Source organism: Capra hircus, assembly GCF_001704415.2.
Source record: "Capra hircus breed San Clemente chromosome X unlocalized genomic scaffold, ASM170441v1, whole genome shotgun sequence".
NCBI lineage: Eukaryota > Metazoa > Chordata > Mammalia > Artiodactyla > Bovidae > Capra > Capra hircus.
This window is the reverse complement of record NW_017189517.1, coordinates 40380254-40481823: the sequence shown is the minus strand read 5'-3', so window position 1 is coordinate 40481823 and position 101570 is coordinate 40380254. Positions and strand designations below refer to the sequence as shown.

At 40.1% G+C, this 101570-nt stretch overlaps 2 protein-coding genes and 1 non-coding gene across 3 annotated transcripts; 1 reads left to right on the top strand and 2 right to left on the bottom strand.

The window, feature by feature from the left end:
• Positions 1-5175: 5175 nt before the first annotated feature.
• On the bottom strand, positions 5176-60393 carry CENPI (centromere protein I). The gene is made up of 21 exons (XM_005700149.3): positions 60326-60393; positions 58104-58336; positions 57122-57247; positions 52551-52669; positions 52157-52264; positions 40877-40925; positions 40571-40617; positions 39234-39323; positions 38787-38909; positions 38381-38548; positions 38115-38235; positions 36883-36974; positions 30084-30201; positions 29932-29996; positions 26675-26769; positions 23984-24119; positions 22750-22874; positions 21239-21287; positions 20905-21123; positions 7241-7282; positions 5176-6569 (listed from the first exon to the last, which is right to left on the bottom strand). The coding sequence occupies exons 1-21, from the start codon at positions 60328-60330 to the stop codon at positions 6468-6470; spliced, it is 2232 nt and encodes a 743-aa protein (XP_005700206.2). The 5' UTR covers positions 60331-60393; the 3' UTR covers positions 5176-6467.
• On the top strand, positions 29079-29151 carry TRNAG-CCC. Its single transcript has one exon. It is a non-coding gene; the product is annotated as a tRNA-Gly (tRNA).
• Positions 60394-62257: 1864 nt separating the features above from the next.
• TMEM35A (transmembrane protein 35A) lies at positions 62258-77762 on the bottom strand. Its single transcript, XM_005700150.3, has 2 exons — positions 77460-77762; positions 62258-64085 (listed from the first exon to the last, which is right to left on the bottom strand). The coding sequence occupies exons 1-2, from the start codon at positions 77577-77579 to the stop codon at positions 63672-63674; spliced, it is 534 nt and encodes a 177-aa protein (XP_005700207.1). The 5' UTR covers positions 77580-77762; the 3' UTR covers positions 62258-63671.
• Positions 77763-101570: the final 23808 nt, after the last annotated feature.

Here is a 101570-nt window from a genome sequence, read left to right as displayed (position 1 = left end):
TAACAAACACATGAAAAGATACTCAACATCACTCATTATCAGGGAAATGCAAATCAAAACCACAATGAGGTACCATCTCACGCCAATCAGAATGGCTGCTATCCTATAGTCTACAAGCAATAAATGCTGGAGAGGGTGTGGAGAAAAGGGAACCCTCTTACACTGTTGGTGGGAATGCAAACTAGTACAGCCACTATGGAGAACAGTGTGGAGATTCCTTAAAACACTGGAAATAGAACTGCCTTATGACCCAGCAATCCCACTGCTGGGCACACACACCAAGGAAACCAGAATTGAAAGAGACACGTTGTACCCCAATGTTCATCGCAGCACTGTTTATAATAGCCAGGACATGGAAACAACCTAGATGTCCATCAGCAGATGAATGGATAAGAAAGCTGTGGTATATATGCACAATGGAGTATTACTCAGCCGTAAAAAAGAATTCATTTGAATCAGTTCTGATGAGATGGATGAAACTGGAGCCGATTATACAGAGTGAAGTAAGCCAGAAAGAAAAACACCAATACGGTATACTAACACATATATATGGAATTTAGAAAGATGGCAATGAATACCCTGTATGCAAGACAGCAAAAAAGACACAGATGTGTATAACGGACTTTTAGACTCAGAGGGAGAGGGAGAGGGTGGGATGATTTGGGAGAATGGCATTGAAACATGTATATTATCATATGTGAAACAAATCGCCAGTCCAGGTTCAAAGCATGATACAGGGTTCTCAGGGCTGGTGCACTGGGATGACCCAGAGGGATGGGATAGGGAGGGAGGTGGGAGGGGGGTTCAGGATGGGGAACACATGTACACCTGTGGCAGATTCATGTCAATGTATGGCAAAACCAACACAATATTGTAAAGTAATTAACCTCCAATTAAAATAAATTTAATTAAAAAATAAAAGGTCACCTAAAAATATATATATAATATCAATTTTAGAGAATAATTTTTCTTCTAATAAACTATTTTGTGATAAAATATAACTGATATAAAGAGAATTTCTACTATGCAAATAAAAGTTTTTGAGGCACCATAGTTATCATTTTTTCTTTCCAGATTGTCCCCAAGACCAGATGAAGAAGTTATGATAAAAAAATGTTAGAAATCTAATAGCATTTTATTGAATATTAAGTCAATATTTATAACATTGGCAATTTTACACAGATACTGGGTATTCTTTTTGTACAACTGGGAAAACAAACCACATTTTCTATTTCTTTTCTTAGACATGTTTTGCATGCAAGCAAAATATTCTTGTTTTTCTTTGCCATGAAGATTCTTCAAAAAAGACTTTTCAAATAACTAGATTTGGCATATTTGCACAGCTGTATATCTAATTTTAAGTGTGTTAAATAATTGATCGAGAAGAATATGGTCAAAGAGGTACCCAGGGAATAATTATTGAAGAAAAACGCAAACTAAGAGGAAAAAATTTTTTTCTCCCAGAATATAAACTCAAGTTTAGAGAAGTTTCTTCCGTGATATGAGATGTTAGGGGTTAAATTTTCATAAAAACTAATCAAACCCCTTCTCACAATTTAAAGTTCTACATGATCTTAAGGACCAAAATAATATGTTGTGAAAAACAATATGGGAAGTTACTTGGAGTACGAAGTTAAAAGCAAATTTTCTAAATGACAATGGCTACCCATTGGGGAAGCTATCAAATTTACTTCAAAGCAGCTAAAGCTTCTTTTATCCAGGTATATGTAAGCAACATTCCATACCATTAAATATCCCTTCCTTTTTGAAACATTTTACTTGGCTTCCAGCACATCAGTCTCCTAACTTTTCTTCTAGCTCACTAGTGAGTACTTCTCAGTCTCTTGCTGGTTCCTCCTCTTCTCTACTACTTAATATTCGCATGCTCCAGGGTTCAGTCCTTTGCCATTTTCTCTTTGCAAGCTGTACTAAGTGATCTCATCCAACATCATGACCATGAAATAAAGACTCAAAAATCAATTCTGTCAGAATCAAAATGTACCCTGAATTCTAGATTTGGACATCCAACTGCCTATTTAGTATCTCCAAACTAACATGACCAAAAACACCCTCATGACTCCATACTCCTTCAAATCTGTTCCTTATCTCTCCATTCCAGCATTCACCCAGTCGCTCAATCAAAAAACTAGATGTCATCCTTTACTCCCCTCCCCCCTTCATATCCAAGCTATCAGCAGAGCCTTTAAAATATAGCTTGAATACAGTATCTGACTACCCACCCACCCACCCCACCTCTCCCATCATCTACCACACTAGTCTAGGACTCTTGCCTGGAAAACTGTAGTAACCTAACAGCTCTCTCTGCTTTTACCCTTAATCCTCTTCAATCTAAACTCTACACTGCAGCTCTATAGTTCAGTTCAGTCACTCAGTCATGTCCCACTGTTTGTGACCTCATGGGCCACAGCATGCCAGGCTTTCCTGTCCATCACCAACTCCTGGAGCTTGCTCAAATTCATGTCCATTGAGTTGGTGATGTCATCCAACCATCTCATCCTCTGTCATCCCCTTCTCCTCCTGCCTTCAATCTTTCCCAGCATCAGGGTCTTTTCCAATGAGTCAGTTCTTCTCATCAGGTGGCCAAAGTATTGGAGCTTCAGCTTTAGCATCAGTCCTTCCAATGAATATTCAGGATGGATTTCCTTTAGGATGGACTGGTTGGATCTCCTTGCAGTCCAAGGGACTCTCAAGAGTCTTCTCCAACACCACAGTTCAAAAGCATCAATTCCTTGGCACTCAGCTTTCTTTATAGTCCACTTCTCACATCCATACATGACTACTTGAAAAAGCATTAGCTTTGACTAGACAGACATTTGTTGGCAAAGTAATGTCTCTGCTTTTTAATATGTTGTCTAGATTGGTTAGTAGTAGTAGTAGTAGATTGGTTGTAGCTTTTCTTCCAAGGAGCAAGCGTCTTTGAATTTCATGGCTGCAGTCACCATCTGCAGTGAATCTGGAGCCTAAGAAAATAAAGTCTGTCACTGTTTCAATTGTTTCCCCATCTATTTGCCATGAAGTGATGGGACTGGATGCCATGATCTTTGTTTTTTGAATGACAAGTTTAAGCCAGCTTTTTCACTCTCCTCTTTCACTTTCAAGATGCTCTTTAGTCCCGCTTAGCTTTCTGCCATAAGGGTGGCATCATCTGCATATCTGAGGTTATTGATATTTCTCCCAACAATCTTGATTCTAGCTTGTGCTTCATCCAGCCTGGCATTCTGCATGACGTACTCTGCATGTAAGTTAAATAAACAGGGTGACAATATACAGCCTTGATGTACTCCTTTCCCAATGTGGAACCAGTCTGTTGTTCCATGTCCAGTTCTAACTGTTGCTTCTTCTTGACCTGTATTCTCAGGAGGCAGGTAAGGTGGTGTGGTATTCCCATCTCTTGAGGAATTTTCCAGTTTGTTGTGATCCACAGAGTAAATCTGTGATCCACAATGTCAAATTATGCCACTCCTCGGCTCTCCATCGTTCTAATAGCTTCCCATTACATATCCATACCCAGCTACAAGGATCATCATGAACTACTCTCTGGCTTTCTCCCATTTCATTTCTTATCATTCCTTTAATCACTAGGTTGTAACCCTACTGGCCTCTGCTATTCTTCAAACATGCCAAGTAAATTAACATTTTCAAACCTTTTTACTTACCTTTACCTCTTCTTAGAATGCTCTTTTCCCCAATATTCACATGGCTCATACACTTATTTCATTAGGGTCTCTGCATATGTCACCTCTTCAAACAGGTCTTCCTTAAGCATCTTACGTTGCAACCCTCTCAAACATGTATATCTCTTTATGAATAATTTGGTGGAAGGCAGAGTCTGATGATGAAGTCATTTTTCACTTGCTGGCTAAAGAACCCAGATCCTGCAAATCAAAGTTGGCCACACTGAAGCTCTCCTGAGCCATGGATAGGAAGACAATTTTAAGGACTTCCTGAAGATGGCAGTCTGTTGCTGAAGTGAATATGGAAACTCAATGAGCCACTGGGCCTCTACCAATGAGGAAGGAATTTAGTACCATACACTCAGTTTGTTTCTGTCCCTATTCTTTGCTTTTTCATTATCGCATCTGATATTATACATCTATTTACAACCTGTATTATCTGTCTTCTCCAATGGAGAAGTAAATCCCACAAAAGCAGGTACTATATAACCAGTACACAGAAGAATTCACAGCACATGGTAAGCTCAGTAAATATGTATAAAATAAAAAATGAGTGAATAAATAGGATTCTAGTCTGAGCACCTTCCAATAATATAGTTCAGGGTTGTTTTGCTTTACAGGAAAAAAGAACTGCAATGTGCCCTTAAATACAAAAGTATATTCAGCTTTATTTCTCTCAAATGATACAAATTTTATTAAAAGGCAGAGAATTTTTCTGTAGCACTGAAGCAAAATTCTGTGGTAAATTTTCAGCAAGATATTCTAGCTATTATAAAAATTTTAAAAAGCTTCAGAATTATTCCTGAAAATAAGTTACAGTTAATTTATTTAAACCTAAACATTCAAAAATGGGATATATACATACACATACATGCACATGCACAAAATAGAGCAGTCTCGTAAAATCAAACTGGCGAAACTCCAGGAATGCGGATTATCCCACAGTTCTCTCCTTTTCCTTCTCTCATCAAATTGCTACTACCAGTGAAGGCCCAAGAATCTACCAACTACCTAAAGTCAGCTTTTAGAGTTAGAAATATATCCTGTTAACTTGGTGTTGGTATGGTTGTCCAAAATCAGTAAAAGGGCAACATTCGCAGAGGTTTCAGAGGCAGCTGAGTATTTTGCATAAATATGTCCGGCTTAGCTGCCACTGTATATTATCATCTGCTCTCTTCCATAAAAATGCAAATCATAGTTTACAAAAATGTGAAAAATCCCACCACATAATGGATATATCTCTTTATGCATAATTTGATAGAAGGCAGAGACTGATGATGAAGTCATTTTTCACTAGTGGGCTAAAGAACCTAAATCCTGGAAATAAAGTCAGCCACACTGAGGCTCTCCTGAGCCATGGGTAGAAAGCCAGTCTAAGCACTCCCTGAAGGTAGCAGTCTGTTGGTGAAACGAGTATGGAAACTCAAGTTGAGCCTCTTGATCTCTTCAGCAACAAGGAAGTTTAGTCTCATATGCTCAGTTTGCTTCTGTCAACATTCATTTAATGTTGATCAGGTGGAAGAAGGAAAAAAAGCCCCTTTGACTCAATGCTGTCAGACAGCATAAATCATAAAATTCATGGATTTTCATTTTTATAAGAAGTGCATAAGCAATGCCCACTCTCCTCCTGAACTAGCAATTGGGGATTCTAAAAGTGGTTGCCAACTTTGTAAAGCAGTTAACTCCTGCAAACAGTTTGCTACATGAAAAGTCAAAGGCTATACTCATCCTGTTCTCAGTTTTACAAAAGCTGATGGCAGCCACAGCAAAGAACGAGCAGCTAGTAAGCTGGGTGTACCTCTGCTCCTGTGCAAAAGGCCTGAGAAACTCTGAAGCTACACTTGTACACACATGGTCCAAAGATGCCATCTCCATGGCAACCAGATGTCTCAGTTATCTAGTCTGGTGCCAGATTTGGAGACCGTGGTAAATTTCAGAGGCTTGTAACCTGCCTGAAGCCAATGGTGGCTAAAATAGTATCACTCATCCAACATGGTCTTCTAGAATAGGGGTCAGGAAACTTTTCCGTTGTGGCAAAGCCAGAGACAAGACGTAAATGCCCAGACGCGACTGCCCTGGAGAGGGAGCCTGATTTCATCCAAGGGTCATAATTTGCCAACTCTACTCAAGAACTCTGCCATTTCCCATCATGAGGTGGAGTCTAATACCCCTCCCCTTGAACTCGGGGAAGTATGTGATTTGCTTGTGACCAAGAGAGTATGAAGGAACTGAGAGTGCATGACCTCCAAGGCTGCATCAGAAAAGGTGATGTTTCTTGTCCCTGAGACATCTGCCTGCCTGGAGCCCCAAGCCACCACAGAAGCATCCAGTTGTCCTGAGGCCACCATGCTGTAAGGAAGCCCAAGTGAGCCACATGGAAAGACCACATGAAGAAGAAGCCTTGAGACTCTAAGAAGAGGGGGAGATTAACTCAGCCAGCCTCCAGAGTTCTAGCTCTCCATCCACCCGACGACAAGTTTGGGAGAGACCCTGAGGCAGAATCACCCAGTTGAAGCTCTCCCCAAATTCCTGCCTCCTAGAAATAGAAATATTAATAAAAAATGATTGCTATTATTTTAAGGCACTAAACAAAAAAAAACTCAGAACACAGTCTCAAAACTAGTGAGTGGCATATATAAGATTCAAACCTAGGTTGGCTTGACCCCAACCCCACGTCTGTTCTATTACATGACTGCTAACAGCAGCCTTTTAAAAATATCCATGACATGAAACATTAAAAAAAATGTTGATCAGGTGGTTTATGCTCTCTGCTCAGGGGACAGAAGAACGATGAATACTACTTCTTATGAAGTGTTTCAAGCCGTGTAACCCCTCTGAAAATAAATAGTCCAAATACCAGTTCCATTTCTTCCCCTGCAGGCACAAAAAAGGGAAAATTACTTATCAGGTATTTAGTTTGCTTATTCTCTACCTCCTCTTCTTTCCCTAGAAAAAGTTCCCAGCATCCTGGATGTGCACACCAAGAGTAAGCTCGAGTAGTCATGTTCTTTACTAAAACTCAGTCACTAAAGCAACATTCAAAGTAGAGCATAGCCAAAATTTAAGGGCTAAATATTCCTTTTATTATATTGACAAAAAAATGTAGCTGTTCAGCTGAATAAGTACTGTGAAATGGAAATGGGTCATCATTCCTGCACTCTAGGAATTTAACATCTAAAGTACACAGCACAGGAGCAGACATTATTACATTACTGTCTATATTAAATATGTACACAGCAGAGTTTCTATACTGAGACAACTGTTTGGTTTTGTTACAGTCACACTTTGACTGCATGCAAGTGTATTATAAAATAAAACAATGCACAGACACAACAGCAAGAGTCAAACTATGAATAGTTTTATCTATGCAGAGGGTATGTGCCAATGAAGTCACATAAAAGTCACTGGAATTAATTCAGAAAGCAAATACTTTACTTTGAATTTGCCTAGGCAGCAGACTTGGGATTTGGGGAAAACTAAAGGTATAAATTCTTTTGATGAAATGAAGCTTTATCCCTGCACACGATGAAAATAAATTTCCTTACCCGAATAGAGCTCATGTTTACTTTCCTTTCTTCTGGGCATTCCTTTAAAACAAAACAAAACAAAAAAAAAAACAAACAAAAAAAGGAAATGGAGAGAAATGGGGATGAAAATATTTGGTTAGCAGAAATTACCAGAAAATTAAGATGGCTCTTCACTGTCTGATTCATTTGCTATGTTCTATTCCTACCAACATTCTTGGAATCCTTTTGAATAAACACCCATTATAACCTTTCATATTTGTCCCTAGAAGCACAAACAGAAAGAAGATAAAATCACAGCAGATAAAGTGAGCACCATTTTGTTAATCTACGGCCTCATTTTTAAAAATTCTGGACTCAGTCACGGGTGGAGATGGCAGGTGTTATAGAAGGTTTTTCCTGAGGAATATGATTATCTGAATTGAGTTTTGAAGGATGAGGACGAAGTCTGGTGAGGCAGTCTGTGTACAGAGTAGGTTTCTGAAATTGTAATGCTTTATGTAAACTCAAGAGCTAGGTGAGCTAGCTAGTTATTCTCTGGCTTTAACTACCACCTATGGTACTGCACTGAAAAGCCATAAATTCTAACAATCTTTTTTATGAATCACTGAGAAATAACTCTGCTGATCAAACCATGTATAACACAATTAGAAGTTTATATTTTACAATGAGTGAGTTTTAGATGTAGGCAGATTTTGAACATATATCATTTTTACCAACATGAAATGGTAAATCCAAACAAAATTCAATGGTGAAAGTTATTTCTAAAACTTCACATTCAGAGTCTAACTCTTCTGAATTACTTTTCTACTTGAGGGTTGTGGACATCTATGTTTATCTTCACACAGTATCATTCTCTGTGCCAGAGAGTGGATTATGCAGCATTTCTTAAAGGAACAGAAAGCTACGGTGCTTGGGTCTCAACTGCAAAAAGCTAACCTACTTTTGGCCCTTGCCTCAAGGAAACGTCCAAAACATGTGTGGTTCACTGCTTCTCTACCTTCTTCCTCTGAGTCATTTGATTTCAAGGGCTTAATATAGTGCTCCAATATCATCTCCAATTCTCCCCCACGCTGCTGACATCCAATCTGCAAGGTCTGATTCTGGCAATCTGCCAGTACACACTTAAAACAGCAAAACTCTATCATGATTGCTACCTAGCTGACGTCAATCACATGATGCACCCCAATCTCCGAAAAGTTAAAAAGCAAAAAAAAAAAAAAAGTAGTTTTGGAACTGATAAAGTATCATCCACGCTGCTGAATTTCATACTTATTTCTCACATTCCAACACCTCTCTTGAGCTCTAAAGGTCCCTGTTTCAAGGTGCTTACTTACACTTCTTGGATATCTAACAGGCATCTCAAACTTAAGTAGGTCCTACTTAACTGATTGATTCTTAATTCTTAACCTGCCCTCCCCACAAAAACAAAATAACCTATCCTGTTATTCTATCAGTCAGTCAGTTCAGTTGCTCAGTCGTGTCTGATTCTTTGTGACTCCATGAACCGAAGCACGCCAGGCCTCCCTGTCCATCACCAACTCCTGGAGTCCACTCAAACCCATGTCCATTGAGTCGGTGATGCCATCCAGCCATCTCATCCTGTTGTGCCCTTCTCCTCCTGCTCTCAATCCTTCCCAGCCTCAGGGTCTTTTCCAATTAGTCAGCTCTTCACATCAGGTGGCCAAAGTATTGGAGTTTCAGCTTAGCATCAGTCCTTCCAAAGAACACCCAGGACTGATCTCCTTTAGGATGGACTAGTTGGATCTCCTTGCAGTCCAAGGGACTCTCAAGAGTCTTCTCCAACACCACAGTTCAAACGCATCAATTTTTTGGTGCTCAGATTTCTTTATAGTCCAACTCTCTGGACCTTTGTTGATAAAGTAATGTCTCTGCTTTTTAATATGCTGTTTAGGTTGCTCATAGCTGTCCTTCCAAGGAGTACGTGTCTTTTAATTTCATGGCTGCAATCACCACCTGCAGTGATTTTGGAGCCCCCCAAAATAAAGTCAGCCACTGTTTCCACTGTTTCCCCATCTATTTGCCATGAAGTGATGGGACTGGATGCCATGATCTTAGTTTTCTGAGTGTTGAGCTTTAAGCCAACTTTTTCACTCTCCTCTTTGAATTTCATCAAGAGGTTCTTTAGTTCTTCTTCGCTTTCTGCCATAATGGTGGGTCATCTGCATATCTGAGGTTATTGATATTTCTCCTGGCAAACTTGATTCCAGCTTGTGCTTCCTCCAGCCTAGCGTTTCTCATGATGTACTCTGCATATAAGTCTACACTCTGCAAATAAGCAGGGTGACAATATACAGCCTTGATATACTCCTTTTCCTATTTGGAACCAGTCTGTTGTTCCATGTCCAGTTCTAACTGTTGCTTCCTCTTGTTCCTTAATCTAAGTCACACTGGCCTTCCTTTTTTCCCCTGAATCCTTTAAGTACTGTCCCCACTACCTAGAATGCTCTTCTTCTAGCTATTTTTAGGTTGGCTTATTCTCATCTTTTAGAAGAAATCTCAGATCAACTGTCACCTCTTCAAACAGGCCCTCTTTGAACACTCTTCCCTGACAACTCCCCAGTCACACACTCTCACACCATCCTGTTTATGCCTTTCATGACATTTCTCAAAGTTTAAAATGATCACATCTACTTATTTCATGACTTGTTTATTGCTTGTTCTCATTAGAATAAACTCCATTTGGACAGAGATGGTAGCTATCTTCTTAGGCACTGTATTCCTAGTGTCAAAAGTATGCTGTGCTGTGCTGTGCTTAGTCGTTCAGTCCTGTCTGTCTCTTTGTGACAACATGGACTGTAGCCTGCCAAGCTCCTCTGTCCGTGGTGATTCTCCAGGCAAGAATACTGGAGTGGGGTGCCATGCCCTCCTTCAGAGGATCGTCCCAACCCAGGGATTGAACCCAGGTCTCCCACATTGCAGGCAGATTCTTTACCATTTGAGTTACCAGGGAAGCCCAAGAATACTGGAGTGGGTAGCCTATTCCTTCTCCAGGAGATCTTCCCCATCCAGGAATCAAACCACGGTCTCCTGCATTGTAGGCAGATTTAGCCCATCAAAAGCATAGTGGACACCTAATATTTGTTGAATGAATAAACAAAGATATATCTAATTATTAGTTCAAAAGTAATTGATAAGAAAACCAAGAGCTTCAGAACTTCCTGAAACATAAGCTTGACAAATGTCCAGACTCATGGAGTAACTTGAGCTCTTTGATACTGAGAACTGATTGGTCAAATTAAGTTTACTAAATTATCTCTAAAACTATGGCCAATTCGAAATATTTACAATGTGATAATTCAGCAAAGTAAAACTGTCAGAATTAAATCACACTAACATAGTATCAGAGGTTATTTTTATCACCTCAAAGGTACAATCATTAGATAAGGAGCAGGAAGTTGGTGACAAGGCTCAAAAGGAATTCTTTTAAGAGAAAGAGTGCCATTAAAGCCCAGTATTTTCTGAATCATACAGAAACATTAATTACAAAATCCTAGTTACACATTTTGCCAAATGTGCACAATGCTGTTAGAATTAAACTTTCAAGGATCGACCTTCCTGCTGTATAGCACAGGGAGCTCAAGTCAGTGTTCTTTGATGTCCTAGAGGAACGGGATGGTGGCGGCGGAGTTCAAGAGGGAGGGGATATATGTATACACATAGCTGATTCACTCTGTTGTACAGAAGAAACTAACAACACTGTAAAGCAATTATATTCTAATCTTAAAAAAAATCAACCTTCCTAAAATATTTTTTGAAACACTTCTGATTTAAAACAATATATTTATTCCTGAACCCACAAAATAAGTTTGCTTACCTATGTCTAAGTTGATAGCATTTATCATTTTAGAGACTGAATCTTATAATTAAGATGTATACACACACGCACACAGTCTGGGAAGAAAAAAGAACTAACTTAAAGAAAATTAATTCTATTCTGTGATTCATCATGTAGTATTCCAAGTAAGGATTGGATGCAACTGGACTCCCATTTATTGTTAGCAGTAATTTAAGTTGGTATAACTTCTACTGAAAGCAATTTGACAACACCTAACAAAATTACACCTAACAAAAGAAGCACGCTGGCTGCGATGGACCTCGCAGGACTTTGCAGAAATGAGGCTGAGAGGAGCTACCTCATGTCTGAGGTCAGGGGCGGTGGCCAAGAGTGCCACGCTGCGATGGTGCAGGAGCGGCTGACAGGAGCTAACCCACGTCTGAGGTAAGGGGTGGCGGCCGGGAGGAGCTACCCCATGTCCAAGGAGCGGTGGCTGTGGGTGCAGGAGGGCCGAGAGGAGCTATTCCACGTTCAAGGTCAGGAGTGGCGGTGGTGAGGAGATACCCCTCGTCCAATGTAAGGAGCAGCAGCTGTGCTTTGCTGGAGCAGCCATGAAGAGATACCCCACGCCCAAGGTAAGAGAAACCCAAGTAAGATGGTAAGTGTTGCGAGAGGGCATCAGAAGGCAGACACACTGAAACCATAATCACAGAAAATTAGCCAATCTGATCACACAGACCACATCCTTGTCTAACTCAATGAAACTAAGCCATGCCATGTGGGGCCACCCAAGACGGGCGGGTCATGGTGGAGAGGTCTGACAGAATGTGGTCCACTGGAGAAGGGAATGGAAAATCACTTCAGTATTCTTGCCTTGAGAACCCCATAACAGTATGAAAAGGCAAAATGATAGGATACCAAAACAGGAACACCCCAGGTCAGTAGGTGCCCAATATGCTACTGGAGATCAGTGGAGAAATAACTCCAGAAAGAATGAAGGGATGGAGTCAAAGTGAAAACAATACCCAGCTGTGGATGTGACTGGTGATAGAAGCAAGGTCTGATGCTATTAAGAGCAATATTGCATAGGAACGTGGAATGTTAGGTCCATGAATCAAGGCAAATTGGAAGTGGTCAAACAGGAGATGGCAAGAGTGAACATAGACATTCTAGGAAATCAGCAAACTAAAATGGACTGGAATGGGTGAATTTAACTCAGATGACCATTATATCTACTACTGCAGGCAGGAATCTTTTAGAAGAAATGGAGTAGCCAGCACGGTCGACAAAAGAGTTCAAAATGCAGTACTTGGATGCAATCTCAAAAACGACAGAATGATCTCTGCTCGTTTCCAAGACAAACCATTCAATATCACAGTAAATCCAACTTTATGCCCCAACCAGTAATGCTGAAGAAGCTGAAGTTGAACGGTTCTATGAAGACCTACAAGACCTTTTAGAACTAACACCCAAAAAAGATGTCCTTTTCATTACAGGGGACTGGAATGCAAAAGTAGGAAGTGGAGAAACACCTGTAGAAACAGGCAAATTTGGCCTTGGAATATGGAATGAAGCAGGGCAAAGGCTAATAGAGTTTTGCCAAGAGAATGCACTGGTAATAGCAAACACCCTCTTCCAACAACACAAGAGAACACTCTACACATGGATATCACCAGATGGTCAACACCGAAATCAGATTGATTATACTCTTTGCAGCCAAAGATGGAGAAGCTCTATAGAGTCAGCAAAAACAAGACTGGGAGCTGACTGTGCCTAAGATCATGAGCTCCTTATTGCCAAATTCAGACTGAAATTGAAGAAAGTAGGGAAAACCACTGGCCATTCAGTTAAGACCTAAATCAAATCCCTTATGATTATACAGTGGAAGTGAGAAATAGATTTAAGGGACTAGATCTGACAGAGTGCCTGATGAACTATGGATGGAGGTTCGTGACATTGTACAGGAGACAGGGATCAAGACCATCCCCATGGAAAAGAAATGCAAAAAAGCAAAATGGCTGCCTGGGGAGGCCTTACAAATAGCTGTGAAATGAAGAGAAGTGAAAAGCAAAGGAGAAAAGGAAAGATATACCCATTTGAATGCAGAGTTCCAAAGAATAGCAAGGAGAGATAAGAAAGCCTTCTTCAGTGATCAATGCAAACAAATAGAGGAAAAGAACAGAATGGGAAAGACTAGAGATCTCTTCAAGAAAATCAGAGATACCAAGGGAACATTTCATGCAAAGATGGGCTCAATAAAGGACAGAAATGGTATGGACCTAACCGAAGCAGAAGATATTAAGAAGACGTGGCAAGAATACATGGAAGAACTGTACAAAAAAGATCTTCATGACCCAGATAATCACGATAGTGTGATCACTCATCTAGAGCCAGACATCTTGGAATGTGAAGTCAAGTGGGCCTTAGAAAGCATCACTACGAACAAAGCTAGTGGAGGTGATGGAATTCCAGTTGAGCTATTTCAAATCCTGAAAGATGATGCTGTGAAAGTGCTGCACTCAATATGCCAGCAAATTTGGAAAACTCAGCAGTGGCCACAGGACTGGAAAAGGTCAGTTTTCATTCCAATCCCCAAGAAAGGCAATGCCAAAGAATGCTCAGACTACCACACAATTGCACTCATCTCACATGCTAGTAAAGAAATGCTCAAAATTCTCCAAGCCAGGCTTCAGCAATATGTGAACCATGAACTTCCAGATGTTCAAGCTGGTTTTAGAAAAGGCAGAGGAACCAGAGATCAAATTGCCAACATCCGCTGGATCATGGAAAAAGCAAGAGAGTTCCAGAAAAACATCTATTTCTCCTTCATTGACTATGCCAAAGCCTTTGACTGTGTGGATCACAATAAACTGTGGAAAATTCTGAAAGAGATGGGAATACCAAACCACCTGACCTGCCTCTTGAGAAACCTATATGCAGGTCAGAAAGCAACAGTTAGAACTGGACATGGAACAACAGACTGGTTCCAAATAGGAAAAGGAGTACGTCAAGGCGGTATACTGTCACCCTGCTTATTTAGCTTATATGCAGAGTACATCATGAGAAACGCTGGGCTGGAAGAAGCACAAGCTGGAATCAAGATTGCCAAGAGAAACAGCAATAATCTCAGATATGCAGATGACACCACCCTTTTGGCAGAAATTGAAGAGGAGCTAAAAAGCCCCTTGAGGAGAGTGAAAAATTTGGCTTAAAGCTCAACATTCAGAAAATGAAGATCATGGCATCTGGTCCCCTCACTTCATGGCAAATAGATGGGGAAATAGTGGAAACAGTGTCAGACTTTATTTTGGGGGGCTCCAAAATCACTGCAGGTGGCGATTGCAGCCATGAAATTAAAAGATGCTTACTCCTTGGAACGAAAGTTATGACCAACCTAAATAGCATATTGAAAAGCAGAGACATTACTTTGCCAACAAAGGTCCGTCTAGTTAAGGCTATGGTTTTTCCAGTAGTCGTGTATGGATGTGAGAGTTGGACTGTGAAGAAAGCTGAGCACCAAATAATTGATGCTTTTGAACTGTGGTGTTGGAGAAGACTCTTGAGAGTCCCTTGAACTGCAAGGAGATCCAACCAGTCCATTCTGAAGGAGATCAGCCCTGGGATTTCTTTGGAAGGAATGATGCTAAAGCTGAAACTCCAGTACTTTGGCCACCTCATGCGAAGTGTTGTCTCACTGGAAAAGACTCATGCTGGGAGGGATTGGGGGCAGGAAGAGAAGGGGACGACAGAGGATAAGATGGCTGGATGGCATCACTGACTCAATGGACGTGAGTTTGAATGAACTCCTGGAGTTGGTGATGGACAGGGAGGCCTGGTGTGCTGTGGTTCATGGGGTTGCAAAGGGTCAGACATGACTGAGCGACTGAACTGAACTGAACAAAATTACAAATATATACCCTTTGAAATCAATTCCATGTGGAGCAATTTTATCCAACAGACACACTTGCACATGTATGAAATAATGTATATAGTGAAACATATTCATTAGTTTAATTTAATAATGATTGGAAATAACTCAAAAACTCAATTTATAACTTATATGCTTAACTTGTACTACATCCATACAATGAAATATTACTGAGACAACAAAAATGAGGCAGTCCTTTATGTACAAATATGAAACAAAAGGGATTCTCTTGTGGCTCTGTGGTCAAGAGTCTGCCTACCAACGCAGGAGACGCAGGTTTAATCCCTGGGTCAGGAAGATCCCCTGGAGAAGGGAATGGTAACCCACTCCACTATTCTTGCCTGGAGAATCCCATGGACTGAGAAGCCTGGAAGGCTATAGTCCATAGGGTCGCAGAATTGGATACAACTGAGCAACTGCACACACACACACACACACACACACACACAGAGGCAAAAACAAATTTCAAGATACTAAGTCAAAAAAAAGTCAAGAGACAGAAAAGTATGTATAATGTACAGTGTTGAAAAAGATCATTTACAGAGAAATATACAACACACATCTGGAAGGATATTCAAGAAATGGAAGGTGGCTGTTCTATGATAAGTGTCCACATGGAGTTCCACTCCAAGGATGGGATCACGAGGAATTCTGTGGAACTACTCACCAGCAAAAGAGGCAAAGTTGGCAAAGACTGTTTTTATAAACCCAGGATTTAAAGTTTCTGGAAATTATCCTAACGACATACAAAAAATATAAAAATATTCATTCAACAAGATCTACTAAAATTCCATAAGAACAGCAATGTAAGCCATTGGTCCTTCCTAGTGAGCATGGCAGATGAATCAGGGCTGTAAATATTTACATTAAAAATGAAGATCTCAAATCGATAATCTAATTTATTGCCAAGAAACCAGAAACAGGAGAGCAAACTAAATCTAGAGCAAGAAAGAAAGAAATAATAAAGATCAGAGCAGAAATAATAGAAATAAAAAGTATATAAAGAGAGAGAATATCACACTTCCTGATTTCAAAACTTACTACAAAGTTTCAAATTAAAATAATGCGTAAAAAAAAAAATAATGTGTTACTGGCATGAAGACAGACATATAGACCAGTGTAAATGAACAGAGAGCTCAGAAATAAACCATCATGGATATAGTCAAATGATCTTTGACAAAGGTGTCATGGCCATTCACTGGGGGAAAGAACAGTTTCTTTAACAAATGGTATTGGGAAAACCGCATCTCCATATGCAAAGGAATGAAGCTGGATCCTTTACACCATATACAAAAATTAACTGAAGGAAGGGAAAAAAATGGACTAAACATCTAAACACAAGACTAAAAACTATATGGATTTCCATATCCATAGAAAACTGTATTTTTGTATGGATTAGAAAAATCCATAGGGGGAAAGATTTATGACACTGGATTTTATGATTTCTTAGGTATGACACCAAAAGCACAAGCCAAAACAGACTGCATCTATATCCATATATACATATCCAAATGGCATTATATCATATGCTTAAAATGTCTATGCATCAAAGGATGCAATCAAGCAAAATGAAAAGGCAACCTACAAAATGGGGGGAAATATTTGCAAATCATATATCTGTACATAATTAACATAATCATATATCTGTAAATAATTAATATCCAGACTTCTTATATAAAGAATTCCTACAACTCAAAAACAAAAAATCAAAATAACCCAATTAAAATAACAGCAAAGGACTTGTAGATATTTCTCCAAAGAAGATAAACAAATGACCAATGAACATATAAAGAGATGCTCTGCAACACTAATCATTATGGAGATGTGAACCAAAGCCACAATAAGATGTCACTTCTCACACATTTAGATGGATACTATGATTGCTATATTTAAAATGGATAACTGACAAGGACCTACTATATAGCACATGGAACTCTGCTCAATATTATGTGGCAGCCTGGATGGGAGGGGAGTTTGGGGGAGAATGGATACATGTATGCTGCTGCTAAGTCGCTTCAGTCGTGTCTGACTCTGTGTGACCCCACAGACGGCAGCCCACCAGGCTCCCCCGTCCCTGGGATTCTCCAGGCAAGAACACTGGAGTGGGTTGCCATTTCCTTCTTCAATGCAGGGAAAGTGAAGTTGCTCAGTCGTGTCCGACTCTTAGCAACCCCATGGACTGCAGCCTACCAGGCTCCTCTGTCCATGGGATTTCCCAGGCGAGAGTACTAGAGTGGGGTGCCATTGCCTCTTCCAGGATACATGTATATGTATAGCTTAATCTCTTTGCTGTTCACCTGAAACTATCACAATATTGTTACCCCAATAGAAAATAAGTTTAAATTTTAAAAAAGATGGTTATTATGAAAAAAAAACTAGGAAATAATAACTACTGGTGAGGAGGATATGGAGAAATTGGAATTCTTCTGCACTGATGATATGAATGTAAAATTCATATGAAAACAGAATGCTGTTTCCTCAACAAAGTAAAAAAACAATTACCATATGATTCAATAATTCCACTTCTGTGTATATATTCAAAGGAACTGAAAATAAGAACTCAAAGAGAGAACTTTACATGCATGTTCACAGCAGCATTATTTACAACAGCCAAAGCTGGAAGCAAGCTAAATGTTCATCAAAGACTAAACAGACAAACAAAATGTGGTGTATACATACAATGGAATATTATTCAGCCGTTAAAAAGGATATTTCAAAACACTGCTATAACATGGATGAACCTTGAAAACATTATACCAAGTGAAGCAAGCAAACATATGATTCCACTTATATGAGCTACCTGGAACGATCAAACTCACAGAGACTGAAAGCAGAATGAAGGTTACAAAGGCTGACATGAGGAGGGAGGAGGGAATAGGGAGTTATTGTTTAATAAGTTCTGAGTTACAGTTTTACAAGATGAAGAGTTTTAATGCCAGTGAACTATATACTTAAAAATGGTTAAGTTTTATATCATGTATTTAACCACAATTTTTAAAGCTTTTAGTTTTTAAGTAGAGAAAAATCAATGACACCAAAAGTTTGTTCTTTGAGAAGATCAACAACACTGACAAACTTTTGGCTAGACTAAACAAGGAAAAAAAGAAAAGATTCAAATTACTAAAATCAGGAATGAAAGGGGGAAAACATTACCAACTTTATAGAAATAAGTATTATCAAAACAACAAGATCCTATTGTATAGCACAGGAAACTATAGAAAAGAAATTATTAATTAAAAAAATAAAAGTTATCATCAATAAATTAGATAAATGATATAAAATGGAAAAATTCTAGAATAATAAATATTGAAAGTGGCTCAAAAAAATAAAATATCTATATAGACCTATGATAAGAAAAGAGGTTGACTAGTAGGAGACACATGCACCCATGGCTGATTCATGTCGATGTACGGCAAAAACCACCACAATGCTGTAAAGTAATTATTCTCCAATTAAAACATAAATTAATTTTTTAAAAAACCTTCTCAATAAAAATGCCCATGACCATTTGGCTTCATGGGTAAAATGTACCAAATATTTAAAGAAGAATTAATGTCAATCCTTCACAAACTTTTCCAAAGAGTAGGAGAGAGAATATATTCTAACTTATTCTTTGAGGCCAGAATTAATCTGAAACCAAAACCAGACAAAGACATCATGAGGAAAAACCAATATCCCTATCTGCCACAATTTACTAGAAGACCAAATTTGAAGGAAATTATGCTAGGCGGAATAAGTCAAACACAGAAGGACAAATACTATAAGATACCACTTATATGATAAATCTGAAATAATCAAACTCATAGAAGCAGAGAGAGTAGACTGGTCATTGCCAGGGGCTGAAGGGAGAAGGAAAAGAGGAAGCATTAAAAAAAAGTACACGCGATAAACTAAAAACTTAATAAATTAAGATTTCATCAAAATTTAAAACTTCTGTCCTTCAAAAGATACCAAAAAATGAAAAGACAACCCACAGAATAGGAGAGAAGTTTTGCAAATCATATATATATATATGATTTGCAAATCATATGATAATCAACTGGAATTTATACTATAGAAATGAGTCTTACAAGCCATTTAGACAAATCACCTAATTTAAGAACAGGCAAGGGTTTAAGTAGACATTTCTCCAAAGGAAATATACAAATGGGCAATAAGCACATGAAAAGATGCACACCAATAGCAATCAAAAAGCACATCAATAGCTATCAGGGAAATGCAAATTAAAACCACAAGGAAATACTACTTCACAGCTTCTAGGATGGCTAGAATAAAAAAAAAACCCAGACAATAACAAATCTTGAGGAAGGTATGAAGAAAATGGAATCCTTACACACTGCATACCCATAGATGAACCTTGAAAACATCAGAAAGAAGCTAGTCACAAAAACCTATATATTATTGTATGAGTTCATCTTTATGAATTTCCAGAATAAGCAAATCTATATAGATATAAAGGAGACGAGTGTTTGCCTAGGTCTGGGGAATGGGGAAACTGGAGTGTGATAGCTAAGGGGAAAGGGGTTTCTTTTGGGAATAATAAAAATATTCTAAAACAGATTGTCGTAATGGATGCAAAGCTCAGTGAATACACTAAAAGCCATTGAAGTGTAAAATTTAAAGTGGTGAGTTGTACTGTATTTGAATTAAATCTTAATAAAGTTGTGAGAAACAAGAAACAGAAAAAAAAATTTTAAGTGCCCATATCTTTTAGAGATATAGAATGAAACATTTACGTAAAATTGTGTAACATTTGGTATTTGTTTCAAACTAACTGGGTCAGGGGAAAGTATGAAACTGGATGGGAATAAAGACGAGCTGGATCTACAGGGGCTCGTTATACTATACATTCTCTCTCTTTTTGTATTTTTAAAATTTACAAAACATGGGACTTCCCTGGCCCTCTAGTGGTTAAGACTCCACGCTTCCACTGCATAGGGCACAGTTCCCTGATCAGCAAACTAATCCAATATGCCACATAGTGCAGCCAAAACAGAAAATAAATAAATACAATTTACAAAATAAGAAAAGTTATGTTTAAAAAAAGTAATACAGGGGTAACATTAATAAAGGGAATGCCAAAGTCGATGGTAAGGTTAAGCCAAAATCTAGAAGATGAGAGCCCAGAGGGGTAAACCTAATACTCAACGTCACTCCTGGCCTAAGGGAATTTGCCAATCCAAAGGAGTCAGCTGCAAAACTGAGCCGCATCTCTGCTAAGAGGTCACGAAATCAACTCAATGGACTTCAACCAGCACTTTTTAAAAATTAGAATAGAATGGAATGGAATAAATCAGAGTATGTTACACACAGTGGAAAAAACAAACAAACAAAAACCTGAGCTGCATTTCCACAAGCTCCAAGGGCTAAGGTGACTAAAGTCAAAGCAAAGGTTTGCCAAAAGTGGGAACTCTCATAAACTAACATTCACTTTAAACTAGAAACCCAAAGGGCTACCCCTTCAAGGTAACAGTTCACCAGAAATAAATTAGCCTTCTCACAGGCTTGCAGTTTGTCCACCAATCGTTTAAGGAATCTCAATTTGCATTACGTTAGTGCCAAAGAGGGAGAAGGCAATGGCATCCCACTCCAGTACTCTTGCCTGGAAAATCACTTCAACTTCTCTTGTACCCTTTTCTTACCTGGCACCACCTCTACCCAAACAGAATTGAACTAATATTCCCTCCCCCTATTTCTCACAATTATACTTCTCATTTCACCTAACTATATTGCAGTAACGTTCACAAATCTGTCTCTGCCACAAACCCAAGCTGTTTGTGGGTAGAAACTAACTTTGAATCCCCAGAGCCTAGCACAATACCTAGAAGTTAGCTGATACTCAAAAAGTATGACTGAACACATGTCTTGCAATTCAGACACACTAAATTTATGAAATTTCCTATTTGTGCCATCATGGTATTCCCACAGAAAATCTAAAAACTGTTTAAATATTCTTACCTGTAGCAGAAAGGAAACAGTATAACTCAAAAAAGCAGGATGATGGACTAAATTTAAACTTTTTTTATACTCTGCTACTGAAGCATTTCCTAAGACTTCAGGGTCAATATATAATCCTTTCTGGAAGGGTTTGGATGTCCACAGACAACCAACCATGGCTGTCAAATACTGATTAAATTCTTGATAGGTCTTGCTGCTGAAGCTGAACTCTGATTTTGTCTGTTGGGAAAGGAAAAAAAAATTGTCATTATCACCTATTCTCCCTTCGTTCTTATTCCCAATAGATCTTGTATCTCTACAATGGTGACTTAATACAGAGATTCATCATCCATACCTTGTGTACAAACTCATTTTTCTTTGCAGCAGTCAAATTTTTATGATACCTAAAAGAACAAACAGAATAAAACTTTTACCATTAAATGCCTTTCCTATGTAAATATAAACAAGAGTTTACATTTTAAATGTAAATATATGTACATACACAAATATCCAGCTGTCTAGTTAAATATTTTTTTTCCTTTTGTAGTACATTTTCCTCAAAGAATAAAAATTAAGAGGCTCAAATATTAAATTGTACACTTAAGATATGCACTTGACTCTGTAAATCGTATTTCAGTAAAAAAAGAAAGGCAATGTTTTTAATGATTCAGTATTAAAAATTAATAAGATTCTCAAAAGCAGCTACTGATACATAACATTTCTTAATGTTGAAAAAAAGGTGCAGTAGACAGGCTAAAGGGAAAATTAGAAATTTAATTTTTTCTTGATGGAGAACGATTCTAATTAGCTTTCGAACATTTCAGTTCAGTTCAGTCGCTCAGTCATGTCCGACTCTGCGACCCCATGAACTGTAGCATGCCAGGCCTCCCTGTCCATCACCAACTCTCGGAGTCCACCCAAACCCATGTCCATTGAGTCGGTGATGCCATCCAACCATCTCATCCTCTGTCGTCACCTTCTCCTCCTGCTCTCAATCTTTCCCAGCATCAGGGTCTTTTCAAATGAGTCAGCTCTTTGCATCAGGTGGCCAAAGTATTGGAGTTTCAGCTTCAAAATCAGTCCTATTTAAACCTTAGCATTATCCTACAAGTTATACCAAAAGGGTCTACACTTTTGGCCTAAAAAGAACAATTTCAGTCCTTAAGTGGAAAAATTAGAAGGTATCAGAAATTTAATACTTACAGTTTCATATAGTTGGTAATAGTTCCCCTTTATCTCCCAGAAAATGTTCTTTTTACCAAAGAAGCTATGTAGACTTAAACCAGTTGTTGTCAGTAAATGACTAATTTTTCTGTGCAACACAGCAACAAGAATTAACAATGCTGAATGCAACATTACCACTGCATAAAAAGATCCTTAACTATAAATTATTTTATTACACGTCCCTCATGTTGACATTTTAAGAACACAGTTAAAATAGTTCCACATTGGAAGGTCATTCCCAAAAGAAAGCCAGGTTTCCTATTTCCAAAGGCCCTGGCAGAAAATAGATAACAATCTTATTGTTCTGAATATTTTACTGCATTATATATAAGCTTGTATGTGTGTGTGCAGTTGTGTCCGACTCTTTGAGACCCCGTGGGCTGTAGCTGCCAGGCTTCTCTGTCCATGGGATTCTCCAGGCAAGAATACTGGAGTGGGCTGCCATTTCTTTCTCCAGGGGATCTTCCTCATCCGGAGACTGAACCTGCATCTCCTGCAGCTCCTGCATTGCAGCTGGGTTCTTTACCACTGCGCCACCCGGGAAGCCCATATAATCTTACTGTAGTATATTTATATACTTTATTTTATAGCTGGAAAACGAGGATTGAATTATGATATAAAAATGGGGAAAAGGCTTCATACCTGTCCATAATGTAACAGAGTTGATTCAGGATACTGGAATCCAGGCTGAGGAGTACAGGATAGAAGACCCCAGGAGGAAACAAAACCACTAATGGAAGGTTGTAATTTATATATATGTCACACACCTTTTGGGAAGAATGATAACATCAGTATATACATTATTCCTCAGAACCCATCAATCAACTTCACCCAAAGAATCATCACTAGAGAATAAGCATTAGGGATGGTACTGCCTGATTCATGAACAGAATAGGTAGTCACAACTTGCTTAAAAATGTACCTCACCAAACAGTAACCTTATGATAGAGGATTATTTCTGGAAGGTTTTATTATTAAAATCTCTTTTTTTTTCTGGGGAGAAATCTTAGAGTTAGGGGGAAAGGGGAAAGGAACATTTCTTTTTTAAGTCCTATGCATGCTAAGTCGCTTCACTCGTGTCCGACTCTTTGCAACCCAATGGACTAGCCCACCAGGCTCCTCTGTCCATGGTATTCTCCAGGTAAGAATACTAGAGTGGGTTGGGTTGCTATGCCCTCCTCCAGGGGATCTTCCCAACCCAGGGATTGAATCTGCCATCTAGTATGTCTCCTGCACTGGCAAGAGGTTCTTTACCACTAGTGCCACGTCGGAAGCCCTAGGTGGGCTTAAGCCCCATAAATACTGATTTATCACGTTAGCTGTCAACCTGGAAAACAAGCAAGCAATCTTCTAAGCAAATATAATACAACTAGGTATCAGTGAAGGGAAGAAGCCAGGAAAACCGAGATTAGTGGGTACTTCCTAAATAATAGTTCCGTCTAGGTTGAATACTACAAAACAACAGAAGAGGACCAGAATCATAGGTACTGGAAGAAATAAGGCAGCTGAAAGCTGGGGGTAGAGAGCTAAGGAAACAGTGTATTTTTGTTTTTTTACCAGGGGTTAGAGATCTATAATGGATGAGTAAAAAGACAGACTTCTGTCTAGGGTTAGCATTATTCAGGGGAATGTCTATTAAAGTGGTACCTACAACTCAGAAAAAAGCATTTGCTTTTTCTCCTTGTCAATTATTCAGGCCAGAATATAATCATTAACTTCAAAATTAACTATGTTTAACTTTAGTTTATTAACTAAAATCAACTATGATAATAAGATCATAGCCCAACTTAATAGCTGTGCATAAAATTTAAACACAGAGTAGTAAAGCAGACAGCTATCACAAAAATCTAAGTAGGGGAAATGGGATGTGTACTACCTTCTCATAGAAATCCAAAATAAAGTGCAGCAAGAAAGTACGGTTGCTTTCCAAGCGAACTGCAGTAGTGGACAGCCATCCTACGTAGTGAATCAGTTCAGACACAGAGTTCATGGATCCACCTAAAGTTGTCTCTCTGCAATAAGAAACCATGACATGCAGATCCATATTAGCAAAAGTCCTCACAATTTCCCAGCTAAAGCTGGATATAATATACAGCAAAAAGTTGTTGGGAATTTCAGAAAATGATTGGCGCTCCAAAGTATAACTCACTTTTTTTAAAACCACAGTGATTACAACTATACAGCCATCTAGGGAACCATTAAGACCAATTCATAGAATATCCTGAGCAACCACTCTAATATTAGTAAATAACAGAGAAAGAAAGGATTAAACTCCAGACTTTAGATAATATTACCAATGTCCAGGGACCACAGCAGTCAGCAAATTAGTTTCTAAATATACAAATCCAAAACCAGTTTTGCCTGAATTTCTGAACTAAAAATGCTGTTAAAGTACATATAACCCTGTATGCAAGACAGCAAAAGAGACACAGATGTATAGAACAGTCTTTTGGACTCTGTGGGAGAGGGAGAGGGTGGGATGACTTGGGAGAATGGCATTGAAACATGTATAATATCATATATGAAACAAATCACCAGTCCAGGTTCAATGCATGATACTGGATGCTTGGGGCTGGGGCACTGGGAAGAGCTATATTTTACAATGCCAAGTAGTATTAAGATAAACAAAATTACCTACAATTATGTACATTTATTTAAGAATTTTAGAAAGCAGAGCCCCTTTTTAAATGCCCTCTCAAAATTTATGACACTAATTAAAAAGGATCCTAGGATTTTTAGAAAGAAAGTACAGAAATTGTAAACCACCTGTATCAGAGTGCCTAAGACTTACACTGCAAATTGGCTAAAGATTATAAATGTAAACACACTATTCTTAATAGAATTAAGGTATTTGAAGAGATTAAGCATTCAAATGGAATTTCTTATGATAGGGGTTCCCAAACTTTAGCTTGTACCAAAATTCTGGAGGCATTTGTTAAAACACATATTTCTGAGCTCTACCTCCAGTAGTCATGTACAGATGTGAGAGCTGGACCATAACAAAGGCTGAGCAGCGAAGAATTGATGCTTTCGAACTGCGATATTGGAGAAGACTCTTGAGAGTCCCTTGGACAGTAAGGAGATCAAACCAGTCCATTCTGAAGGAGATCAACCCTGAATATTAATTGGAAGAATTGATGCTAAAACTGAAACTCCAATACTTTGGCCACCTGATTCGAAGAGCTGACTCACTATAAATGACTAAAGGCAGGAGGAGAGGAGGTGGTAGAGGATGGGATGGTTGGATGGCATCACTGACTCAATGGACATGAATTTGAGCAAGCTCTGGGAGCTGGTGAAGGACAGGAAGTCTCGAGTCCTGCAGTCCATGGGGCCGCAAAAAGTCGGACACAACTGGGTGACTGAATAGCAACAAGTGCCCAGGTTATGTTGATATTGTGGGTGCAGAAACCACATTTTGAGAAGCACTGCTTTACAAGATACTTTCACTACTCACTAATGCTTCATTTTCTTCTAAAAGTGATCAGACATACATGATATATGGAAGCACTATAATAATGAATATGAAGAAATAAAAAATTTCCAGGCAACTTCCAAGAATCTTGTTTTCTCCGTTCTCATAACAAAGTTGGAGATAACTATAGGGAAAAGAACACAGAGAAAAATAGATGTAGACTAGTCTCACCAAACTAACCAACAAGTATTTGTGATTGAAGCTTAGGGATCCTTGTGTTATAAAGTAAGAATGTGACTGATAATATAGGGAATCTGAACACTGATTAGATATTTGAACATATTATAAACTATTAATTTTTACATGTTATACTGATATCGTTTTTCAACTGCTGAAATGATGTCTGGGTTTTGCTCAAAAAAATATCTAGTACAAAGGAGGAGAGACATGAAGGGTGTTAAAGATGAGAAAAATTTAACCATGAGTTGGTAACTGTTGAAGCTGGATGATGCATACATAAGGGTAATAATTGTACTATTTTCTCTACTTTTGAATTTGTTTGGAATTTTCTATAATATAAAGTTTAAAAAATTAATGTTAAAAAAGAATATAGGAGAACCCAAGACTCTAGGTGGAAAGAATCAATGCAACCTGGTTTAGGCAGTTCCTTGAAATTCAGTTAAATCTTTGACTTCCACTTTGAGATTTTATATTTAATAATAATGAACATAATGGAAATTCAGGGCTTTTTTTAAATTCCAAAGTGAAACTAAATTAATGTATACAAGCAAACTATATCAGGGAAACAAAAAAAATCTGTACAGCAAAATAACAGATTCTCCTAGCCATCATCAAAATTGACTTCACATATAAGCAACAATATATTTTATAAAGTGAACTAAACTGAATGAAAGCCAAAGTTGCAAGTTCTAACGTTAGAGGCTTAGGGTTTGCTTTCTGATTTATATAATAAAACTTGAAGAATTAATCTTTCTCACAGGATTGTGGGGAAGGGTGAAAAGTAGGAATAAAAACCTTAGAAAAGTACGATTCAGTATTTACATAGAGCAATTAGGTTTCATGTCACACCGTTATACTCCATATGCAGTTTTGCACAGATCAACTCTCGTGGAAGGTTGTAAGATAACTCACAGAGGACTGTTCCTCACAGATTTCACGTGGACGTCCATAGAAAGCCACAGCAGCCAATTCTGCAGTAGTTCTTTCAGACACTGAAGAACACTACACTGCAGAGGCAACACAAAAAATCATGCAGTTATACCATAGTGTTGAGAACTAACAGACTAAACCAGAGGCTTAGAGATAGAAAGGACTATGGAGACAACCACATCCAGTTCAGAACCCTGTAGCTGCTGCTCCAACCTGACTGGTCTCCAAGAGACAGATTAATACAAGTTTATTTTGCCATTTTCTCTACAAGCTGGCCCCCAGCTTATCAGCAAGGAATAGACTCTTGTTTTTCCAAATTATATTCATTCATAATATATTACATCATCAAATATAGCATCACCCACCTCTTATCATCTCCCCTCAGAGATCCTCTTATGTTGTTTCAGATATGTGTTTCCTATGCTTTTCACCTTGGGTCTACAACTGCAATTTATTATTTTGTTGGTCATAAAAGTTATCTTCTGTGACTGGAGAACAATTCTATAGTTTTCCTTTCTCAGGCTTTGCCTTGATATCCCAGGAACTTATTCACATATAAACAATATAGTCTTGAAACAAGTGTGCCTGGAACACTTGTAAGGATAAATTGTAATATCTACAAATTTGAAAGCAATCCACACCATCCCAAAACCCAATACAGGAAATCTTCCTCAAACATCCTTAATAATTAACGGTCTAGATACTATTTGAATATCTGCAGTGATACAGTGCTCACTGCTACTTCATTGAACAGTTCAATTAAGTTTTTTTTTAGAAACTGACACACCTCACATTCAGATTATAAATATGTTTGAGTCGAAACCAAACCTGGAATCACCTAAAATAATCTATTTTGGTGCTAACATATGGAAAGATATTCAATATTACTATGTCATATTCAGAAAATCTCCACTCACCTACTCTATCCCATCCAGCCTCCATATTAATGGAAGGCATGAGGTTTTTATCTTTATGAGAAGGGGGCATGGGTTTAAAAAAAAAGATTGAGAAGCACAGCTCTACACCACTCCTAAGTTATGGTCTCCAACTTCATCTGGGTCCTTAATGAAGCCCAGTGATCCTTTTACTATACTTCTCTTCAATCAGCTGTCTGTCCCATTTTTTTTTAATGGCTGTTCTCTTCACATAACACCCTCTTGAAGCTCCCTACTCAATTCTGTCCTCTACAATGCACTTCTTATTTTGAGAAATTTAACATTTTTAGGAAAAAGTATTTCAATTTCTTGCTATTTGTTCAAACTACACAAATATATCTCTATGTCCACCTATCTCTATATCCTTGTCCTCAATCTTGGAAAACAGTAGTACCTCCCAACCCCTTACCACCATTCAGGCAAATCACTCTACCTCGTCTTAAACCAATACTATCATGCTTTTTCTGAAACCCTGCACTGTCAATTATCCCCCATTTTCAACCTCTCTCTCTTCTCATCTGGCTCCTTCTATCCTATCTATAAACATGTTCTGGTTTTTCTCACTCTGGGGACAAAAAAAAATTACAACCTTCCCTTCATTCAAAGTCCCACTATAGCTCTCTTTCTCTATCCCTCCCTTAGCCAAAGCCTTAGAAACACAGTCAATACTCATTGTCTTATCTTCATTTCTCATCGACTCCTCAAGCTCCACAATTTGGTTTTTAACCCCACACTCAACTGAACCTGTTCACAAAGGTAGCCAAGACCTCTGTATTATCAATTCCAAAATAAATTTTTTTGGTCTGTATCTTTCTGGACCCTCTTGGGATACGTGGCAACATTAGCCTTTCACTTCTTTTTTTTTTTAATTTAAACTTATTTATTTTAATTGGAGGCTAATTACTTTACAATATTATAGTGGTTTTGCCATACATCAACATGAATCCACCACGGGTGTACATGTGTTCCCAATCCTGGACCCCCCTCCCACCTCCCTCCCCTTACCATCCCTCTGGGTCATCCCAGTGCACCAGCCCCAAGCATCCTGTATCTTGCATCGAACCTAGACTGGCCTTCACTCCTTCTTGATAGCCTGTGTCTCTCTGTTTCTTTGGAACTACTATTCTCCTGGGTCTTTTCATACTTCTTGAAAATGTTCCTTTATAGACTCTCCTTTTCAGTGAGAATTAAGTAGTAAGTATTTCCTTGATTTCTGTCTTTGGCCCACTGTCTGTTTCCCTTCCTCTCTCCACCTCCTACTCTCAAATACGAATATATACATGTGTTTATAAATGTATACTTGTTAGGCTGGAACATATGAAACTGGCAATTGTCAAACAGCTTTGACCTATCAGATTAAATCTATTCAGATGGTTTAATCTAATATTTACAGATAAACAGCATTCTAGATTGGTAGAATAAGAGAAAAAATAAAGAATAGCCGAGGAACTTCCCTGGTGGTCCAGTGGCTAAGACTCTGCACTCCCAATGCAGGGGGCCCAGGTTCGTTCCCTGGTCAGGGAATTAGATCTCACATGACACAATTTAGAGTTCACTTGCTGCAACTAAAAGTCCTGCGTGCCGTAACTAAGACCCAGCACAGCCCAATAAACAAAAACAAACATTTTAGAAAAACAAGAATAACCGAGTTAGAAGTTTGGGATAGGCAATTAATTAAGTACCATTTGATTAGGATAAACACTCATCAGGATGATATATTTTTTCTGTAACTGTGCCCAACAATAAATGATTTAAGGTGAAAAAAATTACAAAGGAACATTACTTATATTGTCACTCTTTTAGAATAGGAATAACCATTCTATAAGAAAGTGGCTCTCAAACTTAGATAGAACTCCTGTAAACCACAGTGGTCTTTTTTTTTGGAGAACACTCCAAAATAGTAACACGTTTTATTATATAAGGTTAGAACAATTTTATTAATAGAAAATGACTATTAAAACACATAGTGTGTGCTCAATATATATCTGAGAAGTGAAAAAGTGTATCTACAAAACTATCAACCACAACAATCAAACTAAGCATGCTTAAGTTATTTCCTAGTTTCTTTTTAATACTGATTTGTCATCTGTTCATTCACTTCATCATCTGCCACAAGTGGAAACAGTTCAGGAAAATTATATGTGACAAAACCTTAAAAACAGAAAATTCTATACATTAACTTTGATTTAAGTGACGTAGCATTTCAAGTCCAGGTTCAAGTGAATCCTATTAAAAAACTACTGCTGTAATGTGGGTTTGAAAGTGTGTACCACCAGCCATAGACTAAGACAATTTTTTTTTTACCTTGAAAAAAATAGATGATGTAAAGAAAAGCCGTGAAAGATGGTCAAAAAGAAGTGGCTTCACCTCTAAAAATCAGAAAAGAAAAACATCATTCAATTCTTTTAATTAACATTACACTGAATTAAATGGCTCCAAATTTTCATGATACATACCAGAGAAGCTACTAAAAGGAATCCAGCTCACAAGTTGAAGGAACTGTGATCGACAACAGAGGCCATCCCAGAGAGGAAGGCTCTTATACAGGAATGCTTCACAGGAATAAAACCCCTCCTATAACACAAGTTGATGGTAAAACCTTACGTGGAGCTCTTCAGTCATAACTACACTCAAAACAACCAATTTACATTGTGCAATAGTTGTTTTACTCTTAATTTTTTTGTCATAAATATAATTAAAAGCCTTGGGTTAGGTATCAGACTTTCTCCTAAAAAGAATCAGATGATTAATATTTGAATACTTTAACATCTTTATCAACATAGTTTTCAAATACCATAAAACTTCATCAACTAAAAAGAAGGTAAGAAATCAAATTATGAAATATTTTTCAAGATAAATGAAACTATTATTTTGGAGTACACGGAGACATTCGAATAGTCCATAAAGTAGCACAGTAAGTCTGGAATTTTAATAGGAGCCACAGACCAAACCTGAACTCTGAGCAAAACCATCTTGAGAGGGCTGAGTGTCTAGCTGCTTCTGTTTTCACAAGTGAGTAAGGATCCAGGGCTTTCCCTTTTAATTCTGTCATCCTGAGTCTTAAATAGTGGCATGTACCAAGACTCTATTCTGCACCTTCTTTTCAGACATGAATTCTCTGAATAAGCACATCTGTAACACAGCTAAAACCATCACCTATATCATGAGGAGTCTTAAATTTCTGCATTTCCAGACCAAATCTCATTCTGATCCCTAGACTTATTATCTAACTGCCTACTGAACCTCTTAGATATTCCATCTTTTAAACCAAATATATCTTTCCTTCTTAGCCTGCTTTTCTTATACTCCCATCATCATCCTCCCAAGCAAAAAATCTAAAAATTCAACCTAAATTAATTCTTTTATTCTCACTACCATTATCCATACCCAACTTCTAATTCAATGGTTTCATATAAAATCCTTAAGATTTATTCAACAAACATTTATTGAGAATCTCTCTCTCTCTCTCTTTTTTTAATATTGCACCAGGTACCAAGTTGAACACCCATACATGAAGAAAAGTTAGACATGATTCCCACCTGTCTGGAGCCCATAATGTGTGGAAAAACAGATGTTTCAGATAAGACGATACAGGAAAACACACAAGAGCCAAGGGAGCACAAAGAACAAACATCTAACCCAGATTGAGTAAAGGCTTCTTGATGGTGCTGATACCTGAGTAGCAGCCTAATAGTACAACTCAGGGTTACCCAGGCCAAATAATTAACTGGCTTAACATATTCAGCAATCAAAAAAATGCTGCCGGGAGCCAGCGTGAGGAACTCCGCCCATGGCAAAGGTCATGAGGAAGGAGGCTTCATCATATGCAAAGGTGGGATCGAGCCTCAGGAAACCCCCTGTTCCCGAGCATCTATCCCCAAAACCAGAGTCTGTTTTATGCTCTCACCTACTCCTCTGACTTTACGGAGGGCTGTTCCCCCACCACCTCTCTCGGAGAAGGAGTTAACTTGCAGTTCCAGTTAATAAAAATTCCTGGGCGTGACAAGAGTGTTTCAACTTACAAACTCCTCTGAAGGTTCTCTAGCCTGCCTGAGCAGGTTCATCTGGCCACATGTATGTGACTGTTTACAGCCTCCCAACCATGAGAGGCATGAGATGCTTTAAAACTTTCTAAATACAGACTCTTTTGAGAAGTTAGAAAATTATTAGTATAGTATAGGAGATTGATTAGAAATTATATTGGTGAAGGGTTTTCATTTGTTGAGCCAATATTTGCTGCTAAATCTCCATATTCCCTGCCCTTATAATGAATATAACTAGCATATAGGAGAAACAAGTATTAACCTTTAAGATTAATCATGTTAAACCTTAGGCTAAATAAATTCCTTTCTTGATTGTAACCCACTACACCCTCACCCTATAAGAATGCAACTTTATTTGGAGGGTGGCGCCTGGTTTAAGAAAAAAATCACCCCCGGAAAAAATAAGTTTTCTGGTTGAATGACTGTTATCAGAAAAGGCCATAAAATGTCAGCAGGCCTCATGGCCAGAAGATGATGTAAAACCCATAAGACCTTTGTATACATTTATATGAAGCACTTGATTTTGACAAGGGTCAGGTCTGCTGACCCCCGCATGACTCTGTATTCATCCCTATGTATAACAAAAAGTATATAAGCAAACCTGAAAAATAAAGAAATCAGATCAGTTTCTGGAAAAACTGATTCCCCCATATCATTCTTTCTTTCCCCTTCTGGCTGAATTCCCATCTGGAGCATGGACACTCGGCAAAGTCCTTGTCTTGGAGTTTTATTGGTATTCCATGTAAACCAAGTTATTCAGCCTCTTTTTCTCCACTAATATTTCCTACTACACTATCCTTTTCTAATCTCTCTTTATATCTGCAATCAAATAAGTTTTTTCCTAGGATGTCGATTCCATCTCCCCTTCGAATTACCCTGGATCCACCAGGGCTGGACCCCAGCAAAATGCTTGTTGATTGTAAGAACATAGGGTCACTGCTTGTGACTAACAGGGAGGGAACACAGCCCTACCCATCAGCAGAAAATTGGATTAAAGATTTACTGAGCATGGTCCTGCCCACCAGAGCAAGACTCAGTTTTCCCCACAGCCAGTCCCTCCCATCAGGAAGCTTGCACAGATCTCTTATTCTCACCCATCAGAGGGCAGACAGAAGAACTACAATCCCACAACCTTCAAAACAAAAACCATAACCACAGAAAGCTAACTAAAATGATCATATGGATCACAGCCTTGTCATGGCAAAGGGGCTTGCATGACTCAATGAAGCTATGTGCCATGCCGTGTAAGGCCACCCAAAACAGACGGGTCATGGGGTGGAGAGTTCTGAGGAAACATGGTTCACTGGAGAAGGGAATGGCAAAGCACTCACTATTCTTGCCTTGAGAACCCATGTATAGTATGAAAAGGCAAGAAGATATGACACCAGAAGATGAGCCCCCCAGGTCAGTATGTGTCCAATATGCTACTGAAGAAGATTAGAGAAATAGCTCCAGAAAGAATGAAGAGGCTTTGGCCAAAGTGGAAACGACACCCAGCTGTAGATGTGCCTGGTAGTGAAAGTCAAGTCCAATGCTATAAAGAACAATGTTGCATAGGAACCTGGAATGTGAGTTCCATGAATCAAGGTAAATTGGACGTGGTCAAGCAGGAGATGGCAAGAGTGAACATCAACGTTTTAGGAATCAGTGAACTAAAATGGATGGAAATGGGCAAATTTAATTCAGATGACCATTATATCTACTCCTGTGGGCAAGAATCCCTTAGAAGAAATGGAGTAGCCCTCATACTCCACAAAAGCATCCAAAATGCAGTACTTGGGTGCAATCTCAAAAACGATAGAATGATCTCGGTTCATTTCCAAGGCAAACGATTCAATATCACAGTAATCCGAGTCTATGCCCCAACCACTGATGCTGAAGAAGCTGAAGCTGAATGGTTCTATGATGACTTACAAGACCTTCTAGAACTAACACTTAAAAAGATGTCCTTTCCATCTTAGGGGATTGGAATGCAAAAGTAGGAAGTCAAGAGATACCTGGAGTAACACACAAGTTTGGCCTTGGAGTACAAAATGAAGTAGGTAAAAGGTTAACAAAAGTTTTGTCAAGACAACACATTAGTCATAGCAAACAATCTCTTCCAACAACACAAGAGACAACTCTACATATGGACATCACCAGATGGTCAATATTGAAATGAGACTGATTAAATTCTTTACAATCAAAGATGAAGAAGTTCCATACAGTCAGTAAAAACAAGATCTGGAGCTGACTGTGGCCCAGATCATGAGCTCCTTACGGCAAAATTTAGGCATAAATTGAAGAAAGTAGGGAAAACCACTAAGCTATTCACGTATGACCTGAATCAAATCCCTTATGATTACACAGTGAAAGTGACACAGATTCAAGGGATTATATCTGATAGACTGCCTGAAAAACTGTGGATGGAGGTTTGTACACTGTACAGGAGGTAGTGACCAAAACCATCCCAAAGAAAAATAAAGCAAGAAGGCAAAGTAGTTGTCTGAGGAGGCCTTATAAATAGCTGAGAAAAGAAGAGAAGTGAAAGGCAAAGGAGAAACAGAAAGATATACCCAACTAAATGCAGAGTCCCAGAGAACAGCAAGGAGAGATAAGAAAGCCTTCTTAAGTGAATGATGCCAAGAAACAGAGGAAAACAATAGAATGGGAAAGATTAGAGATCTCTTCAAGAAAATTAGAGATACCAAGGGCACATTTCATGCAAAGATAGGTACAATTAAAGGACAGAAACATCAAGGACCTAACAGAAGCAAAAGAGATTAAGAAGAGGTGGCAAGAATACACAGAAGAACTGTACAAAAAAGGCCTTAATGACTCAGATAACCACGATGGTGTGGTCACTCATTTAGAGCCAGACATCCTAGAATATGAAGTCAAGCAGACCTTAGGAAGCATTGCTACAAAGCTAGTGGAGGTGATGGAATTTCAGCTGAGCTATTTATCCTGAAAGATGATGCTGTTAAAGTGCTGCACTCAATATGTCACCAAATTGGGAAATTCAGCAGTGGCCACAGGACTGGAAAAGGTCACTTTTCATTTCATCCCAAAGAAGGGCAATGCCAAAGAATGTTCAAACTACCACACAATTGCACTCATTTCACATGCTAGCAAGGTAATGCTCAAAATCCTTCAAGCTAGGCTTCAGCAGTATGTAAACCAAAAATTTTCAGATGTACAAGCTGATTTCGAAAAGGCAGAGGAACCAGAGATCAAATTGCCAACATCTGTTGGTTCATAGAGAAAGCAAGGGATTTCCAGAAAAACATCTACTTCAGCTTCATTGACTACACTAAACCTTTCTTTGTGTGGATCACAACAAACTGTGGAAAATTCTTAAAGAGATGGGACTACCAGACCATCCTACCTGTCTCCTGAGAAACTTGTACACAGGTTAAGAAGCAACAGTTAGAACCAGGCATGTAACAAGGAACTTATTCAAAATTGGGAAAGGATTATGTCAAAGCTATTTATCAACACCCTGCTTATTTAACTTACTTGCAGAGTACATCATGTGAAATGCTGTGCTGGAGGAATCGCAAGCTAGAATCAAGACTGCCAGGAGAAATATCAGGAACTTCATATATCTATATGATACCACCCTAACGGCAGAAAGTGAAGAGGAACTAAACAGCCTCTTGATGAAGGAGAAAGCATAGAGTGAAAAAGCTGGCTTAAAACTCAACATTCAAAAAACTTAAGATTTTGGCATCCAGTCCCATCACTTCATGGCAAATAGATGGGGAAAAACTGGAAACAGTCACAAATTTTATTTTCTTGGGCTCCAAAACCACTGTGGATGGTGACTGCAGCCATGAAATTAAAAGACACTTGCTCCTTGGAAGAAAAGCTATGACAAATAGACAACATATTAAAAATCAGAGACATCACTTTGCCAACAAAAGTTGGTATAATCAAAGCTATGGTTTTTCCAGTAGTCATGTATGGATATGACAGCTGGACTGTAAATAAGGCCGACTATGGAAGAACTGATGCCTTCGAATGTGGTGCTGGAGTAGACTCTTGAGAGTCCCATGGACTTCAAGGAGATCAAACCAGTCAATCCTAAAGGAAATCAACCCTGAATACTCATTGGAAGGACTGATGCTGAAGCTCTAATACTTTGACCACCTGATGCAAAGAGCCAACTCATTAGAAAAGACCCTGATGCTGGGAAAGTTTGAGGGCAAGAGAAGGGGGCAACAGAAGACGAAATGATTGGATGGCATTACTGACTCAATGGACAGGAGTTTGAGCAGACTCCAGGAGATAGTGAAGGACAGGCAAGCCTGGTGTGCTGCAGTCCATGGGGTAGCAAATTGTTTGGACACAACTTAGCACCTGAACAACAGTGACCTTGTAAGATTTCTCTTACTGGCCAATTAATTTGATGCATTCAGTTACATTTTCAGTTTGTTCTCTTAAATTACAGATCTCTTTCTCTGTTTCTGTGTGTGTGTCAGGGGTAACACATGCCATGTGGCTTGTGGAATTTTAGTTCCCTGACCATGGACTGAATCCCGGTGGTCAGCAGTGACAGCATAGCATCCTAGCCACTAGAGAGCCAGGGAATTCTCTAGATCTTTTTCTCTTATTTGGATAATTTAACAAGTTCTTTCTTCACAGCCATCAGTACAAAGACAAACGTCAGTTCAATTGGCTCTATCTATAATGAATTTTGGGCTTCCCAGGTGGCACTAGTGGTAAAGAACTAGCTGGCCAATGCAGGAGATGCAAGAGACACAGGTTCAACACCTGGGTCAGGAAGATCCCCTGGAGGAGGGCATGGCAACCCACTCCAGTATTCTTGCCTGGGAAATCCCATGGACAGAGGAGCCTGGTGGGCTATAGTCCAAAGAGGAGGTCTCAAAGAGTCAGACACAACTGAAGCAGCTTAGCACGCACTCATGATGAATTTTGAATTGAGCAAATATTGTTTACAAAAGATGTCAAGCACCAGTGAAAAGGTTTTCAATGAATATCTAAATTAATTAAGAAGTGATGAAGTCATGGAACTCTGCTCAATGTTATGTGGCATCCTGGATGGAAAGGGAGTTTAGGGGAGAATGGATACATATATATGTATGGCTGAGTCCCTTTGCTGTTCACCTGAAACTATCACAACATTGTTAATTGGCTATACCCCAATACAACATAAAAAGCTAAAAGAAAAAGAAGTGGTGATATAAGTAGGAAACAAGCAGAACCTTACTTGTAAGAAGCATTCTGCCCTGAGGATAGTGTCCAGGAAGTTGGCAAATTCTTTTCCATGATCATAATTATTCACCTTGTACCAAATACACTCTGAAACAGAAATATTAAGCATAAGGCTCTGGTTGCACAACAATAAAAGCTACACAAAACATCACCACAACTCTAAAGTGACAAATAAATGATAAATATAAATAAGCTATCAGTCTCATACATCCCAGCCAACTCACACTGGAGACTGTAACACATACGTGGAGGTGATAGTGCAATGTTCCTCAAGAACTTGGTAATACAGGGGAAAAGCTTATAGTAAAAAAAAAAAAATAAAGTGGTAAAAGTCATACATAATGAATACGATTAGCTTTATGCCACACAGTAATCCAACAGAATGTTTAAATATATGAATTAAAAGCTTGAGAATGCCTAAATTTCAATTAGGGTGAACTGGGGGCAATCTAAGAGTGGTAGAACTTTATTGAGTGGAAATTTAACTGCATCATACCCTATGTAAAGAAAGACTCTGAGTTGGAGAAAGAGAGTTACCCTGAAACTGACTAAAATTGACCTTAAACACTCGAAGAGTCAGGATTTGCTTATCCAGGAAAGAAATAATCTGGTGAACACAACATTATTTTTAGAGAGATTGACCCCCTCAGAGGAAATGAAATGATTGGGTTTTACTATGGCCTGGATGAAAAACTCTCTCACTTCCCTTTCCTTCAGTTCAATATTAAGAAACCTTCTGATGACTAATGTGGCTCCCATATATACTAATAGCAGAGAAGAGTGATTCTAGTCGGCAAACATGAATATTTTGGTTACCAGAAGGAATTACTTCTATTATGAAATAATAAGTTGACATTCTGGCTTACACAATAGTCTCAGAGTTTGGTTAGCATTAATCTGATGATTCTGCGGGCTTAACAGCAAGTTTCTGAACATACAAAAGCTAGAGAGGGCTTGGACTGTGACAGTCATCAAAGTGGAGGCACCCAGTGAGTTCTGGTGACGATGCAGTAGTGTTTCCTTAACAACATTATCTCCTTCCTTACTTTCCCTTGAAATTAGAACAATGGCAGCATTCAGGCTCTGAATATGATTATCAGAAAAAATTATTATAGCTTATGAAGGCTCCTCCTGTCTAGACATTGTCACTCTTTTAAAAGAAACCTATTTCTAAACCATCTTGCTCCTTCTTCATTCATCTAACACTTTAAAAGCATCAATTTTTACCTTCTTGTAATGTTTGACTCAACCAGTGATAGAGCCTCAGTAAGAGCGACTCATCTCTGACACAGTTAATATAGTGAAGTAGCAGAGAGCTGTTCAGTACTGCGCCCATCTGAGAAGGCAGCTGCAAAGACAGAAAAATCAGTCAACTGTAAGTATATAGGAGATCAGAGCAACAAGGAAATCATCAGATAAGAAATATATAACAAAAATAAAGGCCATGAAGATGAAATGGATTATGCAAATAAGCATGTGGCCCAGTTATATACCTCTAAGCAATGAATGTTCTGTAAGAGTTGAGGGAAGCTTTTAAGCTGTTCCAGTGGAAATGATCCATTGCTACTGAAGTAATCAGAAAGATTCATCCTTTTTTTTCTACTTTCTTTACTGTAGTTACAGGAATTTAGCACTGGTATAATTGAGTGAGAATTCCATTTCTAAAAAGGAAAGATAATGAAACAATCAGTGGATCAAACAGATTACAAACTATAAATGTAAAAACACTTATTAAGGTGATCTAATGAATGGAGTCTGAATGTGGTTTGCATAGAATCCTAATTAAAGTAATTAAAATATACTCAGATATCTATAATCTCTTCCAACATCTGAAACCTTATGGTTTGAACTTAACAATAAAGAAGGCTGTGGAAGTTACTTGGGGTTTTAAATACTTACTCTTTTTATAGGATAGACATTAGCTAACATCAACTTTAGAGGTTCTGAAGGAAATCCTTGATTCCTTGACCTCAGAGCAAGTAGAGCGGTCTGCCACAGATTCTCTGAATTCTTAAAATAAATCTGAAAATTTGAATATAAAGTACATGAGAGGAGGTATTCCATAAGTTGGAACGGTATAAAATCTAAAACTCATTAACTGAAGTAAATTAATTGTGAAATATTTTGCCCCATGCAGGTCCATTTAAAGTATAATCAGCAATCTATTAAGAACATTGAATAGAATCAAAACGAAGTGTTAATCCCTAAAAAACTTCTCAGAAGCAACACTACAATGTTAGATCTTAAATAGTATGCTATAAACATTTTAGTCAAAATCTATAAATTAACTTACTCAAAATAACATATTTCTATCCAAATATGACTTATTGCTCCTTAATCCCTTACCTTCTTTTTCATAGGCAAAGATACAGAAATCAAAGTAGGAACAAAGAATTTATACAGTGACAACAAAGCCTGGAGATGAGGCTGCATTCCCTGAAATAAAACAAGAACTTTCAGTTCTGTGGCCAATAAGAAAAAAAGAGTAACAATAATATAAAAAGATCAAATGTATATTCAGATCCTAATTTTATTATGTGATATAGCTATAGGAAGATGCTATAGAAAATCGAGGAACAGAAACTCAAAACATTTAAATCAACTATCATAAAGCAACCCTCTCTGACTTGACATGTTCTCTTTTATGATCTTTTCCCATATTTTACTTCTTCCCTATATTTTCTCTCTTCTCTGCCTGATTAATATGAAATAAAATTAAATTTACACAAAATCATTATTATTACTATCCTCAGAGAGCTATCAGAAGATACTACATGCACTCAAAAACCGAAACAGGAAGCTATAAAACAAGAAAGTGAAAGTGGTAGTTGCCCAGTCTTGTCTGACTCTTTGTGAACCCATGGACTACAGCCTACCAGGCTCCTCTGTCCATGGGGTTTCCCAGGCAAGAATATTGGAGTGGGTTGCCATTCCCTTCTCTGGGGGATCTTCCCAACCCAGGGATCAAACCCAGGTCTGCATTGTGAGTAGATTCTTTACCATCTGAGCTACCAGGGGAGCCCCTAATAAAACAAAAACAATCACTGAATTGTAAATACCAACAGGAAACCTCATACTGGGGAAGCACAAATGCGCACGTGTGTTTGTGTTTTTCATGAAAACTGAACGCCTCTATGTAGGCCAGCAGGCTTCAGTAATTAGGCATAGGCACCACAACCTCCCTCGGTTTTATACCCAAAGCTTCTGTTACCTGGTAGGTATAGTGGAAATAACAAGGCAAGAGGGTTGTAAGGACAAGAGATAATAGGATATATACTGAAGTTTAAGCATCCAGAGAAGAATGCTTTCCTAGATCACAGCCACAGAATAAATAAGCTAGTCACTTTAATAAAATAGTCATTTTTTATTACTCGCTAACACTTAATTTCCAGCCATACCAACCCAATTCCATAAACAGTTGCTGCTATTTGATATCTACCTGGCTTTTGCTCATGCTGTTCCCTGCCATGAGGGCCCTTCGTTTCCTTCCTGGCCTAGTTAAATTCTACTCACCATCATCACTCCTCCCTTGACCCCAGTCTAATTCTGATTTTTACTTTGTTGACTCAGCTCCCTAGGCAATAAGTTTCTTGAAGATAATGATGCATTCACTTTTACATCCCCAAAGCCTAGCTCCATACCTAGCACAGAGTACACTGGCCAGTTTTAGGTTGAGTACTTACCATTTTGGCCTGAAGATCAAGCAGTTTTCTCACACGAAATGGTTTGACTAGTGAAGGTAAAGAAAAGTTTGTGATTCAGAATAAAAAGAAACGTTGTCCATGTAGCTTCTCCTTACAACACATTAAGACTATACTTATCCTGCTCAGTTAAGCCATTAAGCAGATGCTCTTAGGTAAAAGTACTAAAAAGCAATTTCCACAAAACCTTGCCATACAACTAATGCTAATAATTAAAACTTTATAAAGGCCAATACAAATGCTAATTCCACAGAGTGAATGTAATACAATTGGAATGAAAATACTCACCATTCTCTTTTTTGGTAAGTAAATATAACAAATGGCAGACATAAGGGCACTGTCAAAATATAAAAATTAAAAGAAAAAAATGACAATATATCTTGAAGAGAGCAACAATGCATTTTCGTTAAATGTCAATCCTACAATGATTAAGTAAAAAGGCTTCAGGACTTGACTGAACAATAGTTTTTATTAGCATGTCTTTATGCTATTTTTGGGCTTCCCTAGTGGCTCGGCTGGTAAAGAATCTGCCTGCAATGTGGGAGACCTACGTTCAATCCCTGGGTTGGGAAGATCCCATGGAGAAGGAAAAGGCTACTCACTCCAGTACTCTGGCCTGGAGAATTTCATGGACTGTATAGTTCATGGGGTCACAAAGAGTTGAACATTACTGAGTGACTTTCACTTACCCACTTACACTATTTTTAAAGTTATCTTTGGAATACAACAATGCAGACAACTTGAAAACCAGAAACAGAACCTTCTGCCTAACAAAAATTCATGTATTCCTTCTAATGCGTGTGTACATGCTAAGTTGCCTCAGTCACGTCTGACTCTTTGTGACCCTCTGGACTACAGCCTGCCAGGCTCCTCTGTCCATGGGATTCTCCAGGCAAGAAGACTGGAGTGGGTTGCCAATTCCTTCTAGTAGTCCACAGCTATTAAGTTATAAACTTAAAACTTTTATCCTGATTTCCCACTTAAAAGTATTTTCCCATGTTACTTGGTCTTCAAAATGATCATTTTCAATTATCTTAATATTCCAGTGAATATCCCAGAATTTAATTAGCCATTTAGACCTCAGTCTGGCAAAATAGCACACACTCAATAAATTTGAGCTTAAAGTACTGAAGGATTGGTTCCTTATACCACATCATTTTGAGTGACCACTTGTTGAGGTTTTATTCTAGATTAGAGGTCAGCAAACTATAGTTCACTTATTTTTGCAAATCAAGTTTTACTGGAACACAACTGCACTAACTCATTTATGTATTGGCCATGGCTGTTTTCCTGCTACAACAGCAGACCTGAGCAGTTGTGACACAAACTGAGTGGCCTGCAAGCCTAAAATATTTACTTCCTTTTCTTTATAGGAAATCTGCTGTTACTTGTTCTAGAAGAAAACAGAGGAGAGTATCTTCATGACAAGAGAGTAGCAGTTCATTTTTTCCATTAAAAAATGATAACCATAAAATAAAACATAAAAGAAAAACCCCAATATCTGTTTATCAGACAAAAAACAATATTCTATTGCAGGAATGGGTAAACAACAACCTGTGGATCAAATTCAGCCCACTGCTGGTCACCATGAATAGTTTTATTGGAACACAGTCATTTGTTTATTGTTTGTAGCTGAGTTTGCACTGCACCAGCAGAGTGAATACTTGTGACAAAGACAGTATGACGCTCAAACCTAAATATTTACTACTTGGCCCTTTAAGAAAAATTTGCCAATACCTACTTTAGAATATAGGAAATTGAAAAAGTAAATTATTAAAGGGGACGACAGAGGATGAGATGATTGAATAGCCTCACTGACTCAATGGACATGAGTTTGAGCAAACTCTGGGAGATAGTGAAGGACAGGGAAGCCTCGCACACTGCAGTCATTGGGATCACAAAGAGTCAGACACGACTTAGCGACTGAACAACAATAACAAATTATTAAATGGGACTACAGAAGCAGCAAAACCCAAGATTTTTTTTAAAGAAAGTTATATTTTGGTAGTTATGACTCTATACTTTAAAGTACAGAATTCCATATTGTCACTCCTGTACTTAGAAAGGAGTTGATAAAGACTGAACATACTTATAAGAAGTGTGAATTTAGATATAGGATCTTTTTTTTTTTTAAGGGAAGAATACATATTATGACCAAGTTGCCATATTCTACACAAAATATAGTAACTTTCTGTAAAAAAAAATTCACTGCCTCACATCCCTAGGATATGAACCATTTAAAGCTGAAGTGTTAGTCACTCAGTCATGTCCAACTCTTTGTGATCCTATGGACTGTAACCCACCAGGCTCCTCTGTCCATGGGATTCTCCAGGCAAGAATATTGGAGTGGGTTGCCATTTCCTTCTCCAGGGGATCTTCCCAACCCAGGGATCGAATCCAGACCTTCTACATTGCAGACAGATTCTTTACTGCCGGAGCAACACAGGGAATGCTGTGAACCATTAGCAATACATGTTGGGCATAAAATAAGTGTCACCCTAAGCTCCAGTATTCTATCTGACACTGTCCTTTAATCACATCTAGAAAGGAAAAATTCATGTGCATCTGAGACTTTACAATTGCTTTGCTGACAAATAGCCACTGCATCTCAGTCACTACAGAGTCAAGTGCCCATCAAGTTGTGACTTTTTATTTTTACTTTTTGGCTGCACCACATGACATATGGGATCCTAGTTCTTGATCAACGATTGAACCCACACACCCTGCAGTGGAGTCTTAACCAGTGGACCACCAGGGAAGTCCCAAGTTGTAACTTTTTTTTAATGCTTTTTATAGTTAGGATCCTTATTTCTTCTGGGTAATACTTATACAAATGTGTTCAGTTTATAAAAATTGACTGAACTGATTGAGCTCACGTCTCTTTTGTCTCCTGCATTGGCAGGCAGGCTCTTTACCACTGGTCCCACCTGGGATACTTCAATAAATATTTTTAAAAGAGAAGAAGGGAAAAAAAAGGAAGCCCCCTTCTCACCTGCCATGCTGAGCAAGAAACTCTTTAGTCAGCATCATGAAAACTACTCAAGCATACTGAAATTATTTGACAAACATTTATGAATAGATCTTATTCATTCATTCACGAAAGTATTTATTAAGCAGTAGATAAAACACACAAAAAGACCTGCTCTTATGAAGTTTATAATGCTAGATATTTTGGTTATAAAAGGTTCAGTCCCTGCCTGAAAGAACTCCTAAGTATGTATCCAAAAGAATTCTAGGCAGGGACTTGAACAGACACTTGGATGGCAATGTTCACTGCAACATTATTCATGTTAACCAAAAGGTAGAAACAATCCAAAAGTTCATCAACAGATAATGGCATATACATATAGCAGAATATCATTCAGTCATAAAAACAAAGTTCTGATATATGCTATAACATGAATGAACCTTGAAGACATGTTAAGTGAAAGAAGCCAGACACAAAAGAACAAATACTGGATCATTCCACTTATATAAGGTACCTAGAATAGGCAAAGCATTATGCTTTCAAGTAAAAAGTAAAGTAAGTTAAAAGAAGCCAGTCAAAAATGACCCCACACTGTATGATTCCATTTATGTGAAATGTCCATAATAGGCAAATCTCTAATGACACAAAATATATTAGGAGTTGCTTGCATGCATTCATACAAAGTCGTTTCAGTCACGTCCAACTCATTGTGACCCCAGTGACGTAGCCCACCAGGCTCTTCTGACTATGGGGATTATCCAGGCAAGAATACTGGAGTGGGTTGCATATCCTCCTTCAGGGAGTCTTCCCAACCCAGGGATTGAACCCACATCTCTTATGTCTCCTGCATTGACAGGCAGGTTCTTTATGACTAGTGCCACCTCAAAAGCCCTAGAGTTGCGTAAGGACCTCTAAACAGAAAGATAGGGGTGATAGCTAAAATGTATGAGTTTTTTTTTAAGTGTAAGAAGTTCACAATAAAGCAAGCCACATGAATATGTTGGTTTCCCAAGTGGTATGAGATTTTTGAAGTGATGAAAATAGTCTACAATTGACTCTGCTCATGGTTGCACATATCTTTGAACATACTAAAACCCAGTAGATTTTACTTTGAGTGGACTGTATGGTATGTAAGTTAAATCTCACAAAGCTGCTTTGAAAAAGTATTCAGAGGAAAAGAAACAACATATTATAATTAGACTGATTTAACAACAATGGAAAGGAGGTGCCAGTGGAATAATACTGTCAATGTCCTGAAAGAATTTAACTGTCACCCTAGTGTTCTACACACAGCAGATATATACACACACCCTACATATACATGTATCTGTTCTTTTTCAAATTCTTTTCCTGATTAGGCAGAACCAATTTTCAAGAACATGGGCATAGTGAAGACATTTTTAGGCAAAGACAGAATTTACCATCAAAGATTCTACTCTCAAACTGGGGCTCTATGACAACACAGAGCAGTAGAATGGGGTGGGAGGTGGAAAGAAGGCTCAAGAGGGAGAGGACATATGTATATGTATCTATGATATATGTTGATGTATGGCAGAAATCAACACAATAGTGTATTATCCTTCAATTAAAAAATTAAAAATAAAAAGATTCTACTGAAAGAATATTCTAGGGATTTCCCCAGTGGTCCAGAGGTTAAGATGCCACACTTACACTGCAGCAGGCACAGGTTTAATCCCCAGTTAGGGAAGTTCTATATGCTGGGTGGTACAGCCAAAAACAGAAAAAAAAAAAAAACTAAAGAAAATATTTTCAGAGAGGAAAATAATCTCAATTAAAGGTCTGAGATGTAAAAACAAATGATGAGCAAAGAAACTGGCAAATATGTGGGCAAATCTAAACAAATGTTAACTGTGAAGAAAATAATAATGTCTACTATGTGTGTATGTGGAGGAGGATGGTGAAGAGTCAGAGCTAAAATCAGATAATATGTACAATCTGGGAGGGATGTGATCAGAGTTAAAGCATTCTAGGGCCCTGTATCTTTCAAGATGAAAATAACGACATTGGTTACCTCTAGACTTTAAGAAAAGCCTTAAAGATTTCAACTGAGAAAAATTATAAATAGTTATTAATTCATTAAAAAATAAATCCATTCCATGATAAATGACATATTTTATTAAAAATAACTATATCTTCCAAACAAAAGAAAAATAGTAAGAAGGATGACTTTTTATATATTCTACATTTTATACTATATATGCATATTAAAATAGGTACAATAACACCACCACACACAGAGTATGTAATTTCCAACCAAGAATGGGGGAAAACCACAATCAATCCAAAATATGAGGGATGAGGAAAAGAATTAGAAAAAAAGCATATCACTTAGAAAGCTCAAAATAAGAGATTTCAGGGCTTCCCTGGTGGCTCAGTGGTAAAGAATCCACCTGCCAATACAGGAGTTCCACTCCTGATCTGGACGATTCCACATGCCATGGAGCAACTAAGCCCATGCACCACAACTGCTGAGCCTGTGCTCTAGAGCCTGGGAGCTGCAACTGCTGAAACCTGTGCATCCTAGAGTCTGTCCTGAGCAACAAGAGAAGCCCACATACCACAATTACAGAGTAGCTCCTGTTCCCTGCAATTCTAGCAGACTGCAGCAATAAAGACCCAGCACAGCCCAAAATAATAAAATTAAAAACTAAGGTATTCCTACTTATTTCTACATTTTATACTATATATGCATATTAAAATAGGTACAATAACACCACCAGTGATATCAATAATCACTACAGAGGTAAATAATTTTCCAGGCAAAAGTGAAAAATCATTAAACAGGATTTAAAAATAAAATCTGTGCTACACTAAGTTGCTTCAGTCATATCCAACTCTTTGCAACCCTACGAACTGTAGCCAGCCAGGCTCCTCTGTCCATTGGATTCTCCAGGAAAGAATGCTGGAATGGGGAAGTGTCTAAGACATGAGGGCAAAGGAAGATTTTTCAAAAAACCCAAAGATAGAAATACACCAAGCAATGTTGTTGCTGTTCAGTTGATAAGTCGTATACGACTCTTTGTGACCCTATGGATTGCAGCACACCAGGCCTCCCTGTCCCTCATTACCTCCCGGAGTTTGCCCAAGTTCATGTCCATACCAAGCAATATACTAGCTAAAATAAAGCCTGAGTTGACAATGTCAATATCAAACAAAATGACTAAAATGAAAAGCATGTCTAAAACGCTACTTCATGATACAGGTTTGAATCAGCAGGACAATATGAAAACTATAATTGTGCCTTTACCTAATAATAGATTCAAAATATATAAAGCAAAATTTGACAGAACTTTTTAAGGAAAAACTGACAAGTCTGCCTTCTGAGTGGGAGATTTTCAACATACATCACTTGGTAATTGATAGATGAGCAGCAAGAGCAACAACAACAAATCCATAGGATACGGAAAATTTCAATTACAATAACCTTCATTCCCTTACTCTAGTCTTCAACAACTCACCCCACTGTCACTCTAAATCCTGTCATCACATTGAACCAGTCCCCCCCTGCAATTTTAAACTCCAATGCTACAACTTCTATCATTCCAGTTTTTAATCCTAATACATGCCTTTAATGTCATCAAAGCAACCTGAAACTCAGCTGTTTGTGCTCCCAATCTGTTCTCTTTAGTCTTCACCTTCTCCCTTTTCTCTCTAGACTTACTGATCCATTAGCTCAGTCACTCTCTTGCCTTCGTGTCCCACCCTGGAGGAACTACGACCCTTGACATTAGTAACATCACAAATTCGTGCTCCCTAAACTTAGAGTTGGACTGTGAAGAAGGCTGAGCGACAAAGAATTGATGCTTTTGAACTGTGGTGTTGGAGAAGACTCTTGAGAGTCCCTTGGACTGCAAGGAGATCCAACCAGTCCATTCTGAAGGAGATCAGCCCTGGGATTTCTTTGGAAGGAATGATGCTAAAGCTGAAACTCCAATACTTCGGCCACCTCATGCAAAGAGTTGACTCATTGGAAAAGACTCTGATGCTGGGAGGGATTGGGGGCAGGAGGAGAAGGGGACAACAGAGGATGAGATGGCTGGATGGCATCACTGACTCGATGGATATGAGTTTGAGTGAACTCCAGGAGTTGATGATGGACAGGGAGGCCTGGCGTGCTGTGATTCATGGGGTCACAAAGAGTCGGACACGACTGAGCGACTGAACTGAACTGAAACTTATGTAGGCCTTTAGAACTGTGTCTCTTAATCTATCTCTATTTCCACCAAGAGCTATTTCAAAACGTATACTCTCAAACATAACATTCTATCTTTTCTTCCTCATTCTCAGCAGAAGACCTTGCCTCCTACTTGAGTGAAAATTTGAGAAAAAAAAAAATCACTAAAACCACTGGGCAGGAATTCCCTCAATCACATCCCTTACTAACTCACAAATTTATGGACATCAACACCCATATCTCTCTTCCTATTGAAAAGAAATCCCTATAACTTTAACCCTGAAAGTGAAAGTGATAGTCACTCAGTCGTGTCTGACTCTTTGCAACCCCTATGGATGGTAGCCCACAGGCTACAGAGGCTACAGAGGACAGGCTCCTCTGTCCATGGAATTCTCCAGGGAAGAATACTGGAGTGGGTTGCCATTTCCTCCTCCATTAACCCTGATCCCTACTCTTGATACCGCTCCTCTATATTCCCATGGAACTCTGTGGATACTATCACAGGATTTATCACACTGTACTTCTCTCTCCTACTACATTTAAAGATCTTCAAGGCTTAGGCTCTGACTAGGTAGGTTGCCTTAGCAAAGTTACATAACTTTTCCAAGCCTCAGTTGTCTCATCTCTAAAATGGGAATAGCATTTCCCATGAATCCTGCCTCTAGTCACATGACCCTGGGTAATTATTTGACTTCTCTGTGCCTCAAACTCCTCCTCTCTAAAATGGGGATAAAAGTATATATGTCACAAAGGCTGTAAAGAGGTTTAAATGAGTTCAAACCACTTCTTATCTGGTGTGTTTTACATTTATAGCACATTTCAGTTTGGCCTAGCCACATTCCCAGTGCTCATTTAGTCACATGAGGTTAGTGGCTACCACACTAGAGAGCACAGTATAGAAAATAGTAGGTGCTAAATAAATGGTTATTTTGAATTGAGGTTAAGAATAAAAAGAACTTTCAGACCCTCAGAACTAGGAAAAAAATACATAGTCTGACATTTCATTTTCTACAGTTTAACATCTCTGAAAACAAAACTAATCCTAAAATCAGTATCAGGTAACAATTTTAATGGTAATATCTCATTGTAATGGTTCAAAAGATAATGATGCATCTTAAAACTGATGTCATCTTAGAGTTGGTGAAATACTGTGTAAAGCACTTGGCGCATGGTATATAAAGCTCATATAACTATATGAAGCTTATAGTTAACTTATGTGCTAAGTTGATTTGGTTGTGTCCGACTCTTTGCAACCTATGGGCCACAGCCCACCAGGCTCTTCTGTCCATGGGATTCTTCAGGCAAGAATACTGGAGTGGGTGGCCATGCCCTCCTCCAGGGGATCTTCCCGACCTAGGCATTGAACCTGGATATCTTATGTCTCCTGCATTGGCAGGTGGGTTCTTTACTACTAGCGCCATATGGGAAGAACAATAGTTAACTTATTCTTAATCATATTTTTATCTCCAATACTAGTTCAATGACTCTCACATTAGTTAATAAATGTTCACTGAGTGAATTTCTACAGGATGTAACCTCAAACTTTGTACATCTAAAGCCAAACATATTATGTTCCTTTTAAAACTACCTCCTTTTCCACAAATTTCCTTCTATGGTCAAAGGTACCATCATTTTGCAACATACTGGCTTACAAACTCTATCTTTATTTCTTGACCTTTCCCTTAATCCAGTTTAGGTACTGGATTATGTCAATTCTTCCTTTACAGTCTCCTTTAAGATTTGTCCCTTCAATTTTTCATACCCCTTAATCTCTGATAGTGATTCTCAGACTTTTTGGTCTCAAGACTCTTAAAAATTAGAAGATCCCCAAAAGCTTTTGTTTATCTGGTTTATAGCTGTTGATATTGACCATATTCGAAATCAAAGCTAGGAAATTTTTTTAATGTTTAGTAACTCATTTAAAAAATAAACTCATTACATGTTAACCATAAATGAAATATTTTATGAAAAATAACTATATTTTCCCAAAAAAAAGACAGCATGACATAGTTTTACATTTCTACAATGTTTCTGACTTAATAGAATATAGATAGATACTCTGCTTATGCATTAAATGTAACAATATATTGTTATGATTGAAGTACATGAAGAAAAGTTAGCCTCACACACATATGTAATTGGAAAAGAAGGAATATTTGAATAGCCTTTTCAAAAAATTATGGATATTAGTCTTTGATACTTCACCAAAACTAATAAGTGGTAGTCTCTTAGGAAATAGCTGCAATGTGGATTCTGAAATCTTATCAATGAACTCTTTGTACTCTATTCCATTAAAATTCCTTGATATATCTTGTACTTTGGATGGCTTTTACTCATACATAATTTCAAACGAGATCATTTGGATATTAGTTATACCTATCTCCCAAATGTTGACATATTTCATTATATAATTATTAATATAACTATAATCATTATATAATACTAAAAATCACAGTCATTAATATTCTCATTCTCATCAGCAAAGTCTTTTAAGTATTGGGAAGCTGTCAAGTTCACAATGACAAATACAAATTTTTCAAACTTGTCATTTTTGCTTAAAAGCTCAAATTTTACCACTTGCCACAAATAGTGCCAGTTGTTTTCTATGAAATGACCAGCTCACTTTGTTCATTTTCAAGAAAACATCTGCCAAATACCAAGTCTGAATAACCATAGTTTATATGTCAGTCATTCTTTGAAGTAAAAATGGTATTCCATGGAATAAAGCAGCTAGTTTGGCTCACAATTCAATCACACAAAGTTCCTTCCCTCATGACACCTGTTGTGCTTTAATATGCAGAAGGGATTTATTGATACTTCCCATTTCACCAGACAGAATATTAAAGATATGTCTCACAGGTTGAAGTTTAATATAATTAATGAATTAATCTTTATTGCTTCATTTGGGACATTATTAAGTAAAACTTGCATTTTTGTTTTTTATTACAGTAAAGAACACAACAAACCCTACTACAGTGTGGACTCACTGCCCTGAGTGTGTCAGCAGTTTTATCCACCAGCAGTGCAAATGTCAACACAGTGAAAATAGCTATTAACATCTTGATATCGCTATAAAGATAATTTTAACCTCTGAGACCTCCTGAAAGTTTCTCAGGAAGCATCAAAGGATCCACAGAGCATATTTGAGAATTGCTAAGTTTAGGATATCATCATCATGTCAGTCTCCTAACTAGTCTTCCTGATTCTAGCTTCCATCCTAATTCATAATGTTTGGCATTATTAGATACAACTTCCTACAATGTTGCTTTCAACATGTTCTGTCCCAAGCTTTTCAGTGATTTCCCCACTGGATAAAGTTCAAATTCCTTACCATCATATTTAAAGACCGCTACAATTTTTCCTCACCCAATTTTTTCAGCCTTACCACCCACCACTGCCTGACATCAATTGTAATTAAGTCAGTCTGATATATTTAAGGTTTCCTAAAACACAATTCACACAGTGCACAACTTTGCTTGAAATGTTCCTGTCATATCAAACATCAAATCTCAAATCCTACTCCACCTTCATGGCCCAGTTCAATGCCCACGTACTTTATGATGCTTTTTCTAATCATGCTGGTTTACAGTGTTCTTTTCTTCCTGGAAATATCACAGCAATTATTATCCTCACATTAACATACACTGTCTTTGATAACAGAACTTACGCGTTGTCATTTCACTTTATGTGCTTCCCTCAGTCTCCGAAATAGATTACAAACCCCTGGAATATAGAAACTCTCAGCTAATCTTTGAATCTTCTACACTGTCTCATATAATGCAACAAACATAGTCAGTTTTTGAAAATGAAATCAATAAATGAATTCCCTCCCTTCCCCAAAGCAAGAGAAGTTCTGTTAGATGAATGGTTCACATGGTCTGTGAACTACTGATGGTCCTTGAAAGACTTCCAGGTGGACAGTAGATTGATTTCTTAGAGTTATTAATGCTTTCAATGGGACTAATTATGCTATTTAATCAAAATCAGTCCACTGGCATCTCATGAAAAGTAATCCTCTCCTTCTCATTAATTCTGATGAGGTTTTCACAGTGTTAATCAAGAAACTGTAGAATAAGTGACCCAAAGGACCCTGTTGAAGTGGTTTAAAAGGGAAAAGATGGCAATCACTGCTCTAGATCAGCAAAGAGACTCCAATGTGAACTCAATTCTATCTGCAACAATTATTTCCTTAAAAGAAGATAAAAAACAAATGTGGGGAAAATGTCATTTGTTAATCTGAGAGACGGGTATAATGGTGTTCGTTATGCTACTCATTACATCTTCCTGTTTCATACATTTTAAAATAAGTAAGGAAAGTTGTTTGGCACTTTGAAGCACATATGGTGCATCGATATACAAGCACGTATCACTGATCAATGCATAATGCTGTTCAATTTTTACTTACCAGTGCATCATCTTGCAATGAAGCAAAAAAGAAGCCATAGAGCAAGTTAATTTGCTCCTTGTGATCAATGAAGTCAAACATTGCAACCAGCCAACGATAAAAAAGCACCTATTGAGAAACAAAATGCTTATCTTTAGAGAAATATAACTGGCAACAAAAGAGCTTAATTACCCCCTCAGGACTGTTTTAGAAGCCTCTAGCACAAAGAAGGATAATAGATTTTATTTCTCAGTAAAAATTTCTATTTGAACAGAGTTCTTGCATCAAGCTATATTGTTCCAAAACTACAAGCTTTGCACAAAAGGCCACTGCCATTACTTCATAAGTGGCTCTTCCTTGCCAGCGCTTAAGTGGCTCTGAAGGACTTATCATCAAAGTGTTTAAAAAAAATTACCTTGGTGCTACCAGAACACTTGCCAGCACAAAGCCAGGAGACCGCCTTAACCACAGAATCTTCTGATATTAGAGTTGCTGGAATCATACACTTGAATATCCGAGTGCTTACAGCACTCCCTAGAAAGTAGACAAAGTCCAAATTAAACTACATTTTAGGGTCTTGATTGTCCCTTCACTGTAATTAACTCTTGGTCCTAAAACTTTCCCTTTACGTTGAAGACAGTAAAGTAATATTCAATAACTCTTATGGCAAAGGCAATGGCAACCCATTCCAGTGCCTGGAAAATTCCATGGATGGAGGAGGCTGGTGGGCTACAGTCCATGGGGTTGCTAAGAGTCGGACACGACTGAGCGACTTCACTTTCCCTTTTCACTTTCATGCATTGGAGAAGGAAATGGCAACCCATTCCAGTGTTCTTGCCTGAAGAATCCCACGAACGGGGGAGCCTGGTGGGCTGCCGTCTACGGGGTCACACAGAGTCGGACATGACTGAAGTGACTTAGCAGCAGCAGCAGCAGCAATAACTCTTATCATCATTACAAAGCATAGTTTGAAACAAAAATGTACCTTTAACTTCTAATATAAACTACAAAGCAGATTCTTTGGCTCTAATATTTCTATCTAACAATGGAGGATGAATACAGGATCTCTTCTTGGAAGGATGAAAATGTTTGGACAGTTAGATAGTAGTGATGATTGCCCAACTCTATGTGCTGTGCTTAGTCACTTAGTCATGTCTGACTCTTTGCAACCCCATGGACTATACAGTCCATGGAATTCTCCAGGCCAGAATACTGGAGTGAGTAGCCTTTCCCTTTTCCAGGGGATCTGCTCAACCAGGGGATCAAACCCAGGTCTCCCACATTGCAGGCAGATTCTTTACCTTCTGAGCCACCAGGGAAACCCAAGAATACTGGAGTGGGTAGCTTATCCCATCTCCAGGGGATCTTCCTGACCCAGGAATTGAACCAGGGTCTCCTGCATTGTAGACGGACTGCATTGTAGGCAGACCTGGGAAGCCCACCCAACTCCATGGATATGCTTAAAAAAAAAAAAAAGAAGAACAAAACCAACCCCATATGCTTCCAAAGGGTGAATTTTATGGTATGTGAATTACATCTCAAAAATAGTGTTTTACTCCTAAGAAAATATCAAGGACTTTTAAAAATGGCATAATAGATTCTGGTTTATTTAAATCTACTGTAAGACATCTTACATCAGCTGCTACATTTAAGAACAGATAGATGCATTTGTATTCTCCATCCATGCCCCAAAAGTGGAAAGGATGACAGAATGAAACAATTACCCTATTAGCTGGTAGTATTGTCATTCTATATTGGTCCAATCTTTCCATCATTCTCTGACTTCCATGCTATTCTCCCATCTGCTGATAGAAGTGATGTGACCAGTAGCTTTGTCTTAATATACACCCTATATCAGCTTCTGCTTATTAAGGCTTCAATAATTTTATATATACATATATTATCAATTTCTTTTTGTATTTAAACATTGTTTTATTTGCATTATACTGCGGTGATCAGAACCATTCACTGAAAAACTAATGTTCTCTACTTCTCATACAAGTAGAAGCCACAACAGTATCTTGGATACATATGTTTTTAACCAATGTTTTAAAGGCATTACAGTGTGGTAATCACATCCATTCAGTATAACACTGTTCTCAACTTCTCCCGAGAGTAGCATTCTTAGAAATATACAGGTCTTTAAACACTGTCTTAAATGCACTATAGCATGGTGATCACATCCATTCACAAAGATAACACTGTTCTTAACTTCACCCATAAGTAGCATTCTCAGAAACATCTTATACATGTCTTTTATTTTCCTACAGGTGCAGACCTCTTGTTTTTTTTCCTTAGTAAAAATTGTATATATTTAAGATGCACAACATGATGATATGATATAATCAGCTCTGCATATCCTCAAGTTCCACATCTGTGAATTCAACTAAACACAGAAAGTGTTCCTAAAAAATATTACATAAAGTTCCAAACAGCAAAGCTTGAATTAGGCATACACAGGCAACTATTTACACTGCATTTACATTGTATTTACAACTATATATATTAGCTGTATCACTGGAAAAGACTCTGATGCTGGGAGGGACTGGGGGCAGGAGGAGAAGGGGACAACAGAGGATGGCATGGCTGGATGGCATCACCGACTCAATGGACGTGAGTTTGAGTGAACTCCGGGAGTTGGTGATGGACATGGAATGACTGAGTGACTGAACTGAACTGAACATGTAAACACCTGGCAGATACTGTATACCTATTATAGTAAAATGACTACTATAGTCAAGCTGATCAACATTTTATTTCCTTACATAGTTACCATTTTCTTCTCTGTGATAAGAGCACCTAAAGTCTATTCTCTTGCAAATTTCCAGTATTCTATACAATATTACTAACTTTAGTCATCATGTTCTCTAGATTTACTTATCCCACATAACTACAACAATGTGTCTCATCAATTTCTACCCCATCATTTTGTGTTGAAAAAAGGAAGCAGTGATGGCAGATAATGAATCATAAGAATAAAAATCTCTGGTTTCCACTCAGTGATTTCCTGTTTTTACCTCTCTTCTCCCCTATTCCCATCCCCCAATTCTTGTAAAGTTTGTAATAGTCTGACCACTAATACTTTATACATATACCAAATTCAAGGGGAGAATTCTATGTTGAATAGAGTCCTATATTGACTCTGTTCTTACTTCCCAGTGACTTTTTAATTACTAAAGAGTACAAAGTCCCTTTGTACCTAATTATGACATTTCTAGCATACCTGCCCTTGAATATGCATTTCAACTTAGCAAAGGAGTTACATACAAAGATCTAATAGTGATGGGGGATATTATAGAAATAACTAGAAGGAGAAAAGCAATTAAGGAGGCTACCTTTAATGTCTCCAAATTCCAGCTTAATAGAAAAACGAAATTAGACTGGAAAGTTAGAGATTATTTTTCAAATTGTTATATACAAGTTTCAAAGCCTGAGGCATGCGTTTTTAAAAACACATGCATTTGCTACAAGACCTAGCAAACATCACGAAAACCTAATCGTTCATTTCTGAGATATCATAAAAGAGAAGAGAAATTCCAAAGTAGAAAACATCTGTACATTCTATACATGTTTTAAGGGGAGAAGGAATAGATAGAATTGTTCTCGATAGACACTAATTAGTTAAATATGAATTCATGGATATTTGTTAGAAGCAAACAATCTGAAACCACTTATAAGAAGACCAATTTTATTAGGTCAAATTTAACTTTCTAGGAAAACAGAGAGCACTAATCAGGTAAAAATAGAGAACTAAAATATCTGGAAGTCATATACTGAATTCAGCTAGTCATGCACTGTTTCTTTAAAATAAACACACATGCCCTTGCAAATGGCAACCCACTCCAGTATTCCTGCCTGGAGAATCCCATCGACAAAGGAGCCTGGCGGGCTATAGTCCATGGGGTCGCAAAGAGTCAGACATGACTGAGGGACTAACACATACCCTTGCAAACATGATAGGATATGCACAAAGGAACCCAATATGCAAAATGATATATTAAGTATCCAATTTTGATAGTGTCTTAAAGAAAAAAAGTAGAAAATCTGATAGCAGTGTGGTGCACTATGAACACTAGAAGGGGAGTAACGGGACCAGAGTTCCCCAGTTTTAGCTCTGAGATTAAGCAAGTCTCTTTAACCACTCTGGGCTTCAGTTGCCTCACATTTAAAATGAGAATGTTCAAGGGCTAAAATACTCTCTAAGTCTAAATTTGGATAAAGGTAGGTTAAAAGGTTCTCAAGTGAAAAGAATAATGGACAGATACTATTTCTTTCTAAGATTCGCCACCTCCACCCCCATACAAATGAACTTAGAACAGAAAAGGAAGCATTCGCTCAAAAGAAAAAGCATCTTAACGGTTAAAGCCACAGACACTGGAATGGAAACAATATCAACAGCGACTTGCTGTCACTGATTAGTGAGTCTAAAGGCAATAAAGTACACCAGCGATCTCTTAATGTGCCTTCCAGCAACACTACTTAAACTATTATCTACCCTTCCTAACAGAAATACTAAAAATTGCTTCCACGCATTTGGTAACAAGAATCCATTTGAAAAATAAAAATGTGATAACTAGCCATTTTCAGCATATGCACATAGAAACTTTTCATTAAGGTAGTTTCAACATAGTGAGTGAAAGTGAAAGTCGCTCAGTCGTGTCCAACTCTTTGCGACCCCATGGACTATACAGTCCATGGAATTCTCCAAGCCAGAATACTAGAGTGGGTAGCCTTTCCCTCCTCCAGGGGATCTTCCCAACCCAGGGATCAAACCCAGGTCTCCCGCATTGCAAGCAGATTCTTTACCAGCTGAGCCACAATTGAAGTTTGGAGATAAGAAAGGTCCATTTGTATAATCCTAGATTGGTTTTATGAAGAGAATAGGAAAAATATACAGTTCTTTAACTGCATCTGATTCCAATCAACAATGTAATTCAAATTCTGAAAGGCAAAACTAATGCTGAAAAATTTATCCCCGTGACATACCAAATTTGCCACTGAGTGCCACACTTAATAGAATGTCAATTCCTTCTGGAGCTAACCCATTCTTCCATGCCACGTTTTCCACAGTTTTCAAGTGTTTCTCTTTATTCTGTGAAGTTTTAATGGGACCTGAAAGAGGAACAATAGTAAACAGTGAGAACTTTAAAACTCTCTCACTCCTCAGCCTCAACAGTTACAATTAGACTACTTCAAACAAACAGCTTTATGTAAAAAAAGTCTTCCTAAAAACCCTTCAAAGCCCTTAAAACTCTAGAATATTTGACAGCAGGAAAACTGAGTCCTGCCCTGGTTTCTTTGCTCTAAACTAACTAAAAGCACTGAACTTAAGACTAAGCTGTTTTCAATAACTAAGACAGTGGTTCACAAGGTTTCCTGCACATTTGAATCACTTAGAGCTGTTGAAAAATTCCAATGCCCAAGTTGTGTCCCATACTAATAAAATCAGAAAATCTACGAGTGGATGCCAGGTACCAGTGGTTTCTAAAGATTCTCGGGTAGACTTCCCTGGTGATTAAGAATCTGCCGTGCAATGCAGGGGACTCGGGTTCGATTCTCAGTCAGGAAACTAAGATCCCACATGCTGCAGAACTACTGAGACCTTGTGCCACAACTAGAGAGTCTGTGAAACGAAAGACCCCACATGACACAACAAAGATCCCGAGCACCTCCTGTGACAAAGCTGCATCTGTGATGCAGTCAAATAAATCAATATTAAAAGAAAAAGATTCTGAGGTAATTTAATCCCAACGTGCAACAGTTTGAAAACCACTCTGCCGGAACATTCTTTGTTGTTGTATCCCTAGTACCTAGCATACTGATATGTAGTTAAGTGCTCAATAAATGTCCATTAAATAAACAAAAATCATGAATGAGCAAAAATATGCTTTCCTTTAAAAATCCTTACCAACAAAGTCTAGAATTTTTTCACAGGAACAGGCCTTACACAAGGAAAACAATCTCTTACCTTTCTCAAAGTATCTCAATGCTATCTGCAGAGCGTTTTCTGTTTGACCATCAGCACCTTCACAATCTTCCACAGTATTGTTCTGTCCACATTCTGAGATGCTCTTTGAGTCATTTAGGTCCTCTTTTACTCTCCAGGCTGAGAGTCTAGTCTGATAGCTACTACTATCCTGTGAAGTCCTCTTTCGTGCCCAAGAGTTAACTTTCTTTTGAGATGACATTACTGCACATGTTCTATACAAAAACAAGTGTCAAGGTGTCACTAACCAGCCAAACAGTTACTCCCTTTTTACTCCAAAGACAGAGCACCTAGCATACAAGTACACAATAAAAAATGACAGCAATCCAGGCAACAAAATCTATAGGTTAACTTTCTCAAAAAGCCCTTTGACTTAAAGAGGAACAGAGAGAAACAGCTCTCCAAGGTAACATTCACCAGCTGAACTGGCCCTGTGGGAGGGGGGAAAAAAGATGGTAAGAGTACAGGGAACATAACAAATTCTCCTAAAATGGCTATATCACATAAGTGAGTCTAATACTAATTCATCTCATGAACTCAATGTTACTTTCTCCACTCCTATTTCTCTCCACTTTGCCTTGATTTTGCTTTTAATCTTTAATGCTGCCTGCCTTGTCAGTGCAAAGTTTAAGACAAACTGGTTGCCAAGCTAAGGATTCTCAGAACAGAAACATGCCTCACTAATTCACTTATTCAGTAAATAATTACTAAGCATCATCTATATGCCAAGCACAGTTCTACTTATCAGGGATAAATCATAAAAGTCAAGGCCTCTGCTATAGTGAAACTTACAGGGGGTGGGATGGGGAGGAGCACGAGAGTCAATAAATAAGTAAATAACTGCTGCTGCTGCTGCTAAGTCACTTCAGTCACGTCCGACTCTGTGCGACCCCATAGACGGCAGCCCACCAGGCTCCCCCGTCCCTGGGATTCTCCAGGCAAGAACACTGGAGTGGGTTGCCATTTCCTTCTCCAAAGCATGAAAGTGAAAAGTGAGGGTGAAGTCGCTCAGTCGTGTCCGACCCTCAGCGACCCCATGGACTGCAGCCTTCCAGGCTCCTCCATCCATGGGATTTTCCAGGCAAGAGTACTGGAGTGGGGTGCCATTGCCTTCTCCGAATAGTGAACATAATATACAGTGGTGTGATTTTAAAAAGTGGGGGTGAGGTGACAGTGACAAGCTACTGTGGAACAAGTGTTCAGAGAAAGCCTCTCTGATGTGACCTTTAAGCTAAATTCAAATGCCAGGAGGAACCAAATATGTTAAGATCTGGTCAAAGAGTATTTCACAGAGAGAAAAGAGCAAGACATACTAAGATCTTGAAGCAAGGTCTTTGTGTGTTAAACAAACAGCAACACCACCAGTAAGAGGTGAGGATAAGTAGTGGCATGAAAGAGGTACAGAGTAGTGGGAGACAAAATCAGAAAGACAGACAGGGACTGCTATATTGGGGTTTGTCAACCAAAACAAGGAGTCTGGATTTTAAGTGTCATAGGCAACTAACTATAAGGGGAAGGGAAGAGTGTCAGAGAGAAAGTGATACCATCTGATTTGTTTTAAAATCGTTTTCGCTGCAGCTCAGAGAATAGAATGTCAGGAGTCCAGGAGTGGAAATAGACAATTTTAAAAGTTTAGCAAAGGGCCAGAAGAGATGTGAGTGTGGTCTGAACCTGGCCTAAAGTGTAAACAGCAAGAGAGACAGAAGATGATTGTAATCGTGAAATGTTTTGGAAGGAGATTGATCAAGGCCATAACAAAAGAATTGGATGTAGGGAAAAAGAGAGAAAGCCAGAATGACTTCTAAATTTGGGGCTGCAAATGGGAAAAACGAAAGGAATGGTCGTAATGACACTCAACCCCACCTCCCTAGAACAGATGAGGCCGGAGCAGGAAGGAGAGCAAAACGTGTGTGTAGACCACCAGGAAGTTCCAGGCTGCCAGTTGTTTCCTCGGTTCCTGCGTAAGAAGGGCGGGCGACCTGCTTCTGGCCCCTTCTGATGGAACTGTCCCATCGCTCCCCAAGAACTCCCCTCTCACAGCCTGCAACAGGGAGCAAACCTGGCCGCGACCACGGACCCACTGGGCAGATTCCTGGTGTGGGGGAAACCCGACACCTTGGAGGACTGCCTTGCTCAGAAATCAGGAGATTAATTCTCTTCGGTACCTGAGCTCCCATTTTGCCATGTGTTTAAAAGTACCTCACCTCATACACTCCGGGGTCCCAAATCCTCCGGGTTCCAAACACCACCTCTCAGATTCAAATAAACAGGCTCCACCCCGCGCATGCGCTTCCGCGGGGACGCGGCTGGCGCTGGGGCGGAGCCCCGTGCTCTGCTGAAGCTTGATTGGTTGAGTCACAGCTCACTGGCGCGAGGCGGTGCGCGCGCTGACGCTGACGCAAACTCAATTCCTCAGAGCCGCGCGCCCCACCCGCCCGGGCCCGGCCGTTGCTGCTAAAATCAGCTGATTGGCTGACGTTCCTCTAGTTCTAATATTGTTCGCATTCGTCACTGTGCGTAAAACAAAACGATTAGTGTCTCGGTTCTTGAATTTAACAAGACCAATTATAGTGATCCTTTTGCTCAGGCTGATCCCAAATGTCGGGACTTTGTAGGAAAATATGAAACTGCAAACTTCTCAATAAAGGCTGTTCTCCCTTGCTGGGCAAGAGAATTAAGTTAAAGGGCCTGAGACCTCTGAAGCTGTCTCTAGGAGGTGAGAGGAAAGAACAGCTCAATTGACCTTTTTACCGAGAATGGGCACGCATACCTTCGAGGGTTTGCTGGAAACGGCGTCTTGTATGTAGCTGGCCAATCAAAATGCAACGGTTCCTAACTTTGAGGAAACGATGGACTTTTCAGACACTGGCTAAAACAGCAACAAGGGCTTAGTCTGAGACCTGAAATTAGTCCCTGGTTTAATCTTCCTAGAGTGGGGAGTGGTGAGAAAAGATAAAAATTTAGTGACTCTCACAGATTTTTTTGAGGCCAAAACATAACCCATAAACTGTAGGCAAAACTGTGGGAGGAAACTTTGCAATCTTAGGGAGAGATGAAGAATCAGATTATGTTGATGTGTTTGGGAAAGACTACAGCAAAAATGTGAAAGTTGGACTGTGAAGAAAGCTGAGCGCCGAAGAACTGATGCTTTTGAACTGTGGTGTTGGAGAAGACTCTTGAGAGTCCTTTGGACTGCAAGGAGATCCAACCAGTCCATTCTGAAGGAGATCAGTCCTTCCAAAGGAAGGAATGATGCTCAAGCTGAAACTCCAGTACTTTGGCCACCTCATGCGAAGAGTTGACTCATTGGAAAAGACTCTGATGCTGGGAGGGATTGGGGGCAGGAGAAGGGGACGACAGAGGATGAGATGGCTGGATGGCATCACCGACTCGATGAACATGAGTTTGTGTGAACTCCAGGAGTCGGTGATGGACAGGGAGGCCTGGCGTGCTGCAGTTCATGGGGTTGCAAAGAGTCAGACACGACTGAGCGACTGAACTGAACTGAACAGCAAAAATGGTTATTTGCCACATCTTACATGCTTTTCAAAGTACTTTTAAGTTTAATCATGCATGAGAACTGACTATTCAATATTTTCTATGATAGCTGCTCTTCCTTATCTAGTAAAACTGAAAAATTCTTCAGACACATGTTCATAGTTTTAATCATTTCATAGACTCATGTGTAGATTGGAAAGAATTTTAAGCCTTCAATCACCTTGTTTTTGTAAATGAAATTGGGGCCCTGAGTGGTAAAGTAATTTGCCTAATGTGACAAGTCTGTGGCACTGGAATTTGTGCCAGTTTGTGGGTACATATATAGTGAGACACACTGGCTCATCTTTATTTATTCATCTGCAATTCTTTTTTATGTGAAATCATTCTTCAACCTTCCCTTGGCATCACCAAACCTAGGAATTGTACTGAGATCTTAATTTTGTGGCTTTCTGTTTCATGTGCTGACATTACAAAATTGTGAGTGAACTTAAATGAGATTAGAAAGTTTGTAACCTCACTAGTATATTATTATACTCCCCCTTGTCTTTATTTTCCTCCCACATCCACTCAAAAATAAAACAACCTGAATCCCATGATATGACCCTTTCTTCCCAGACTTTCATTATTTGTCCAGACTATTTCCTCCAAACTTCAAAAATGTTTATTTTGAAAGAATGAGAGAAATAAGACAGAGGTATCATTTAACAAGAACAATGACACTGAAGAAAATACATTAATTCGTACTCCCCACACACAACACCCCCACCCCTTTCCCCATCCCTGGCACAATGATATTTAAACCATCAGAGCACATCTAACAAGGAGAAGCAGCAGTATATAATGAAGAAAGCAATTTTCATACTGCTCAATCCGACTAACCCATATCGAATGTCCTTCCCCCAGCTAAACTCCACCCACTGAAAGAGGTGTAGCAGAGCAGACAACCATGGGGGTAACTTGGATCTCTGCTTACACTAGCAAAGTTCAGTGAAAATTCAGTAAGAATAGTGAATCTGATTTGCAGAAAAGATTGGATATAGCTCATCTGTCAAATTTCAGATGATTGAAGAGAACAGCTAGAGTTGGAGATTCACAGACTTCTAACAGAACTAATCTTTGCTCCCTCAACTGCAACAGTGGAGCATCTGCCAAATACTGCTGAGAATAGTGGAAGTGAGGCAGCTTTTGGCTTAAGAAAATCCAAAACAGATGTCTGATAACAAGTTTATTGTTTCAGTTTCCAACTGTGAATTAAGGAGCTTAGTAGGCTGGGCTCCGACAAAGGCAAGGTGAAACTTCTGATTTTATCACTTGAAGAATTAGACTATCTACTGACTGCATTATTTCCCTTATTTTAATTAAACTCAATATGGAGTATTTACAATTTAAACAACTTTTAAAGTAGAGGTTAATTCATTTTACATGTAACTCAGTGTCTCAAATTGAAGGAACTTTTTCCTAAAGCGGGAGGTTTAAGTTTTCAGCTTAAACTGAGGGATCCCTGTATCCCATGGGAATACATAGTTTGTTTTATACCAAGAAGTAAGTGGGATTCTCTTTATACGAGATTTGTTTTATTCTGCCTTCACTAGAATCAGTCTATAAAGGAAAGGTTACCTATGCAGGATTAGTTCAAGATCAGAGCCTTTTCCTTTGCACATGCGTGCGAACACACACACACACACACACACACCCACACACACCCACACACACACACACACAGTAAGTAACATTTACCCACACATAATCTCACAGTCACATGCTTGCTGGAATCCATCTCACAAATACACTTCAATAGTTAGCCATATACATGTACATGCAGCAAGATGTGAGAGTTGCCCCAGAGTGATTAAAGGTGGTGCACACACGTCTATGTGGGGAGGTCATTTTAGGGTATAGGTGTACACAAGCCAATAGGACCATCAACTTGCAGGTTATATGTGTCCCTTTTCCCCCAAGATAAATAAATCAAATGAAAAACAGACACTGACATCTTCCTGGGTGTCATGGAGGCAACTGCCTGGAAGGTCCATTTTTTGCACTTCTGCTCTCCTACGACAATTTCATTTTGCCCTGAGGGGCCTTCTCATATAAGGATGGCTGCTCCTCGGTATTCCCGGCATTGCCGTCACTCCCCGCATTCCCTGGTGGCGAGGATTTCTTCTCAGAAGACCGGTCTTCAGGCTTGCGGGCAATCAGCAGGCGGCAGGTGAGCAGGATTCCAAACACCAGGGCATGGGCGTAGCGTTTGAGAGGATCACCGACTAACTGATGGAAGAAGAGGACCGCCAACACCAGCAAGAGGAGGAAAAAGTTGGCCACATCTTTGGGACGCCCAGGCACAAGAGTCATGACAATGCCACAGGCCACCTCAAGAGCACCAATGCTTTTGCGGAGGAGAATGGAATTGATCCCCATTTTCTTCAGCAGAGGGAGGGCTCGCACATAGCTCTTGTAAGCACGTTTCTAGAGTGGAATACCATAAAGAAATCGCTGCATTAACCATGATTTCACCATTAGAATGAAGAGCACACAAGCAAGGTCCTTCTTCCCCACCATTCCCTTTTCACACCAGTCAAGGGTGTCCTGTTCTTTGTTTACCATGTCCCCTAAATAAGAATCTTATAATAAAGGGGAAAAAGCAAGCAATCCACTGAGATCCTTGTGATTTAATCCTTAGTAACACCATCAAAGGTAACAGAATTTGACTTTATAGTTTAAAAAAAATTTTTTTCTGCCATACCAAGTGCCAGCACTGGGGATTTGGGATCTTAGTTCCAGACCAGGGATCAAACCCAGGCCCTCCTGCAGTCGTGGAAACACCCTTGAAAAAAAATTTTTTCTGATTATAAATCATAAACAACATTAAGAATTTAAAAGAAAATTCATTGGGCCCATAAAAACTGGTACAGATTAGCCATATCCCCCTTTTCCAGTGCCTACTTTGTCCAAATGCAGATGCATATGAGCAACAACAAAAATGAAACAAGACAATAAAGCCTCACAAATTTGGACTTTTCTAATTTGGAATTTTTGATTGCTGGCGACGGAATGAAACACCAACACTGCAGAGTGGTTTAAATCTTTATATTTTAACACTTGCTTCTTACAGCTGCTTTATTTTATATCCCTTGCACAACAACCTACAGGGCAAGCTGCCAAGCACTACGATTCAGAGACTATACAGTGCGCAGGCGCAGGGCGAGATAACCTTTTCCTTGGCTTATTTACTGCAGCTAAGACTTTGTTTTGGGGAACTTCCTTATCAACTTAGAATCCGTTTTGTCCCAGGGTCTGTTCCTTTTGAGGAATCAGAGAAGCATCCTTGTGTGCAAGCAATGTTCTTTTCCCATGGGAACAAACAGGATTCTTAGCTGAACATCTCGTTTGCAAGAATGTTCAGCCCTGGTTGAGAGTCTCGTTTGCAAGCACTTCTCAACCTTCCTTAAACCTAGTTCCCTACACTGGGCAGAACATCTTGTTTGCAAGAATGTTCAGCCCTGGTTGAGAGTCTCGTTTGCAAGCACTTCTCAACCTTCTTTATACCTTGTTCCCTACATTGATAATTCAAAAAATATCTGATCGGAGTCTACATTGGTGGAATCTGTAAAAATAATTTTAAAGTGTGCTAAGCAAACAGAAAAATTTAAATGTATGCAAATATTAGCCCCTTATATATCTTTAAGATATAATAAGCCAAAAATCATTCTTATGGTCATTGATATAAATCCCTGGGCTTTTACAAGACATTGATTAATTTTAATTCAATAAACACTTATTGAATACCTATATGGATTATGTGATGGAGATATAGAGATGACTATGACAGGGTCAAGAAGCTGTTGTTCTAGTGGGGGGAAACATGCATAAAAACATCATGGAAGCAACATGGTTAGTGGTATATAATAGAGTACTGTATAAGGTCTAATTGTAGCCCAAGGCAGATATCATGGAACAAAGAAGGGAGGCACTGGTTATACTACAAAGTAATAGAATTTTACTGACCTTAGAGTAATAGATAATAATATTTTTCACTATTCAGATGGACCCAATCCTCATCTTGTAGTAAATTGATGAGATTTTATCAAATCTGTTTTTTCCTGGTTTTGCCCACTACTTTGTTTTCATGAAGTATCAATTAATTCATTCAATATTTATTAAGTGCCTCCTTGTGCTAAGCATTGTGCTTGGTACTCTGGATTCAGATATCAATCATTCAAAAGCCTTGCCTTCCTAAAGTTTGCATTTATAGGAAGAAAAGTTATGGAAGTACATAAACACAATGTAGCATTATGGTCGTAGGTACAGTGGAGACGCACTGGAATGGTCAAATTTCCCTAGATGGGAACTGAGAAAAGCTAGAATGGAATCTTAAAGAAGAGCAGGTGTTTGCAGGATCAATAAGGGAAGGCCAGTGCAGGCAGAGGAAGATGGATGAGTAAAGGCCCTGAAGGACATAATAGACTGGTGTATTTCAAACACTGCCCCAGCTCAGCATAGGTTGGGGGAGGGAGAGGTAAGGGGGAGACATGAGACAGAGACGACAGATATGAATCAGACCATAGAGTGTAGCATTGTGGAGCTGGACTTTATCTTATAAGCCAAGAGAACAACATAATTTGCTTTTAAGGAAGATCTCTCTGAAAGTAGCATCAAGGATGGATTGGGAGAGGTATGCCTGGAAGTGAGGAGATCAGGTGAGAGACCTGGACTAGAGTAATGACAATAAGGATAGAGGGAAGGGATGGAGTCAAGGATACTTTGAATGCAAAGTCAACAGGAATTGATGTTTTATCAGATGTGGCCATGGAGGGAAAGGGAGAAGTCAAGACTGCATATGGAAGAAGAGGGGAAAGAGGCAAGAAGGAATGAGGAACTCAATTTGGAGTTTTTTAGTTGAAGTATCTCTAAGACATCTCTAAGCAGAGCTGTCTCATAGGCAACTCAGTAATAGAGGTCTGGGGTAAAGATACAGAATTGATAGTCATCAGTATTCCCAGGTAGAATGTATACAGTGGGAAATTTTGTGTGACAGACATTTTAATAAGGGGAGGAAGAAGAGAATCCACAACATAGAGGCAAGTGTGGTTAGAAAAGTAGGAGGCAACCCAGGAGAGATGGGGTCATAAGGGCCAAGAATTTTAAGAAAAGAATAGTCAAAAGCACCAGATGCAAGACAAATATAAGAATCAGGCAGAAAGCCAACTGGACCTGTCTGGAGAATCTGGTGCTTAGAATAATGTTCACACACTCTAGTTTGAGACAAATGTTAAGTCATTCCTCTAGTGAATGCACGTTTATTTCATGGACTAATTATCATGAGTGGCACAAGATAGTCCTTTATGAGTATTCTAGGAATGAGTACTGTTTTAAGATCCATGGTTTAGATTTTAAAAAAAAAGCATGGGTTTGGATTCAAACAGGCTTGGCTTCAAATCCTATCTCTGTTACTTTTTAGTTGGGTGCCCCCTGGGCAAATTACTTGCTTCTCTGAGTCTCATTTTCCTGAGCAAAACTGGGACTAAGATGAAATGAGTAAGGCTATGTCCCCTGAGTACAAAATCTAAGGCACCAAAACACTCATTGATTAAGTTAAATAATATCCACAAACACACACAAAAAATCACAACTTTAAACAGAGGCAGGATCCGATTTTGCACTTTTACGACCCTGCCTCACACCTCTTCCTAAACCTGGCCCTGTCAGATTCTGTCTTAGTTGTCTTCATTTACCTTTATTCACCTCTGACTGGTTTGATCTCCTTGCTCACAGCATTCTCATTTTTGGTGTATCCTTGAGTCTTGAAGCTTCCAAGTAATTTGGGTTCCTTGGTATCTCAGATGGTAAAGAATCTGCCTGCAATGTAGGAGAGACCCAGGTGTGATCCCTGGGTCAGGAAGATCCCCTGGAGAAGGGAATGGCCACCCACTCCAGTATTCTTGCCTGGAGAATCCCATGGACAGAGGAGCCTGGCAGGCTACAGTCCATGGGGTCACAAAGAGTTGGACACAACTGAGCAACTTTCACTTCAATCACCTCTAGTCCCTACCCTGTTACTGAACATATAAGAAAACTCAAAGTATCAGTCCTTCCTCCTCCATCTCATGTTAGGTTAAATCAGGCATTTTCAGAGAGAAATTAGGAGAGGTTGACCAGCAGGATGAGTAAAACCCTGGGTTTAACTGAGCTAGACACATGTGGATCAGAGTTGAGTCAAGGAATAGGGCATCTGGTGGTTTCCTCTCACTATTAGCCTAGATGCCACCTGCTCACTCTCTGTCCCTCTACACTCTGGTGATGGTAGCAGGGGGACATGAGGGAAAGAAATCTAGACCCAAGAGTTTTTCTTATCACTCTGAAGGTAGGACTTTTTCTAATTAGCAACACAAAGCTCACCAAGAGGCAGATCTTAAATCCTAAGTGTAACCTTCTAACATAATAAACACAGGAAGCAGGATGAGTTTCTTACAATCAGTTCAGAGTAAAGATTCTAGATGCTGACTGAGTGGCTTCTGGAAACATTCCCTTGTTTTGCGTAGGGATAACCACCCCCTCCTGGGGCGGCAGCCGAGAGGAGCAACCCAACGTCCAAGGAGTGGTGGCTTCCCGGGCACAGGAGGGCTGAGAGGAGCTACTCCACGTTCAAGGTCAGGAGGGGTGGCGGTGAGGAGATACCCCTCATCCAAGGTAAGGAGCAGCAGCTGTGCTTTGCTGGAGCAGCTGTGAAAGATACCCCACGTCAAAGGTAAGAGAAACCCAAGTAAGATGGTAGGTGTTGCAAGAGGGCGTCAGAGGGCAGACACTGAAACCATAATCACAGAAAACTAGGCAATCTAATCACACTAGGACCACAGCCTTGTCTAACTCAATGAAACTAAGCTATGCCCTGTGGGGCCACCCAAGACGGGCGGGTCATGGTGGAGAGGCCTGACAGAATGTGGTCCGCTGGAGAAGGGAATGGCAAACCACTTCAGTATTCTTGCCTTGAGAACCCCATGAACAGTATGAAAAGGCAAAATGATAGGATACTGAAAGAGGAACTCCCCAGGTCGGTAGGTGCCCAATATTCTACTGGAGATCAGTGGAGAAATAATTCCAGAAAGAATGAAGGGAAGGAGCCAAAGCAGAAACAATACCCAGCTGTGGATGTGACTGGCGATAGAAGCAAGGTCTGATGCTGTTAAGAGCAATATTGCATAGGGACCTGGAATGTTAGGTCCATGAATCAGGGCAAATTGGAAGTGGTCAAACAGGAGATGGCAAGAGTGAACGTTGACATTCTAGGAATCAGCGAACTAAAATGGGCTGGAATGGGTAAACTTAACTCAGAGGACCATTGTATCTACTACTGAGGGCAGGAATCCCTTACAAGAAATGGAGTAGCCAGCATGGTCAACAAAAGTGTCCAACATGCAGTACTTGGATGCAATCCCAAAAACGACAAAATGATCTGTTTGTTTCAAAGACAAACCATTCAGTATCACAGTAATCCAAGTCTATGCCCCAACCAGTAATGCTGAAGAAGCTGAAGTTGAATGGTTCTATGAAGACCTATAAGACCTTTTAGAACTAACACCCAAAAAAGATGTCCTTTTCATTATAGGGGACTGGAACGCAAAAGTAGGAAGTGGAGAAACACCTGGGGTAACAGGCAAATTTGGCCTCGGAATACAGAATGAAGCAGGGCAAAGGCTAATAGAGTTTTGCCAAGAGGACGCACTGGTCATAGCAAACTCCCTCCTCCAACAAAACAAGAGAACACTCTACACATGGACATCACCAGATGGTCGACACTGGAATCAGATTGATTATATTCTATGCAGCCAAAGATGGAGAAGCTATATACAGTCAGCAAAAATAAGACCAGGAGCTGACTGTGGCTCAGATCATGAGCTACTTATTGCCAAATTCAGACTGAAATTGAAGACAGTAGGAAAAACCACTAGATCATTCAGGTATGACCTAAATCAAATCCCTTATGATTATACAGTGGAAGTGAGAAATAGATTTAAGGGACTAGATCTGATAGATAGAGTACCTGATGAACTATGGAGGGAGGTTCGTGACATTGTACAGAAGACAGGGATCAAGACCATCCCCATGGAAAAGAAATGCAAAAAAGCAAAATGGCTGCCTGGGGAGGCCTTACAAATAGCTGTGAAAAGAAGAGAGGCGAAAAGCAAAGGAGAAAAGGAAAGATATAAGCCTCTGGACATGGAACAACAGACTGGTTCTAAATAGGAAAAGGAGTACGTCAAGGCTGTATATTGTCACCCTGCTTATTTAACTTATATGCAGAGTACATCATGAGAAACACTGGGCTGGAAGAAGCACAAGCTGGAATCAAGATTGCCGGGAGAAATATCAATAACCTCAGATAGGCAGATGACACCACCCTTATGGCAGAAAGTGAAGAGGAACTAAAAAGCCCCTTGATGAAAGTGAAAGAGGAGAGTTAAAAAGTTGGCTTAAAGCTCAACATTCAGAAAACTAAGATCATGGCATCTGGTCCCATCACTTCATGGGAAATAGATGGGGAAAGAGTGGAAACAGTGTCAGACTTTATTTTGGGGGGCTCCAAAATCACTGCAGATGATGACTGCAGCCATCAAATTAAAAGACGCTTACTCCCTGGAAGAAAAGTTATGACCAACCTAGATAGCATATTGAAAAGCAGAGACATTACTTTGCCAACAATGGCCTGTCTAGTCAAGGCTATGGTTTTTCCTGTGGTCATGTATGGATGTGAGAGTTGGACTGTGAAGAAAGCTGAGCACTGAAGAATTGATGCTTTTGAAGTGTGGTGTTGGAGAAGACTCTTGAGAGACCGTTGGACTGCAAGGAGATCCAACCAGTCCATTCTGAAGGAGATCAACCCTGGGATTTCTTTGGAAGGAATGATGCTGAAGCTGAAGCTCCAGTACTTTGGCCACCTCATGCGAAGTGTTGACTCATTGGAAAAGACTTTGATGCTGGTAGGGATTGGAGGCAGGAGGAGAAAGGGACAACAGAGGATGAGATGGCTGGATGGCATCACCGACTCGATGGACGTGAGTTTGAGTGAACTCCGGGAGATGGTGATAGACAGGGAGGCCTGGCGTGCTGTGATTCATGGAGTCGCAAAGAGTCAGGCACTACTGAGCGACTGAACTGAACTGAACTGAACTTAACCATCCATCATTGAAGAATAGATTTTTATCTATACTATAGTAGAATCTGTGGGCCAAATTCCAGGTCTTTAAATCAAGTTCCTATGACCTCGATGAACACTTTTCTCTCCATTTGGTATAACTCCATATTACTTTTTCAGTTTATCTAACCTCTGGAACTGCAGCTGTGAATATTTGTATGTAGCAGTTGCCTCTTTCTTTCCTTCTTTTCTCAAGAGGAAACTGCATGTGGATAAGCCATTTCATCACATCTTTAGTTTAAAGCTGAGTAGGTACAGATAGCATCTCTTCTCCAGGACTCCAGACAGTGAACGTTTAACTTGTTAGAGATGGGACTCAGCTTGGATAGGGTCTTGACAGTATAGGAAGCCCTTTATTCTTTCTCCTGTGGAACAGGATAAAGACATCAAAAGTATCCTACTATTGCCAGCCCCCACAAGACTTGGGCCAGGTCACCTCAATTCTAATAGAAGGGTCACTTGTCTTAAGTCTATAGTAATTAGATCTCTAAAGACTTTAATTGTTGTGACAGTAAGAATAAAGAGGTAACTGAGTCACTTTATCAAAAGGCTCTCACAGTTCACTTTGTTAGGTCTGTTTCTTTCTCACAGACTTTGTATAGGTCTGTTTCTTTTTCACTGCCATGAGCCAGACCCTGTAACCATAGTTTCCTTATAGTAAAAGGAGAGAGAAGGGTTTAGTCAACTTTTTCAAATACCTTTAGTCAAAGACAGTCATCCAGAAATATCCTTGGGCTAAGATTAGCTAAATTCCAATTCTAGTTTTGCCCCTAAATTGCTTGGAGAAAATTAGTTAAGTATTGTATTACCTCAATTTCCCCCCTTTTGAAATTAAATGAGCATTTTGGAGATTTGGTCAAAGAATCATAACATCATAGCATCAACCAAGGGCCACATACACATATTTTATCATTACTGAAGCACACAATTAGAAATCCATATATTTGCAAGCCACAGTAATTACTTTAATGATAATAGCAATGATTCAAGCTGGTTCATTTGTATAGTATGAGATGGTATGATTCAGACATGAATCAAACACATACGGAACCTTTCTTTAGTCATATCTTTTTTATTTTTATCATTTAGTCTTCACTCCTGGGTTCATGATCTCATATTAATTACATTAAACTTGAACACCTCACAACTGTCTAATAATACTCATCTTCGATTACAGTTAATTACCCATCCAAGCCAGCTAACAGGACAAAATGTGAAGAGGGGGCAAATAATTTGTTCCACTTTAGTTCATTTACACCAGTTAGGTAAACGAAAAAAAAATAACTTGGCTAATATACTGTATAATTCCATTTATTTGTTGCTGTTCAGTCGCTCAGTCATGTTTGATTATTTGTAACCCCATGGACTGCATCACACTAGGCTTCCCTGTCCTTCACTATCTCCCAGAGTTTGCTCAAACTCATATCCATTGAATCGGTGGTGCCATCCAACCATCTCATCTTCTGTCATCCCCTTCTCCTCCTGCCTTCAATCTTTCCCAGCATCAGGGTCTTTTCCAATGAGTCAATTCTTTGCATGAGGCAGCCAAAGTAAAAACAGTAAAACTAACATATTGTTGAAGTCGGGATTTATGCAGGGGATGGGTGCAGGTACTAATGGGAAGGAGCCATGAGGGAAGTTTCTGGGATGCTGGTCATGTTCTATTTCTTGATCTAGGTTAGACAGGATTCTTAAAATTCCTTGAGCTGTACACTTAGGTGTACATTTCAGTATGTATGTTACACTTCAATACAATTTATAGGGGAAAACCATATGAAAGCAGAAGAGAGCACTGATAAAAATATATTTTGGCTAAAAACCTCAGTCTGGTTGCTATATTAGATCATAAAGGCTACATAAGTGCTGAAAAATTTACTGACTCAAGTATGATTTTCCTGAATCTCTGTAGGAAAAAAAAAAGCCATATGTGAATCATAGATCATCTCTTAAATGCAATAAAAAGCCATCACATGCTTAATTGCCAAATATCGTGTGAACAAAAGCACCTTTTAAGCAGTTCTACTTTCCACTATCATATAATGCCCACCTAAAAAGGAAGCTGCTAACCAGAGTGGATCCCTCCCAGATTGCATCTAACGGGAGAAGGGTCTGACTTCCACTCTCAGTCAAAAGTCGCTCTAAAACAAGCACAGCTGTTGACCATTGGAGGCTACAACCTCCCTGGCATAAATTTCAATGTAGTTTAGCTTAGGCTAGCTAGCTGTGTAAACTAAGCACAGTCACTTCACATCTCAGGATCAGTCGCCTCTCTGAGGGAATAAACATATTGTACCACCTCAAAGAACAGTCTAAGCATTGGTAAATTACTATCTTATTATGTAGTTGGAATGCAATTAATAGTGTGATTGGAAGCATAAAAGATCACCTGTGGACATTAACTGAAACCCTGGGGAAATACTGGAGGGCATTTAACTACAAATAAGCAAATCATTCAAATCAACAATAAACCTTCCCTATGAGGGGCTGCAAAGAAGCGGCAAAGACCTGCCCTGTCTTCTTCAGGATCAAAAATCCTTTGGCTTCAATGTGACAGTATTTTTGGTGTTTTCTTACTGTTCCATTTGTGCCCTTTGTGCGTGCAGGATAGAACCACCGCTAGTGAACCCCTGCTACAAAGAGCTGAACACCAGATAGAGAGCAAGTCAACCATTCATATGTTAAACTGCCTAGCAGCATTTGTGTCCTGTCTCCCAGCTGCAAGTGAATTAATGAAGGCACTTAGTCAAGGGAGTGGTCAGTCGTGTTGCATTCACGTGGGATTTAGAGTACTCTATAGTGACACTTGCTAAATTGGGAGCAGGTATGGAGTGACACATACCAAACGGGCTATTCAAGAGAGGCATCCAGAAATTCTGCACGAGATCCACTAGGCACTACCCAGCAGCGAGTGAAGGGTTTTCTATATTAGCTGATTGCATAGAGGCCTGTTTACCAACGCATGTAAAAATAGCAACCTACTCTTTTAAATGTCTGATTTCAATCCCTTAAACTGGTCCTTCAAATTAGTCAGGAAATCACTGCATAACATAGCGTGAGTAATATCATCACCTGAACCTAGAGCATTTCTTGAACACCTACCATTTTCATATACTGTACTAGATTCTTCCATATGCAACCTCAGTTCATATTTACAACAACCTCCTATGGTAGGTATTATCCTCATTTTGCAGATGAGGAAACTGAGGCAGACGCTTCAGGAGTGTCAGGTCTTGAACCCAAACCAATATGACTCGAAGTCTGCACTCTTTCCACTACCCTTTCCTGGCTCCTCCAGTAGAAACGGGAAAGAAGTTCATATTCATTTGTCTGTCTAGTTGTTAGCAGTGATTCTCCATGGACGGGATAACACCTAAACACGACACTAATGGCTTTAGAACAACAACAACAAAAATAGTTGACACGAACAAAAAAAAATCCAAATTAAAAAAAAAATTGGTTTCAAAGTAAAATGAAACCCCAAAATATGGGATAGGGACAGTTGGACTGGTACCAAAAAAGGAGAAAGAATGTGCCACACATTTTCAAGAATCGGTCATAAGTTCTGACATCCAAAAAAGCAGTTGTAACCATTAATGATTCCTCTACTGGGAATATTGAGTCACAGATTTGGTTTCTAATCTCTGCTCCAGCAGCAGCTTAGCCTAGCATCTTGAATAAGTCATTAAACTTGCTCTATTTCGGTTTATCCATCAATAAAATAAGCATAACTTTTAAAAACGAATCTACCTCACTGAGATGTTTTAAACAACAATCACAAACAATAAGAACAACAACACCTTGAGATTTTATATAAAAAGCCATTGAAGTCAATACATGACTAACTCCATCAATGCAGAGGAATCACTCCTCAATGGAAAACAGAAAATCCCAGATCATTATCCCAGCTGATCTCTGGTTGAGTCCTGAGGGGCTGTATCCTGCTTCTAAGAGGCAAGAAATGACTTCTGAACTGCATCGTCAAGAGCCAACCAGAGAAATCTGAAGGGTGGTGACCAGCCAAGACAACAATGACTCATTCATTCACCCAGCCATTCAACGAATATTAACTGAGCACTTTCTTTGTACTAGAACTGAATTGTCCCCACGTTCTATGGGTTCAACAATAAAGCTAGGCTGGCCCAGGCACAATGCAGTGGGCCCTATGCCAGAAAGCCATTTCTAGCCTGGGGCCTAACACTCAATACAGGAGAGAACTCTGGACAAGGGCAGTCTGAAAATTCTCCTCAAGCTTCATAGTACTGTGATGTTTACCTCCCAGCTATAGTTCTTCCATTTCTTCCAGATGCCCTTAAGCACAGAATTGTGCACACACATGCATGCGCATGCACGTGCACGCATGCACACACGCACGCACGCATGCACACACGCACGCACGCATGCACACACACACATGCACACACACACACATGGGCTTCCCAGGTAGCTCAGCTGGTAAAGAATCCATCTGCAATGCAGGAGACCTGGGTTCAATACCTGGGTTGGGAAAATCCCCTGGAGGAGGACATGGCAACCCACTCCATTATTCTTGCCTGGAGAATCCCCATGGACAGAGGAGCCTGGCGGGCTACAGTCCATGGGGTTGCAAAGAGTCAGACACAGACACAGACACAGACACACACACACACACACACACACAATCATTATGTACCGCTGTATTAGATTGCACCTATTTAAATATCTTCCTTTGTATGATATGGAATCTTCATATATTCTGCCTTTCACTAGACTGTAACAGACAGCTCCACTCCCTGGGAAGAAACCTACTGTAAACCCATTTGTGGCTGATCCTCCTCGTGGGCGCCTGCCAAGCTGATCGGAAGCTTCCTGGTGACTCCATCTTAGTTGGATTGTCTGCAGAACCTTACACTGTACTTAGGGTGCAGCTTGGATGGCCTCTAAAGCAGGGTCCAGGGAGACAGGGAGTATACTGAGGAAGGGTACTATGTCCCTACAGAAAGGGAAAGCTTAAATATACCTAAGGCACACACACACATACACAAACATATAAATGTATGTATATATGAAAAGGAAAGAAAATCAAGAGCATATGCATTTATTTATAACCTACACCAAACTACTAATGCCAAGATAAAAATATAGTGGCATTCCCCTCCACCCTTTCCCTCTGCCTTTGGTGGCTTCTGCTACCCCACCTCCTCTCTCCGATGCAGGCTGTCTTGGATACTCATTTTGACCTGATTTCATTTCCATCTGGTCAAATGTTGTGGGAGGAGGGAAAGCGGGAAAGAGAAACACATTAGGATTTGCCACTGGGGGTAGCCCTTGGCCCTTGAGTATCAGCTGCCCTCCCTGACCCCAAGGTGATCCTGTGATGAGAGACATGGGAAACACCAGCTTAAACCCTGAGACTGAAGCCAGAGCTTCTTGCAAACATTTCCGAGTATCTGATTTGCCAGGCTCCATCCATTTGCAGCTCACGGTTGAGGGGCTCTGGAAGGCTCCGCAGTGAGCTCCAGAAGAGCTATTTATTCCTGTCAACTGTCAGCATGTGGGGCTATTCCTCCTTGCCTCAGCCCTAATGGGGAGTCCCTTTTGCCTCTTCTCTCCTCCTTTTTCTCTTCTAAGCTGCTTTCCTTCTTGACCTTGAGAGCCCAGTAATGGGTTCCCTCCCAGGACTGGCAGTCTGGCAGAAGCAGTGAGAAGGAGGTTCTCTTCAGCTGGGGTGGGGTAATGAAGAGGCAGAGTGACTGGAGGAGAAGCGAGAGAGCAAGAAAGTGCTGGAAACAGCCCCTGTCATCTCCTTCCTACTGCACAGCCTGGGAACAAGTCCTCTTCACACCCAGCTGGGGAGTGCAGCCCAGCCCCCAGGTTGCAGAGATGTTTTGGTCAGTCACCTTCAGGTGATTTGAACTCTGCAGAGGGGAAACCCTGCAGAGGGCCTGGCCTTGGGCACCCACAGGAGCCAAGATGGGGATTATGGACTATTTTGCGGGAGGGAAAAAGCAGACTGCAGATTAGCCCAGAAACAACACAAAACAAAACATCCAGTTTTCCCTTGAGAGAAGAAGAAGCAGGGTTTCAGTGACCTTTATTTGGGCCAAGTCTGCTTTTGTCTCCAGGATACAGACACACGCCCAGGCAGCTAGGGGAATACCATCCGCTCCCCATCTGGGATAAGGGATACCATCTCCGCCCCTAAAAATTGCTTGTATTAGTAGCCCATTCGCCCTCAGCTCTTTCCTCCTTCCCTTTTGTTCTTCCTCAAGATAAATAAACTCTCCAGCTTGCTAAACTCTAAGCTCCAAGGGAAGCAATCAGACTTGAAAGCTGGTTGCCCGGACTTTGGGTGTGCTGGAAGGAGGAAAGGGCTCCTGCTGGTGACAGGTGTTACGCAGGTCTCAGCCCTCGGGTTTACTTGAGGGTGGAGGGTTTACTTGGGCAACCCCTCCCCCAACTGGCATGCAGTGGCTCCCTAACAGTTGTTCCCGGCTAGCTCTCGCTCTCGTCCAGCTGCTCCTTCCCAGCTGCAAAGTTGTTGGGGAGAAGGGAGGGTCCGGGGTGGGGGTAGGGGTGAAAGGGCTGGGACCTTGGACCAGGGAGGAAAGAAGGGGAGCGGTACTCTTCATCCCTTCGGAGTGCGCTCCTCATCACCCGTTTGCTTCACTTACCATCTCACTGTAGGCATCCTTGCTGAGCCTGGGGGTCAACTTGATAGTTCCCATGAAAACAAAGAAGAGTCCCAGGGCCACTGAGAGGGCCACGACGGTTACGGTTCTAGGGGATGCCATGGGGTCACCAAGGCAGGTCCGGACTAATCGTTCTGCTTAGCGCACCCTCTGGCCTAAGGCGCAGGCACTTAGCGCAGAGAGAGCTAGAGGGACACTGCGGAGGCAGCAGGCAGCTAGAATGACAAAGGGAGAGGAGGGAGCTCGAGGGAAAAATTGAGAGATCGAGATTCAACCTCTCACTACAACAATCGCTGGGTCCTAATGCCCTACGCTTGCTCTTCACTGGCCGGAAAGCACAGTCTCGAAATTAAACGAAGTCCCAAACTGGGGTAGAAACTTCAAGTCTTAAATGGGGAAATAGGTAGGTTATGTTGTGAATTCAGTCCCCAGGCTGCCTCTGAGATGAGGAATGAAGGAAGATCATTCTATCACTTCCCCCAGGAGCGCTTTCGATCTCTCTAGTTCTTTATTCACTCTCCCTTTTCAGCCTCTCTCCTCTCCCCTTATCCTTCCTCTCTCCTTCTCTCCCCTTTTCCTTTCCTTCACCAAAACATGAGCTCTTGCAGTTGCTAGTTTCTGCAGTAGGTAACACTGGAGGATGAATCTGCAAAGTTTTCAGGCTTGATTGTTGCCAAAGAAAGATTTATCTTCCTCTTCCTCCAAGTTTTTTCATGGCTCCTATTGCTTAGTGGTTAATTTCAGAGTTTTAAAGTTGACATTTAAGGCCCTCCACATTTGGACCTCTGCCTCTCTTTGGAGGTTTGTGTATGTTCAGTCATGTCCAACTCTTTGTAACCTCATGGACTGTAGCCCACCAGGCTCCTCTGTCCATGGAATTTCCCAGGCAAGAATCCTGGAGTGGGTTGCCATTCCCTTCTCCAGGGGATCTTCCCGACCCAGGGATCAAACCCCCGTCTCCTGCTTGACAGGCAGGTACTTTACCAATGAGCCACCTGGGAAGCCCCTTTGGAGGTTCATCTTCCAACGACCCCCACTGCTACCCCGTCTCCTTTCTACTCCTGGTCCCATTCAACCTGAGATGTCCCACCTCCCCTACATTCGCTTTCCCTGCTGAGTCACTCTTCATTAGCAATCAGCCTTTCCTTCAGTGTCACCTCCTCCATAAAGACTTCCCTGATGCACTCCCAGCTGGATATATTTCTCCTTTGACTTCCTGTTCTAGTAACCAATATTTATTGGCTGTTAACTAAGTGCTAGACTGCCCTTGACTTGTATTAACTAATTTTATCTTAACAACATCAGTAAGCTAGATATGAGTTCCCATTTTATGGATGTGACATTGAGGAAGTTTAATTAACACAGGGAAGTTAATTAAGTAACTTGCCCTAGAGTATATGCTAGTAAGTGGAGAGACAGAAATCAAACCTGGCCAGTCATTTCCAGAGCCCAGGTTCTCAACCATTCATCTGCTGCCTCTCTGTATAATATTTTGCATCATAAATATGGCACTTACCTGATACTGCTGAACATTTTAATTACACACACACAGATATAACTTTTTGAGAGGCAGTGTTCATTAAGAGAGAGAGAACAGTCTGGAGTCAGACCCAGAAAGTCCAGGGTTTCAATCCCAGCTCTACCACTAATTGTAAACTTGGATAAGTCACTTATCTGAGTCTCCATTTCCACATTTATAAAATGTGAATGAAAATTCTACCTCAAAAGTTTGTTGTAAGAATTTTATGTTCATCAATTGCTTAGCACAGTGGCTAGCACAACGAGACCTCAATGGATATGGTTCTTTTCTTGCTTGTTCTGCTTTCCTAATCCACACCACAACTATGATCGTAAGCATTTAGATGGTAGGAATAGGACTTACCTGGTGGTCCAATGGTTGAGAATCTGCCTGCTAATGCAGGGGACACAGGTTCTATTCCTGGTCTGAGAAAATTCCACATGCTGTGGGGCAACTAAGCCTGCATGCCCTACAGCAAGTGCTCTGCAACAAGAGAAGCCATAGCAATGAGAAGCCCCCACTAGCCTCAACTAGAGAAAGTTCATATGCAGAAACGAAGATCCAGCACAGCCAAAAATACCGAAATAAATAATTTTTTTAAAAGGTAGGAACAACTTCTGCATATCTCCTACAATACCTAGAACAACCCCTGTTGTGCACCAGAGCCTTATATATCTTGACTGGGAAAAATTTGATGAATTTAAATGCAGCTATTCTGGGGAGTCGGCTTCCCTGGTGGCTCAGACAGTAAGGAATCCACCTGCAATGCAGGAGATCTGGATTCGATACCCGGGTTGGGAAGATCCCCTGGAGGAGGACATGGCAACCCACTCCAGTATTCTTGCCTGGAGAATCCCCATGGACAGAGGAGCCTGGTGGGCTGCAGTCCATGGGGTCACAGAGTCGGACACAACTGAGTGACTAAGCACAGCACAGCATGTTCTGGGGAGTTGTAACACTTTATGCTTTAGCCATCATTTATATCTTATGGTGGAAGAATTTTTTACTCTTTTCTGATTATGATTCAGCCTATAAATTAGTGAGTGACTGCAAGGTACATACAGGTTAATTAGGCACTGTAGGAATACACAAATAAATGAGGCATAGATCCTGCTCCCAGTGGGCTTGTTGCATAGTGGAGAGTAGGATTTGTTAGAGAGGAGAAAATTTCTTCATACGTAAAAAACTGGAAAGAATAAACCAAAATGAAATGTTTGTCTTGATAATTTGTTTTCCAAATGTCCTACATTTAACATGGCAGTAAAATGAGTACTTAGGGAAATCCATTCATGTACTTGAGTAACTGATTTAAAATATATATATACATATATATGCTATTTTCCTTTCAAATTACATGATATTGGGAATAACACTATTAATTATAAAAATGTATAAAATACTGAATAATAAATAAAATTCTGAATAAGGAAAAAGTTACTCATGATTTCAGTGTGCAGAGATAAATATTCTTAATATTTTGACCGGTCGATATTTTCACTGACATTTTTCTTAAATACCTCTCTGTACAAAATATTTATAAATTAGTTTTTCAAAATTTGATTCTACTACAGAGTCAGCTTCATGCCCTGCTTTGTTTTTAACTTGTTAGCAGTTTTTCTGTATCATTAGACACACGTTTAAAAAATGATTGCATAGTACTTTAGCATCTTTTGATACTGCAATTCATTTAACTATTCTCCTATTACTAGATGTTGATGGTTGATGTTTCCATGTTTTTTCCCTGTGCATATCCTTATATATCTTTATCTGAATTCCTGAACTTTTTCTTAGGATAAATTCCTAGAAGATGATAGGTCAAAATTATGAAGTTTTCAAATATATACAAATTTAACTAGAGCTAACATTTACTCATCACTTAGAGGATACCAGGCACTATGCTAAGTGACTTGCAAGTACTGTGAGATTAGTACTATTAATTGTCTCCATTTTGTGAATGAGGAAACTGAGCCAGGAGGGAAACATCTCCTCAAGTCTAAAGCAGGGCTTCCGCCTGTTAGGGTGCTGAGGCCTGTATTATTCCTCAGTTTGTTGTTGCTGCTTCTTTGATTGGGCATTCCAGGTGGGGCTAGTGGTAAAGAACCTGCCTGCCTACTTATACAGGAGATCTGGATTCGATCCCTGATCAGGAAGATGCCCTGGAGAAGGGAATGGCTACCCACTCCAGTATTCTTGCCTGGAAAATTCCATGAACAGAGGAGCCTGACAGGCTATAGTCCATGAGTTCACAAAGAGTCGGACATGACTGAAGCTACTTGGTGTGCACAATCCTTTAATTCATTTAGAAGATATGAATATTTAAAAGACTTTTGGTACATATTAATAAAGTGCTTTCCAGAAAATATTGTACCCTCTGATCAGCAACATAGAAATATATACTCATCACCACATCAGATCTGCACCAAGAGTATCAATGTGGTTTTCATCTTCACCAATTTCATTGTGTACAATTTTGTGTTTCATGGATTATTAGTGTGTTAGAACATTTTCATATATTTATTAGTTGTATGCATGTCTTCAGTTTATGTCCTCTTCCATTTCTATTTTGAGTGTTAGTGGGTTTTGATCGATTCGTAAGAGCTCTTCTTTGTCAATAAATCTGGTAGAGTCAAATCTAGGAATCTTTTTGTGATTTTATTCATTGATTTTTGCTTAGAAAATTCATCTCAATCTCAAGATTAAACATTGTCTATATTTTCTTAAAGCAGTTCTAGTTCTTCATCTTTTTTTACATTTAATATTATTGATGAAATCTGTGCTCATTGATCTGTGATGCTTCTTTTTCTTTTTGAATTGGAAGAAAATTGCTTTACAATGTGATGTTGGCTTCTGCCTTATAACAATGCAAATCAGCCATCAATTATTGTATATCATCAGGTTCTTGTTTTGTTTTAGGTCAGTCTCAAGGCTTTCTGTTCAAGCCTACTGATTTTGTTTGCTGATTCTTGTGACAGTATCTGCATGCATGCGTGCTAAGTCATTTCAGTTGTGTTCGACTCTTTATGACCCCCATGGACTGTAGCCTGCCAGGCTCCTCTGTCCGTGGGATTCTCCAGGCAAGAATACTAGAGTGCATCGCCAGGCCCTCCTCCAGGGCATCTTGCTGACCCTGAGATCAAACCGTTGTCTCCTGCATTGGCAGGCAGGTTCTTTACCACTAGGACCACCTGGGAAGCCCTCTTGTGACAGTACTATATTTTAAATATTATAACTTATGTATATATTTTAATATCTTATAAGCCAAGTCTCTCATCACTATTATTCTTTTTCTAAAATCTCTTTGCCATTCTCCCCTCTTTATTGTTTTATGTAAACTTTAGAATCACTTTATCAAGGTAAAATAACTTTGAATTTTGACTGGATTGAATTAAACATGTAATTAATTTTAAACCTTGATATCTTACAAAATTTAGCTTTCTCATCCAGAAATATGGTATTGATTTCCATTTATTCAAATCCTAGTTGCTGAGAGATGTACAAACATCCTTGTTTTCTTTGTGTAGGGCCTATACTTTTTAAAAAGTTATTTCTATGGATTTTATACTTTTCTTGTCATCATGAATGGATTTTTTTTCTTCATTATACTTCTAACTAGTTGTTGCTGACTTACAGGAAAACTATTGATTAGTACTCAGCCACTGTGCTGAACTCGTCTGAACTCTTAAATCTGTGGGTTTCGACTGATTCCCTTGGGTGTTCTCTGGATAGACAACCAGATCAGCTGCAAATAATGATGATTTTTGTCTCCCTTCCAATACTTATGCCTTGTTTTTCACATCTTACTGCTTTAGCTACCAGCTAAAGCTTCTTACATTTGCCTGGCCTGGGGCAAGAGTACAAATGGAGGCCCACTTACTGTATATCAAGGAACCATGGATTGGAACACAAAAAGAAGCATGAAAGCCAATGCTTGTTATTACTGGGAAACAATCATCATTATGAAAGAATCTATTGCTATTGAGAGAGGAAGGACTTGACAAGTTAATTTGTCTTTTCTTTTACTAAGCACTTCTGCTACTCAAATTTTCCCTGTACACCAAACAGTGTCTGACATCAGTGGCAGCATAACTCACGTCATGGCATTTGGATGCATTTGCCTTTTATTTCAAGTTAGTAAAGAGCTATCATTTATTGAGGACTCGGCATGTGTCAAATGCCATTCTAAGTGCTTTACACATGTAATCGAATTCATTCTTATGGCAACCCTAAAAAGTAGCAACTATCATTGTTAGGCTTTGACTGATTATGTAATTTGCTCAAAGTCACGTGCCTGTATGTCCCCGAGCCGGCATTTGAAACCTAGGTAGGTGTGAAACCAAAAGTTCATTTTGTTAACAACTACTGTTTTGCTAACTTCTGTTTTATCATTTGTCATGATGTTGGCTGTTGGTTTGAGATGGATATTCTTTATCTTTATTTGGCTCTGGATGTGAAATAGAATACTACATTTTTCATCTTGAACTTAAAACTGAGCTGAGATCTTATACCTTGTTCCTTCAAAGAGGTGGACGTCTTTGTTGTTTCTTAGGGCCTGAGAAATTCTTTTCTTGATCCATCTGATTCCTTACATCCTAGCACTTAAATATTGGTGGGGTTTTGCTCCAACTGTAGAGGTCTCTGAATGGTGACTGCCCAAGGCATTGCAAACTCACCAGCCCGCAGACAGTGAAGAGTTAACATAAATGTGTTAATTGGTGAGACATTAGGCAGCAGATACTAAGTTTTTATATTGTGACTCCTGAATGCTCTGGAAATTCGGGGATGACTGCTAATGAGGGCACCAATTATAGCACAGATCACTCACATTCTTTTGGTGGTTCTCAAAGAGTAGTTTGAGAACCTCAAGTGGTCCATTATTTCCTTGAGGTATTTTGTGGGCTGATCGCTTAGAAAGTGTAAGTGAAAGTGAAGTCGCTCAGTCGTGTCTGACTCTTTGCGACCCCGTGGACTGTAGCCCACCAGGCTCCTCCATCCATGGGATTCTCCAGGCAAGAATACTGGAGTGGGTTGCCTATTTCCTTCTCCAGAGGATCTTCCCGACCCAGGGATCGAACCCAGGTCTCCTGCATTGGAGGCAGACGCTTTAACCTCTTAGCCACATTATTTTGTTTCTGATTTGCTTTTACTTGTGTCTTATCCAAAGAAGTGTCATTCCCCCTATCTGTTATGGGAGAGGTTTGCTGTGACGTACAGTAGATGTCCTGCTGAGTCGTTTGCCTTGTGATGGCACCCCACTCCAGTACTCTTGCCTGGAAAATCCCATGGGTGGAGGAGCCTGGTAGGCCACAGTCCATGGGGTTGCGAAGAGTTGGACACGACTGAGCAACTTGCCTTTCACTTTTCACTTTCATGCATTGGAGAAGGAAATGGCAACCCACTCCAATGTTCTTGCCTGGAGAATCCCAGGGACAGGGGAGCCTGGTGGGCTGCCGTCTATGGGGTCACACAGAGTCGGACATGACTGAAGCAACTTAGCAGTAGCAGCAGTGGTCCTGATTGAAAGACTAAGCATCACAGCAGCATGTGTGTAACACCCACAGCTCCCATAGGGTCACAGCATGATGACTTGCTCTGTAGACTGAAGTGGGATGCCTTAATTTTATCACTGGCTCCCAGCCTGGCGTCCTGCAGTCCATGGGGGCGCAAAGAGTGGGACATGACTTAGTGACCGAACAACAACCATCTTGACAGCAATCATTCTGTGTTAGGCACTGTATCATTACAGTGCATTACATATGCCAGCCCATTCAATCCTCCAAATAGTCCTATGGAACAAGCCCAGTGGATTCAGTCATTATGCCAGTTTTTACAGATGGGGGAAATCGAGGCTCAGAGAGTTTAGGTCATTTGCCCAAGATCATTTTTTCCTAAGTGACACAGTTAGAGATGGAGTCTGAGCCACAGCAGAGCCTATATTTTTGGATTATTATTGATCCTTAACCTTGACTAGCATTAAAATCACCAGGAAATGGGTTTTTTATGCATATTAGTGGGGCTCAGAGGCCCTGATATTCTGTCCCTCCCTGAAGGGACTGATGCTGAAGCTGAAGCTCCAATACTTTGGCCACATGATGCCAAGAGCCAACTCATTAGAAAAGACCCTGATGCTGATTGAGGGCAGGAGGAGAAGGGGATGAGAGAGGACGAGATGGTTGGATGGCATCACCAACTCAATGGACATGAGTTTGAGCAGGCTCCAGGAGATGGTGAAGGACAGGAAAGCCTGGTGTGCTGCAGTCCATGGGGTTGCAAAGAGTCGGACACGACTGAGCAACTGAAGAACAACCGCAGAGGCTTCCCAGGTGGTGCTAGTGGTAAAGAATCGGTCTGCCATTTGGGGAGACATAAGAGACGTGGGTTTGATCCCTGGGTTGGGAAGATCCCTTGGAGAAGAGAGTGGCACTCCATGCAGGTATTCTTTCCTGAAGAGTCCTCTGGCAGAGGAACCTGGCAGGCTACAGTCCATGGAGCTGCAAAGAGTTGGACACTACTGAGCCCCTGAGCACCAGCAGCAGTGGGACCCATCGACAGAGATTGATTTAATTTGTCTGAGGTGGGATCTGCAGCAGTTGTATTTTACAAAGCTGTTCAAGGGCTTCTAATATGCATCTACACTAATGAACGCTGTCTTAAAACTCAGCGGCCTCAGCTGTGTCTCAGGAAGATACGAGGCACGTGGTGGAAAAAGTGAAAAGAGAAATCAGGTCATGGTGGGGTGAGTTTATGTTCAATGTGCACCTCTGTTTGTCTACTGTAGGCAACAGACATTCTTTATAAGGTAGGTGTGAACAGCCAGCTCTGAGGAGAGCTTTCACAGTAATGGCTCTTTCCTCAGCTTCACAAGTGGTGCTAATCAAGCCCCTCCACAGCCTTGAACCGAATGTGTGAGTTATATCAAAATCCCAACTGACAGGTAGCTCTACTGGGCCAATACTGAACTTCCTCTTTAACTCTTCAGGTTACTTCCAAAGGAGAACCAAGATCACACGGTACATGTATCAGGCCTCCATAACTGTCAGGACTAAGAAACTGAGCCTAACTCAGGATATGTCTAGCTGCTTCCAGAAATATTATATTCTGCGAGGGCAGCCAGTGCACTGTTTTCTCAGCCTGGGTGGTGTCTCTAGCCAGTTGTCTGGTCTTCCTGGAGAGGGAGCTGAAACCTGAAGATCAGAACATCCCCAGGATCCCTGAGCACTGAGCCAAGAGGCAAACACAAACCACCTACAGCTCTGTTCAGCTGTAGGCTCTTCTGTTCTTCACCAGAGGCAGTAGAGTGCAGAGTGCAGTTCCTCTGCTCCAGCAACACCAGCACCACGTGGGGATGTCTTACAAATGCACGTTCTCAGGCCCTGCCCCCAGACCTACTGACTCAGAGTCTCTGGAAGATGGAACCCAGCAATCTGTGTTTTGAGGAGCCCTCTAGGGCATTTTGATGCATGCTAAAATTTGAGAGCCACTGGCCAAAAGTTAAAAGATTAAAAGTGGAGATGTGACATCAGACTGTTGAATTCAAGTTCTGGTTCCATCACTTACAGTGTGACCTTGGGCAGGTTACTGATGCTTCTCTAAGCCTCAGTTATCACATCTGTAAATAGAGCTGTTAATTTTCTTCTCCGTAAAATAGGTACTTACACAGAATGATGTGTATAGAACACAGAGCACAGTATGATGCACAAAGTAAGGATTCAATAAATGTTGGATACTTTGGCTCAGTGAGTAAAGAATATGCCGGCAATTCAGGAGACACAGGAGACTTGGGTTTGATCCCTGTGTCAGGAAGATTCCCTTGGAGGAGGAAATGGCAACCTACTCTAGTATTCTTGCCTGAAAAATCCCAAGGGATTTTTTTGTCCCCTCCCAAGGACAGGGGAGCCCAGGTAGGCAACCGTTCAGAGAGTTGCAAAGAGTTGGACACAACTTAGTGACTAAACACACACACACACACACACACTCATTATTATATGGGCTGTTCTGGATGCAGCAAGTCCTTTACATAGGAACCTTCACACTGAGAACTTTTAAAGATGCAAACATTAAGTTCGCATGTCCAAATCCACAAGTGAGTTCACATGTCTGGCGTACATTGTCATATGCGTGCATCCTTTAGTAAGTGGCTGTGCTTTTGTGCACTTTGTTGTACAGTAATGTCTTGAGTACAGTAGTACAATATCTCCAATTCAAGCTCAAGATGTCTAGAAGCAAGCATAAAAACAGTGGGGATGTAGCTGGTACTACTGTACTTTTCAAGGTATTGTACTGTAAGATTAAAATGTCTTATTTTTTGTGTTTGTTTTATGTATTATTTGTGTGAAAAGTATTATAAACCTATTACTGTATAGTACTATATAGCCAATCATGTTAGTTGGATACCTAGGCTAAATTTGTTGGACTTACAGGCTGGACTTACGAATGCGCTTTCAGAATGAAACTCATTTGTATGTAGGGGACTTACTGTAATCACCTTTCATTTCCAATATGACTGGGTTCCCTTGGAAAAGATCCTGAATATAACATCATAAACCTAGTAGTGTATTTTAACTCAGTGAAGTGAGTGAAAGTTGCTCAGTCGCGTCCAACTCTTTGTGAACCCATGGACTATACAGTCCATGGAATTCTCCAGGCCAGAATACTGGAGTGAGTAGCCTTTCCCTTCTCTAGGAGATCTTCCCAACCCAGGAATCAAACCCAGGTCTTCCCCATTGCAAGGATTCTTTACCAGCTGAGCCACAAGGGAAGCCCAAACAACTCAGTGGGGATGGGGCAAAAAGTATTTCATCTACCAGTTTCTTCAGCGATTCATGGAACATAAAAGTGGGGACACGACTCGGAAGCAATCTAGTTCTGCCACTCCATTCAACCTAATAATGGCTCTTAAAAGAAATCCAAGCACAGAGCATCAGGAAAGAAAGTAGAGATAAGTGTTATTGAGGGTTTACTGAGGATGGCAATTTGGAAAGGATTGAAATTTTAGCCTCTAGGTAGTTGTAGAATTTGTGCCCTTGGTGCTGAGTCCCAGGCATGAAGCCAAGGCTCATGTACTGATAGCATTCCAATCTAGAGCAGGACATGGAATAGGTGTCCCCGTGTTATTTCTCTACACCTAGCTCTAAGGAATGAGCTGTCAATGCTGGAATGCTATTGACATTGAATTGCAAATTTCAATGCTATATAAAAGCAAAGGGTTGAAACCTTATTAAGTGAGAAAATGAACATTAGCACCACCCATGTAAATGTGAGGTAGTAAATATCTGTGTTACCCTAGAAACCAGAACATAAAAGTAGCTAGGTAGTTTGGTGACAGTTTCCAAGGTAATTCCTCCCACCTCCAACATAAGAGCTTTCCTATTATGTTAACTCTTTTTTTTTTCTACATGCCCACTGGACCTTCGCATGATGTTCCACTATCATCTCCTTCTCCCAAAAGCTTCCCTTTCTGACTTCCCTATTTTTGTAAGTGTCATTTTCCTAAGTACTATCATCCAAAATGCTTGATGTTTATCAGGTAATTGAAGGGCCCCCAAGGTAATGTGTCTCTCCAAACCTAAGAGGTAGAGTTTAGAAAAAATTAGACACATATATAGAAAGCAATAGACTCTTCAATTGAAAAATTTTTAAAAGCTCACAGTGGATGAAACTAGCCATCTGTGACTCTTCCTTGAAGCAACTTCTTGTGAATATAATTTGCAGATATACTGCCAATGAGATTAAGATGCTTCCCAATATCTCACTTGGGAGCTACCAACCTAGAATGTAATTCATGTAAGATGAGCTGTTACCTTGGCAACTGTGACATGTAATGAGGCTAGAAGGCAATTAATAATGTAATGACAGAAGATTCTGGTAACTAGTTAGAGATGGTGGGAAAAGACCATTGGAAAGTCCGTGTTTATCCATCTTTGATCAAGTAACAAAAACACTGATCTGATAAATGTGTTACATATAGCCCAGTCAAAGAGCTCTGTCAAAACCATTTAGCTCCATATATTCGAACTACAAATGATTGTTAGTTTGGTTTCTCAGATACATTCATGGCTGGTAGGTATAACCTTATATAGGAGATAAGAATGTTTCAGTCTCTAGAAACTATATTCCTCACTGGCACTATGTCTCCTATAAACCTGCTTAGTGTAAGTTAGTCCCTCAGAGGCTAAACAACTTCCCTGGCAACTGATGAAATCTAGTTCTCAATTTCACATACTATGGAATTTTCACTAAGATTTATCAATTCACTTTTTCTCTGATATTTTAGGTGTTTTCTCCCCTAATTATCAATGTAATGACTGTTCATTGTAGAAAACATTGGAAAGTACAGAAAAGGAAAAATGGAAGAAAAATTTTGTAAATTGTCACCCCAAGTTCACTCTTTAGAAGCAACCATTGTCTTCCAATGCACTTTTGTCTTTACAAATTTAAAATTATACTGAGTGCACAACTCTTTATCGTGCCCCTTTCACTGAAGATTGCCTTCTACACACACTTTCATGTCATTATAGACTTTTCAAAAACACAATTTTAAGTACATTTTTTATTGGCATATAACATGCATACAGAAAAGCACACATATCAAGAGTATAACAATGAATTTTCACCAAGTGAATGCATCTTTATAACCAGCACACAGATGAAGAAATAAAATACTGTCTGTACCTCAGCAGCCTCCTCATGCCCCCTGACAGCTACTGCCTGTACCCTAAAGGGCATCCTGATTTCTAACACCATGCCACAAGCATAATTTTTAGTGTCTCTGTAATTGTCTATGGGTATCTTCTCACGGCCGCCCCTCCTGACCTTGAACGTGGAAAGTAATGCTCAAAATTCTCCAAGCCAGGCTTCAGCAATATGTGAACTGTGAAATTCCAGATGTTCAAGCTGGTTTTAGAAAAGGAGAGGAACCAGAGATCAAATTGCCAACATCCGCTAGATCATGGAAAAAGCAAGAGAGTTCCGGAAAAACATCTATTTCTGCTTTATTGACTATGCCAAAACCTTTGACTGTGTGGATCACAATAAACTGTGGAAAATTCTGAAAGAGATGGGAATACCAGACCACCTGACCTGCCTCGTGAGAAACCTGTATGCAGGTCAGGAAGCAACAGTTAGGACTGGACATGGAACAACAGACTGGTTCCAAATAGGAAAAGGAGTACGTCAAGGCTGTATATTGTCACCCTGCTTATTTAACTTATATGCAGAGTACATCATGAGAAACGCTGGGCTGGAGGAAGCACAAGCTGGAATCAAGATTGCCAAGAGAAATATCAATAACCTCAGATATGCAGATGACACCACCCTTATGACAGAAAATGAAGAGGAACTAAAAAGCCTCTTGATGAAAGTGAAAGAGGAGAGTGAAAAAGTTGGCTTTAAGCTCAACATTCAGAAAACGAAGATCATAGCATCTGGTCCCGTCACTTCATGGGAAATAGACGGGGAAACAGTGGAAACGGTGTCAGACTTTATTTTTTGGGGCTCCCAAATCATTGCAGATGGTGACTGCAGCCATCAAACTAGAAGATGCTTACTCCTTGGAAGAAAAGTTATGACCAACCTAGACAGTATATTCAAAAGCAGAGACATTACTTTGCCGACTAAGGTTCATCTAGTCAAGGCTATGGTTTTTCCTGTGGTCATGTATGGATGTGAGAGTTGGATTGTGAAGAAGGCTGAGCGCCAAAGAATCGATGCTTTTGAACTGTGGTGTTGGAGAAGACTCTTGAAAGTCCCTTGGTCTGCAAGGAGATCCAACCAGTCCATTCTAAAGGAGATCAGCCCTGGGTGTTCATTGGAAGGACTGATGCTAAAGCTGAAACTCTAGTACTTTGGCCACCTCAATGCAAAGAGTTGACTCATTGGAAAAGACTCTGATGCTGGGAGGGACTGGGGGCAGGAGGAGAAGGGGATGACAGAGGATGAGATGTCTGGATGGCATCACTGACTCGATGGATGTGAGTGTGAGTGAACTCCGGGAGTTGGTGGTGGACAGGGAGGCCTGGCGTGCTGCAATTCATGGGGTCGCAAAGAGTCGGACATGACTGAGCAACTGAACTAAACTGAACTGAATCATCTATGGACAGACCATATTTTATGTAACCATTCCCTATTCTTCTAATGTTGGACCTTGAAGATGGTTTTTCATTTTTAACTTTGAGACCCTCTGGTCATATATCTTTGTTCACATCTCTACTTCCTAAAAATAGATGCCTAGAGGTGGAATTTCTGGGGCAAATAGTATGAAAAATTTAAAAGCTCTGCATTCTAATTGCTTTCCAGGAAATTTGTATCAATTTACAATTTCACCAGCAATGTGCGAGAGCATCTGCTTCACTCTCCATGGACTGCTTTCAGTAACATCGGTTCTTTTCTTTCCATTAATTTTATAGATAAAATAACATTATGTACATGCTGTAGTGGGCATGCTCTGTCATTATTAGAGAGGTAGAACAAAGCAATTTTTGACCACTTATGTTTCTTTTCCTGTGAATTATCTCTTCGTGCCTTTGCCAAGGTCTCTGTTGGGGTCATTGGGTTTTTCTTATAAGTTTATATAGCTCTTTATGCAATAAAATAATGCTCTTTTGCCATAGTCATATATATTTTTCTGTTTATGACTGAATTTTTTAATTAAATTTTTGTCATATATAAGTTTTTCAGATTTGTCTTGTAAAATCTACCTACATGGTGGTTTTTCGCACTGCTAAAGTTTTCCTATGTCCAAATTTCAGAGGTATAATCATCTATATTTTAGGGCTTTTATGATTTGATTTTCTTTTGACCTTCAGTTAATCCATCTGGCATTTTGAGTTGTTGCCTGGTAGTGGGCTCAAATTTTCATGGGTATCACTGGAGTGCTTATTAAAAGCCCAATATGCCTGGATGGCATCACGGACTCGATGGACATGAGTCTGAGTGAACTCCGGGAGATGGTGATGAACAGGGAGGCCTGGCGTGCTGCGATTCATGGGGTCACAAAGAGTCGGACACGACTGAGCGACTGAACTAAAGTGTGGAGTAGGGCTCAGAAACCTACGTTTATTATAATCATCCCCTGGTTAAGATGCTCATGGGCTTCTGTGCACATGTTAAAACACTCTTACAGAATACAGTGTAGCCTGCCTTAGTACAAAGACTCAGCACCTCCCATCTTGATGACACAGCTCCTAGAATTCCCTTCCAGGAACATCTCATGAAAAACTCTTCACTGGTTGCCTGTTGTTAAGGGAACTAGATCAAACCCTGCATCCCAGCACTCCAACTCCAGGCCCTTCTTTTTTATTCTATTTAATAAAAATATTTAATCTGCCAAAATGTATAAAAATACAGTAGGAGGAATTCCCTGGCAGTCCAGTGGAACTAAGATCCAGCAAGATGCATGGAAAAAAGGCACCACAATCTTTTCCAACCCGGCCTGCCTCCTCCTGGGCCTTGGACCTTGGACACATATGGACACATATTGCTCATTCCTGTTTTCATGTTGCAGCCCCTAACTTCTCTAAAGTGATTAAAATTCTTTGCATTCAGTTCAGTTTTCATTCTCTTCCTTCCTGGACTACCAAGAAGATGTGCTGCTTTCCTAGAATTACCCAAACCCACGGTTGTGTATTCTGACTTTGTGCATCTTGTCTTTCCATCAGGTCACACACTCTCAAGGGCACGGTCTGTGTCTATCCCTCGTGGCCTCTAACACAGGCCAAGAGGCCAGGAAAGCACACCGAAAGAACATGGTTAATGGAACCAAACCAGACCTCACTGCCAAGTGATTTTAATACATGTTATTTCTGAGAGCTAATGCCGTAGCCTCAGAAATTCTTTCCTTGTCCAAAATGAGAATATTTGACAGTTTTCTAGAGACTTCACTTTGTAGTGATTTGGTTTGCTGATAACAAAGTTAAGCAAAGGTTTTTTTGGTTTCAGCTCTTATCTAATTTAACAATATTGCTTATCATCTATGACATGTTCATTTGTTGACTTGCCAGTTGAAGAGTCTAACCTTTTCCATAATATGGGATATTTCTTTCCCCTCTTACATATGTAATGATTTCTCAAGTAGAGTAGACCATGGTTTATCAGATTAAACATATATAAAAGTGTTAATGGCTAAATAATTGCATTATAGCTTCCTTAATCTCTTTTCTCTCTGCACCCCTCAGGGTTTTCCTTTCTCAAATAGCAGACCTGCTTTAAATGAGTTTGCTTGGATGCTCAGAGCAGGTGGGGGTGGGGGTGACCAAAGATGCACTTTTCCTTTCAGTAGAGGAGGTGGGATTCAATTCAATTCTTCAAATATTTATTGAGCTCCTATTGGGCATCTGGCTCTGGGATAGGCACAACAAGGGATGCCAAGATGAGCAATGATAAAGGATTAGAGGGCATCAGAAGGAGAAGAAATGGGAAGAAGAGGTGAGGAAAAGAGCAGGGCTGACTTTCTGAATAAGAGAGAATTAAAAGGAGAGAGAGAAGAGACCCGAAAGTGCAGTCTCTGGCTTGGTCTCACTTCCTAGCTCAGCATAGAATTAGAAACCTGAAGCAACAGTTTGAGCTCCCATTTTGCTCAAGAGCCATTAGAACAGTTACAAAGGACACAATTTGAGTCAAGCACTTACCTGCTCAAGTGTTTAGTAATGGAAGGCAAAAGTCTCTCTTTTTTCTTTTTTAGTGGATAAAAATTATTTTTTCATTGGGGTATAGTTAATTTACAATACTCTTAGTTTCAGGTGTACAACATAGAGACTCAAATTTTTTATATATTAAAAAATATAAAATTCCCTGTGCTGTCCAATACATCCTTGTAGCTTATTTATTTTATACATCATATAAAGATCTCTTTTTTAAAAAGGTATATATTCACATGTGTGCACGTGTCTGTATACACACACAGTATATACAAATATTTTTGAATATAATAGCTAATATTTGTTGTGTGCTTACTCTGTTTTTAGCATTTTGCATGTATTAACTTTGTTAATCTTTCTCACAACCCAGTGAGATAGGTGCAATTATTATGGACATTTATTTTTCAGATGAGAAAACTGAGGCACTCAGCAATTATGTAATTGGCTCAAATTCACACAGCTTATAAGTGGCAGATCTGTGCTTTGAATCTTGGTCTGGTGGACAGTGGGCTTCCCTGGTGGCTCAGCCTGTAAAGAATCCGCCTGCAATGCAGGAGACTTGGGTTCCAGCCCAGGGTTGGGAACATACCCTGGAGAAGGAAATGGGCTACCCAGTCCAGTATTCTTGCCTGGAGAATTCCATGGACAGAGGAGCCTGGTGGGCTACAGTCTATGGGGTTGCAGAGTTGGACACGACTAAGTGTGCAAGCCCTAGCAGACAATGTTGGCTGTTACACAGTGGAAGTGAGAAATAGATTTAAGGGACTAGATCTGATAGATAGAGTGCCTGATGAACTATGGAATGAGGTTCGTGACATTGTACAGGAGACAGGGATCAAGACCATCCCCATGGAAAAGAAATGCAAAAAAGCAAAATGGGTGTCTGAGGAGGCCTTAAAAATAGCTGTGAAAAGGAGGGAGGCGAAAAGTAAAGGAGAAAAAGAAAGATATAAGCATCTGAATTCAGAGTTCCAAAGAATAGCAAGAAGAGATAAGAAAGCCTTCCTCAGCGATCAATGCAAAGAAATAGAGGAAAACAACAGAATGGGAAAGACTAGAGATCTCTTCAAGAAAATTAGAGATACCAAGGGAACATTTCATGCAAAGATGGGCTCAATAAAGGACAGAAATGGTATGGACCTAACAGAAGCAGAAGATATTAAGAAGACATGGCAAGAATACACAGAACTGTACAAAAAAGATCTTCATGACCCAGATAATCATGATAGTGTGATCACTCATCTAGAGCCAGACATCCTGGAATGTGAAGTCAAGTGGGCCTTAGAAAGCATCACTCCGAACAAAGCTAGTAGAGGTGATGGAATTCCAGTGGAGCTCTTTCAAATCCTGAAAGATGATGCTGTGAAAATGCTGCACTCAATATGCCAGCAAATTTGGAAAACTCAGCAGTGGCCACAGGACTGGAAAAGGTCAGTTTTCATTCTAATCCCAAAGAAAGACAATGCCAAAGAATGCTCAAACGACTGCACAATTGCACTCATCTCATACACTAGTAAAGTGATGCTTAAAATTCTCCAAGCCAGGCTTCAGCGATACGTGAACCGTGAACTTCCAGATGTTCAAGCTGGATTTAGAAAAGGCAGAGGAACCAGAGATCAAATTGCCAACATCCGATGGATCATGGAAAAAGCAAGAGAGTTCCAGAAAAACATCTATTTCTGCTTTATTGACTATGCCAAAACCTTTGACTGTGTGGATCACAATAAACTGTGGAAAATTCTGAAAGAGATGGGAATACCAGACCACCTGACCTGCCTCTTGAGAAACCTATATGCAGGTCAGGAAGCAACAGTTAGAACTGGACATGGAACAACAGACTGGTTCCAAATAGGAAAAGGAGTACATCAAGGCTGTATATTGTCACCCTGCTTATTTAACTTCTATGCAGAGTACATCATGAGAAACGCTGGGCTGGAAGAAGCACAGGCTGGAATCAAGATTGCTGGGAGAAATATCAATAACCTCAGATATGCAGATGACACCATCCTTATGGCAGAAAGTGAAGAGGAACTAAAAAGCCTCTTGATGAAAGTGAAAGAGGAGAGTGAAAAATTTGGCTTAAAGCTCAACACTCAGAAAACGATCCCATCACTTCATGGGAAATAGATGGGGAAACAGTGTCAGACTTTATTTTTCGGGGCTCCAAAATCACTGCAGATGGTGATTGCAGCCATGAAATTGAAAGATGCTTACTCCTTGGAAGAAAAGTTATGACCAACCTAGATAGCATATTCAAAAGCAGAGATTACTTTGCTGACTAAGGTCTGTCTAGTCAAGGCTATGGTTTTTCCTGTGGTCATGTATGGATGTGAGAGTTGGACTGTGAAGAAGGCTGAGCACCAAAGAATTGATGCTTTTGAACTGTGGTGTTGGAGAAGACTCTTGAAAGTCCCTTGGACTGCAAGGAGATCCAACCAGTCCATTCTGAAGGAGATGAACCCTGGGATTTCTTTGGAAGGACTGATGCTAAAGCTGAAACTCCAGTACTTTGGCCACCTCATGCGAAGAGTTGACTCATTGGAAAAGACTCTGATGCTGGGAGGGATTGGGGGCAGGAGGAGAAGGGGACGACCGAGGATGAGATGGCTGGATGGCATCTCGGACTCGATGGATGCGAGTCTGAGTGAACTCTGGGAGTTGGTGATGGACAGGGAGGCCTGGCGTGCTGCGATTCATGGGGTTGCAAAGAGTCGACAGGACTGAGCGACTGAACTGAACTGAAGTGAGTTACTGGTCCATGTTTAATTTTAACTGCTGTACTCACTAGGGTAATACATTGCCTTACACATAATAGGCATATATTGCTTTGAATAAATAAATAACTGAAATGCTGATTATAAAGTGCTTTCATTTAAATCCAATAACTATTAAGCATGCAAATCAAGTGTCATAAAACAAGATTCGCTTTGTTGTAAATTTTATTCTGTTAAAGTAACTGTTTTTTGCAGCACACACGTGTGCATCCTTTAACACTGATTTGAAGAAACCACCCGACTCAACATCTCCCAATCTTCCATTCCATTAAGGATCTGATGCCTGTAATTTTACCACTGGAAAACTATTCTTTCAGTTGAAAGAGTTAAAGGGCAAGCAGCCGGGACAGGTTTAGGGCTGTTTACACCACAGGGGGATTTCTAAGTGATTTTGGAGGTTTATCCAGGTCCACCAATGGGAGGGTGAGGAGAGCAGGCAGTGGGCAGGGTCGCGCAGAGGGGCGGGGTGGGGGGAACTTGGGCGCGGAGGCGCCAGGCTGTAGGGCCAGTAGTGCTTTGCAGAAAGTCTGCAGAAGACGTGCCCCGGGCGAAGTCTTGGGACTGGATCCCGAGACAGGCTGCCCGGGGCCGGGCCGCTAGTTCCCGGCAGAAACCCCCGCGTCCTGCCGCGCCTGCTCTCGGGAACTCGCGGCGCCATGCGCACCAGGAAGTGACTCTCCCCAGCGGCTGCGATCCGGGACCTTAGCTTAGTCTTTTCGTTGACAGCCTCCGGGTTGTATTGGTTACAGAAGGTAAGAGGGGTGCGTGAAGTGTCCGAAAACCCGACTTGAATATTCCCTACAGTGCAGAAAACTGCTTACTGCGCCAAACTGCCCGCCGGGCGGGGAGTGGGGAAGGTAGGCGCGGAGGGAGGGGACGACCCCACGCTGGCTGCACTTGGGCGCGTCCTGCCCTGCGTCCGTCTGTCTGTGCTCAGACCTCCGGGTTCCCAGCTCCCCTGGCCCTGCAGCCCGCCAAAGTTAAGTAGTTGCCTTTCCTAGTGTCTCATCTTTTTAGGCTTCTTATGGACTCGGTGGGCAGAACTTGCCCAAAGAGGAAAGGGATGGAGGGACTGGTGAATGGGGGTCTGGTGGGGAAGGAAGGACCTGACTGCACGAGGGCTGCAGTCATGAGGGCTGCAGCCACAGATGCGGCAGTAAACCCGTCTGTCCATCTGGTTTAGCCAGGAAGCATATCTGGGGCCAGGTCACCTGAAAGGTGAATGGAGAATGTAAGAATCTTTTTCTGCAGGTGAACATTTGCTCCAAGGAGATCCATGGCTCTGTGAGGATCAGACTTACCCCATAGTCTCTGCTTTGAACCTCTCTGAGCATTTCAGGCTAGTTAGCTTTTCAGCCCTGGAGACTTAGTTTACCTCCATGTCTGGTGGCTTTCGACCCTTGGTGCCATTTCTGATAAATTCCTGAGGCAGAAATAGATTGTCACAGTCTTTTTTTTTTTTTTGAACCCAAGCATTTACTTAAAACAGGAAACATTATAAAAAATTACTGAGTATGATGAGAGGTTCTTTACCAGGAGAGCTGTCTTGTTGGCACCTTGAAATAGTAGAGTGCTACTTTAGACTATATCTGATCATTTGGAGAAGGAAATCTAGAAAGACAAGGGGTACAAGGCAAATGGAGCACAGTCATTGTGGCAGTCAGGAGGGAAAGGGGCCACACTTTCCCCAAAAGTCTGGATGTTATGGGGTAGAGATAGCTGTCTTCAAGTACCTCAGCTCCCCTGCCAAACCCACTAAGGCATGCAGCTTCCTTCCTTCCGTGCCAGCTGGAGGGAGAGTGGCCCTTTCCTGGATGAGCACCGCTCCCTCTCTCTGTAGTGGGGCCTCCTCAGTGCCCCCTTCCAAACCATTCTTAATTCTTTGTCTCCTGCGCCTTCACTCACTTCCTCTCTCTGGCTTTTGCTTTTCCTTATATCAAGTACACACATGTGTCTCACCTTGGAAAAAGGTCTCTCACAGGTCACACATTTAATAATATTAACAGGTGGTCTGGAGTGAGCCTTAAGTTCATCACACTTCAGCAAGCACTGAGGTTAGGAAAGTTTGTGTGTATGTGTGTGTTTTAATTAATTAATTAGGCTGTGTCAGGTCTTAGTTGTGGCATGTGGGATCTTTCATTGCAGTGCACCGATTCTCTAGTTGTGGCACAGGGGCTCAAATAGTTGTGGTGTGCAGGCTCCAGAGTGCATGGGTTTTAGTAGTTGGAGCACGCAGGCTCTGTAGTTGTTCTGTGCCGGCTTAGTTACTCTGAGGCATGTGGAATCTTAGTTCCCCCACCAGGGATTGAACCCATGTCCCCTACAGTGGAAGGCTGATTCTTAAGCCCTAAACCACCAGGGAAGTCCCTGTGTGCTGTTTCTCAAGTTTCCACATAATTGTTTTTGAGCTTTCCAGGTGGCTCAGTCAGTAAAGAATCTGCCTGCAATACAGGAAACCCACATTTGATCCCTGCATCGGGAAGCTCCCTGGAGAAGGGAATGACTACCCAGTCCAGTATTCTTGCTTGGGAAATCCCTTGGACAGAGGAGCCTGGCGGGCTACAGTTCATGGGGTCGCAAAGAGTTGGACCCGACTTAGTGACTAAACAACAACAATAATAGTTTTTACCCTCACAGCACTCACATGCATTGTTACATATTGCCAGGTTCACAGGTTGGACACATTGAGGCACAAAGAAGTCAAGTGACACAGTTTGAATCAGAGCCTGAGGCAGGACAGTGATACATATTGAATACCTGCTGTGTTAAGCCCTGTCCTGTGTGCCTTCCATATATGAGGCCATTTAATTCTTACCACCCAGGACTGATCTCCTTTAGAATGGACTGGTTGGATCTCCTTGCAGTCCAAGGGACTCTCAAGAGTCTTCTCCATCACCACAGTTCAAAAGCATCAATTCTTCAGATGAGATGGCTGGATGGCATCACCGACTCGATGGACATGAGTTTTGGTGAACTCCAGGAGTTGGTGATGGACAGGGAGGCCTGGCGTGCTGCGATTCATGGGGTTGCAGAGTCGGACATGACTGAGCGACTGAACTGAACTGAACTGAATTCTTACCACAACCCTGAAAGGTAGGTGTTACCAGTTCTTGTTTTATAGATGGGGACACTGAGATTCATAGCATTTAAGTAACCTGCCCAAAGTCATAGAGCTAGTGAGAAGCAGAGCTGGGGTTTGAACATGACCCCAAAGCCGATGTTCTTAATTACATGCCCTTTTCTGGGAATTGGTTGAAGTATGTTTATTTCCAAGGCAAACCATTCAATATCACAGTAATCCAAGTCTGTGCCCTGACCAGTAATGCTGAAGAAGCTGAAGTTGACTGGTTCTATGAAGACCTACAAGACCTTCTAGAATGAACACCCAAAAAAGGTGTCCTTTTCATTATAGGGGACTGGAATGCAAAAATAGAAAGTCAAGAAATACCTGGAGTAGCAGGCAAATTTGGGCTTACAGTACAGAATGAAGCAGGGCAAAGGCTAATAGAATTTTGCCAAGCGAATGCACTGGTCATAACAAACACCCTCTTCCAACAACACAAGAGAAGACTCTACACATGGCCATCACCAGATGGTCAATACTGAAATCAGATTGATTATATTCTTTGCAGCCAAAGATGGAGAAGCTCTATACAGTCAGCAAAAACAAGACTGGGAGCTGACTGTGGCTCAGATTGTGAACTCCTTATTGCCAAATTCAGACTTAAACTTCTTTCTTAAATTAAAGAAAGTAGGGAAAACCACTAGACCATTCAACCATTTGACCTAAATCAAATCAGGTCATTATACAGTGGAAGTGATTATACAGTGGAAGTGAGAAATAGATTCAAGGGATTAGATCTGATAGACAGAGTGCCTGAAGAACTATGGACGGAGGTTCATGACATTGTACAGGAGGCAGGGATCAAGACCATCACCAAGAAAAAGAAACACAAAAAGGCAAACTGGTTGTCTGAGGAGGCCTTACAAATAGCTGTGAAAAGAAGAGAAGTGAAAGGCAGTGGAGAAAAGGAAAGAGATACCCATTTGAATGCAGAGTTCCAAAGGATAGCAAGGAGAGATAAGAAAGCCTTCCTCAGTGATCAATGCAAAGAAATAGAGGAAAACAACAGAATGGGAAAGGCTAGCGATCTCTTGAGACAGCAAAAGAGACACAGATATATAGAACAGTCTTTTGGACTCTGTGGGAGAGGGAGAGGGTGGGATGATTTGGGAGAATGGCATTGAAACATGTATAATATCATATATGAAACGAATTGCCAGTCCAGGTTCGATGCATGATACTGGATGCTTGGGGCTGATGCACTGGGACGACTCAGAGGGATGGTACGGGGAGGGAGGAGGGAGGGGGGTTTAGGATGGGGAACACGTGTATACCTGTGGTGGATTCATGTTGATGTATGGCAAAACCAATACAATATTGTAAAGTAATTAACTTCCAATTAAAATAAATAAATTTATATTTAAAAAATTTTAAAAAAAGAAAAAAGAAGAAGAAAACTAGAGATACCAAGGGAACATTTCATGCAAAGATGGGCTCAATAAAGGACAGAAATGGTATGGACCTAACAGAAGCAGAAGATATTAAGAAGAGGTGGCAAGAATAAACAAAAGAACTGCACAAAAAGGTCTTAATGACCCAGATAATCATGATGGTGTGATCACTCACCTAGAGCCAGACATCCCGGAATGAGAAGTCAAGTGGGCCTTAGGAAGCGTCATGACTAACAAAGCTAGTGGAGGTGGTGGAATTCCAGTTGAGCTATTTCAAATCCTAAAAGATGATGCTGTGAAAGTGCTGCACTTGATATGCCAGCAAATTTGGAAAACTCAGCAGTGGCCACAGGACTGGAAAAGGTCAGTTTTCATTCCAGTCCCAAAGAAAGCCAATGCCGAAGAATGCTCAAACTACCTCACTGTTGCACTCATCTCACATGCTAGTAAAGTAATGCTCAAAATTCTCCAAGCCAGGCTTCAGCAATACATGAACCGTGAATTCCCTGATGTTCAAGCTGGATTTAGAAAAGGCAGAGGAACCAGAGATCAAATTGCCAACATCCGCTGGATCATCAAAAAAGCAAGAGAGTTCCAGGAAAATATCTACTTCTGCTTTATTGATTAAAGCCTTTGACTGCGTAGATCACAACAA

Coding starts and splice junctions, on each gene's coding strand:
- TMEM35A (XM_005700150.3), bottom strand. CDS start 77,579: ATGGCATCCCCTAGAACCGTAACCGTCGTGGCCCTCTCAGTGGCCCTG. Junction 64,086..77,459: donor AGGATGCCTACAGTGAGATG/GTAAGTGAAGCA, acceptor ATTCCACTCTAG/AAACGTGCTTACAAGAGCTA.
- CENPI (XM_005700149.3), bottom strand. Junction 36,975..38,114: donor GAGTCAAACATTACAAGAAG/GTAAAAATTGAT, acceptor TTTCTGTTTCAG/AGTGTATTTGGTACAAGGTG. Junction 24,120..26,674: donor TCTGTGAGGAACAGTCCTCT/GTGAGTTATCTT, acceptor TTCTTATTGCAG/AGAGACAACTTTAGGTGGAT.